This window comes from Sardina pilchardus, chromosome 23 (genome assembly GCF_963854185.1).
Source record: "Sardina pilchardus chromosome 23, fSarPil1.1, whole genome shotgun sequence".
Classification (NCBI taxonomy): Eukaryota; Metazoa; Chordata; class Actinopteri; order Clupeiformes; family Clupeidae; genus Sardina; species Sardina pilchardus.
This window is the reverse complement of record NC_085016.1, coordinates 14525552-14669730: the sequence shown is the minus strand read 5'-3', so window position 1 is coordinate 14669730 and position 144179 is coordinate 14525552. Positions and strand designations below refer to the sequence as shown.

Genomic DNA, 144179 nt, shown 5'->3' with positions numbered 1-144179 from the left:
CCCTAAGTCTCGGCGTGAGGTGCAGGGCTGAAAGCAGGCCGGTACGGTCCGGTACTGTGTACCACTATAAAATTGAGTGTTGGTACACAGTACCGGAAAGGAGCAGCTGCCTGCTAAAAAGAGGGCCGTTACCTCTCACGCTCTGACCATGCCTCACGCAATTGGCATATTTTCCTCCCTAACATTTTTCTCACATGAACTTTTCGTCTATGCTTCCTCCAATGTACAGTATGTGATCTTTCCATTTAACTTCCAACGAGATCGACGCGTTTAGGCAGGTAGGCTTATGAGTGCATCCGACATCTGACGAAAGCACAACAGTGTCGTATCAACCAATAATTGAATGACTAAACTGCACACCACGCTGTTACATTATTGTACGTTCTACCCAATGTAGGTCTCTTTCATACAGTAGGGAATATATCAGCAACAGACTGGCACTAGCTAACCTTATTTGGAAGCCTTGCAAAAAGAAAGTTACATGAGTTGAGAAATTAGGGAATACCAAATTATTTTATTTACTAAATGCACACTTTATTAGCAATATACTTTCCATGAAGATGATTCAACATAAAGGCTTTGAGACAATAGAAATGCATGAACGTGTTATTTAGACTGTTATCATTAAAAAACAAAGACGACAGAACAGTTTATCCTAAAGAGTTAAGTGAGGACAGGCAGAGGGGCCTTCCAAGGAGGCAGGGAGAGAATAAGAGTGAGAGAGCAGCCTATTTAGGTGTGTCAAAAATGTTTGGTGTGCACTTTCCAACAAATTTTACCCCAAGCTCAACTAAAAAGTTGGCAGATATTCAGAAAAGAGGTATAAAACATAAAGCAATGAAGGCTGTGGTAGTAAACTACTTTTACGCCTAGTGAGGTGATGCAAGTGTTAAGGATGTGTGGGGTTTACAGCCTTTTCATTCCCGATTTTGTTACTGTAGCCGAACCTTTGACCAATCTCCTGAGGAAGGGGGCCAAGTTTGTATGGACCAGTGGGTGTGAAAAGGCTTTTAATCAGATCAAGGCCATTCTCTCATGTTAACCCGTGTTGGCAGCCCTAGACCTCAGTGTAACTATTAGGGTACGTTCAGACTAAGAGTCTTTTTCTCAGCTGCCAGCGTCTGTTTTACATTATAACCCTATGGAGTAGACCGTGTTTTCAAAAAAGTTGCCGGCTTCTTTTAAAGCGCGACGGCAACTGTCTTTTTTCTGCAGCTCGAAGTTGAGAAATCTTCAACTTCTAGCGGAAAAACGCCTTACTGTACGTCATGCTGTCTTTCTTACAACTGACCAATCACAAGCGGATTAACGAGACCTGTGGCTTCCCATGACAACAGGTAAAAAATGGAGAAGGTGACAGAACATCGGTCGAGAGACTCTTTTTAGGTGTCTGAGCTTTGGGAAATGTTTGACATGACTTCACAACTTTGCCATAACATACTAAAAGCAATAGTCGACCCAACTTTTTCCTTTCGCGGTATTTTGTGTCCACACGTACGTAGTCACTTTGCCTATCGCAATAAAAAACGCTTCCTGCTGCTTTTGGAATAAAAACGCTGGCAGATTTTTTTTCGAGATGATAAAACGGTCTGCACAACTTCTTTTGTCAGAAAAAGACGCTAAGTGTGAACATACCCTTAGTCTACCTTTGATGAAGCTGGATAGGTACTAAAGAGCCATCGAAAAGGAGGCACTGTCTGGCTTTTGTTGGTTGTCGAGCATTTCAAAATGTACTCTCGATTCCAGTAGGGATTTGGTGGATTATATGGACCACAACCCTCTTACCTTCTAGCTAAGTTCAGGACCACAAATGTTTAAGTTCATGTGTCTGTCTGGTCTGGGGTTTGCTTGGCCTCAGTATCTCTATATGGTATCTCCAGATCTCCCACTCCTCTCACAATTCTTCTCTGGGATGAAATATGCTGGCATGAAGCTCCAAGCTAAATAGCCTGCAGGTCTCTTCACAGGATCATCATTCCTGTAGTCTGCAAAAGGATAAATAAATCTTTCATCTTTCCCTCCCCTCTTGCATGGTGGTGGATCCAGAGTTGAGTGTAAAGAAAACATACTGATACAGAAAAGGTCCTGTTCAGAGAGTTGTGAGAATGTGGCTATTGGCACACATGCACACACTTATATGTCCATCCCTATTTCTGTCACACACACACTCAGTAGTGTGCATGCATTTCCTCAAATGGAACTCGATCACTTTCTCCTTCTCATCACTTCTATCTCTCATCCTTTAACTTCTCTCTCCGTCCATCTCACTCCATCTCCCTTTCAGTTTCCCCTCTCTCCATCTGTCTAGTACTCTCTCTCCCTCTCTAGCTGCCTCTCCCAGCAGGGATCCAGGAGCTGTCCATGTTTCTCCACACATATCCATCTCATCAGTTCAAAGAGCTGCATTCCAGAATCCGGGGGGGACCCAGCCTGATCGGCTGTATTCTGTATCCACGGTGACAGCGGGACATGCCTTCCCTGACAGCTTTATGATGGCACAGGGTCAAATGCGCTGGTTCATGGTCTCAGATTGCCACTTACAGTGGCCCTATATGCAGGTTGAGATCATTGCATAAGGGAGAGAGCGACTGAAGTTGGGGGAGACGGAGGGAAAGAGGTTCACTGACCCAGTGACCGGAGCTCTTTACATAGAGAAAGGTAGAGGGGGGAGTGGTGGGAAAAGAAAAAGAGCAAAGAGAGAAAGAGAGAGAGAGAAATAGAAGACTCCCAGACTCCCAGTGTGAATAAATGGTGATTATGCATAGTGCGGCCTTCTTTCTTGTTTTTCAATGATAGCTTATACTTGGACACAAGAAACACACAATGGATTCTGAGGTCAAAGAATCCTCTCAGGGTCAAAAGGTCAAGTTCAGTTACCCCCCAAGCCCCCCCCCCCACCTCTCCTTCACCCTTCCCCTGGCAGCATCGGATTTCTCCTTGGGGTTCATGCTTGAGATACCATTCATCTCTCACTGTGAAAAAAATCAGACCGGCTTTGCCTGACACGCCATAGTGCCACTCACCTTTTCTGAGAACTTATGGGCCAAGAGCAGTCATGCTTGCTAGTCGTGGAAAGTCATGGGTCCATGGTTATCCTTCTAGATACATTGACACATACTGCCTCCGGGCATACCCATACCTAAGTCACCTTACTCTCACCAACACACACACATATTATGCGCAACACACCCACATCTGCGCGCACACACACGTGCCACACACACACAAACTTATCTCACCTTTTCTATTTGATCAATCCAGCCTATCTATCCACAGATCTATCGGGTTCATACCTAATTAAAACGTGCCAAAAAAGCTCTCTCCGAGTCACTCTGAGAAAACCTTCATCACGCATACCACAGCCACAGCCAGCTTACAGCATCAAGGGTAGTGTGTTTTCACACTGAGCGGCAGTCAAAATCATTGTTTCTAATGAACCTTATCCTTCACAGGTTACGCAAACACACACACACACACACACACAGAGTTCAAATTGAGGGAGTTGGCAGCTAGTTTGTCTCTGAAAACATTCACACCAGGGATAACTCTCTCCTGCTGTCTGGCCTCTGGCTCACCCTGACAGCTTGCCACGAGGCTGCAGCATCTGGGTCCTGGTGGCACGTGGTGCTGCTAGATGTATTGGATCCCAATCATTGATGTTAACATTTATGCAAGGGCGCAGGTTTGGTCTCAGCAACCCCCAACCGTAGGCTGGGTGAACCCTGCCTGACCTGCTGGTGAATTTATGTTTCTCCCGGCAGCTCAGGCTGGAAACCTGCACATCTATCTCCCCTGCTTCCTGTCCACAACCTTTGAGTCTAATCACAAACTAGCTTATCCAAAAGACGCACCGGATCGTTGGTCTGATTGATTGAAAGACTATGCAAGCGTACAGAGTAATTTGAACAATGATCACGCCTCTTGTGCAGTAGAAATAAAGCTCAGACTCCCCATAGTTCAGTCTTAAAAGATTGAGCTTAGGTGATAGCCAGATACCCAAACCCAACACATTAGTTTTTTGTAATGTAGATTAGTATTTTCACCTAAACAATTTAAAAGTACATTTAGTTGGGAATTTGTGGAGCAAAACAAAATCAGTGTTTGATTATATTGTTTACCTCTCCCATGCTCTGTGTGGTGAAACATACAGTATTTGACTTTCTTTTCTTTTATGGTGGCATAGCTGATCTACAAAGATCTACAGGAAAGGGGCAAAACTGTACATGAAGGGGAATTCAAAGGTGAATTCTAAGTTTTACCCTTTCCTTGTTGTACAGGTATGACATTCCTGATAACTTACCGCTGTTGCCATACCTACTTGCCTCCTCTGTCTGCCACTGGCACAACAAGTAGCATATATGCTTTGACAATTTCATGTGAGCATCAGATAAATCCCCTTCAACAAATCAAATTATAGTGAGTCTAAAGTGAATGACCTGGAGACGTACACTTTATGAGGACATGTTGGATTAAATATAACTTCACAACAAAAATAACACAAAATGAGTTCGCTCAAATATTGGTAGGGACAATTTTGTCATTCCAAAATATTGGTATGGACATGTCCCTATGGTCCATGTGCAAACCTAAGCCCATTTATATTTATGGTATTTAGCAGATACCAAGGACTATGGGGGGAAGGAGGACCGCTGATCTGCTTTAGATGGTGCAGAGGGTGATGGCTGTGTTGTTTTTCTGTCAACATGTTTGTTTATTTGGTTGTGGTGACTTTGGGATGGGAGGATGTCATTGGAAGAGAGCGCAGGAAGAGAGCGCAACAAGAGAGAGAGAGAGATTGTGAGGAAGGGAGGAGACACAATAAGAGAAAGGCTGAAGAGAAAGGATGGAGAGATTGCATGGTACCAGAGAGGAGGAAGGGAAGAAAGACAGAAATGGGAGATGGTGTAAACGATGGGATAGTGAGGGAGAGAGGCAGAAAAACAGAGAAAATGAGGAGAGAAGAAAAAGGGAGACAGAGAGATGATTAGACAAGAAAGAAGAGACGGTGAGGGGGTGCAGAGAGAGGGATAGAGAGGGGGAGGGAGGGAAAAAGAGGGAGGTGCTCACTCTGTCTATTTCTTTTCATTCAAAGATGCCCAGTCAGCTGGCTGATGACGCCATAGGCACTCCAGACCAAAGGGGCCTCGCTCACACGTAGACACACTCTCTCCCACACACACTCTCTCTATCTATCACTCACTCACTCTCTCTCTCACACACACACATTAGCAGACCAACAAAGTCAACAGCGCACACATGCATTTACACACTCGTTAGCAAACTGTTATGCACACATGCACCTCCCCAAAACCAAACACATTTTTTCCCACACAGCCCCCCAAACCCCTATAAGCCTCACCCACAGACAACGCTTCAGTCACTGCAGGTGCCCGGCCTTCAACTTTGTGTATTTTGTGTGACTGTAAAACAGTGTGTGTGTGTGTGTGTATGAGAAAGTTTCGTTTTAGCTGTGATGTGTATTTGTTTGAATGAATAATAGCTGTGTAGGTGTGTGTGTGTGTGTGTTTACATGGAGGAGAGGCTATATATAGGCTATGTTTCTGTTTGTATACATGTGTATCTGTCTTAGTAACTGTGTGTGTATGTGTGTGCGGGTGTGTGCGCGCCTGTGTGTGTCAGTCAGTCCAGCAGCCCTGCATGCATACGTGCAGCCTCACACGATCTCTCCCCTCTGCAAATTCAGCCTCCTCCTCTATCCTTTCTGCTCATGGTGGAAACTCTGAGCTGCCACAAGACTCACACACACTCACCAGATCAAAAAAGCCCATCAGTCACACACACACACTCACGCCGCCTGCACATGTACCACACACACACTCACCCACAAACATTTATGTGCGTACCTACTCACAAAATCCCATCACTCTCTCTTTCTCTCTCAAACACACACACACAGAAATTTAAACATATAAATTTAATTTAATAACATAAATTTTAGCTCTACATCTGTATGCCAAATAGGCTACTCTCTGAAATGCGTGCGCGCGCGCACACACACACACACACATTTGAGAGGCTTTGGCTCAACTGTGGTCAGAAGATCCAATCCTAGCTCTATTCCAAACTAATGGTAAATTCCGGAATTGATCCCAGGGTGATTTTATTACTCCAGTCTAATTTCATCCACCCTGAAATTGAAAACAGGCAGAGTTTATACATATCCAGTACTCACCAAACACACAATTTTCGCAGATGTCAAAACACACACACATACACACACAGAAATGAATTTATCATCAATGCACAAGAGCGTGCCTTCGCCCCTCCGCACGTCTACCACTAACAAACACTCATAACAACCCAATCACTCTACTGCACATACCTACCGAGGTTTATGAATGTCGTGCTTACAGTACATACTGTACTCACTGTGAGCTTTGGGCCCTCTCGGAGCACCACCAGTTCCTGAGTCTCTCTGAGTGATGTCCCTCGGGGCAGTGATGAGGCTCCCGCGCTTCCTTTGATCTCCGACATCGCCGAGCAACAACAGAGGATGGAGCTGTCATGGGGAAGAAGCACGACGCTCCGGCCGCAGACAGGAATCGCTGGAAGGGCCTGGTTGTGGTTTTTCGTGTCCCCGTTTGACACAGAGAGGATGTGTGTGTGTGTGTGTGTGTGTTTTTTTGGAAGGAAGGGTGGGTGGGGGTGGGTGAAATGATCCTGCACGACCTTCCGGATCACGCGTTTGGTAGCAGGGAGAAGGGGATATGCCAGGGAATATTTGGGTGCTAGCATCTGCAGACGTAATCCCTTAAACATGTTTGCCCCTGCAGGTGCTTTGGTACTTTGGATGTGATCACGGGTTGGAATAGCTGCCGTGTCACGCTTTCCACTGGCATCCTGAGCGCTCCCCTAAATCTGAGAAAAGCCACTACACTCTGATGGAGATCTCAGAGCCAGCTTTGGCTTTTGGACTGAATACGAGACATACACGCATTCTCAGTTGCTGACATGCTTTTCCATGTTGTAACTTTACAGTAAGCCATTGTGGTCCCTGGGTCCTTGAGGTTTAAAGTCACTTTCTGTGTGTGTATGTGTGTGTGTGTGTGGCTTCATCAGTTATAGAAACGTTTCCATTCTATGATCATTTAAATAGTAAACCAGAGCATACCACAAGCAGAAACAGTATGTGACATACATTATATATATTTTTTTAATTTCTGGACAGCCCCTTCTCGATCCGTCCATTTTCTAAATCTCTCTCACTCTCACCCACGAATGAAAATACTCTGAGGTGAATTGACACACATTATAAAGCTATGCTGATAAAACCTATGAAAAGTTTAAACCGATACACCCCTGCCAGATCACACGATGGGGAGAAGGGTTATTTTGGTAATGGCATCCACAGATGAACAATTAAAACGGTTTACCCATGACATGCAGGTGCTCTCAGACAGTTGTGATCATGGGTCAAAATACCAGCAGTGTCACAGTCTCCACTTGTTCCCCTTAGTCTGGGAAAACACACCGTTGCTTTATTATTTATAGAAAGTCTCTCTCTATTCATAGGAGTTTGGACAAACAAAATAAACCAGAGCACACAAAAAGTATTATGCCAATATAGTACAATGTTTACAACGTACAGTTTCATTCATTGGATATCTCTGTCTGTGTTCTCAGGACTGAGTTGATCTTCTTGATGCCACTTTGAATCTCCTCTTCACCCACATGCCTGCACATATTATCATCTGCTTTGGCACATACTGTACATAAAACAACTCTGAAAAAAAAAAAACATCAATGAAAATGTTGTGCTCCCTCATGACTGAATTACTAGACACACATTATGAAACATAAGCTGTATTTAAGCATCTGCAAATGTTAAAATACAAAGGCTGTCAATCACTTTCAAATCAATGCTGAACAAGTAAGTACAAGAAACAAGTTCCCATATACAGTAAGGCCACTTTTGAACTGAAGCCTAAACAAACTTCACACACCTATCTGATCCGGCCAGGAACAGCAGGCATACTCACAATTGCTCATTGACGCTCATGGAAATCACATCTGAATCAGTCTTCATATCGCACATGAGTAATACAGTACTACTTGATTCACAGGGACACGTAGGTAAACCCAGCCACTTGGATTTCACCCTGCACATCTATCTAGTAGTATAGTATACTGTAGTACATACTTTTTTGATCACTTGAGGGAAATTCGGTCTGAATTTGAATTCTGAATTTATCATCGTGAATTAGTGAACACACACAGCACGCAGTGAATACACAGTGAGGTGAAGTACACACTAACCCAGAGCAGTGAGCTGCCTGCCCAAACAGTGGCGCTCGGGGAGCAGTGAGGGCCTTGCTCAAGGGCACTTTAGCCGTGGACTGGTCAGGGATGATCGAACCGGCAACCCTCATGGTTACAAGCTTGAAGCCCTAACCAGTAGACCACGGCTGCCCGCATCTCTCCTGCTTCTTGTCCACGTTTGGGTCAAATCAAACTACAAACTAGCTTATCCAAAAGGCACACCCAGATCGTTGATTGGTTGAAGGACTAGGTACCCTGGACTGGATGGGGCCCACACACTCAGTGCCATGTTATAAGGTTGAGCAGGAGAGGAGTTGATGCAAACAGACAGAAACACGCACGCACGCACGCACGCACACACACACTTTTCAAATACACTCATCGAGACAGGAATGCTCTAACCCATGGGTGGTTATCAAACTTTTACCACCTCAGAGAACAATTGACTCTCCAAGTACCAGCATTATGACCATGCATTGAAATACATAGCCTATGTAAATTTAAATATATTTCACATTGCACATACAATTTTACATTGGGCTTTTTTCAAGAAAGATAAACTAGTTTAAATCTAACAATTTTCATATATATATATATTTTGTCTTCATGAAATAAAACATCTTGGAGACTCCCAGAGTACCAACAGAGAGTCTGCGTACCACAAGTGCACCGTGCCACAGTTTGAGAAACACTGCTCTAACCCCCTATTATGCACATAGCTCCTTCTCAAATAATAATAATAATAAAAAAAACAATGACCCATGACACTGTGCTACCTGTAACATCACAAACACACACAGCTAGTTAAGCAGCTAAAAGGTCCACGTCACTACAGTATGTCCGGCTGCTAGGTTACTCTTGCTCAACCCACTATGCATGCTCATGGCTTATTTACTTAACAAACACTCTCATGGGACTACAGATTAAACCTGGCTTTGCAGGTAGAAACTGTAAAGAGAAGACGTTATACAGGACTTTACTAGACTTCCATATTCCACTGAAAAGACTTTCACTTTCACTTAATCATTAATGCTATATTCAATTATTCAATTATATTCTTCACAACCTAAACAATGTATTTAGAAATGAAAGCTTATCTAAAAATTTTACTTGAACTCTGTCTTCAAGACATTCACAGACAGTCACACACTGCCTGTTCACATTCTTCAGAAATGCAGAAAATTACATTTGCGAGAGGTGTATGTCATGTACATTCAGTTACAGACCCTTTTAATATACATGTCAAGATGTCTGAACCATTTGTAATGTGTGTTTGTGTTTCTTCTTTTATCTTAATCCTTGTCTGGCATGTCCCTGGCATACTGATTGCCACAGGCAACACTACTCAACACTTACATAAGAACACATAACCTATGACACGAAAAAACACATAACATAATGACACCAAGTGGGGCAAACAAGAGTGTACAAGTTGAAACATTTCTTGTTTTGTGATTCATCCTCATTCATGGTGAATCCGGCACATTCACTTATCTGTCAGCTGCCTCATTATAAGAACATTTCTGAATATGAACATAGGCCTACAAATGGGTGGTTTCCAAATATGAACAGATCATAGCAGGTGAAGAGTACAGACAAGCAAAAAAAATTGATTTGTAACCAATGACAAAACGGGTCAAAACAGGGAAACCATCACTTCTTAGCCTCCGGAAGAAAGATAGCATTGTAAAGACGGCATTGCAAAATTGTCCTAATGAACTCTATCTGCAGATTAACACCAGGACAGACTAGGCTAGGGAAAGAGGTTTTAGGACTTTCTATGAAGAAAATATCATCCACTCTATTCTGTGTTTGCCTATGTAGGCTATGTTGATTGGCCAGTCATGCAGCGAGAGAGAGTGTATAAGAGAGTCAATGTCTCAAGTGTCAGTAGTATGCTACTTTACTTTAAATCTATATTTAGAAGTCTTGTCTGATCTGGCTTTCCCAACGCCACACCACTATTTATTCATCAACACTACTATAGGTGGATGCTGGGTAACAATTGTTTATAGGAGCTTTAATCTGAAGAACCTTACGGTTCAGATGAAGCGATAATATGGTTCAGTTTTCGTTATCAGTGTGGTACTCCCAGAGAATCAAACTCATGACTGGTGACTCATGATAGATGTTGTTGGTGACAATCATAACCAGTAAGCAACATGTTTAGTATCCAGGGACATAATAACACATACAAGGATGATCCTCTGCCTTAGCGGTTAAACTACTGTGAGCTTCTTCAAGGTAATGAGTTTGATACTGAAGGGATACACTAATGAAAAATGTACCAGTATGTTGCTGAAAAATTAGCACCTGCTAAGATAAAGGATCAAGGGTATCTTTCAATGAGAGGCACAAATCTATAGCCTGGGTGAACCCAAACATCTGTTTTATCAAACTAACACCTGTTTTGATAGTACTTCTTCCACAGGCATAACTTGCAATGAAATCACTTGTGCATTAAAGTCTCACCAAGTATCAGAAGTTCAGCAAACATATCTTTCTTGCAAATGAAAGTTGAAGATGCAGTTGTATACTCAATCTCAAAGAAGATACATATTCCTGTTTTTTTTGTGATTTGAAAACAGATGAAATAGGTTGGCAAGGAGCCTGAGTAAATTCAAATTGTTAACAGGTTCGCTTGGGTTCACCCACGCAAGTACCAATCCATTCTAGTGATAGGAATGGCTTTGCTGTCTGTCTGCTGTCACCTACTGATTACTTATGGTATTACACAAGACAGTTGTAAGTGCATTTATTTACGTGTAAGTGCATTTATTTAAGTGTCTCTTGAGTAGGCAATCTTGAGCTAACCACTAAATATTTTATCATTCTGTCTCTTTTGAGAATCACTCAGAAAATGAACATTTGCATATCATTACATAAAAATTGATGTGTGTGGATTTGGGGGAAAAAAGTAATTGTGGTTTCTCTCATCCTGACCTTTACAAAACTATCATTGGTGTACTGCCACCATATCCCTCCTCTCTCATCAGCTGGAATTGTAATATCTTCAGTACTCACTTCCAGAGCTGGTTTCTATTTGCCCCTTTCCTGTCCAACAGGATAAGAATGATATTCAATGATACAATCAGTGCTATTCAGTTTGCAGAATAACAGTGTATTTGACAATTCTTTGTACAGTAATTGTGCACAATATGTGTATTCATAACATCTTCAGGAAGAAGACTGATAAAAATAAGGAGGAGCAGTCATGCTGTTGGCAATCACGAACGAGGATACACCAGCTCTTCTTCCTTTCTGCGCTCAACAGGTGGACATTACCCTTGAGAATAAGGTTGAACAAACCCATAGATTTGGGGCCGATGCCCAAACCCGCAGTGTGCCTGCCCGCAGAAACCCCTAAGTGGGGCCCCAAAGGGCAAAACAGCTGTGGGGCCCGCATGGGCTGCCCTTATGGGGCCTGCATGGGCTGCCCTTATGGGGCCTGCATGGGCTGCCCTTATGGGGCCAATGCGGGCAAAGTGTGGGCAAACCCACAGTGGGCCTGCCCGCAGAAATCCCTAAGTGGGGCCCCAAAGGGCAAAACAGCTGTGGGGCCCGCATGGGGCCAATGCTGGCAAAGTGTGGGCAAACCCACAGTGTGCCTGCCCGCAGAAACCCATAAGTGGGGCCCCAAAGGGCAAAACAGCTGCTGGGCCCGCATGGGCTGACCTTATGGGGCCAATGCGGGCAAAGTGTGGGCAAACCCACAGTGGGCTTGCCCGCAGAAGCTGCTGGGCCCGCATGGGCTGCCCTTATGGGGCCAATGCGGGCAAAGTGTGGGCAAACCCAGTGGGCCTGCCCGCAGAAATCCCTAAGTAGGGCCCCAAAGGGCAAAACAGCTGCTGGGCCCGCATGGGGCCAATGCGGGCAAAGTGTGGGCAAACCCACAGTATGCCTGCCCGCAGAAACCCATAAGTGGGGCCCCAAAGGGCAAAACAGCTGCTGGGCCCGCATTGGGCCAATGCGGGCAAACCCAGTGGGCCTGCCCACAGAAATCCAAATGGCAAACCAGCTGTGGGGCCCGCATGGGCTGCCCTTATGGGGCCAACGCGGGCAAAGTGTGGGCAAACTCACAGTGGGCTTGCCCGCAGAAATCCCTAAGTGGGGCCCCAAAGGGGAAAACACCTATGGGCCCCGCATGGGCCCGTTTGGGATTAGTGTGGGTTAGCCCTGCCCACACTTGCCCACAGTAAACCCACAATTGCCCATTGTGGGCCCACACGGGCATGTTTGCTGGGGTTATCCAATTGCGTGCAGTGAGATTTTCAAATGCATGCTTGACATTGGACCATTCAATTATTCGTGGCCAGACCCTTAATTTAAAAGGCTAACAGGGTCTGGATATTCCAGGCTAGGCGACAAAGGCAACATCATTGGAAAAGGTTAGCTGGTCATCAATCATGACACCTGCGTTTCTTGCCACCTTGGTAGGTGCACCTGATTTGACGCTCCCAGAACACAAGTGTTGCCTTCAGAGACCCTCCTTGTTATAGTTTCTCTCTTCACATTAAAGATTAACAATAGTTTGGTTTATCTGTAGGATACCCATAGACGCTACCACCCAAGTGTAAGACTATTTTGAACATTTTCAGTGGTTTGAAAATGGCGATTCATTTTGACATAGATGTATGCCTGTTGCAACACGTTATAAATCATTTTGTTGCAAATACAAATAACGGTCTCTGATTAATGTAATTGTGCTCCCAAATGAAAGTTTGAACCTGTTACCAACCATAAATAGACCCCAGGTTGTTTTTACTCCAGAGCATTATTTTAAGTCTTCAGAGGAGAGAGTGTACAGTAGATGAGTCTCCATCAAGATGCTTTCAGAGGCCATGGTTCATTAAACTTGCTATCCTCCCCTGCACTGGAGTGTTCGTTGTCGAGGTCTTCAAATTAGTGAAACATCCTCAATAGGAGGAGGGGAGGTGTGCTGACACACAGTTTTAGTATCTGTGTGTGAGTGAGCGAGAGAGACCATAAAGACAATGTGAGATTTAATATTTACAATGCATTTGTAGCCTACAATGCAACTACTCAATTATTTTGGATTAGAATAGAATATATACTTTTTTGATCCTGTGAGGGAAATTCAGTTCTCTGCATTTAACCCAATTTAACAGAATTAGTGAACACACAGCACACAGTGAACACACAGTGAGGTGAATCACACAACCCAGAGCAGTGAGCTGCCTGCCCAACCAGCGGCGCTCGGGGAGCAGTGAGGGGTTAGGTGCCTTGCTCAAGGGCACTTCAGCCGTGGATCGAACCTGCAACCCTCAGGTTACGAGCCCGAAGCCCTAACCAGTAGGCCACGGCTGCCCCATTGGCATTACACGGCTGATTACAATGCAACTACTCAATGATTTTGGATTGCACCCCAGACCTCAGCAACATAGAACAGTTGGCTATTATAGTTAAGCTGAGCTCAAACTACTTTAAAAATCGTATCCGATTTTGACGTCGGGTTGCGGCGCACACATAAAGAGAATCGCAACCGACTATTGTGTCTCCAATCGTAAACATGCACACACTACAAGACTGGAACGCACGATTACAAGATTTGTCCTGCGATTTACTTGTCTACAGAAGCCTATATGCCGTGATTACATGTGTGAGATGAAAACTCAGTACACTTTCCTGAAAGCATGTCACACATTCTTCAGTCGGGTAGCCTACATGGCATTATAATGACAACGTGATGATATAGGCCTACAACAAACAAGACCCAAAGCTGAGACTACCAAAAACGGGGAACAGTGAATGGGATCTAGGCAGGGTTACAATCTATGCCCTTCACTACATGATACGCAGGTGGCCTATACGTCGTATTTAAGCACTTAAAAATGTATGGATTTTGCATATTCAGTAAAAACATATTTAGCTGCTGACAATGCTGTTAGCCTTATAGCAAGACAGCTGTAGCCTTCCCACACAACAATCTAGGGCTGTCAATCTTCCTCAATTAACCCATTCGAATTTCATTCATTATTTTTTTCAAAATTCGAATAATATTCGAATATTTAATGGTAAATTTTGACTTATCAATATTTACTATTTATCACACTGTACAAACGGACTTATGAATTGCCACTGCCACTCTGACATCGTAGTTGACTTGTTTTACATCATGTGTCCACTAGAGGGCATTTCAGTATTACTAATAAACATGTAATTACCAGGTGATGGCTGTCTTGCTAAGTAAATAATGATTAGGCTTAGACACAAAATGAATAAAGTTGTCCACTTTAATGAACAGTCATTGTCAACAGTTCTCTTTTCGTATGAAACAGAACAAAAGTAAATCAAAGTGCGCTGTTTAAGTGTGCAAACGGTAGCATTAGGCTATAGGCAAGGCCAGGCAATATAGTAACCAATTAAACATAGAAAAGACATAAAGGCCAGGCAATACAGTAACCAACTAAAAAAATAAGATTTGATTTCATCCTAAAGGTTGTTCGCCAAAAATACAAGCCGGTCAACGTTCTCTGGATCCAGTGCAGAGCGTTTTTTGTTAACTATAATCCCCGCCGTGGAGAAAACCCTCTCTGCTCTAACCGAGGTGCCTGGGATGCTCAAGTACCGTCGTGCCAGCTGGGCAATGTGGGGGTACTTAGACTCTGATCCTTTCCACCACGACAGTGGATCGCTGTCGGTGGGTAGGGGGGTCTCACTCTCATAGATCATCATCTCTTGATGCAATATATTTCCGATTTCTAAGGCAGGCCTACCCGACGCGTCAGTGGACTCTTGATACACATTCCCAAAAAGATCCCCCATAGCACCGAGTGCGGTTTTCTCCTGGCATTGTGTCCCCTTAACTATGTCTTCTCCCTCCTCGTCTTCCTGATAGCCTTCCCCTGCAATCACCATCAGCTCCGATTTTATGTTCTCACGTACCTGCTGCTGTTGGTCTCGGTCCAAATGAATTAGGCGATGGAATAGCGGGTCGAGATAGCTAGTGGTATTTAGAAGCATGAAAACGTCTTTGTTGGGACTATACCGCTTCTCGAGATCTGTTGATATCTTGGATTTCATGTCATTGAGTGCTGTCGTCGAATCGCTGATGGATGGTTTGAGATGTGACAAAAGCACATACATACGGCTGATGCTGTTGGGTATCGGTCGTTCGATAACGCCTCGGTGGCTGTTTTGAAAGGTTTAAGCACAGCTCTCACCTGGAAAACAAACATAGGCTATATTAGGCTACAACAACGTTATGGCTAGCTGACTACAGGGGTAGCCTAGTTAATTGTACCGTTAGATAAACTGTAATAATGTTGACGTTATACTCGTCAAGTATGCCTCCGATGTATTTGCGATCCACTTTATACTCGTCAAGTATGCCTCCGATGTATTTGGCTATACGTTCTCGGCAGTGTGGCTTTTCGGGGCTTCAATGGTTTTAAGAAGGACATCTTTCAGTTCCCATTCTTCGTTTATAAAATGTGCGGTGACAGTCACATATGCCTCAGTGGCTAGTGACGTCCAGCCATCTGTGGTTAAGGCGATTTTTTGTCCACGAATCATTTGTATGACGTTGTCTTTAGTGGTATCATATAGTTTCACAACTCTGTGATGGTTGCGCGGCTCATGGATTAAAGTGAAAAAAACTCATCTGACTGAAAATTTTTTGTCCAAAAAAAAAAAAAAAAATGTACACACGCAAGTGAGGCAAATCAAAGGGCCTTAGCGTAGACCTACAGAAAATAGGGCCATACAGACTAATTGTACCCTCTGTTTACAAGTAACACATTTTAAAGTAGGCCTAGATATTCAATACTGCACACTGTTGCTTATTAAAGGAGAATTCCGGTGTGAAATTGAGCTTAACTGTACCGAAACATGTTAAGGTGTACTCACACGTGTTTTAGACACACTTTCACTCACCCCCAGCATTCCGAACTCCTCCGTTTTCAGCCTAGCTTACAGTAGGCTTGAATCTATTAGATTGGGCATTACGTAGCCTATGCAGCTAAATCGCTATTTTTAAACCATTAAAAAGGTTCCAAGTAACTCCACACTGCATTGGTTGACTTCTGAGGGTCCTGACATTTAAAACGAGATACTTAGAACTTTGGAAGTGCACAGGAAGTTTATTAAAAAAGACTCTAGCGCCTCCGGTTGACGGAAATCCGTCATATGACGGAAAACTTTAATCCATGCGCGGCTAGGAATTTTGTACCTTGGCTCAAGCTCGTAGACAAAGTCTTTAAAACCAAACCCCTGAGAGACATTAATTGGTCTCATGTCTTTGCAGATAAATCGTGTCAATTTGTCCGTAATCGATGCTTGGCGGGCAGCGGGTAAACCCCGTGATGAGGAGGGAGGCATAAAAGCGCTGATCTTTGCCTGCTTCAGTGGTGGTTGATTGCCATCTTCCTCAGTTAGCTTACCAGGGTGTGTCGTTATAAGGTGTGCCCTCAGGTTGCTCGTGGTGGAGTGGTAGGTCAGTTCAATCTGACATAGTTAGCAGAAAACGGTCTTTTTACTGATTATTTGTCCATTTCGTGATGGAAAACCAAAAAAGTTCCACACATTACTCCTTAAATTGGCAGGAGCGATGAACTCCACCTCTGCACTGCTGGCCGCCATTTTTAGAGTGCATTAAGACCGTGAGTTCAGCAATTAGGCCTTCAATAAGGACTATTTTTTGGCAAAAAAGAAATAAATTAGGGGGGCGTTACGGGGGGATCCCCCCGGAGATTTTTTTTACATTACAAGGTTAAAATGTGCAATTTCCCTGCATTTCACAGTGGGAGAGAAACGTTTTCTCTTTCTAACGGGAGTCGGTGTATCACTATTTTCGTTACATAAACAAATACGTCCGAGCTGAATTCCGCATTGTTTATTGGTAAACATAACATCTTTATTGGGACCTGGCCATTATCCTTATCAGCAGCATGGGTTTGAGCAGACTAGGCCCTACTTGAAATATTTAGGCTATCGGCTTACTTGCTTCAGACTGTTTGTAGAGCTCTTCTATTTAGCTGTAGCGTGTACAGTGCAATTATTTTAGGTTGCTTCGCTGCTGCTCCGATTTCAGAAAATGTCACAAAACTCAAAGAGATCAAAAGTCGGACTAAACTAGCAGGGCAATTAACTGGCAGTAAACCAGACCTTGGAGGGCAGGGAATCAAATGACAGTTTGACATGCCGATCCCGACAGCTTCACCAAAGTCTCATCAACTCGGCTACCGCCGTTCATTCCGACATACCAGGACTCCGACATTGACGTCCAATTGTCGTAGTGGAGGCATGTCTCCTTATGGAGAAAGTCCCACCACTCCGACATTTTTTTTTTTCATGGTCGCAGTGGCGGTATTGAACTTTTTTTTCAAACAACGTGCCATTCCGACATGAGGTCATTGATAGGCTATTAATGTCATAACTATATCCAATTGTGTAAAATAATAGGCTAAAGATTCACATTTAAAATGTCATTGTGAAGACTTCTTGATATGGTTATGTGTCTGTTGCGTGCACGACTCGGGGAAGTGAAAGCAGTTTAATAGACAATGGCAAGTTTTCTTCTCTGCATGTCTCATCATTCGCGGACTAAGTGGAGCTAAATTAAGTTATTATTTTGCTGTCACTTTGTCTATTTTATGGCTAAGAAGGTTGTATTTGGTATCTGTGGATAGCTCTAGCTCTCCTCTTTTATCTGACATGCAAGCCGTATCTTTTTAACCACGGTTTCACGAGTAAATCAAACGAAAGCGGTAGCCGAAGCTATATGATTCTTATTTGTTTGTCACTTCGTCTGTTTCTATAACACAAAAGGATCGATGTGTTTGGTATCAATGGAAAGCTCTGTTTCTCCTCTTTCATTTGATATGCGTGTTATGTCTGTGCGATGCCTGGTCCCGGAGTAATTCAAGCGAGAGCAGTGTAGCTGCGTGGGTGAACGCAGAGCAATATAGACTGTAAATATGATAGCCTATACTTTCATTTAAATTCATGATTTTATTTTCATTTTCATACTTGATCGTACAGACACGTGTCTAGTCTCGTTGGAAAGCCCCGGTTCTGAGCTCTTTCATGCAATATAGGTCTCATCTCGCTGTGACTAATAATCGTGGAGCAATGTAACAGAGAAGAATGGGTGTGTTTTTTGACGCACTTTGAGTCCGTCGGGCTCATATAGGTCCGTTAAATTGACGTGGGAAAAAAATAGGATTTGTAAACTGTCGGAATGGGGGTACTAAAATGTGTCGGATTGGCAGCATGTCGGAATAACACCATGTCTGAATAGCGGCATGTCGGACGAAAGGGATGTCGGACTGGCAGGATGTCGGACTGCCGACATGTAACCCATCAACTCGCACACAACTTCAAGCTAGCATACAATCTAGTCGTACCAAGCTAACAATCTAGTCGTAACCAAGCAGCACTAAAACACATTTGTTATATAGTAAAGGGCCAGATAACAAGCCTCTATCTCAAGTCTTACGTTATGAAATAAACATGAAACAAAACTTACCAATTCCTGCATAGTGACCAGCTACATGCAGAGTTATAGCTGACGTTATGTGCACTATCGATATCTGCTAGTCCAGCTGACACTATACATTATTTTTGCTTAATGATGGTTTATTTACTATTCATAACTATAACCATAGACATGTCAGTATGACACATTTATTTATCCATTGAAGTCCAGTCTGATTCTGACACTGGCACAAGATGTTCCTCACGTCAAGCCATAGACTAAACGCCTCAAACAGCGTTAACATTTGTGATGAACGATTCCGGGTATTCTTTTCGAACATTGCAGGCCTAGCTGCAGTCAGACCTGCCTACCTCGCCATAATAGGTCGATTTGATTGGCTAATTAGTCAGATGTAGCCATCAATCAACCCGAATCCAAATATATGATTTCTAATGGTTGCTTAGGTACCGTAAACGCAGTGATTCCTTGTGAAGGCCTGATGCGGGCCTTAACAAGGGAACTCATGGGATTGGATGAAAATATATCGCACACTCTCGCTATTTGTTCAGACAGTCTGTCAATCAAATCACATAGCCGACAGCGGTAGTAGTCGAGAACGATCGGGGAAGCAGAAGCAGGAGCAAATAATAAATGGTTAAGTAAAATGTTATTAAAGACACTAGTATTTTTCATTCGTTTGGAAATAGTTAGGCCTTCAGAGAAGGCCTTGAAGGCCCTGACGGTCCGCCACTGGTTATTAGCTGTTAGCTAATTAGCTGATTTCATTCTCATTGAGCTCAATGCAATTCAAACCAGCTAACCAGCAAATTAGCTAGCCTCGCTAGCTAGCTAATGCTTACATAGCCAAGTAGCTACTGCAACAATGCTGAAGCTTAACCTGCAAACAGTCAGCTCCAAAATAAGGCCAAGTAGCCTAAATTACAAGCCTAGTGTTACAAACTTTTTTATTGAACAATAAACAAACAGGTTTAAGATGGCTATGGCTATAGCTAGATAGACCAAAATGCTTGATGGCAGTCAGCTGGCTCTGACGATCCATCATTGATCTACACTTGCCACACAAAGTTTTTCTGCAGCAGGACATATGCACAACTTACCTAGCTAAAGTACCGAGATGTGTCCTGACAGAAATCCGAACTTGATACTTGACTTGAGCTGGTGAATGGCATATCTCAGTCGACCTATATCTTCCCATACTTGCATATGGGCTCTATGCAAAGGCTGACACTTTCTTCTACTTTTGAACTTTGACCTTATCACAATCTTATCCAATCATTATTCAAGACTGACACTCAGTGGTCAAAATCGAAATATCACATAGATATCAGATCCCCAGTTAACTGTGGATATACAGTGAGGAGCACATGTATTTGATACCCTGCTAAAACAGGAATATAAAATCATCATTTGACAATTGATCTTAATGCCTTAACTCAAAAAATTAGTACAAATCAAACCGCCAAGGACACCAATTTTCTTTGTGATTGAAGAATGTATCGTAAATAGATAAATGTTTTCCTTAAATGCTAGGGGAAGGAAGTATTTGACCCCCTATGTAACCCTATGGGAATTTAACACATAGGGTTAACATAGGGGCAGGCAGATTTTTATTTTTAAAGGCCAGCTATTTCATGGATCTAGGATATTATGCATCCCGATAAATTTCCCTTGGCCTTTGAAATTAAAATAGCCCCACATCATCACATACCCTTCACCATAGCTAGAGATTGGCATGGTGCTTTTTCCAGTAGGCCTATTAGCCTGTTTGATTTGCATTGAGCTCAATGAGCATCAAACAGGCTAATAGGCCTACTGGAAAAAGCACCATGCCAATCTCTAGCTATGGTGAAAGGTATGTAATGATGTGGGGCTATCTTAATTCCAACGGCCAAGGGAACTTTATCAGGATGCATAATATCCTGAATCCATAAAATAGCTGGCCTTAAAAAATAAAAATCTGCCCGCCCCTATGTTAACCCTATGTGTTGAATTCCCATAGGGTTACATTGGGGGTCAAATACTTACTTCCCCCTAGCATTTAGGAAGAACATTTATTTATTTACGAAACATTCTTCCATCACAAAGAAAATTGGCGTACTTAGCGGTTTTATTTTTACTCAATTTTTGAATTAAGACATTAAGATCAATTGTCAAATGACGATTTTATATTCCTCTTTTTAGGCAACTTTAGCATGGTATCAAATACATTTTCTCCTCACTGTATAAGTTACCATGGTATGAAAACAAACACGTTCAATATATAATTACATTTAATATGAGAAATGCAATGACCTAAACAAAATTTGTTACTTGTCTAACTCACATCATATCATTATTTCTTGTAGGTAGGACAGGTCAATTTCAATTTTCAATTTAATTTCATTTATAGAGCGCCAAAACATTACACATGCGTCATGGCGCTTTACAGAGTGTTAAACATTCAAAGAGAGCCCATGAGTAACAGGGGCAAGGAAAAACTCCCTAGAATTGGAGATACATATAGGAAGAAACCTCAGACAGATCCACGACTCAAGGGCCCAACCCATCTGCCTGGGGTCAGTTACAGTAAAGTCATTTGTAGTTTGAAAGTTACAATGACAATGAAAGTTCAAATAGTCCAGTGTAGGGAATAAATTGTCCATTAGTTATTTCGGAAAGTGATGGGTCGCTAGGATGCGTGGGCCAAAGATTCGGGCAGGGAACTACAGCAGGCGATGGTAGCCCAGATAGCAAAACTGCACTGGGACGGAACTGGGCCACATGTACCACAACATTCGGCACGGATCTTTATAATGGACCTGATCCGGCGTCCAAACGCACATCGGTCCAAAATTGTTTTGGATCTGTTTGACGGATTTGCGGTAGATATGAACTTGCACTCGTCCAGGTCCGTCCCAGATAGCAAAACACACCTCCCACACAGCAGAGGATTCCAAAACGGACCCGCCCTCAAGCCGCCACATCCGCGTGACAGTCACCTCCGTTTTGGCTACGCGCACGGAACACGACCCGCCTCCGCCAGCGCGCCTTCGTGCAGCGGGTCTGCGGCGGACTCCGTGCGGATACGCACATCGAACGCGCCCTTTCCAGTCCTAACGGCTTCCTCAGTTTTCAAATTTCTCGTTGATGAAGTGGAAGACGAAACAGCGGCGTCTGAAGGCTCACTGTAAGTATGCTCCTATATGCTTTATTTATGCAGTTACCTAGTCTATCCACTGAAAAAGTACTTCCATAACACAAGTTACCTACTTATCTAGCTTTATTTGCTGATATTATCCTAAGATTTGCTGGTCGGCAGATAGCACCAGCTACGTCTAGCTTGCGCAAGCTAATTTAGCCCACTTTAGACGGGGCTAGATCCTGTCCAACTTGGGCTTTGTTACCTTTTGAATTAAAGCTAACTGAGAACTGAGTTTAAAATGAGTAAAGTTGAATTTGGTTTAACGCTAACTTTAAGTGTTTGCATGTGAACAACAAAAGTTGGCTTGCGTTAGCTAGCGTTAGCTTGTTGGCTTGCGTTAGCTAGCGTTAGCTTGTTAGCTAACGATAGCGTTAAAGTTACAGGAAATCTAGTTTTTTGTGAACGTTATGAAAGCTTAGATGTTGGACTCGGAAGTCTTTATGAAAACGTAGGCCATTTCGGATGTGTTTAAACCTCATTTCTTTCTGGGAGGGAGGCTGATTTCACATTGTTCACCAGTCCGGGATAACGTTAGCTGCGAATGGTTTTAAATTATGAACGACGTTAGCAAGGTAGCTGCTAGCAGCTAACCAGCTGCCGTATGCTCAAACACATTCGTCGCAGCTCGACATTCTCTGCTGGCAGCAACAAAAAAGCTTTGGGACTCATGCTTATATTTTGTACACGTTAGAAACCAGCAAACAGGCCTACTATTCAATCTAAAAAGTCCGGTTTCCAGACGTGTTTCCTGGTGACTTTTTAGGTTGAATAGTAGAGATTACTCTAACTTTTAAGAAATATAAATGCAGGAAGGGCACGAAGCTACAGTATTTGTTTTCATGTAGAAATACTGTCGTCTACGAGTTCATTTAATGATATTGAACGTTCCTTAGAGTAAGATTTGACTGAGAAGAGGCAAAATAGAAGAGGCAGTAGTTGACTTCATGTATGTCCTTGCTTTGCCTTGTCACAGACCACCAGACACTTTGTTGTGAATGTTTAGATATGGGAAGAGGAGCTAAAATGGGGCAGATATAAAAATCAGCCCCATATTCTGTGGATCCCAATAAAATGCATTTTTAATGGGTTGTATTATTGGTTATGATAAATATTTGGCCATTTCTTTCTGATGATAAAAGTAATGCATATTTATGTATCTGTGTTACAGGTCATTCACAAGTGGCTTCAGTCTGGTTTGGGGGTCTACGCTTTCTCGTCCTGCCCTGCCACCCAAGTAAAGTAAGCTATACAGTTTTACATTTGATTTATTTGACTTTTGGTCTAAACATTAATAATAAAAATAACCATATGCCTCTGTAACTGGTGTTACTAGTTCAGGACGAAGTGATGGTAAATGTCAACCTGCATAAATACCTTTGTCTGCTGTAATAAAACCCACCCTCTACCTCAAAAGCTCTCTAATGAAATGTACATTTATGTATCTGCGTTACAGGTTATTCACAAGTGGCTCCAGTCTGGTTTGGGGGTCTACGCTTTCTCATTCTGTCCTGCCATTCAAGTAAAGTAAGCTATACAGTTTTACATTTGATTTATTTGACTTTTGGTCTACACATTAATAATAAAAATAACCATATGCCTCTGTAACTGGTGTCACTAGTTCAGGATGAAGTGAAGGTAAATGTAACATGCTTAAATGCCTTTGTCTGCTGTAATAAAACCCACCCTCTACCTTAAAAGCTCTCTAATGAAATGTACATTTATGTATTTACGTTACAGGTCATTCACAAGTGGCTTCAGTCTGGTTTGGGGGTCTACGCTTTCTCATCCTGTCCTGCCATTCAAGTAAAGTAAGCTATACAGTTTTACATTTGATTTATTTGACTTTTGGTCTAAACATCAATAATAAAAAATAACCATATGCCTCTGTACCTGGTGTTACTAGTTCAGGATGAAGTGAAGGTAAATGTAACATGCTTAAATGCCTTTGTCTGCTATAATAAAACCCACCCTCTACCTCAAAAGCTCTCTAATGAAATGTACATTTATGTATCTGCGTTACAGGTTATTCACAAGTGGCTCCAGTCTGGTTTGGGGGTCTACGCTTTCTCATCCTGTCCTGCCATTCAAGTAAAGTAAGCTATACAGTTTTACATTGGATTTATTTGACTTTCGGTCTACACATTAATAATAAAAATAACTATATGCCTCTGTAACTGGTGTCACTAGTTCAGGATGAAGTGAAGGTAAATGTAACATGCTTAAATGCCTTTGTCTGCTGTACCCACCTTCTGAAAAGCTCTCTAATGAAATGTAATAGCTGTATAACTTCATAAGTCATGTTTTTTTTTTTTAATTGAATCTCCTTAATACCCATCTCATATATTATATATTATATTGTGTAAGCATAGTTGGTGTTGGATGCTACATACTATTAACATTAACATGTCTGTCTATTTGATTACAGGTGCTGTGAGGAAAAACACAGAAACATGGTCAGTCAACGACGCGGTGGTCACTAAGCACGCAATCAGGTGGTTCAACGAGGAGACCTGTCCTGCCTCCATCCACACCAAACGGATTAATAGGAGAAATAAACATTAAACAATCTTTTTTATTGAAGTAATTGTCGTTCACCAGTTATTAATTTTCTGATATTTTAGCTGTGCATATAGCGCAGCATTTCATTGAAGTTGTAGCCTACCGGTAATAGGTAAAATGTTTCTTGTCTGCACCGACCTAGGCCTATAAAGCACTAAATTAGTTTAAAGTAGTTAGAATTTAGAGTAGTATAGCCAAGGCTACTTAACAGAAACAGAATAGGCTATAACTTAAACTTTCCATTAATGTAAATGTCAATTTCATGTTTCCATTGAGCCAAGTGATTATTCTCTACAGTAAATTGATGTCTTGACTTAAGTTAGACCTATTGACAATTGTGTTAGTTTAAAAAATACAAGGCAATGCAGATTTAAACTAGGCCTATATTGGTGTAGAAGTCTAGGCTAGGAATAGTGATAGTTTTAGACTAATTTAAGCAATTTTATTGGGATTTTGAAAAAGAGATGAACGGGTCCAAAACGGACCCGGGCCAGAGGTATTTTGAGTCCGTTGCGGATCCGCGGCGGATTTGCGGGTCCTAACAGGCTCCGGTCATAGTATTTTTTTATGAGTCCGTGGCGGGTCCAGAACGGACCCGGTCCAGAGGTTTTCTATGAGTCCGTCGCGGATCCGTGGCGGATTTGCGGGTCCGGGATGGATGCGGAGCGGATGTAGCGCGGAGCCCAGCCGGGTCCGCGATCCGCCCCCGTAACGGATCCGTCACTGAGTGCAAGTGGACGCCGATACGGGTCCGTTTCGCGGGTCCGTTCCGGAAGCCGCGCTACCTCCGCGGCGGATCCGCCGCGGAGTCCTTTTGCTGTGTGGGCTACCACGACATCCGGCATGGATCTGAATAGTGGACCTGATCCGGCATCCAAACGCACATCGGTCCAAAATTGTTTTGGATCCGTTTAACTGATCTGGTGGCAATAAGGGCTAAGACTGCTCCCAACAAACAAGATAACGTCCCGGCGATGATTCAGAGCATTTTAAAAAACGTATTTTGTCACTGCGACGGAAAATTCGAATTTCACCCAACTACCTGTTCACCGTTTGGCATTAGCGCGATGTCCAAGTCAATCTATCACGAAGTCTGTGGCGTTAGGATACTGTGTATGTGAGTGAGACAACTGTCAACATTGTTAAGCAGTAATTGGTATGCAGTAATGATTTGCATTTCCGTCTAGTATATCATTTCACACACTTATTTATCTTACCTATGGAAGCGGCTTGGAGATTGATGATCACGTCCAGATGATTATTATTTGGTTAAGTTAGCTGGATATTTATACCCGGTTAGGTCTAATACTTTCATGACTACGGTGTATTTCCCCCCTAATAAATTACTAAGTCAATGGTCATATCTGGTAATGTTGTTGTTCAAAACATCAGTGGAGTAGGTTAGCCTATAAGCTAAAATGTCCCAACCACATTGTTTCAAACATAAAGACTGTATATATACAGTCTATGGTTTCAAAATTCAAAACTAATATTTGCAATGCATGCTGGGAAGCAAACAAAGCAAACAAACAAGCAAACAAAGTAGGCCTACACAAAATATAATTAAAGTTATCAGAGAATGTCTTGGTTATATTTTATAGCTAAACCATGAGGTTTATAAAGTCATAAAATTGTGATAAGCATCCTTAATTCTTCTGCAAAGTTTTTTATAGTGGTGACCAGTTGGGGATGTTGTGAATGTCTGCTTAAAGTCATATGTGATATGGGACCTGCATTGCAGATCCGTACCACACACAAGAAGTGGACCCGTACCACACATAAGAGGCGGAACCGCATTGCAGATCCGTACCACACACAATAGGGCTCGGGCACACGACTTGCATTCCAGGAATATTGCCGCCATGTTGGTAGCGCACTGAACGTGATGTCCATTCATTCAGATGCAGAAGACAAGAAGCAGAAATATAGTATTAGCTGTGCTGTGCCCGCAAAGTTTTCACGTCATGATCCCGAGCCCTATAAGCGGACCCGTACCACACATAAGAGGCGGAACTGTATTGCAGATCCGTACCACACACAGTAAGCGAACCCGTACAGGTCCGCTTCTTGTGTGTGGTACGGATCTGCAATATGGGTCCGCTTATTGTGTGTGGTACGGGTCTGCTTCTTGTGTGTGGCAGAGCCATAGAGAGAGCAGAGAGAGTTGCGACACGCTTTGATGTAGCCGCCACGCGATCAAAAGTTCCAAAAAACCTGCGCTGAATGGCTGAATTCCAGGAGGGTGGGATGTACTTCTAGATGCTGGAAGGTGTAATAAATTAGCTCATTAACTACTGACCAAGAGATTGGCTGTAAATAGTTCCAAAAGTCCCATAACGAGGAAATAGCCTGGAAAAAGCACTGCCATTTTTTCCTACGGAGGTCTATGGGAGTGTCGCCACTCTGTTTTATCTACCGCTCTGGTGTGTGGTATACGGATCTGCAATTCATGGGTTTCATCAGGTCCCTTTCCACAGGTGTATAAAATGAAGCACCTTGATTATCGATGCAGACTGCATGGTGATTGATACACCTGTGCAAAGGGACCTGATGAAACCCATGAATACGGGTCTGCCTCTTGTGTGTGGTACAGGTCTGCTTCTTGTGTGTGGTACGGATCTGCAATACGGGTCCTTTTATTGTGTGTGTGTGGCACGGGTCCTCTTATTCTGTGTTGTACGGATCTGCAATACGGGTCCGCCTCTTGTGTGTGGTACGGGTCCACTTCTTGTGTGTGGTACGGATCTGCAATATGGTTCCGTTTATTGTGTGTGACACGGGTCCGCTTATTCTGTGTTGTATGGATCTGCAATACGGGTCCGCTTATTGTGTGTGGGCCACACCTGGCCCACAGTCAGATACCGTAGGTCCGCTACATACGGATCTAAAGGCTTTCATGCGGATCCGGCCCAAAGGAAATTGCTATCTGGGAGGGCAGTCATAGGGATGGCGATGGCAATGGCGATGGTAGGGCAGTCAGAGGGATGTGACACTGTTGTTGCCCTAATCCTGTACTGGATTCAAGGGTTCAAGGAGCTACTCCAAATGACCCCTGAGGAGTTTGAAGTGATTTTAAGGGCAGTGGGACAAATGATTGAAGGACACAAAAATGAGGTGGGCAATCACTGCAAAGTTGAGACTCTCCTTGACCCTCCGATTCTTGGCAACAGGTTTGTAGGCTTCTGCAGATTTACAGGTTTCTTTCTTGTATGTGTGGCCCAGTTGTAATGTTTACTTTCTTTCTCCCCTTTAAAGGTGAAACTTTTAAATCACTGGGTTTCCAGTACAGGATTAGGGCAACAACAGTGTCAAGCATCGTAAAATGCACATGCAAGGCTTTGCATCAAGCTTTGAAAGAAGACATTCTTCAGGTTTGTGATAATACATTACTCAGTGATGATAATCATGGAAACACTAACATAAAGGATGTGGCGCTATGGTGCTTCTTACGGAAACCCTGATCTTCAAATCTTCATTTTTTTTTCTTCAGAGTTCAGATATTATCTCATTATTTCGAGATAAGATCTCGTTATTTCGAGATAACAGTAACATCTAGAAATAACGAGATAATATCTGAAAGTAAATATATATATTTTGTACATAGGTGTGTTGTCTCGAAATAACAAGATATTATCTTGAAATAATGAGATAATATCTGTAGAAAAAAATTGGAAGATTTTTTTTAATTCTTTTTTTTTACATACGTGTATTATCTCGAAATAATGAGATATTATCTTGAAATAACAAGATATGATTTCAAAATAACAAGATAACATCTAAAAAAAAATTCACTCAATCAAGGCAACTTGCAAACGTACCATAGGCGCAGTGATATTGTACGCAGCATCTGAAAATAGTCCCCATAGACAACAAGCAGTAGTAGTGCCAGTAGTTTGCAAGTTGCCTTGATTATTAAGCCAGATGAGAGTGTAGTTCCATGTCAAATCAGCCTAGAAAAACGCCAGGTTTCATTTTCAGTTGGTCTTATTGCACTTTCTAACTTGAGAGGAGACGCGTTTTAAATGGGAAAATTACCAGAAATCGTAGTCACTTTTAAACATGAAGCTAGCAGGCGAGAAACTAATGTTCTAATCCGATTCAATGATCTATGCTAGGCTGAAGCTAAAAGTTGTATCGCCAGACTCACAGAATGGCTGGATGAACGGGAACAAGGTAAATATCAATTGTTTTGCTCGAGGGGAGGTGGAAAATGAGCGACTTTCCAAAAATGGTGGAATATCCCTTTAAGGACATTCATTTTCATTGTGAATGAATAATGTATTGTAAATAAATAAATAAATGTTTTCCTTAAAATACAGGTCGTCATAAGTATTGGAACGCCCATGTTAAATTCCCATAGAGGATTTTTATTTTTATTTTTAAAGGCCAGTTATTTCATGGATCCAGGACACTATGCACCCTGATAAAGTCCCCTTGGTCTTTGGAATTCAAATAACCCCATGTCAACACTATACACTTAACATACTAGGAGTTTGGCATGCTTTATGTCAGTTGTTAGCTAATTAGCTGGTTTGAATTGCATTGAGCTCAATGAGAATGAAACCAGGAACAAGAAGAACCACGCTTGCAATTTATAGCCTATATATGTATATATATAGGCTATACATTTCGGACTATTGGGAGTACATACGTTGAGTTGACACCAGCAGCTCGGAATGACAATACAGTGCCCACACTCTAAAAAATGCTGGGTTAAAAACAACCCAAATTTAGTTATTTTCAACCCAACTGCTGAGTAAAATGGGGTCCAACACAGCATTGGGTTATCTTAACCCAGCAAATTGGGTTATTAAATTTAACCCAGCGGATGGGTTGATATTTTAACCAATGTGTTGGGTTATTTTGACACGAATGTTTAGTTAAATTTACATAATGTTTGGGTTATATTTGAAACCAAATCCCAAAAAAATCCACTGGTTCATTTTTAAAACACTTCACTAAATAGCCAAACTTAAAGTCACACATTTTGTTGACCGCTTGGATACAGACAATATATTATATGAGAAATGGGCAAGAATAGCCATGCAATGAAATAAAACAGACATGATTATTTATTTTATACTTTTCTTTATTTTTGAACAGTCTGTGATACTTCCATGAAGGCAGGCAGATTCCACGGTCCGTTTCGGGGGTCAGCCCTGTCAATCAAAGGGAAAAAAAGAATCAGTTATTTACAGAGCTTTATATCAAGACTTCCATAAACCATTATCAATGAATGATGTTGACAAACATTAAAAATCCACCAGGAGACCTAATATTATGGCGTTGTTTTAAACCTAATACAGACGCAAAACGTGCGTTTGGAGATGAGCTGGATAAGCAGGCTAATAAACGCAATTTCAGTAGTGGCGATGCTAACGTTAGCTAGCCAATGTTAGCACGTTATTCAGTCAGTGGACCCAAGGTGTTTGTAACGCTACTACCAAAATACACCCAATAAGTTACATGGCTATAATATGAAGCTACCCTAAATTAGTTAATAAGATGTTGTTTGCCATGATTATTACCGTCAGTTACGTGTGTTGGGCAGAGACTACTTCGCTGTATTAGCTAGCACTAACTAACATTAGCAGCTAGCTGATAGGCTAAACCTCAGCTGCACCACAAAGCATATTTTTGTTAGTGCTACTTGTCTGCTAACATTACCTACAGCTGCTAGTTTTAGTTCGTTGTAAAAGGTCGTTTTGTTTCTGTTCAGCGGTTCATACCCAGTGAACACAGAACTGTGGTTTTTATGAGTCTGTCTTTGTGTAGATTTAACATGAACAGAAATGTTAAGTTAATGTTAACTTAGCTTAGCTAATATAGCTGGCATGCTTGAGGCTGAATGAAATCGTCAGGCAGAATATTCATTCTATTACATGTCTCCGGGTGGACTTTTAAAATCCGTCTGGATTTCTTTTTAAAATGCAGAAGTTAAAAACAGATACATACCTTCCGAAATCGCCTGATTTCCATTGCATTTGTTGGTAGCAGCTGCTGGACTGGACGGTTGAAAGAATATCTACCGATTTTTTTTCTTCAACCTCTCAAATAACTATGCAGCTGTGTTAAAGTCACCCAGGTGCTGGGTAGTGTGCTCCACATCAGGTGGGGGAGAGGAGGGGCACAGTCCTAAATGGTCAACCCAGCAGCGAAGTACTATCAACCCAACAAGCTGAGTTACAGAAATGACCCAATACGAGTTAAAACAACCCAATAAAATGACCCAGCAGGCTCAACCCAGCGGTTGGGTTGAAAAAATAACCCAGCATTTTTTAGAGTGCAGATACATCTTCCTACCAGATCCCAGATCCCAGATAACCATTTCCTTTGGGCCGGATCCACAAAAAAGCCTTTAGAGCCGCACGTAGCGGACCTACGGAATCTGACTGTGTTTTGCAGATCCGTACAACATAGAATAATCGGGGCGACCACCACACAATGCCTTCGTATCTGTGGGAAACACTGAATAATTACATAAAAACATTTTCACAATCTTTGTGTCAATTTAGGGGTTATTGGGGATGCTGAGTCCATTTACATTGTTGTTATGTTGTTATGACTCATTTCTTGCAGTAATAAAGGCAAATCCAATGGGGCAAAGTCGCCAAACAGTAAGTGAGCTCATATGGGAAAACTTTGATATGTTAACGAAACTTGGTCACATGACAACTGACGCCCTCCCAAGGGTACACAACAAATTTCGTGTAATTCGGCCTCTGGGGAGTGCTATAATTAGCGAACCTGTGTTTAGGAGTTACAGTATATCATGATGACGTTGGGTTCGCAAAAAATTCCAAGGGCTAGTCATACTCTTCATTCTCATATTGATTGATGATCATTGCAAATTTCCCCCACTCATTATAAACAATTGGCCATTTTGGATTTTCCTGAAAGAGAAACTAAATCATCAACAGTCACAACTTCTTTGGCCCCCTCATTGCTGCTTGCCAATTTTAAACTATTTCAACATAGATATAATATGTGTTTTAATTCTGTCTAATGACACAAAGCTGAGAATCACATTGCTAAACAAGAAGACAAAATTATAAAATGATGCCATTTGTAATGGATGCCAGCTAAAAATCGGTATACAAAAATCGATGAAAATCATTTGCAGATGAAATGAGAATATGACCTTTTTTGTAAACAATTTCAGTGTGACAAGCAGTATGACACATAAATACCCCAGAAATGTTTCACTATCAAACAGTAAACTGAAGAGTGTGTGTTAGATGAAAGTCTCAATTTCAATTTGAAATTTGGAGAAAGAAAATCTAAACCGATACGATAATAATAACTCATAATAATAACAAAAGTCACAGGATGAGAAGACACACGTGTGCTTTCAGGATGGTTTGTGTTCTTTTCATCAGGGCAGAGTCAACAGAACTGGAATGGCGCCCAGATCCTTTCATAAAACATGGAGAGTTAGATTGAGCGCACTTTACTCTGAGACGTTCAATCATGGCCTTGTTCATAACAGGTTTGCGACATTTGCTATGATAGCATTCCAATTGAAGCTCTGATTCATTTAATCCATTTAAACGATCATGAAGTTCTTTTATGTAAATTTGTCCAAGAGACGTTCTTTGCAGCTGGCAAGTAGCTCCTTAAGCAAATCAACATTGTTCACAAGCTTGTTGTTTGAGATTTCACCCTCATTACAAATAATATACACAGCTTTTGTCAGACATGGCATAAAATATTTTTTTCTTCTTGTATCTTCTGCCTTAATCTTTACTATGTGATTCTCAAAGTTTCTTCGTGTTCCCTTTTAAAGATTTTCTCCTATCCTTCGGATTTGAAGAACAACCTTATTTAGAGAGCTAGAGGCCGAATTACTCCAAATACTCTGTATTTCCTCCTGGATGATGGTCTGCACTTGTTTGGCCGGTAATTGAATTATCTCATTTTGGATAGTAGGGCTTAGATATTTCACAGAGCCTTGTGGTCGCTCAACTATAGTTTTCTCAACACTGGGTCACCAGGCACACCGTCAGGCACATCAGAAGCATCTCCAAGGCCACCAGCATGGCCACCAGGCACAGGCACATTGCAGGAGACAGGACATGAACTTACCTTTCCTCCAACTGTCCCTACAGTACCTGTTCCCTTCCTACCCTTCCTGTGGCCTGACTGTCTGGTCTTACGCCTCTGCTTCTCTTTCTCCTGGCTTGCCTGAGCGGTTTCTTCTCTCTGCCCAGTTAATGCTTTTGGATGGCAGACCACATCTACACCCAGGACATGGCAAACAACGAGACCATTCAAACCCTACAAAAATAATTCCTTAGCAATGCAGGAAAACATTGCATAATGTAGCCTTCATCTTATACTCACCCTGTAGACCTCCTGAAATTGTGTCTGCGCCGTCATCTTTTTCACACCGCACACAGCCTGACAATTACAAAACACTTGTAAACATGTATGGCTTTGCTATCATACATTGTTGTCATGGTTGACATACGTTTTATTAAGTACAACTGCATATGAAAACAGAAGTCTAATAGCCTACCTCTGACCACAGCACAGGGTCACGGGCCTTGGAGGCAGAATGTGGCCCTCTGACCACAATCTGGGGGGTTACCCTTGGCATAGACCCTGGCCTTGACACAGTGGCTGGAGGTGGTGTTGGGGGGTTCAAGTGCTGATATGAAGCATACCAAAGAAGGTCCACCAACACAGGCATGCCTCCATCATCGCTTAGATGCACACCATCCCTTCACCACAGATGATCCTTATGGAGAGGGAGGTGCTCATTAATAGACCTACTGTATACCTCACTCCAAGGCGTGTAGCGACTCTGTGAAACTCAGCACGCATAAGTGCCTGATAGTCAGGGTGGGAAGTCAGCCGGGGTGGGAAGTCCAAAACAAAAACCTTGAAGGACAGAATTACAGGTATTACTGACAGATATCATTATTACTCCATGGATTTTCTGAGTACAGTCCAGTCACTATACCATAGAAACCTGTGCCGCAATCACGCCGGCGGCAATTTGCGAAGCGCTCCGCAAATAAACACAGACATGAGTGAAGCGCACCCTGCATTCCACAAATGGCCCGACATGAGTGCGACTGTTTTCAATTCAACTCCAAACACAGTTGTCGCACTTTGCCGCCCCCATTATTTAGGCTACATCACGATTCCGTTTTATTTGGTTAATAAAATCGACTGTTTATCCAATTATTGCGCTATGATAATATGCAATGCAAGGGACAGCAGAAATAGGTGCATATACCCAAATACACACACGCGCATAAAGCACACAGGTAACAGCCACACAAAAAAGACAAGGCTGCTGCTGTTAAAACTATGGTGGATGGATGCATCGCTTTTTATGGCTTTCATAATAATGCTTTCTCTAACATTGGTCTACTAACCTACATATTTTTTGGAAACATGTATGAAAATAATCATGAAAATACCACAGTCTAAAGCATACTTACCCTTGTCCAGCGGTGTAGTGCACTTAGGACAAGGCCCTCGAAATCTCTCCCGGCCTCCTCAATTGTTCGACTCCATGTAATATTATTGCATGGTGCCATTACACAAACAAGATCAGGAGTTTGTGGCAAAGTCACAGCCTGCAACTCCTGCTGGAGAGCCTTTGCAGCAGCTCCCGGCGTACTGTCGAACCCGAAGGTCAGACCGCTGACCGGCATGGTCACAAAACCATCTACCAAGCTCCGTAGATGGGAAGCCCCAAATACCATGAGAAACTAAAAAAAATACACACAATACACATGCAAAAGATACTGTAAGTCAATATCTCTCACAAGTTGTTAAAAAGGAGATAATTCTTTATCCGGCCAAAATCATTTCAAAATCATCCTAAATGTAATAGTCAGGCTCCAAAACCCCATCGTATCTTGATTATTTAGATTATAATTTCAATATTACTATAATACAATGATATTAGATTGTCGTTGCAAAAGTAAGGACAACCAGTACAAAGAAAGGAAGTTGAACATCTAACCAATGCAATCATTAAAAAGTGATTTTTCTCAGCATAAAAATGCATAAAACACAGAAGTATGATCCATAATACAAATAAAGTCCTTGGAGTTCTGAGTAAGCAGACTATAGTCAATATAATAGGCTATATTAGAGACAGAATGCGCTCATGCATTGTTGAGATGCGTTGATAAAGTGCATGACCAGAGGTAGTATAACGTCGCATGTCACCCTGATTGACATTGCATAACTTCATTTAAGTTAACTTAACTCACCTTTTTGTCTGGCGAGGGGTCTGGAATGACCGTCTTGTGGCAGTGACCGGTTAGCTCCGATCTTGGCCACTTCAGAGGACGGTGGCGATAACCTGTTCCATAGATTCCGTTCATTTTTTTTTTCCTGAAGCAAAAAGCGCAGAAAGGCATGCGCTATGACGCCTCGGAGCTTTAAATACTCCGCTGCTGCCAGCTCTTTTGGACTCTTGCCATTGGTTAGAACTTTCCCGCTTCTTGACCATTGACGTGAAATGACGGCTAAAATCGGCTACATTCCTTAGCGAGCCGTTGGGCACTGCAACTGAAAGAAATCTTTTCTGGTGTTCACAACTTGCAAAACTCACAGGCTTCTCTTTTATTTGTGCTTAAGCTGTATCAACTGCATCACTTGTATCACTTGCATCATGTGCAGGCTTTTTTTGTGCATCACTTGCATCATCTACTTTGATTGTACAAGCGCTAATGTTAGCAGTTATCAGATACGTACCCTCATAGTTATGAATGTACGAGGAAATGTACATTTTAAATCCCTTGTCCCTCTTACTCTTCGGGGTGCAGGACAGAGCACCTACGATCCTGTGGACGTCGCTGACGCTCACTGCCCCGGTAAATCCGCAAGACATCGGGAAAGTGAAAAGTAAGAACTGCTAGCGGCGGCTGCCAATCGACAGGCTCTTAACCGGAAGTTGGTCTGCCGACCCCGAATGGAATCGAACGTTCGCTCCGTCCATTGTGCACATAGCGAATGTCGGAATGAACGGCGGATACCCTAGGCTGAAGCTAAAGGGGGATTCACATATGTCGCTACTCGCCCATCGCTCCTCGCCTAAATTCTACTCGCTGGCAGAAAAAAAATACCTGCTGCCGGCGTCGGTACAGTCTATGCTGCAACCATGTCCGTTAACTGTCAATCATCTCTATTCTACATTCTGATTTGGTACTCGCTTCACTTTCATCGCTGAAAGTTAAAATTATTTTATCTCCGTACCCGCCCACATGGCATCACATCGCCTGTCCTGGCCACATTCCGCTAGAACACATTCACACTCCATTGACAGTTCTCGCTCAGAGATGGGCGAGTAGCGACGTATGTGAATGCGGCTTAAAAGTTGTATCGCCAGACTCACAGAATGGCTGGATGAACGGGAACAAGGTAAATATCGATTGTTTTGCTCGAGGGGAGGTGGGAAATTAGCATATTTCCAAAAATGGCGGAATATCCCTTTAAGGCCCAGTTATACTTGCTGCCTTAGTATGATGCATTTGCATCATGGCTGGTACGTGTATTCGGTTCCACATGACGACGCGAGGTAATAGGCTCGTTTGCGATGAGCTGCGGCTGACTTAGGCTGGCTTCATACGTCAACGAGAGCTTGAGATTCTTAGTGGGTGGGGCGACTATCACACCCAGCTGGTCCCGGACAGTCCACCGGAGCTGCCATGTGACTGAATTCACTCGCGGGAGATATCGCGGGATTTTGTATTAAATATAGTATAACTTTCATCTTTACTCATTAAAATGAGCATGATGACTGACAAAATAAATTGATATGATGTGTTTAAATAAACCACTGTTGTCATACAGCTAACAGGCCTGCATTGTAGCACATTAATTAAATATCAAGTGTTTTCCGTGTGTATCTATTTAACCAACAGCATAAAAATAGCAGAATATCCTCACTTTTTCAGTAGGCTAGCCTACCGCTGTTCCAGAAATCACAAATAAGAAGGTATCCCTTCCATTTCTGTTCATTTCAGCATATTCTAACGTAAGGAGCAAAGAATCTAGAATAGAGCAAGATGGATCACAGGGATAAGCTCCAGCGTTGTCCCAGACGTTGGCTGCAATGCAGTTCGCAATAAATGGATCGATCCATCTTGGTCGGTCCGCTCTAGTGTCTTTGGTAAGGAGGCAGAACGAGACACCTGTCATACTCCTCATGGGGAGATTCCTTCCAAACGGCCCTATCACGACTTGGAACTGACGTCATTGGGGTGGGTTTCAGCCTGTGCAGTTGCTGAAAAGTCAACTGCGCTGGCCCAACTAAGACACATGTCTCCCGGGATATTTTAGGACATGTGACATGATGTCATGGTAGTAACTCCCACCGCGACTGTAAGAAGTCGGACATGATTTCTAACCAGTTTCAGAGAATGTCTAATAAGGGGAGAAGGACCACTTGCTAAATACTTCCGCATGGTACTGCAACTAGAGGGCGATCGCGAGCAAGTGATGAATGAATGGGTAGCAATGGAGCTGAACCCCCCAATACCACATTTGTCTTTATATCATTTTTTCTCCTGAAATTGCATTAATGCATGCGATGCAGGATAACTTGACTTGACAATTAGCTGACCAATGCAATTTTCAATATGTGTTGTTATTCCTAAAAACCCTTTCAAAGTTTTCATGTCACGTGACACAAAAGCGAACCACTTTACGGCCATAGACCTGAAAGAAGGTTCAGCTTCACGACGTCGTCGTAATTGGTCGCGATTTCTCGCTGACCAATCAGCATCCATGAGCTAAATGCTAGCATGTTACACGGAAAGCGGCCCATCCTATGAAAAGCAGAAAGGACATGAGTGACGACAATGTACATTAAGAAATGAAGTTGTCAACTGTGAAAAAAACGAGTTTTAGCTGCTTAGCTCCATAGACCACGATTCATTTATCACTTGCTCGGCAGCGCCCCTAGCGGAATTTCAACAGATTGCATGAACAATCCGGTACAATGGAGTTAATAGAAAGTGGACCGGCTCTCCCTAAAGGGGCTCTGCCAGTTTGCATTTTGTCTGTCCCAGTATGCACTGTGTTTAACCCAGCATGCATCACATCAAGTCAGATCTGCGCAGATTTTCGAGAAGTCAAACGCACCTATCAAGTCAGATCTGCGCAGATGTTCGAGAAGTCAAACGCACCTAATGTGACACGTGCGCTAGATGCAAAGACATGCAGTATCATGTATGTTTGGCCACATTTCATACAGCAAGTATGTTGACAGGACTGTGCAAGTTGCATTCGCGTACGCCTGGTCTAACAGCAAGTATAACTGAGCCTTGTAATGAGACGGGATGCGCTTTGCCGCGTATACAACACCAGGTGCACTATGTTTTCACTTCCTTTGACATGATCTTAGTGCCATACAGGGGGGCATTGCCATGGATGCACTGGTCAGTGGGAGACCTTGTATTCAAACCTGGCAGAAACCAGGATCCTAGCAGCAGAGTTCTGAATGTACTGTATAGGGCAGAATAGCACTGATGGCCGATGATGACACGATTTCAGGCTGATTTTGCCATGATTTTGTCGTAGCCGATAACTTTCCAGTGTTGTGCCTGAATATTAGGCTGGGTGAACCCTGCCTGACCTTCCGGCGGATTTGGATTTTGCCCAGCAGCTCAGGCTGGAAACCTGCACATCTATCTCCCCTGCTTCCTCTGTCCACAACATTTGGCTCCAATCACAAACTAGCTTATCCAAAAAATGCACCGGATCGTTGGTCTGATTGGTTGAAGGATTATCCAAGCGTACTGAGTCATTTGAACGATGCCAATAGAGCTCGCCATGCAGTCCCGCCCCTCCTCCGAGAGAGCACGCCTCTCGTGCAGTAGAAATAAAGCGCAGACTCCCCATACCAATGATCAATCTTAAAAGATTGAGCTTAGTATGGTGATAGCCAGACTACCTGAATATGTAAAGTTGGGAATGATGCCAAAGGAGGATCGCGCCTTGTGATGTGACATATCCAATGACCCGAGATTTATTGTCTGTGACGTTCCATGACCAAAAGTCTAGCATATTAGAATTTTTGAGAAATCTCAGGAGTCGTAGGACAGTCACCAGTTTGACATTGTCAATCGTAAAAGACCATTATGGAAGACAAATAAATGTGTAATCTTCATATGCCATGAGGGCAGGTACTACCCCGCACTAACCTGCATGTGGAAATACAGATATGCTATCAGAGAGGTGATAGATAAGAACTGTGTGGCAGACAGATTTGTGTACATAGCGTTTTTGTGAATTTGTGTTTGTGTGTGTTGGGAAGTGTAGAGGTGTAGAGAACAGTGTGTAATGGGCATTCCAGGTCAGATATTTCAATTCAATTTCAATTTCAATTTGATTTCACTTAGAGCACCAAAACATTACACGTCTCATGGCGCTTTACAGAATGTTAAACAAGATATGAGTGTCTTGCCGTTCATCTGTGATCAGGGCTTGTGGGGGCTAAATGCAAGTAAACACAGTTTATCCACCTCTGAAATTCCAGAAATAGAGTTTATCCACCTCTCAAAAGAGTTTATTCACCAATTGCAGCTTTTAACATTGAAAAAACACTGTATTATCCACATTCACGATATGTACAATCATCAACACTCTAGGAACCATTTAATACCACAGGTATTGTTATAACACCGGACAATACTCAGTTTATTTAGTGAACAGAACAAATATGTAGGACAGTTTAAAAGGGCAGCACCTTACCCCTGATTGGGTGTGGCTTCAGCAGTCAGCAGACCTGCCCACTGTATTTGAAAGCAGTGAGCGGTTAATGACACTTTCTGTGCTAGTATGACTTCAAGCATAATATAAATATTATTTATTCTTTGTTTAAAGGATCTTTAAACATAATTGATCATTTTGTTGAGGCTCACCAGAGGAGCCAAACATGCAGAACTGTATTTTAATTTGCCCCTTGGTTGTGGTTTAGCTTGACTGGGTAGGCTCTCTATACACTAATCCAGCGAAACACGGAAGTAACACAGCGCCGCCATTACTGCGTGGCTGGCTGCAAAGAAATTAGTCCCTTGGTTCCATAGGCGGCTGTTGCAGAGGTTAGCTGTCATTAATACACGTCTTAATACCTTATGTTGTTAATAAATTACCTTCATCGGTAAGTTTTGGCACAGTCTGACATCATTGATCCAATGTTCCCTTTCACCTGACATTTTCTTTCATGAGCGGGATCTCTTGTTAGACATTCTTTGACAGGATGCTTTCATTGAAAAGTGCAGGCAAGTGTCACTCGTCACACTCGCAGGCACGCAGTAATGACGATATTCAAGATGGCAGCGCCCATAAAGTTCACGCTGGATTAGTGTATATACCAGGGGAATCTACATTGTAATGTCAACATATTCCAGTAGGTGGCGGTAGTCTTTCTAGATTTACAGGTGATGCCATACAACTTGGCTCAGCTCGTGTCACAAAACAAAGAAATGGTACAAGACGTTGTACCATTTCCTCTCAATGACACTGCCATTGTCAACAGCTTTATTCTGCATAAAGAGTTTGCAAAGGCTCACAGAGAAGACCCTCTTACACAGAAAATCTTAAGGGAAACACTGCAACTTCAACTGGCAGACATCTGAAACACCTTAGTGCGTGGTTCAATCTTTTCCACAGAAGCAAATAGAAGGGGATTGACATGTCACAGGCTCTCTGGAAAGATCCAGGCAAGTAAATAAATCTCCTGCTCACTGCACTAGTTCAACGTGGCATTGTGCTTAGTGTCAACGTGTACCTGTATCAAGGACTGGCATGATAAGGGTCATCACACTAAAAGCGTACGAAAGTATACTGAGTGCTTAAGGTCTGGCCTGAATATATGAGATGTGTGTTCCCACTTCAGACAAACTCATCTGATCGTGAAATGGCTGATTTTGTGTGTGTGGGTTACCGCGTGTGTGGAGAGTGTGTGGCTAGCAGTCATTGGGTCCACCTCATCTAGCAGTAGTAGGATGGATTTGAGGCTAGCGGTCGCAGGCAGTGTGGGTCATCTGGGGGAGTGGCCACAGCTCCTGTTGGTCATCCCAACATTCCACCCACTCTGGCAGAGATTCTAGAATCAGTCACAATGAGTGAGTATGGGACAGTCATAGCCTACAACTATAAACAATTTGTAACTATACACTCAATACTCCAAAATACAAAAAGAAACACACCAAGTTCAGTATACTGTAGGTGCCACATGTCACTGGGATCAGCTGCTTCTTAATAAGTATACACCTGTTTATTTGTGTTTTCACACATACGCAACATGCACACAGAGAGAAAGAGAGAGAGAAAAATCCCAGTCTCTCACAGGAAATATTTGAATGATTGTGTATGTGGTTGGCCTTTTTCACCGCAGCTCACTAAAACCTGAGTGCCTGAGCAACTATGAGACGTCCCTTCTGCTCACACTGAGCCCACAGACGTGGGACACCACCAACACCACAGGGGCCGCAACATCTCTTCCCAGCAAGCAGCAAAGTGGACTTCTCTGATGGCCTGATGTCAACAAAGGTAGGTACTATTATCATTTATATATTCAGCATTAGGACAGACACTTACTGATAAAATGAAGTACATAATCTTTCACAGCGTGAAGCTTTCATTGAATTTAGCTTTTGTTAATCTTCACCAATTATGTTTTTCATTTCAACTTCAGAAGTTCCACATGGTTCTTTCTTCTCTGGTTTGTCAAGATGGATGACAGCACCAGGGGACACAAACGTGTTGAGTGTATTCATGACTGTCATGGCGTAGTGCATGGTCAATTAGCCTACTTAATGTGCCATTCATGATGTCAGTGTTCAAGGATACCATCAAGATCTAACCCCCCCCCCCCCCCCCCCCACACTTTCAAGTTGCTGTTCGGGTAAGAACACTGCCCATCCGAAATCAACATAGAAAAGAGCTGCTATGCCAACCAAAGTTGAATATTTTAACATCAGAGAACACAGTGCAATACTCAATTCTATGTTCTCTTTAAAACGTTAAATTCACTTATAGTTATGCCCCTTGGCAGTTGTAGCCTATGTGAATGGAATGTCCCCAGACCCATTCTCAATCTCAATTGAGATTTGAGAATCAGTCTGGTGTCACGAGGCTTTGCCCCTGAGGAACTGGGCCTAAAAAAAACAGACTTTCGGGCTCCTCATAATGACTGGGTTTGCGTATTGTATTCTTAGCCCAGATCTCTCTCTATCTCTCTCTCTCTCTCTCTCTCTCTCTCTCTCTCTCTCTCTCATCCATCCATCCAGCTCTTCCCTTCACCCTACACTTTATAAATCACCTGCTCTTTCTCCAGAGACACTGCTGCTGATGCCAAGACAGGTGTGAAACCTTGTCATGGACAGGGGCCATAAGCTTTGTCCCAGAACACACTTCGGAAGTCTGTTGCTTAAGTCAGTCTAGTCTCCAGCTGTTGGACTTGGTTTTGGGGTGGCGGTTAATGCTTGGCATTCAGTAATTTCCGGGTTTGAAACTTGTGCCTTGTGCCTGACACAGCTGGTCCAGGGCATTGGAGCACTTCAGGTAGGCCCACTGATTCCAGCAGGTCCCTCAGGACAGCGCACAGGTATGCCACCTGGAGGATTGCTCTCAGGTGCAGAGATGTTCACTTCCCCAAAGGCTCACCCTTTGTCATGGCAACCTGCTCAGGCTTTCCCCCAGATCGGCGATGCACAATAGTATGAGTGTAATAGTAATAGTATGAGTGTGACGAAGTGTGTGTGTGTGTGTGTGTGTGTGTGTGTGTGTGAGAGAGAGGTGATGAACAGGTTAATGATTGAGGTCTACAAAATGTGAGATGTGAGTAGGCTAATACAGTAACAGTAAGCAAACACGACCAACACACTTTATAATCCTGCTATCATCTGACACGTGTTGAGATGGGTCTAATTCTCAGCAGGCGATTCAGGATACAGATGATGAACAATTAAATGTCAAACTCAGTGTACGCTATGCAACATACTCTCCGCTTTCAAAATCCTACCAATCATGCAATGCATGACTCCTTAACTCTTTTAAAATGTCTTCATTTCATTGAATGATAAAATGCATGTTTTTGACCTTGGTTTGGAGAAATGTACAAGACAAGCAACCGCATAGCAACAGTTATCAGAGCGGTAGTCAAGGTAAACGTCTTGAATCTCCCGGATGTATGACCGGCCTGTCAGAAAACGTTCACGCTCGACATCCACATCATCCAATGAAATCCAGCCACGATTTTCGGGTGTTAAATCGGACATGTAAGGCCACGATTGGAAGACGTATGCCGGTGATCGCTCTTCTATTGGTTCTGTGTTGTGCGTGGGTAACAGCGATTGGTCAGCTAAGGTAGTCCGCCTCCATCAAACTAGTCCTTTCATAAAGTCGACTACAGATCGGCCATCCACGCAGTTCCCATCCGAAGGACTGTAAAAGGCAGCCTGAAGTGATCATTTTATTTCATCAAAATGAAACGTTTATGGATCTTAGGTCTTCTATGTGCTCTTCTTGCCTTCAGTAAGTAATGTTAGCTGATCTTAGTTATTAATTTTGGAGTTTGCTACCTAACGTAAACCTCACATTTTATTTGCAGACCCTCATGACTTACGCCGGGTTTCTTTCATTCCTGCGGTTTGAACTTGAATTGTGGCTAGTAAGCTAACGTTATGAATAATGCATTTGTTGTTAAATTGACAGATAACGTTGTTATTCAATTGTTTTGCTGATTAGATGAGTCAGTTCAATTTCATTTGATTGAATAGCTCATTACTGTGCCATCTATTGCAGAACGTTAACGTTGTAGAATACTAGGTGGATGTGATTGCTTGCAGGCAAGACAGATCAATTTTGCTTCTCGAAGTTTCCTCTTTAATAATCTGAGGTAACGTGAACTTGGATGCTGGATGATGTTATTGGTAACCCAACGGCTTTCCACGTGTGATCTTTGACATAACTGCAAAGTGTATAGGCCAATTCTCGGCGTGCAATTTAGCCTTCTGTACAACAGAATAACGCAGGATTTTGCATACGGATATGTTGGAGCTAGGTTTTCCGGGAACTTGGCTGACCTGCTAACGTAAAGTTAGCAGCTAACGTTAACGTCGCCAGTAACGTTAAGTCATAAACGCGGACCAACGTTAGCTCGCTTTCTATGTTGACTGAGGTAACGATATAACAATGCACGTCTCAGCATTACATTATTCGCCACTCTGTGCTAAACATAGCAACGTTAGGATACAACTTCAAACTAAACGTACCTCAACGTCCTGGCCTCCCATGCCCCTTCACAACGCGCGAGATGAATTTCCTTTTCCTCTCAAGAAAAAGCAGCCCCTGACAAACGGCGGACGGCAGCGTTAGTTCGTCTTCCATCTAACGTTAGGCCTTAACTAGCTAGGTGTGTGAGGTGGAGTAAAGCTTCCGTCGGTTGTTATCTTTATCATCAGCTAAATTGAACAAGACACGAATAAATATGTTTATCTGACATTAATGTTTAAATAAATAAATAAATAACAAAAGTCTATGGTGGCAACGTGACAACACCAAGGAACTAATTTCTAATCTGATCAAATGATTTCATCAACCTCAAAAGCCTAAATTAGCCCTGCTACTTTTATTACCCCAACAGGTCATCACAAGGGTTTAATTAGAGTTGTGTCTTTATTAGATTGTGTAGTATCCGAATAACTGGAAATTGCCCTTCAGGTGGAGAATCTGTGTGTAGTTGTCCAACTTTGGGTGGGCATTTGATATCACTTTAAACTGCATAAGTTATTATTTGTGTTTGTAAAATAAATTCTTTATCTTTGCAGCATCTGTGCGGGCAGAGGATGATCTGGACATTGATGGAACTGTGGAGGACGATCTTGGCAAAAGCAGAGATGGTTCCAAGACAGATGATGAAGTTGTACAGAGGTGTGTGTGTGTGTGTGTGTGTGTGCACGTACTTGCTCAGATGAGCCGAAAGTAACAGCCATATAAGACCACTGTTGCTCTCCATTGCTTTTTCCAAAACAGAACATCTAATTTTAGGTTAACTTCCCACTGGTCTGGTGCCAAAAAGATCTGATGCTGCAGTTGTTCCTTACACCTCTTATGACTTGATGCAGTTCTGTTCCTCTCATGGGACTGCTGTAAACCTCCCACATCGTAACTGAACTGTCTTGACTTGCATCAGGCCTCCTAGGACAGGGGGGTTAAGATTAGTCTATTGGGAATTGCATCACATCTGTGCCTTTACCCTATCTTCCATTTTGTTTCCATCAGGGAGGAAGAAGCTATTCAACTGGATGGATTGAACGCAGCACAGATTAAGGAAATTCGAGATAAGTCGGAAAAGCATGTATTCCAAGCTGAGGTCAACCGCATGATGAAGCTCATCATCAACTCCCTGTACAAGAATAAGGAGGTGAGTGACGCACCTGTGACCTGATGCAGGTGCTGTGTTTGTTCAAACGCCTGCAAACTTACTGTGAGTTAAAAATGGCGAAAAAGCAACCCTGGGGAGGAACAACGCACTATGTCAAAGATTGTTGTTGTGCTTCCGTGGTTCACTGTGTCTCTCTGATGTGCTATATCCGGCAGTGAAGACTGCAGTATAATATGAGTGCACCAGTATTTCTTTGGCCTCAACATGGCTGTCATCTAGCGCGTTAAAATTATTATTTGATGTGCAACCGTCTCAGTGCTGGTGTTACTCTGAGAGAGTAACAGCTAGCTGTTGAGTATATGACTACTGTGATCATCACACTGTCACATGACTAGGTAGTAACATTCATTGTATTGAGTAACTTTTCACTCTCCCTTTCCCCCTCCCCCTGTCTTGCTGACTCAGATCTTCTTGAGGGAGCTCATCTCCAACGCTTCTGACGCCCTGGACAAGATCCGCTTGCTCTCGCTGACCAATGACGATGCCTTGGCTGGCAATGAAGAACTGACCGTGAAAATTAAGGTTTGCATGGTGTTCTTGCCCTCTCGACACATGTCAACTTTCATATTTTCCTGCTAGACAGCAAGCCAGTATGTACACCTGCAGCATGGAAATAGGCGTTTTGACTTTACATATATTTTGCAAAAAGTCTGGTATCTTTTGGCCATTGCCCTGTCCAAATAGATATGTGACACAGAGGGCCAAATGTGAGGCATTTGCTGTAGTGGATACTGTAGGCTTTCTGTCAAAACATGATGACCTAGTTGTCACTATCACAGAGATATTTGTTTGGCAGGTCCTTGTTCGGAAGTCACAGATAGATAATATCCATTTTTAATGACTCGGCACAGTCTTGTGTTATGACTGTAAAGGTCACCTGTCAAAAGCGACAATGATAAGGAAATATGTCCTGATATTTTGACTGCAGATTATTTAAGTAATATTCAAACTATATGAATTCCCTTTGCATTTTTAGAGAAGAAAGATAAAGGACTCTCTCACTTCAGGCAAGAAAGGGCATCCAGACAACTCTGTGGAGTGATGTGTAAAAAGCAAATAGAGTTGAAAAGAAATAAATAGACAAATGTAACATTTAAAATGCAAATCAGAACGAAAGTAGTTTGAGAGAGATATAAATTGGGGGACACTAACCATCCTGGCAGCCATTCTTAGCAGTTTGGGGAAGAGAATACGCATGGAACATGAACATACAAATGAAATTTGGGTGGCATTACATTGGGATGCTTGGAGACATTCTAAACCTTAACCTTCCTGTTTGTGCTCTCGCCAGGCTGACAAGGAGAAGAACCTGCTCCACGTCACCGACACGGGCCTCGGCATGACCAAAGAGGATCTGGTGAAGAACCTGGGAACCATCGCCAAGTCCGGCACCAGCGAGTTCCTCAACAAGATGAGCGATATGCAGACGGAGGGCCAGTCCACGTCCGAGTTGATCGGCCAGTTCGGCGTGGGCTTCTACTCCGCCTTCCTGGTAGCCGACAAGGTCATCGTCACATCCAAGCACAACAACGGCACACAGCACATCTGGGAGTCGGACTCCAACGAGTTTTCAGTCATCGAGGACCCGCGCGGGGACACCCTGGGGCGTGGAACTACCATCACGTAAGTGCAACAGGACTCGGGACTTTGCCATAAGGTTTTGAATCAGTGCACTTAAGTAGCCGTGAAGGGATTAGTGAAAGGTCTGTATGTGTGATGGTTGTCTATAAATGGTAAGGTCACATTACTGCTTATGAAGGCAGAACCTGTGAGCAGAATGTCCGGTGCCTGGAGAGAATGCCTCGACTAATGTGATTCTGAAAAGAACTGGGGAGATTAGCATTCAGGTTTTTCTGTCTCTTAACAGTTTTGATTCTGGGGTTACTTAAAACAGGGTTTACTTAAAATAAGTGCGTAATGTATCTAATGTTATCTAATTTAATAACATTGATCATTCAAGGATATTTCTATACGATTATAACGTTATGGTTTGATTAAAGAGGGTATTTTAAAGCCTGTGATTTTTGTCTTTCTTCACCAGTCTTGTGATGAAGGAGGAGGCCACTGATTACCTGGAGCTGGAGACCATTAAGAACCTGGTCAGGAAGTACTCCCAGTTCATCAACTTCCCCATCTACGTCTGGAGCAGCAAGGTACATTCAACATCTGCACGCATGGACATACACATGGACTGTTGCTGGATACCAAGGAATTTCAAGCCACTGTTGGTGGTTGAAATAAATAATGTTTTGATCATTGTGTTGATCAAAACATTTGAAATTTGATCAGAGTGTTTAGCAGAAAAAAGCAAATTAACAAGTACGTTTCAAATTGTTGCATTTTGCAACAATGAAATTCATGGTTGTCACTCATCTAATTTGGTCTTTGCTCTTCCCTCCTCCGCCCAGACGGAAACGGTAGAGGAGCCCATCGACGAGGATGACGAGGCTGCCAAGGAGGAAGCCAAAGACGAGGACGCCACTGAGGATGAGGCCGACGTGGAAGAGGAAGAGGAGAAGGAGGACAAGCCCAAGACCAAGAAGGTAAAACCCCAGGCCAAGGCCCGCTTCTGGAGACTGCTCAAGCTCACAATTGCTCATAGGAAAAATAAATAAGACCGAAGTGCAGAGACATAGTAGGATAGTAGGAGGGATTGAGAATACATTCAGATATATTCTGTCAGGCAGAGAGTGTGATCATTTGAATGTGATTCATAGTACACTAAAGTACTTCCAACGGAATCAACGGCTTGTTTATGCTGCTGCATAAAGTAATACAGTTGGATAGAGTATAGTGAAAGCAAGTTGACTTTTGGACCTGTAGTATTTATTTACTGCCGTCCATGTGCTTATCTTGATCAAGATCAGTATAAGCCAAACTTATTCTTTATCTAGGTCCCTCAGTTTTGTGCCTAGTATCTGTATTTTGCTCTTTCACTCATTCGGTCACCTTCTCTGGGTTTTTTTTTTTCCTTTTGGACGATCTCTCACACTCACTCTTTTCCAGGTGGAGAAGACTGTGTGGGACTGGGAGCTGATGAACGACATTAAGCCCATCTGGCAGCGACCAGCTAGAGAGGTGGAGGAGGACGAGTACAAGGCCTTCTACAAGACGTTCTCCAAGGTGAGACAACAACCAGATGGACCCTAGCGTTAGGACTACTTATTGCCACTAACATATGAATATGACATGCATACAGCTGTAAATGACTAAAGCCACCATAATTCACCGATTAAAATATTGTTATAAGTAGTACCACAATATAGTGACGTACATTATATATATTCATACTGGCACAGCTCTTGTCATACAATATATTAAGAAACCATGAAAAGTCTTCCTTGCAGTAGGCAAATAAGACTCATTTAGCGGACACTTTTCTCCAAATAAACGAGGATGGCAATTCAAGCTTCAGAGCAAAAGGCCTTAGAGTAACACTACTGCCTTTTCATATAGCACAAGATAATCGGATAGTGATCGTGTAGACTAAATGCACTATGCCTGAATTCAAGCGTGCGCTGATACGTTTAAGATTTAGAAAATAGGCAATTACACTACAGTTTATATGACTTCCTCGGGCACAGATATTTTCCTTGCTTTATGTTCTGTAGACGTCTAGAAGTAATCCAAGTGACATGTGGCTGATGCATCCCCTCAGTGGAACATTAGATGTGTTTCTACAGAAATATTGTTATTGTCAGCTACGGTACATGACTCAAACTAGGAACGTGCTAAATCTGAACTATAATATCCAGTTGGCAAAGCATCAGGCACTGATTTTGTTTTAGTCTTATCAAGTTCATGTGTTCCTGTTTAAAGGACACAGACGAGCCCCTTGGCCACATCCACTTCACTGCTGAGGGAGAGGTCACGTTCAAGTCCATCCTGTTCGTGCCTGCTGCTGCTCCTCGTGGCCTGTTTGATGAATATGGCTCCAAGAAGAATGACTTCATCAAGGTACACACACACACACACACACCACACACACATATGCAGCTGTTTGTTTGGTTGTTGTTTTGTGTAACATGCTTTCAATGTCTCTCCACAGCTGTTTGTGCGCAGGGTGTTCATCACTGATGATTTCCACGACATGATGCCCAAGTACCTCAACTTTGTCAGGGGTGTGGTAAGTACAGTTGTGTTCTACTGCATTATGCCTTATAGTCACTTCCTGAGTTGACTGAGGTCCTGAGTTTACATTTGTATGTGCCTTAACCAGCAGTGCCTTCACTATGTGGGGATACATTTTAAATGAAATTCTGCTATCTAATGAATTTTGTATTGCCGACATTTTGCATTTCCGATTGCAATCGTTACAGTTGGCATAGCACTTCTACAAGGATATCTAATTCTGTCTATTCTCATGTCAGGTGGACTCTGATGACCTGCCCCTCAATGTCTCCAGGGAGACCCTGCAGCAGCACAAACTGCTGAAGGTAAGACTCGTTCAGAATGATCAGCAACAACGATGTGTCTGACTTGCAGGCTTCCGACTGACACAAGTGGTCTCTAGCTCCGTATTTGCATATGGAGCATTTGGCAGTTTTAACCGACCCTTTCCAATCGCCTCCGCAGGTCATCCGCAAGAAACTGGTGCGCAAGACCCTGGACATGATCAAGAAGATTGCCGAGGAGGTGTACAACGACAAGTTCTGGAAGGAGTTTGGCACCAACATAAAGCTTGGCGTGATCGAGGACCACTCCAACCGCACACGTCTGGCCAAGCTGCTTCGCTTCCAGACGTCCAACAGCGAGACGGTCCCGGCCAGCCTGGAGCAGTACGTGGAGAGGATGAAGGAGAAGCAGGACAAGATCTACTTCATGGCTGCCACCAGCAGGAAGGAGGTATGGCCAGCCTGGAGTGTCAAAAAGATTGTGGTTGTTGTGTTTTGTGTGGTGTGTGGTGTTTTTTTGGTGTCATTAGTAGTGAATGCATTGGGCCTTTGATTAATTTCAATTTTTTCAAATAATGACCAATATCAACACTTGAGCCACAAAGTAGAGGTTCTTTTATCTGATAATTTGTGAAGCACTTTGAATTTCCAATGTTTTAATGAAAAGCATCAGCTAAATATTCGGTTCACTTTTACCTTCTCCTAATGTAACCTAAGTGATGTTTCCTGTCCACCCCAGGCCGAGTCTTCTCCCTTCGTTGAGCGGCTGCTGAAGAAGGGCTATGAGGTGATCTTTCTGACGGAGCCCGTGGACGAGTACTGCATCCAGGCGCTGCCCGAGTTTGACGGCAAGCGCTTCCAGAACGTGGCCAAAGAAGGCATCAACTTCAACGAGACCGACAAGGCCAAGGAGAAGCGTGAGAGCCTGGAGAAGGAGTTTGAGCCCCTCACCACCTGGATGAAGGACAACGCCCTCAAGGACAAGGTAGATTCTACACTAGATGTTGCACATAACACTTGCTGTCACTGACATGAGGCAGTTGCTTAACTGGAGATACAAATTAAGGATTGTATTTGACGTCATGGCAATTTGCTAACTAGCCACCACATTCTGTGCACTACCCATTTTTGGCCAAAGTATGGCAATCTTCTCTTATGTGTGGAAACTGTACAGAAAGAAATTGGCCTGTGAATAGGCAGAACCAACACATTTATTTCTCATATTTCAGAATGACTTTATACATTACCCCATGTTTTGAGACTAATGAATTACCTTGTAGTTGACCCCTTTGCTCGCATAAAGCCCAATTCACACCAAAGATTCCCGACGCGACGAGACGGAGTTGCAGCGGTGTGAATTAGAAGTTGCACATAGTTGCAGAGCACGTTGAGTCGCAGTCGCAAGGTTTTAGAACGTCGCGGCTTGTCTCGTCGGGAATCTTTGGTCTGAACCCTACTTAAGAGGTGCAGCCTACCATAGATCATGAGGTCATGTTGGATAGATAGAATGACTGACCACTGACCACTCTCCTCACACGTCTGTTGCAGATTGAGAAGGCGGTGCTGTCCCAGAGACTGACCAACTCACCCTGTGCTCTGGTGGCAAGTCAGTACGGCTGGTCTGGAAACATGGAGCGCATCATGAAGGCCCAGGCCTACCAGACTGGCAAAGACATTTCCACAAAGTATGTTAAGCTAGCGGACAATCTTAAGAGTTATAGGCATGAAGATTTAGATCAGTCTTTACGCATTTTGGAAGTGGAAGTTAGTTTGCATTGTTTGAATTTAATACATAACATTTAGTGATTTTTAACAAATAACTATGATGCATTATAAAGTTTACAGTTAGCCAATTAAAGTGGACAGTGCCACAAAGTATACAATATATGAACATGTTAAAACACATTTTAATCAGTACGTGAACAATTACAATAGCAGTGAGTAGCTCTGTTGGTACAGTAGTCAATGTTGAATAGTGTGGGGGTTTTTTCACAGCTGATGGTTCTTATGCTGAGTTTGTACAGGGTTCTGTGTGTTGGATGCTCTCTTCTATAACACAGAGAGCTGACTGTCTGTTATCTTTTTCTTCCCCAGCTATTATGCAAGCCAGAAGAAAACCTTAGAAATCAACCCCAAACATCCCCTGATTAAACAGATGCTGAAAAGAGTAAACGTAAGTAAATATATTTCCCCATCATGTGAATGCTGTTAGCCTTAACTGAGTTTGGTTTTATTTAGCTGCCCTTTAAACAGTAGGGATGGGTTTTAACTCATTTGATTTCTTTCTTTCTTTCTTTCTTTCTTTCTTTCTTTCTTTCTTTCTTTCTTAGGCTGATGGCGAAGATCAGACGGCAGCAGATCTGGCGGTGGTTCTATTTGAGACAGCGACCCTGCGCTCGGGCTACCAGCTGGCCGACACCAAAGCCTACGGCGAACGCATCGAGAGAATGCTAAGACTAAGCATGAATGTCGACCTCGCCGAAGAGGTACAGACGCACGCACACATGCAGGAACACTTTTATTTGGATTTACAAGATTAGAAAAATTATGATTGATCTAAGTATTGTTTGACGTTATATTATCCAAAATGTAAAAACACTGTTGGATATCCACCTTCTGGATAAAAGTAACAGAACCATCTCCACACATGCACATGCAAGCTATGAACTTGCTATCTGGCGTACTATATGTACACGCACTATAGTTACTATGGAAACGAAGGTGAAGTGTGTGACGTACCTGTTTGTGTCCAGGTGGAGGAAGAGCCTGAGGAGGAGCCAGAGGAGGAGCCTGAGGAGGCAGCCGATGAAGATGCTGAAGACATAGACGCTGAGGATGACGAGACAGAAAAGGATACAGTGAGTCTTTTTCTCTCTCTTTCTCTCTCTCACACACACACACACACACACACACACAGCTCCCTTAGTATGTCCTCACTGGGCCTTGTCCTGCCTGAATGGCCAGGAAGGGTTGTTTACTCGCTGTAAAGCTGACTGAGCTTAGCTTGGCCTTCAAATTAATGGCAAGGAACTTAAAACCATTCACTCCCTTTCTACTGCCCTCTAGTGGGGACTGTTTCCAACAACACTTTGATGTCAGCAAAACGACCTACGACTAAACCTTTTGTGTTTCTTCTGTTTTCTCCCCAGGCCTCCACAGAGAAGGACGAGCTCTGAGAGATTGTGAACAACTGACTGGGGCAGGGTTTGAAATGAATTGGGTGGGGGCAGGACTATGTGTGTCACCTTGACGACTGATCTTCTCTGCCATGGGGGGGTGAATGATGAAAGGGGATTGGACAGGGTTGTGAGAAAGGGGGAGGGTTTTTTAGGCACTGCTTGTGTTTGAAATTGTGTTTTCTTTTTGTTTTTTACATTCCTCATGACTGTAAATTTGTTAATATTTAACGGAGCTGGTTATGGAGTTCTGAATTCCTGTCACGTGAACCATTAAATGTTTGCGAAAAGGGAACGTTGGTGTAACTTGGTAATTTGTTGGTCTGTCTCTAGTATTTATTGAAAGATAGTGTTATAACAACACATTTATATAGCACCAAAAGTGCTTTACAGTGAAGGGGGGAACTTCACTAACCAATGATATTACATGAACCAAGTACATTAAACAGTTATGGTTATCAGGATTGTATTGAGGTGTTCTGTGACTTTCCTATGTGACTATCTGTCCTCAGATACTAGTATTAAATTATTCTCATGAATAAGGGAGTAATAAATCGATCTACTAGGTTTAACCATAAATATCTTGATGAGAGCTCGATTAACATGAGGTACAGTCCTTAATTAACCTGATTTATGCCAGATCCTGTAGCTCGCTGTCTGCTTCACACAAGGATCTGGGACTTCTCGATAGGAGATGTATTTATGAAGGCGGGTCCTTGTAAAACATCCTCGCATGTGATTTGATAAACCACTTGCCTGTTATCTTGAATGACGTGCTAGGCTTCTTCAAGCTCTTGCCAAACCCGGTCGGAAGAAGAGTAAAAACATCCTTGCCACCAATAAATGTCTTCAAAACTATTCTCTGTTAATCTTTTAAAGAATGAATACTCGTTAGATTCGACAAAACGGTTGAAATAGCAGAATCAATGTCAGCACAAGACTCCTCGCTGCGTGCCGCCATTGTTATTTGAATCAAACACTCGCTTCGGCGCTCCTGATTGGTTGCTCATTTTTTGATCACTGGCAGGGGTTTGGATTGCCCTCCCGTCCAGACCCTTGTGTGGAGCTCAGCGAAACGCCTCTGGTGGAGCATGGCGGAACTACAAGGGTCTGGCGAGAGTCAGGCTAGTCCTTAATGGGATGATTTGGAATAATTTCACCAACCATTTGACTTTGAGCCAAACATCCCAGAATGTCCACTCACACGTTCACACACACACACACACACACGCAGGTCACGTTGACGCAGTGGTAGCAGCACAGAGTAGAAGCAATCAGGTGTTATTTGAATAAACTGGTGTACTTACAAATTTTTCCATTGCCTTGTTATGATTTTATGGACTACTGTAGATTTTTAGTACAATTCTGGCCACTATTAGTGGGATAATTTACAATATACACCATTGGTTCCATTCGTACCTGCACTAAACCATTCGGTTGACAGCGGTAACTCGACTAAGGGAAAAAAGCTGCTGGGAGGGTGTTTGGCTTGAGATCACGGTGTGAAGGACCCTTGGGTGAAATTACTCTGAACCATCCCTTTAAATTCGTGCTGTTCTGAGAGACTAAAATATTGCAAAACTGTTCAGAGAGGAATGTGAACTTTTTCTAGCGAAGAATGAAGTCAGTGATGTGCAAACTGAGATCCTGATCCACTCGAATCTGGGGTCTAGTTGGGACTTTGTTTTTGCATGGATCATAAACATGATGCAAATATCCACTCATTCACATAGTGCACCACCTAGTGACTGGTCAGTTGCCAGAACTTGTCACTGAATGTGCAAAATAAATGTCAACACTAGGAGATGCTGTACTACCCTACCCACATATGGGCACGCTTACAGTCAGTCATTTGAGTAAGCAATCTTTTTGAGTAATCTGTCAGTTCCTATTAGTATGCAAGCAACCACATTGTTAAAACACTAAGAAGTGAACCACTCAAACTGTTTCAAATGAGTTGTGTAATTTATTGTAAATTATGGAGTTGTCACTCAGCAAAAGCAGAGACTGTAGAAAGACCAAATCAGAAAAGTGAGAGACAAAAACGATAAAACAATAACAGTTCAACAAAGAAACGTGAAACAAAACTCCTCAAACACGCTAAATCTAACCAGAATACAGGTCAGCAACGAGTGATTCTCTTTGGGCCGAAACCGCCTCATCTTCCCTCATGACGTCACGGATCCACGGCAGGTAGGTTGAGATCCTGGTGTGAACAGCATAATTATTAAGCTTGTTCACATTGTCAAAAGAATTGATCCCTGCGAGGTAAGCCCTCTTTGTCTTCGGGTTCTGGAACACCAGGCTGTTACCCTCACCCACGAGGTACGTGTTGCGAAAGGTGGTGCAGAACATATTGGCATTTACAATGGGGCCTCCACCAGCCTGGTACTCAGCGTGGCACACTGCACGAGACACCACGGGCAGCTTGAGGTATTTGACTGCACTAGGTATGTTATGCACCACCCCCATGTCCCATGCACCAAAGATGGCCTCCTCTCCAGCCCTCTCCTCCTGGTCTTCCCCTCGCTCTGGGAGAGGGATGGGCATCAAGGTCTGGTCAAAATTCAATGGCTCCTTCAGCTTGATCAGTGCAAGGTCATTTTCAAAGTCGGAGGTCTTTTGGAACCCCGGGTGCAAGAATATCTGTTTGAAATAAGAACACATCAATATTCATGGTACACATCAAGTCATTTGTTCAAGCTGCTGATATTTTTGGAGAGAAGCAAATCAGATGTGAAAGTTTGACTTACTACATTTTTAAAAAATATATATATTTTAAAATGATTTTTTACAGCTTTTATCTGACCCACTGCCCTTTGTGCTTAGGCTATTTCTCATGGTACTATATTTGCAAATAGATCTAGCATTAGTTAAACAAGCTTTAGTCAGACTAGACTTTGCACTTTTTCCTGCATTTAAATAGGGCCCTGTTCAATGCCAATGACACTGCTGAGACGGGGACAGCCACTGGAATACATCTGACCACAAGCTCCTGACTCAGCCACTATCCAGAGAGTGCTTCGGCCTCACCCGCTCAACAGCTGCCTCTTTGGAGGCCTCTGGAATAGGTATAGCAGTTCTCAGGTAGACTTTTGGCACAAGATGCTGCTGTCCACGCGTGTCTTTGTGGCTCTTCTCTATGAAAAGGTTCCTGCCAGATGTCAGCACCCAACGGTCAGAGAGGATTGCGCCACCACCATGCCCCATATAGTAACCATGCTCCTCGAACAGCATCACCATCACCTGCCAGGGCACCGTCTTGCGCGGACCCCAGGGCGATGGTGTTTGAGGTGCTGGGGGAAGTGGCCCTGGGTGCACTGTACAGAAGACATTTCAAATTGAACTTATCTTTTTGCTTTTATGCGTTACATGTGCTGGGCTGTTGTGACAACTTTTAACCTTACTTCTTAAGTATTTAAGTTATATATATATATAATATCCTATATTGTAAACATACAGAATCAAATTTGTGTGATTTAGTCTAGAAGAGCTCTGACTATGCATCTCTCCAGATGATGTGGAGATCTTTCTTCAGAGGCGACTGCTTCTGGATCACATTAGGCCTACGTGAATAACAATGAGTCATCATTTAGTGTCATGTGTTTTACCTGGCCCGTGCGGTTCGAGTGCTACCGCTGTGCTGTCATTCGGTAGACAGGTCACAAAGGCTAAAACAGCTGCCACAGAGACCCTATGGGAGGAGAAAGATCACATGACCAACATAATCATAGAGGCATCCTGATAGAGAGGAAAGGGACAGTCTGTATACTCCATCTTGATTCATCTGAGAAGCTCATGTTGATTGGGGTCATTCATTTACACGCAGTACATAAATCACAAAAGTTTCTGTAGATGCACATATAGCAAAAAAATAGATAATAATTAAGTTACAGCAGTATTACATTGTGAAAAGGGAAGGAGATAATGGCCATACCACATTGTCTTGAAAATCTTACTGAGGTCCAGGTTTCTTCAGAGCCGTTGGTCAGGCACTTGTAAGTCGTTGCAGCTCACAACAGCCATTTATATCAACCAGTGTTGCCTCACTTGCCTGACAGTAACAGGTAATAACAAGTAGCCTGTGAGGAAATCCCTCTGTTTTGTCATTCAGGACATTCTGCAAGCTGGGTCAATTCTGGGGCTGGTTCAGTCACTGGGTGTGGTCTCTGTTCATGTGTAAATAATGGAGGAGTTGTCTTACAGTTTTATCCAATCGTTTACCCACTAAACTTAAGATGATCAGACAGTTAACCAAACTTAACACTTAAGAAGCAAAACACCTGCGCAGAGTAGTACAACAGTAAGCACAAATTCAGCTTCACACTTTTTGCAAAACGTTACATACAGTGAATGTCAAAACGTAAAACACATTTTCACACCTTAGAAACAGATAAAGATTGTTTGTAAGGTACTTCCTTCTCATTACAAAGCCCTGACTTGCCAATGACCACACAATGAACACATTGAATAATCACATCCACCAGGTGTGTAAGCACACATGTGCAAAAACGCAGCACTCAGGTTTTGATAGCAGAGTTGAGGTACCCTACTGATAGTAGAGTTTCTATTTGACATATGTGAAAGGTATATTTCCTAGTGTTGTGTTATGTTTACTTGTGTGTAGAGTTTTGGCACAGTGAGCGAAGTTTTGCTAAATGTGTCCAAGCAACGGGCAAAAACTGTAACATGATGCAAATATCCACTCATTCACATAGTGCACCACCTAGTGACTGGTCAGTTGCCAGAACTTGTCACTGAATGTAATAAATGTCAACACTGGGAGATGCTGTACTACCCACATATGGGTATGATTACTGCAGTCAGTCAGCAGTTGAGTAAGCAGTGATTTTGAGTAATCTGTCAGTTCCTATTAGTATGCAAGCAACCACATTGTTAACACACTAAGAAGTGAACCACTCGAACTGTTTCAAATGAGTTGTGCAATTTATTATAAGTTATTGAGTTGCCACTCAGCAAAAGCAGAGACTGTACAATGACCAAGTCAGAGAAGTGAGAGACACAAAGACAAACAATAACAGTTCAACAAAGAAACATGAAACAAAACTCCTCAAACAGGCTAAATCTTCCCAGAATACAGGTCAGCAACGAGTGATTCTCTTTGGGCCGAGACCGCCTCGTCTTCCCTCATGACGTCACGGATCCACGGCAGGTAGGTTGAGATCCTGGTGTGAACCGCATACTTCTTAAACGCGCACACGTTGTCAAAAGAAACGATCCCTGCGAGGTAAGCTCTCCTTGTCTTTGGATTCTGGAACACGAGGCTGTTACCCGCATCCATGAAGCACACGTTGATAAAGGATTCACCAGCGCTGGTGCAGAACATATTGGCATTTACAATGGGGCCTCTACCGGCCTGATACTCAGCATGGCATACTTCACGAGACACCACGGGCAGCTTGAGGTGTTTGACCACACTAGGCTGGTAACGCATGATCCCCATGTCCCACGCACCAAAGATGGCCTCCTCTCCAGCCCTCTCCTCCTGGTCTTCCCCTCGCTCTGGGAGAGGGATGGGCATCAAGGTCTGGTTAAAATTCAATGGCTCCTGCAGCTTGATCAGTGCAAGGTCATTTTCAAAGTCTGAGGCGTTTTGGAACCCCGGGTGCAAGAATATCTGTTTGAAATAAGAACACATCAATATTCAAGCTATCATGTGGTAGGCCTACACACCAAGTCATTTGTTCAAGCTGCTGATATTTTTGGAGAGAAGCAAATCAGATGTGAATGTTTGACTCACTGCATTTTTCTTACTTTTCTTTTTTTGTATAGCTTTAGCTGACCCATGCGCTTCATGCTTAGGATATTTCTCATGGTATTACATTTGCAAATAGATCTAGCAGAGTTGAGCAAGTTTTAGCCAGACTTTAGACTTTGCACTTTTTCCTGCATTTAAATAGGGCCCTGTTCAATGCCAATGACACTACTGAGACAGGGACAGCCACTGAAATGCATCTGACCACATACTCCTGACTCAGCCACTATCCAGAGAGTGCTTCGGCCTCACCCGCTCAACAGCTGCCTCTTTGGAGGCCTCTACGTTCTCAGGTACAGCAACGCCTAGGTAGACTTTTGGCACAAGAGGCTGCTGTCCACGCGTGTCTTTGTGGCCCTTCTTCAGGAAGAGGTTCCTGCCAGATGTCAGCACCCAACGGTCAGAGAGGATTGCGCCACCACCATGCCCCCCATAGGAATCCCCCTCGTTCAGGTACACCATCACCTGCCAGGGCACCGTCCTGGCCGGACCCTTGGGCTTGGGCGGCGGAGGTGGTGGGGGAGGCGGCCCTGGGCGCACTGTACAGAAAATATTTAAAATTGAACTTCTCCTTTTGCTTTTATGCGTTATATGTGCTGGGCTGTCCTGTTGTGACAACTTTTTAAACGAAATTCTTATTTAAGTATTAAATATCTTTTTATTCTATATTACTATAGTGCTAGACAATAACATTTGTCGATTTAGTCTAGAAGAGCTCTGACTCTGGATCTCTCCAGATGATGTGGATATCTTTCTTCAGAGGCGACTGCTTCTGGACCACATTAGGCCTACGTGAATAACAATGAGTCATCATTTAGTGTCATGTGTTTTACCTGGCCCGTGCGGTTCGAGTGCTACCGCTGTGCTATCATTCGGTAGACAGGTCACAAAGGCTAAAACAGCTGCCACAGAGACCCTATGGGAGGAGAAAGATCACATGACCAACATAATCATAGAGGCATCCTGATAGAGAGGAAAGGGACAGTCTGTATACTCCATCCTGATTCATCTGAGAAGCTCATGTTGATTGGGGTCATTCATTTACATTCAGAAAATAAATCACATAGGCTAGTCTTTATGTCTTGTGAATGAGTTAAAAGTTTCTGTAGATGCACATATAGCCTAGCAAAAAAATAGATATCAATTAAGTTACAGCAGCAATTACAATGTGAAAAGGGAAGGAGATAATGGCCTTACCACATTGTCTTGAAAATCTTACTGAGGTCCAGGTTTCTTCAGAGCCGTTGTGGTCAGGCACTTGTAAGTCGTTGCAGCTCACAACAGCCATTTATATCAACCAGTGTTGCCTCACTTGCCTGACAGTAATAGGTAATAACAAATAGACTGTGAGGAAATCCCTCTGTTTTGTCATTCAGGACATTCTGCAAGCTGGGTCAATTCTGGGGCTGCTTCAGTCACTGGGTGTGGTCTCTGTTCGAGTGTGAATAATGGAGGAGTTGTCTTAAATACACTGAGTGGTTGACTTTCAATAAAAGAGGACGTTTTACATCTGTTCTCAAAGCGTGCAAACATTTATTTTGGCAACTTCCTCTAGGCTGCTCTGTTAGAATATCATAGTAGAAAGGGTCAAAAGCCTGCCAAAATATGTCAAATCTTTACACGTCTGTCCTTTTCTTTCAAAATGTTTTATTGAGGTGAGACATTTTAAGTAAACAAAAGTCATGAGATTGTCCAAGATTACCTAATAGCACACAGTTCAACTGTTCATTCAAACATCTGCAGATTCCCGTCAGTGACTTCCTACTTTGTTTGCTCTCTGTTACATTGTTTACGAATCAGACTGAGCAGCTCTCCAAAAAGCACAGTTGATTTGACTTGAATTTCATAAAACACAACGCGGAGTGAACCATTTTTAACACTGAGTGAATATTATAACATTCAAACTACTCTGTGTTCTACTAAAGTTTCGCTGTAAAATAATGGTCTCACAGACCTTAGAGGATGATTCACAAAATTATATTTCAGGTAGACCCACAGAAAGAGTTGAAAAATAATGACAAATTGAGATGCAGTTTGAACAAAAGGCAATGTAATGGGGTTATGGCATTGATAGAGAATAGGTCATGGCGTACCAACAGTCACATTACATGGTCCATACAGATAGATTCAGGGCAACATCCAAGCCTGCAGTATTGCACTGAACTATTCAAACAACTAAAGAGGTTTTAAGGAAAAATAAAAGAGTGTAGACTGACACCTTTTGCCCATCGTCTTACAACTAAACTATAACGAGTCATAACTGAACCTGCGGTCAGAGTTTCATTCTTCTGTAGCCCTGTATATGTAGTTTGTCAATAGTGTCTTTTAGATGCTTGGCATCTTTATCCTACATGCCACATTCAATTTTAGCACCTTAAACCAGTGTGATTTCCTTTAAGTCAAAGGCGTAGTCCTTGATTCTAAGTAAGCACAGTTTTGATCAAATGCAGCCAATTGCTTCTCACGGTCATCAAGAATTTCATTGTGTGTGAGCATTCACCAAAACCCTGCTATTTTATTTTAATTGGCTCTTGAGATCAAACATCAATAACCTTTCACTAGAATCAAAGACTGTACCTTTAATGTCTCTCTAATGCAGGCATTTTATAGAGTCACCACATATTACTTGTGCTCAGACCATTTAGCAATAACAAACTCTCATTGATTTCAGATGGCTCTGTCAACCAGTGACAGCAATGTGTGTGTGTGTGTGTGTGTGTGTGTGTGTGTGTGTGTGTGTGTTTGATTACTTGATTAATTGTGTTTGTGTGAGTGTGTGTGTACATTTGTGTGTATATATGTGTGTGTGTGTGTGTGTGTGTGTGTGTGTGTGTGTGTGTGTGTGTGTGTGTGTGTGTGCGTGTGTGCGTGTGTCTTTGTCTTACAGTTTTTGCCCGTTGCTTGAACACTATAGACCCATGCTTAGACTAAAGTATCACAACTTGAAGTTTTGTTGCAATATCTCAAACACATGTACCTATACCTTAAACAAAAGTGCTGCTTTGCACTCTAGTTTCAATTCTGCAACACACTTACTCCTTTATGCAACACACTTGGTCCTGCATACTACTCTCTATGTCATACATAGACACTTCGTTCAAAATTGAAATCTCAGAGTACCATTTGTTAAACACATATATCCAAAATACAAAACACATCGGGTAATTGCAACCTCTCAAATACACACCTGAACGCACTTACTTGCAAAACTGAACACCAATCAGCCATCTACAAAAAGCCCTCAGTTTTGCCATTGGAAATGGTGATGTGAATGGTATATTTCCCAGTGTTGTGTCATGTTTACGTGTGTTTAGAGTTTTGGCACAATGAGCGAAGTTTTGCAACAGGTATTCAAGCAAATATGTTTTATATAAAGTAGACTAGTGTGTTCCTCCCGATCTGAAAATGTATGCATATGATGCAAGTGTGTTTCATTTCAGTTTAGAGTTTTGGCACAGTGAGCGAAGTTTTGCAAAATGTGTTCAAGCAACGGGCAAAAACTGTAATGAACAAACAATTCACATTTAGATCCAATCCCAGTGATGCTCAAAATGATTTGGTGTAGATTGCTCGGTTGCTCCGGAGCCCACGCCTCTCATCCTACGGCCGTATGAGGGAGAAGCGACCCGATGGGTCGGGGACGAACCACTTCTCCCAGCGGTCCATGTGCACACAGGGGAAGTCCCAGGGCTTGAAGCGGCCGTTCCAGTGAAGCAGCTGCGCCTTCTGCAGGAAGGACTCCGCATAGCGGGCATCGGGACTCCAGCCTATATGACAAACAACGCTACGCATGTCACGGACTAATAATTGTCAATAACAATACAAGGACACACACAGGGACATTTCCCCCTGATTTAACTATTATAGTATAATACAGCAGTATTGTTCACAACATGACAGACAACGACTTCAGCAAAGTCAATTATGATAGCACCATTTTGATAAAAAAAAAATGATTGTGATATAAACGCAGAGATAGCTGGTGTCTCTATAGCCTGTAGACTCACCCAGGTGTCTGACGTGCCACAGTGGGTCAATGGTTGTGTATTTGTCATTGAACACGATCAGCATTGGGGGGGTTGCCACACCCCCTGCCATTGCGCTACTGTAAAGGTTATCCCTGTTGAGGAGGAAGAGTGAGAGGTTTGAAAAGGATAACTGCATATCTGTAGACTGCTTATCAGACTTGATATAAGATTCTAGAGCGGAGCGCTCTATGATCTTTGATATATACTAATGTTTAACTAATCATAACCAATCATTAGTACAGTCCATGTATCAATTCCATATAATTTTGAGCCTGTAGACTTAGCTTATTACTAGCCATTTACTCACACTAGTGTTCCTAACATCTCACCTAAAGTTCTCCATCAGCCACTTCTCCAGCTGTTTGGTGATCTTCTGCCGTTTCCACTCGGCGATGTCAGCCACAAATACTCCTGGATTGAATGAGCACTTGGTGGGGTTGATGCCCAGGTCCCGCACTTCCTGCTTCCTGTAATCCAGGAAGCCCATGTATGTGGTCTGGGAGATGGGCTCAGAGGAAAACAAAGCTTTGTTTTCAAATATGAACACAGAGATAATGGAAAGGCTACTTCTGCAAGAACACTGTTGAACATGTTCTGAGCCTTAAAGCACACACTCCAATTAAAAACCTACTACAACATTTAGACAGTTAGATGTTAGCCAATTATGCAAAAATCACATTAGTGTAAATCACTAACACTAATAAAATGCCCCTTTCCTATACATGTGTCATTTCCAGTCGGCCCATGACTCCAATCTGCCCTCTAGTGGTCAGCGGCTCACCTGCATTCCTACGCTGCGCACCATCTCATGAGAGGAGGGGAGGTCACAGTCAGAGGCGAACGCAGCGGCGTGTCCCGACTGAAGCTTGATCTGGTATAGGTCCTTGATGTCACCTGTAACATGGAGAGCAATGAGGGAGAGCAACGAGGGAGGAAAATAAAAAAAAAACTTATAATAAGTATAATATCTTGCTGCTATCATGCATCTGATTTCATTACAGAATCTGCAATTCTGGCCAATTCTGGTTTGTTTGCTCCCTTCTGTCCTCCTGACATTATGTGTTGACTGACTTTGATTGTTTCTGGCTGTCCGAGCGATGACGTCTGTATTCAGAATTTTCCCGAATGTGTGGAAAATTATCAGCATATTTTTTATTTCTGTTTGTATTTGATCCGGGGCTTTCCTACAGAAATCTGTACAGCAGGACTGCTGATTATGTGTAAAGATGAGTATGCAATGTTCTGATAACTGAATCAACAGGTCAGTCACTAACCTTGCACTATTATATCGTCATCCAGGTAGATGATTTTCTTCTGGTTGATTGCCAGGAGGGGGAGGTAGAAACGCACAAAGTTGAGCTGCAGCAGGAAAGAGAGACAGCAAAACTCATTGGAACTTCAAAACAACTTCAAAATAACTGTAAATAACTGTAAATAACACTGAGAATTGTACAAATGAATCTGGGTCTTTGGTTGTCTGTGTGTGTGGGGGTGTGTGTGTGCGTGTGTGTGTGTGTGTTGAGAGAGAGAAATAACCTACAGGGCGAAGTAGGTCAGGTCGGGATGACTCCGGTTTGACTTTGCCCTTCAACACCATGGGGTTGAACTCCAGAATCTTATACTTGATCTTCTTCAGTTGGCTGTTCTCTATGTACTGTCTGTTAGAAAGAAAAGGGTGTAAGTATGTCCATTCCAGTTCCTATAAATTACTTGAGGTTACAAGTAACAATTCTGCAAAAGATTGTTGATATCTGTGTTCAATGTGAAGCAATACTGTATGTATAGTGGAAAATCCAATTAGGAGAATATGACCAAAATTGCATTTGATTAGATTCAAACTGTTCCTTTACAATACTTGTACAATTGTACAGTCATACATTTAAATGATCAAAGATTAATAATATGAATAGGTATTAAGAGTACAAGTGGAATAAATCTAGTATGAAATGTGAAGCAAATATTTTAGAGCGCTATGGGCTAAGATCTTTGGTGTGAGTTTGCTGTGAGAGATGACCAACTTGACGCGCTTGATGGAATCCCGCAAGGTGATGATGTAGAAAAACACACTGGCTTCTGTGTTGCTTTGCACACTGTTGATGGTTGCCATGGCACCCCCGAGACGCTCTTCACTCGCACAGATCACCACGGGAATGGAACTCCGTTCTTCCGAGCCCAGTTCCTGTTCCGGGGAATTCTTTGGGACATGCACATGGTCTTTCTTTGGGCCTGTGGGAACCAAAATAAACACCAAAAGGATAATTAACGTCCACCTCCAGAACCCGACCCATCTTGACAGGTAGGTTCCCGAAACAGACAGTCCTCCGTATGTCGTGGGTTATGCAAAAATGCACCGTAAAATACTAATGTTCACACGTGGTTCTGATTAAACTCATATACTGCCTGTTTTCTTATGTGTTAAATAGATGTATACATGAACACACAAACACAGCTGACAACCATAGCATCATTTTACAAACTGGCTGTTCTATACAATAACATTGTTATTACACTGTTATTGAAAGTTTGCATATGTTCTTAGTATATTGTCCATGTACATTGACTTAACACTGATATCTGTGCTACTGGGTCTGAAACTCTGTAAGTAGGCCTACTATATGTAGCGATGAGTGACAGTGAGATGGCAGTGTGGCATACAGTATATGTACATTCATGGTCCATCTGTGTGTATATGTGCAGTTGCACTGCGTGGACCTGTGTGTGTGTGTGTGTGTGTGTGTATGTTTTACCGGAGTATCTGCGAGGCACGGGTGGCCTCATTAGCCTGTTGTACAGGAGCAGGAGCACCATCAGAACCAGCAGCATCAGGAGGAAGCGATTTACTGCAACACACAGGGAGAACCATCACAATATACGTCACCCAGCCCCACAGCTGGGGACCACATTCCCCGTTGCACAGCTCATCCCGCCGTGTATCCACATGTGCTGCACTCCTCCATCCAATCTCTCCATCTCCCCCTCTGGGTCTAATAAGAGTGGAGGCACCCTGAGGCTGGCTCCAACCCAAACATTTTCTTCATACCAACCCATACCAATCCCTGCCTCTGAGCCTTGACTGTCAAGCCAAGTTATAAATCTTTCCCTCCACCCTCCTCTATCTCTTTCTCTCTCTCTCTCTCTCTCTCTCTCTCTCTCTCTCTATAACCTGATGCCTGCTTTTTCCATCATTGCACACACTTGCACACTTGCACACACACACACACACACACACACACACACACACACACACACAGCTCAGTTTTGCCTGTAGCTGTACTTTGGAGCACAAAACATGAGACACTACAAAACAATGTAAAACATTGATGATAGGTATTTCATAACGTTCATTTGTGCAGAGGCCAAAATCTCTTTTCGAGAGGCCAAAAACAATGACTCTTAGATAAAAGAGTATTGCATTTCTACAACAACATGGAATTAAATCCACTTAATTTGGCCTGTGTGTGTGTGTGTGTGTGTGTGTGTGGTGTCCTGGAAAGCTGCTGAGCTGTATCTTCTCACTCCCTATTACCTCATCATATACTGGAACAAGTCGAGTTGGCAGACCTCAGCTTGGGAAAACATTCCAAGTTCTTTCAACAGCAAATTCATGCACCCACATACATATACACGCACACACACATGCACATATACACACGCATACACACAAGCACAACATACACACACATAAATATACACACATGCACACACACCCGTGCGCGCGCACGCACGCACGCGCGCGCACACACACACACACCCCCGCATGTATGCACACACACACACATACATATACATATACATATACATGCGCGCGCACGCACACACACACACACACACACACACACACACACACACACACACACACACACACACACACACACACACACACACACACACACACACACACACACACACACACACACACACACACACTGTACAATACAAGCATTGTCTCCCTCTATCTCTCTTTCTCACTCCATATTGCCACCCATAATTGTTTGCAGTGCAGCCTTTAGGGAACCTATGGGAGTGAGGTAAGAGACTGCATATTGCATGTGCCATGTGTCTTTGGCTTTGGGGAGGTCTCCTCCACAATACCCTTATTCATGGAAACAACGTATGGAAATACACCAAACCATCCCCTACAGCTCCGCGATCAGTTACCCGCTCTCTGACTGATCCATTACTCACTCACTCTCCCTCCCGCCCCTGGAGAGGAGACAGGCCATAGTCTCCCCACGGGGCTCTCAGTGGAAACGTGAGCCGCACTATAAAGCATTACGTATCATTATGCAGGCCTGGCATTCACACTCACTCTTTCTTAGCAGAGTCATGGTGGCAGCGTCATCTGCAGCAGCAACATCTGGAGAAGGGACAGCGGAAGAGAGGGGGAGAGGAGGAGAGGGGGAGATAGAGAAGGAAAGAGAGAGAGAGAGAAGAGGGAGAGAGAGAGAGAGGGAAAGGGAGGGGAGAGCGGGGGACAGATAAAGGGTTTTTTTTAATGAAATTTGGATGGGATTGTACAGCACACCAAAAAGAAGGGAAGTCTATCAGAAAATCATTTTTTGAAAAACATTAATAAATCATGATATTCCATTGTGCATTTCCGGTAATATGAATAAAAGTGGAGTCGTGTTTGTTTTCACTAAAGATGATGAGTAAAGATTAATCAAATACCAATAACCCAAATGCAGTTCCACTGAAATTACTTGGAAATCAAACAATTAAAACAATGATTTATGAAAATGCACAAAAATGGGGGAAATAGCATCTTGGAAAAGAGCTCTTCATATACAAATGCAAATATGGTGCAGTAGGTGCACGTGTGTGCATACATGTATGTCTCTCTCTCTCTCTCTCTCTCTCTCTCACGAACACACACACACACACACACACACACACACACACACTCATTCCATTCCAGTTTCCCTTCCGTCACTTCCAAGTGCTCCAGCATGCTGTTAGCTCATCAGTGCTGTAACGGCCCCTTGGGACTCAGAGCCATCTGGCTTCAGACCCCCCCCCCACCCCTCAGCATGGACACCCGTGGGACACTATTACTCACATGTCAAGGACTGGCTCACTATTTACTGATGAACCTCAACTCTTTCCTTGAAAAGGGGAGTTGCAACTACGTATCACGATTTCTCTCTTAGTTACAACATTATCATCCTGTTTACATTGTAGTGTATGTTGTGTGTGGTGTCTTAAGCTGCTGGGACCTTGAATTTCCCCTTGGGGATCAATAAAGTATCTATCTATCTCTATCTATCTACTGTACATTAGCTGACCAGAACTTGGCCAATGCCTGGTTTATAGTTAAAACTTCACAAAGTAAACACTTTTAACCATATCCACTCTGTTGTAATCAACCCCCTCCACACACAATGATGTGTAACTTTGTAGTTTTGAAATAGCTATGCCTCATACGTAGAAACTAGTGATACCTCGCACATTGTTCATTAGAAAATACTGTCATATTGACCACAAGACAAAACAATTTGATTATTTGAGATTAACAATGGTGTAAGGACTATGGTATAAAAAATATTTGTGTTTGAGACATAAACAAAGCATTCTGAGCCAAATACAAGCTTCTGCAAGTAATCCACTCTGCGGTGCAGTTTACACTCATTGTTTTTATAAATGCACTAACTATTGTCCAAAGTTAATGACGATTCGAGAAACGTACCAAAGCGACTGAGAAAAACTGCAAATTAATTTTCTGTCACAGCACTGGAGAAGTTGTGCCCAAAATGGGTCATCTTGCTCATTAAATTAGTGTAATCATGAATGTTGGGGCTCCAGACCCTTTGGCTGTACTTGAGTGTGTGGTTGTAAAATGACCCAGGTTCTCTGCACATGTGGAACGGCTTTAGTGTGGACACCCCGTCCTTCCTGCGCCATGCCATTCAAGTAAACTGCTTCTGGACACAGAGGCAGAGACAGTCGACTCCAGAGAGTCTTTCAACCAACAAGGCCAGCCGTTCAATATGGCTAAATATTTATGCCTTTGTTTTATGCCTCTCTCTCTCAGCTCTTTACCTGATCTTTCATACTTTCTTTCCAAGGCTATGGGAAAGAGTACTTGACTGGGACCACCCCTCCTCCCACATCAACTATAAACTAGGGTTTCTTGGCTCCAGCGCATTGAATAAACATGTCGACTTCAGCGCTGGTCGTCCACGCTGCGTCTAGACAGCTGCGCGCACAAGCCGAATGTCCAAGCAAAACCTTAAGGCAAATGGAGTTTAAAGGTTTATATTCTGCAAAGTTATGGCAAATGTGAACGCGAGTGTCGTTGAGCAGGTATATAGACTGCACACATCAATTAACAAATAAAAATGAAATAAAACTACGATACAGATCAACCCAAACAAAAAAATGTGTTTTGCTTCAGGGTAACTAACATGTATCTTACAACAGATATACAAAAAATGTGCACGAAAAATGTATACAATCCTAAATAAACAGTGGAGTAGACGTTGACACTGAATAGCCTGATGTTCAAACTGAATCATTTCAAGCCAAGAGTACCCTTGGCCAATATAAACGATGTGGTAATTTGTTTCGCTCGCCAGTGCTCGTAAAGTACCCATTTGGAGACGCGCGTTTCCCCTCTCTTTCAATTTTTCTCAGTGTCATGAGTCTTGTAAAAAAAAGACACGGAATGAAATGTATTGCAACTACACCGGTTACGTTTTTCAAGTAAATATACAGACAACGTTTGTTAGGAAAAGTCGTCACTTCACATGACGCAACTCATAGTCGTCCTTTTAACACATCATTACAATTGACAAAGGTTTAGCGGCCAGCGAGTGGCCATTGTATGGTCATGTTTTGCCCTTTTCCAGCAACCACCCACTCTACTTATAGTTCACTGTGGCTTGCAACTAAAATAACTGTGGATAAACTATTTGTTTGACTCTTACAGCACCGTTACCACAAACACCGCGCCAAATCTTCAGAGGATTTCCCCGAAAGGACAATATGTTCAGCCCTGAATTTAAGCTCCATGCAGCATGACTCATTCTATTCTTTTCCAAGTGGCTATGAATTGCAACGTATGAGAAACATTCTTTATGAAGCGTCTTAAGAGGTGTTATTTATATTAAGTAAAAAGAAGACAAAATAAAAGACCAGAAAATTCAGATAGCAGTAAAACGGCAAATGGCAATTCTACAAACTTTTCATGGATGACAACTCTGTGACACCAAGAACACATCTGCGCAACTGCCCTACCGTTTTTAAAAGATTTAGAAATAGCATTATGCACATTGTATTAACATGATTCACATACACAAAGATCACACTCACAAAACATCAGTAGAGAGGGGTGTGTCTGCTCAGTAGACAATGCGCAAAACTTTAAGTTCGCACTTTCAAATTCACAATTTAACACTATGGCAATTGATCAGTTACTCACCAAAAAGCTCGCCTTACGACAAAGTGACGGGGAGTGCCATTAATGCCATGCACAGGCACTATCAGCTTGAGACTGCTCAACTCTTTTACTCCTGCAAGCCCCGTGTACCCTCCTCCGCCCCCCTCCCGTAAAGGAAGTCCTCTCCAGATGTGCCCGGTCCTGCCCGAGCACGGGCATCACGAATGGGCCCGTTGGAGGAGTGCGCGAGTCGCTCATTATCGCTTCGCAGCAGGATCCTATGTTTGGCAGTTCAATACACGACTATTAATATCTTCAACACGTTATACAAACCTAATTTTTGGATTGTAGACTACTCATTTTAATGCTCCTTGTCAGTCTTAAGACGACAAAACATAACCAAGGCTGTTGCTACATTGCATTTAGTTTTCATGGGAAACAAATAGTGAATTGGCGAAAAAACATGAATACAGCATTTTAGCAGTTTCCAGTTGTTTTATTTTAAAGTGCGATGGCCCCAGTTCACACGTACTGTATGAGTGAGTTTGCGTGGGGCATGAGTTTTGAGCTCCTAACGTATTAACAATAGGACTTCAGTGTTTCAAACAGATTATTACCCAACCGGAGCCAACATCAGTCTGTCTATTTACACACAAAAATATAAAATAACCTATACAATATACATCAAACTCAAAGCAATATTAATAACATTGATGTTATTTTTTTGCATGCTTTTACAATTGTCTTAAAAATAGAAAATAAAATCTGACAAAAATACAGACTTCTATACAAAAGGCACAGTGCAAAAATGATCATCATGATACAAGACAAAGTTGGGAGGATTGTTTGCTTTAGATGAACAAACATAACCTTTCACAGGTTTATAAATAATAACAATTTAAAAACAAACAACACACAAGTAAGAAAACTGTTTCACAGGTGTACAAATACACTAAATTGAAACATATCTGTGTTTATGCTTGTTCATCTCCATATGTGTGTGTGTGTGTGTAAGGATGCATGCATCTGTGTCAGAGTGTGTGTGTGTGTGTAAAGTTGTGAAAGTGTATAACAGTGTGTGTGTGTGTGTGTGTGTATGTATGTGTAATGTTGTGTAAGTGTATAACAGTGTATAACAGTGTGTGTGTGTGTGTGTGTGTGTGTGTGTGTGTGTAAGTATATAACAGTGTGTGTGTGTGTGTGTGTGTGTGTGTGTGTGTGTGTGTCTGTCTAGAGGAGGGCCACCAGCATGTCCACGTTAACCGGTACGCGCTGCTGCTCCTCCACAGCTGGCATGTTCTCCAGCTGCCACAGACGCTCCTGGTGCTCAAACAGGAAGGCCATGGGGCCCAGCCGCTTCTGCACACACTGGACACACACCGGCCCCTGCATGACCGCATGACTCAACTGGAACACACACACACACACACACACACACACACACACACACACACACACACACACACACACACACACACACACACACACACACACACACACACACACACACACACACACACACACACACACACACACACACACACACACACACACACACACACGATTAGATGACAGGATATAACAAAACACCACACACATGTAACACAGACACAAACTGCATTAGTGTGTGCTACACACTATTCCGTTTACTTGAAGCAAAAGTCACTGACCTACACTCACACACGCACGCACGATTGGATGCCGTTATATAACAAAACATGACACACATGTAATAGAGACATGTATTAGTGTCTGCCACACATGCTCTACACACACTATGGCATTTATTTGAAGCAAAAAATCACTGAACACACACACACACACACACACACACACACACACACACACACACACACACACACACACACACACACACACACACACACACACACACACACACACACACACACACACACACACACACACACACACACACACACACACACACACACACACACACACACACACACACACACACACACACACACACACACACACACACACACACACCTCAGATCAACAACAATTTCAGACACTTTGAAGAACACCTGCAGCACGTCCACACACACTCACGTATTTGACAGGCAGTTTCCGCATGGCGAGGGGGCACTGTGTGTCGAGCAGGTTTGGGCAGTTTCTGATGCAGCATGAGAGGGAGGGACTTTGCTGCTGAAGCACACTGGTCAACTCGGACCTCAGGAAGTACTCCTGCAGGAAGACAGAAATTCACTCAGGCACAGCACTCACAACTTTATGTAAAACATAATACTATACACCAACTTCACATTAGGACAGGCACTTCGAAGGACAGAAATTTATTTATAGCCTAGCAGTATTCCTCATGAATCCCCATGAATGCCAGCCAACAGAAAATGTTGGCAGACAAATAACAGCGCAGCTAATTTCAAACAGAGCTGAGATAGAGCGAGAGTGGGGAAACTCAAACTGGTTACTGTGACTGTGCACTGAGCATATTACTCTGCTGTCTCATACACAAGGGTTTGGAAACACTGCCTCTTACTACTCTTGATAATAAAGCACAGAGAGAGAGAGAGGAGAGAGAGAGAGAGAGAGAGAGAGAGAGAGAGAGAGAGAGAGAGAGAGAGAGAGAGAGAGAGAGAGAGAGAGAGAGAGACAGACAGACAGACAGACAGACAGATAGAGAGAGCATCTTCCCAGACAAATGGAAGATGAGTCAAATCACACCCATATTTTAAAAGGGTAACAAACTAAATCCAAACAATTACAGAGGCATCTAGGCAGCAATCTTGGTAAATTATTTTGCGGTATATTGAGCAACAGAATAACACATTTTATACAAGACAATCAAATATTAAATTCTTCCCAAATTGGCTTTTCAAAATGTAACAGAACAACAGATCACATATACACTTTAAAAAAACTTATAGATGAACACGTACATAAAGTAAAAAAAGTTAAAATATTTTCCTGCTTCATAGATTTTAGTAAAGCCTTTGATTCAGTTTGGCATGAGGGACTTTTACTAAAACTTTTAGATAATAAAATTGGAGGTAAAACATATGATGTAATAAAAGACATGTATACACAGACAACATATGCTGTGTAAAAGTCAACAACAAACAAACCAATTATTTCAATCAGACAAAAGGAGTTAGACAAGGCTGTTGCCTGAGCCTGACATTATTTTATATTTATATCAACGACATAGCTACTAAACTTGAACGATCTCCAGGGCTTAAACTTAGGGATTGAGAAATTAAACGTCTGCTCTTTGCCGATGATCCACTCTTACTCTCCCCCGGTGCAGAAGGGTTGCAAGAAAGTCTTAACACCCTTAGTGAGTATAGCCAAACATGGGCCCTTCCAATAAACATGGAAAAATCCAAAATCATGGTATTCGAAAAAAAAAAACATAAAAAAATAAGTAAGAAACTCAACTTCACCATTGGCAAACAAGAACTGGAACAAGTGAAAAAATATTGCTATTTAGGACTAATTATCTCGTCCATAGGAAAATTTTACAGTGCTGCTATCAAAAAATTAACCGAAAAAGCAAGAAAAACGTATTACATATTACGAAAATCACTAATTAAATTTAACCCTCCAGTGAAAAGATATTTGACTCGTTAATAAAACATATACTGCTATACGGAAGCAAAATTTGGGGGTAAACAGAAGTTCCCCTAACCTAGCTTGTAGAGCGGAACTTGAAAGATAACATTTTGAGGCATTGAAAACCCAAGAGATGAACCCAAGAGATGAACCCCGAAAAGTGTCCTCTGAGCCAGTTGGTATTGAAGTTAACTAACCCAATAACAACAATTAATAAACATCAAGGTCAGTCCAGTGCTGCTTTCCAAACAACAAAAACAATTAATCAAGCAAAAGAAGAATATTTAGAGCATTGGACAAACCAAACTACCAACCATACGTAGAATGAATCCCTATCTGATCCTAAAAAGAGAATAGGAATTTGCCGAGTATCGCAGCTCTGTCAGAGATACGAAGCAGAGGCATATCCTGACCAAGTACAGGCTCAGTGACCCAACAGGCAGACACAGGAAAAACCTGGCTGTCAAGGGAACAAAGGATATGTGGTCACTGTGAGACAGAGAGGGTTGAAACAGAGGAGCACTTTCTTCTTCACTGCGAAAAATATTTTAAGACCGTTTTCATAAACATACAGCAAACCACACCAAATTTTATAGACAATGCTAAAATGGCCATACTTCTTGGTGAAGGGCCCTCCTGCTGCCCTGGCAGCACAATATGTCTTAAAATGTCACAACCTGTAAATAAACCTATGTTCTCGCATGTGTGCATGCGCACACAAACAAACACCCACACACCCGCACAGAATTGGAAAATGTAATATGGCAATAAAGAACCTAGCAGAGAAGGCACAAAGAACATTACTTAAGAAAAAAACAACTCCACAAATACAACCCACCGCACCAATTAAATTCTGGCTCAAAATTCTTGATTCCATAATCAAACCCATTTATCTGTACGGCAGTGACATTTGGGGTCCACTAGATAGTCTTGACTATACAAAGTGGGATCAAAGCCCTACAGAAATTCTGCATCTGCACATCTGTAAAAACATCCTAGGGATACACAGAAGATCCTCCAACCTGGCCAGCTGCTCTGAACTGGGAAGGTTTCCCCTTGTCCTAGACATTGACAAGAGAGCCTCTAAATTTTGGCTACACCTTAAAATAAGTGACATTAACACCTTTCACTACAAAGCATTTAAGAATAAGTCACTCCTCCATCAAAATGATCCCCTATTTCAATTAGCAAACAAAAATAACACCAGGAACCTAAGCCAGAAACCAAAATCTTTACTTAAACAGATTGACAAGACAAATCAGGCACATTATATCAAATTCTGTGAGGAACAAATAAAAGACAATCCTACATTGGAAATATATAGAGTACTAAACAGGAGCTACTGTATAGCACCGCATTTAATGAATATTAAAGATCAGAAGAAAAGGAAAAGTATTGCCAAATATAGAATAAGTGACCACAACCTCCATATAGAGACAGGGAGACATAAAAAACATGGGTACCTAGAGACAAGAGATATTGTAGCTTATGCATAAACGACATAGAAAACGAGGAACATTTCCTTTTTAAATGCTCCAGTAAGTCATCTGTGAGAGAACAGTTCTTTGCTGAATTCAGTAAAAAAAATAACTTCGTAAACCTGCCCCCCAATATAAAAATGTGTTTATTGTTGGGAGAAGACGAACATTATTCAAACCTAGCTGCTGATTACATAATGACATGCCATAAAACAAGAGAAATTTTAAAGTTTAAGTTCATTTTACTTTTTAAGAATAATTCTCTACTTAAGTTTCCTTTTTATCTTATGAACTTGAGTATATCATTATAAGTTCTCTTTCTAATTTGATTTGATTTGATAAGATTTCTTCTTTTGCTTTTCCCAAAACAGATATTGTATCTGTTGTATTGTCATATGTCTGCTTTGGCAACACTTCATGTCTGAGTCATGCGAATAAAGCTCCTTTGAATTTGAATTTGATTTTGGAAGAGATAGATAGATAAAGAGATCTTGCTCACCCCAACCATGGTGAGGATGTTACAGATGGTGGGGGAGATGGTCAGATTCTTCTTGGCCCGGGTTACTGCCACATACATCAGGTTCCACTCATCACAGGGAGCTCCTATAGGATCACACACATATACACACACACACACACCATGTAGTATGTGCAGTCCCTTGATGTGTGTGGCTAACCAATGACCCCTTTTTCCCCCCTGAAGCCAGTAATGGGGAAGTACAATGGAAATGCGTGGTATTAAAATGGAGTCCAACAATGTCGAAGTGTGTGTGTGTGTGTGTGTGTGTGTGTGTGTGTGCGTGTGCGTGTGCGTGTGTGTGCATGAGAGAGAGAGTGTGTGTTGGTACCTAGGAACCACCTAGGTTCGGGTCTTGCGTTCTGTATCTTCGCGAAGTCGTCGGTCACCATTACAGATTCGAACTCCAATCCTTTGGCCTTATGTACCGTCCCCAAAATATAATCTGCAAAGAACACCAGCCTCCATTAACATTTGCGAGTGTGTGCAGGTTCTCCTCCACACTAAAACAATCAGGTATCTGAGTGTGATAGATTTCCAGATGATTTCAGCCTTTAGATAACACAGTAGCATGCTTCATTCAGCTCAGCTTCCTCCTGCCCTATTTATACTTCCTGCTCCTGCCTCCTTCCATGTCACAGGCAAGAATAAAGAAAAAAAGTTATACATATGACTAAGAGTGCTGTACTCTCGCTTTTCTTTGATTTATTCCATATGGGCACAAGCACCCAGTCAGCTTAAATATTTCGTGAGTTGAGCGTGTTCTATGTACTTTATTCCTTCCACCTGCCCCATTTATACTTTGAGCCGATATTAAGACTACCTTCACTGCCAGCAGAATGAGGCACTGCATCAAACCTACCATTACCGTAATTTCCCGACTATTAGCCGCGGTTTATACATTGATTTTGGAAGATTCCTTCAGCTATGAGGTTAACACACAGGGGCAGTTATTATAGTACCAAACTACCAATGTTTTTTTTTTTTTTTTTTATCTAATCTTGCATGAAACCCAGACCTGTGGTTTATACACAATTCAGCTAATACACAGGAAATTACTGTATGCATCTGTGTGTGTAGAAATGATAGGCGTGCCGCGATAAAGGATCAATCATTCAGCAATGAGACCCAGAGTGTACTGTAAAAAGGACTGATTTGGAACACATGTGGTCCAGGTGTAGATCTGGGTCAGGCCTTCTCTCTCCACCTTCCTCTCTTCCTGTCTGTCCTCCCCATTACTTTCTCCATGATCTCCGTCTCGTCATTTACTGCGGTCATTCCTTCTCCCCACATCTCACCCAGTCCTCTCTAAGCTGGACTTCAGACTGTCACCCAGTCCACATACTGTATCTCTTCTCATGCATCAGCTTTGCTTCATTCTCCCAGTAAATACGTAGTATTTAACAGCACATTCATGAAGAGATGGACTATTGGGTTCCTATGCTGCTTCTTCTTTTTTTTTGTTTTAATTCACACAGTAAAATAGTTTGTCCATGTTTAACATAAGTAAGTACGTCATGTTATTTTGTCCATACTTCTGAAGGAACACACTAGGGGAAATCGACTCGTGTAGTCGCCTTAAGTCAACTGCAAACGTGATTATCCAATCCAATCCACTTATTTATATAGCAGCTGAAGCAAACGCAAGGTTTCCAATGTGCTGTTCTCTTTCACCTCCGACCTCTGATCTCTGACCCCTCACCTGCATGCTCGCGCCTGCTCTCCGAGCAGCTGTAGATGCGCTTGATGAGGTCGGGCATGCGGGTGTGGTAGCGCTCTACCACGTTGAGCTTGCCCTCCAGTTCGCGGTCCTCAGTCTGTGTGGCGTAGCGCCTCAGACCCCCATAGCCTCCCAGATGCTCCTTAGAGAAACCGCGGATAAACGCGTCCCCAATGGACAGATTCTCTAAGAAGGGGGGTGGATCAGAGAGAAAGAAAGGCAGAGAGAAAGTGAAAAGAAAAAAAAGAAGAAAGAGATGGGAAGTTAGAGACAGACCGTCAGAGACGGCATGAAATATAAACAAATTAATGAGGATAACACTTGAAAAACATAGCTAGAAATTGAGGGAGATTTTTAAACTTCCCAATGGCTTAGCCATTTTCAGACAGAACAACCAGACAATATCTGCTTCATATGGACTTGAGCATTCAGACACGTAGCACACAAGGGGGAATTGCACGGGTGGAGTTTGTTCACACTTAAATACAAATGGTGGTTTAAGTAAGAGGTGGTGTTTAGATTGGATATGTATGAATAAGTGTAAGATGCATGCTGCAGTAATCATGTTGTTTTGCTTACACCACACTCAGCATGAGGCAGACATGGGGGACTCGAGTCACAATTTTTAGGACTTGAGACTTCCTTGATCAACATGTAGAAAAGACTTGACTGACTTCATATTCAAGACTTAGACTTGAGCCTAATAACATGACTTATTACATTCGGTCATAGATATTGCGTTGTGTTAACTCTACGATTTTAGAAAATCTGCGTAGGTGATTTGAGTGCTGTTACATGTTGCAAACCTTTCATTGTTACCAGTGATGTGACAGACCAGCAGCAAGGGCCAGATCACCAGACTGAGGTAACTTGCACATATGCTCTACCTTTATACCAAAAAATAACGATGAAGACAGATGATTTATCTGACAACTCGAAGAAGAAATGAATAGCAGTCTACGAGGTCTGCAGTGAGCAAATTGGCGACATAACCACCACCCCGTGGATTTTCATCCGTCAGAAGTTAGTAGTAGAAATCTGACGTCAAGTTTGAGGCATGTTAAGAGTTGGCTGTGTAAGCAGCTCTCTTTCTCCCTCCCTCCTAAACACACCGCTGCCCCGTACAGTAGTAGCAACAACAGTCAGTAAGTAACAAGTCAGAAAGTAATCCGCCAGCAATCAACACAGACGTTTTAGTTTACTTCACCTATAAGGCTTATGCAAAACTACATATAGCATTGAAGGTCCTAAAACCTTCTCCCCTTAGCTTTTACAGTTCTAGTGTTGCTTGTCAAAGTCTGGCAGTGATATCGATGGTAACATTCATTGATTGATTAGTTCATTTTTTCAACGTTATTTTGGCTGACAGGGTTGCCAATTATATTAATATCCCCACAACTCTATATGCTCACTCAGAGAACACCCTTGCTTAGTACTAGGCAGATTTGTAGCATCAGGCACGAGGGATGTCCGGGGCAAATCATTTGGACATTTGTGTGAACACATACAGCCTGCCAATTTGATGCCCAGAATATGTCTGGAGTTCAGTGTATGCTTGAAAACAACTTTTAGGTTTGTGTGTGTGTGCGCGTCTGTGTGCGTGCAAAACTTACCTTTCTTGCGCTTATCATTTGGCTGCATCAGCACCCAGATATCCAGAATCTTCTTGAGACCAAAGTTATCAACCCCCTGAAACACATGAACACAATCATTTTGTATCATTAAAATCAGGAAGTACGGTCATGGAAAAACTTGCTAGTAAAAAAAACCCCTCAATACCTCTCTGAAAAACTAGAAGGCATTAATCAAGAATCTGATCCATGAGAAATATCTTATTTTCTTCTGTTAAAAAAAAACTAAATATGTCTTACTTTCAGATTTTTCAAAATGGCCTCCATTAACCTAAGCGACTACTTTAGTGTACTTTTGGCATCATATTAACCAGCTTCATGAAATAGTCACTTAGAAATGCTTCTTAACATGAGTGATTCAAAATTCAGGTGCTCAACATGGGAGCTCCTGTAGCGCTGTTGGGAAACCAATCCCAGTGTAGCTAAAATTATAGTGGCTGAGAGAATGGCAAGCGTGTGAAATGTTGTTTCGCGCAAGCAAACGTTGGCTGCTTTTGAAGAGCTTAAAATATAAAACATTTTGATTTGTTTATACTGTATTTTGTCCATCCAGCTGGGATGGCCAAGATCATCTCTTGGCAAACTAGAAGCACACTTAAACTGTGACTATGTGCTTGTTTAGTTAGAACAGCTGGTGGACCTTTATCTGAAGGCATGCCACCTCTCCACTGATGCGCATGTCTGTAAATAAAATCATTTCCTGATTTTTGTGTGCTTCGAGTATTCAATACTGTATGAGGCTGGATCTGACTGGCAAAATGTATGTGCGTGTCACTCACCCCTATAAAGTGTATCTTGCACAGTGGGTTGGCATCCATGAGTTTGACGGCTTCACTGAAGACGGACTCATTACAGCGGGAAAGGATGGCCACTTTACCCTCAGCCTCACCAGTGCCACACACATTCCCTGACATACACAAATGCACACGTTAGAATGGATATTGCTGCATTCAGAGGTTCGGTTTCTTCTCAACTAAGACACAAACAATCAATTGAGAAAATCAGGAGCTAAGTAAATATATATATAAAAAGAAGAGTATTTCTAGCGCATTTCTGCATCTTGAGAGAGAGAGAGAGAGAAAGAGAGGATATGAGAGAATGGGAAGAGAATGGTAGAGAAAGACCTACCTTTCTGAAGTGTTCCCACCAGGGTCTGTTTCACCCCTTTGCACACGCTAAGTATGGAGGCTCCGACAAAGGCAATCTCAGGTCCAAATCTGAAACTCTGTCAAATGATCCATCCATGAATAAACACTCCTACATACAAGTAGGAAAGTCTGTGTGTGTTTGTGTGTAGCCTGGCACGCCCTCCCAGTGACGCAACGCCGTCAGGCTTTTGCTGCTGGTCTGGTCAACTGCTCATTGAGAAGGATTTCTGAGTTCCCGAAATCTGCGGAACTGCCCCCTTTGGTCGAGAACCAATCAACTTTGAGCAGCTCCAACGGCTCTGGGTAGAGGCGTGTTCAAGGCAGCGGAAAGAGTGTTGTTATTGGTTTAAACTCGGCAATCCGCTTTCTGACATCTACCAGTAGCAAACCGAGGCACTTAAAGGAGGCGGGTCAACCAGCGCTGGCAAGAAACCGTGATAGCACAGGCTGTTGGTCAGACTAAAGTCTCGCAGAGCCTTTGAAAGTCGATGGTAATCAGGCTAGTTTGTGTGTGCCAGTGTATGGAAAGTCAAAAGCTAAAGAGAGCAAATAATGCACTTTATTATACGGCTCTCTAGAATGTTGAGGGAGCTCCCATTCACTTTGAATGGGCCTCCCCAACGTTCTACGGTCAGTTATTTTTGCATAATCACCGCTCCGAAGGTATAATGACCGCTGCCAATGGCAACGGGTTTCTCACTCCGCAAGTAGATCGGTAACGGTTGATTTGATTTTATGGCGACACCTTGCGGCGAAAACATGGACGAGTTTTCTGTTAACTTTAATTGCTACGGTGAATATGGCACTGCTGAGCGCTGGTTGGAAGGTGAGTTTAGAAGCGATATGTCTAAGGAAAAATCTAAAAAGGCATAAACAACTGGACGAGGAGGAAGTTAACAGAATAGAGGACAACAGGCATGAACTCAACACTAAGAAGAGCACTGCATGGGCGATGAAAGTGTTCAAAGAGTGGTTGGTGGAGAAAAACATCCAATCTCCTGTTGATGACTTTGACGAAGACGGCTTAAATCAAGCACTGCGATCTTTCTACGCATCAGTGCGAAACTCCTCTGGCCAACCCTACTCCGTGGCGAGTTACGTTACGCTCCGCAGTGGGCTAAATCGATTTTTCGCCAAATTCAACATCATGCAGAACGGCCTCTTCAAGAGCAGCAACAACGTTTTTAAGTCCGTGGTAAAAGTATGTCTCATTATGTCCACCCGACGCAACATCTTTTTATTTACATCCTTTGAGACAAGAACAAGCACTTTTTGATCATAAGTCAGTCTGGTATTCCAGGGAGCCCATGGGGCACAATTTCCTTGGACAAATGATGGCCAACATCAGCCAGGCGTGCGCACTATCCCGGCGATGCACCAACCATAGCCTGCGGAGCACCGCAATGCAGCTGCTGTCATTGGCAGGACTGGAGTCCCGAGAAATCATGACGGTCACTGGGCACAGGTGTGAAAGGAGCCTAAAAAGTTACTGGACTCCTACCACCACTGACAGACAGAAATGGAGCCAGGTTCTATCAGGTTAGTTAAAGTCTTGTATTATTTGCAATATAGCCTAATGCCTAATGCATAGTCTAATTTTAATCGTTCTTGCAGGTGTAACCAATAGGCCTGCGCCTGCAGTCAACCGAGAAGTGCAAGAAGTAACCAGCAATGCGCCTGCAGTCAACAGAGAAGGCCAAGAAGTGAATGGAGGCGTGAACTTTCCCGGAGGTGTCCCATTCGTCCTGACAAACTGCACATTCAACGGAAATGTACAATTCAACATAAACAAATAGCCTGTAGGATAGCGCAGGCTGCAACAAAGTTACAAAGCAGCAAGTTGCTTAGTGACATAAAACATGAACGTTCCATGGACTATTTTCTTAGCGCAAGCTAAGAAACTGCAATAAATCGTTATTTATTGATTTATTTTTTGAAGTTTTGTATCCCTTTTCTCTTATTGGCAAGTAGCCGTATATTAAGCGCGATAATGTATAGAACGCCGGTCATTATCGTAAAATAATTCCCTTCAGGACGAAGCAAAACCCCTCCGCTGCGCGTCGGGGTTCTGTCCGTCCTGTCGGGAATTATTTTCCGATAATGACCGGCGTTCTATACATTATCCCTTACATAATTGTTTTATGCCTGCATACCATACTGTTGTACTTCGATGTGAAAAAAATGAGCGCGTAGTATGCATAATGTGCAGAGGTGCTGATGTGTGTGTGTGTGTGTGTGTGTACGTACCTGTGTGAGGTAGTAGACGTGTGTGTGGGGGACTGAGTGGAGAGCGTTGACTGCTCCTCTGAAGGTATAGATCTGCTGGTGAGGGTCACCCACAAGGATCTTCGCACACGACTGGGACAGAACGATGTCCATGATGGCTGGTCACACACACACACACACACACGCACACACACACAACCAACAAGTAGAACACATCAAAGGTGTCTTCAAAACACACAGCTAGTCTGTTTACCCTACATGAATTAACCCAAGTCTCTATGGAAAAACTTTTAGTCCAGGACTAGGCTTAATCATGTCAGGTCAATCAGGTCATGTACAGGTAACTTGTTGCTAGAATTTAAAAAAAACCCAATGTCTGACTGGGCTATGGAGTTTATATGGACAGGCTCGGACAGGTTACATACCTGGAGTACAGTCTTGGGCCTCGTCAATGAAAATGACATCATACCTATCAAGGACAGGCTTCTGCAGCTGCCACAACTTCAAGTAACCTGGAGTAAAAAAACACCCATGTAGCAATCACATTCAGGGTTCATGTGTTGATGCCACAAACACACACACACACACACGGAACAGGTAGCGATGGTGCTGCTATGCATACCGTCATGGGTTATGTGATGTGCCATCTCTCTGGTGGGTTTCAGTTCGGTCATCTTCGTCCAGATGTCCTGCGCTAAGCTTACAAACTTCTGCAGCCACCAGAGAAAGAGAATATTATGAGGACTTCTGTTTCATCAACAGTACTAACCTACCAGCAGTCAGTGGTCAACCAATTACACACAAACACACAGAGACAAATTCAGAAAGGGAATCAAAAGTACCACTACCTCTAGTCTACCCTGGCTATAGTAAAGTGTAGTGAAGTAGATTTAGCTCAAAAACACACATTTTACATCTCATTCAACAACAAGAACATCAAAACAGCCAAAAATAAGGGTTGGCTGACCATATCTCTGAAGTCAGGGCAGTTGCTAATAGTAACACATTTATGTTACAAATTGTACATGGTCCCTCACAAATAAAATGAATGAATGAATAAACAAATAAAATGGTTCCAGTGAAGAGAAATGCAGAGTTGATTGTGTGTGTGTGTGTGTGTGTGTGTGTGTGTGTGTGTGTGTGTTTGCTCACTTCTCTCTTCTCTGCGTCAGGGCGCTCCACGACGCCGCGCTGGTTCTTGTACTCGGTGGGCACATGGCTGCTCGTGACGCGCTCGTCCCGCGAGGCGCAGAACTTGTTGATGGTCTGGCTCACCACCTTGGCGTAGACGAAGCCGCCCCAGCCCTTGGGTAGGACCCACGCCACTGAGAAGGGCCTGATGGCACCAGAGAGCTTCTTCAGGTCCTGGTACCTGACACACACACAAAACCACACGTTAAAAAACTAACTTGACACAAATGACGTCCAACATACGTGGTAATAAAACACTTTCATATCCAACATTCAACTGATAACTTTTAGCAAAATATTTCAAAAAAGTAAAGGATCACCGCTCATCTGTGTGAGGTGCAGGATTTAGAATAAACTTGTGGATTTTTCAAATAAAATCAGCACACTTCAGGTCAAAAAATTTAAAAAGCTTTCGGTCGCTAGACCTTCATCAGGAAGAGCAAAACATTTCAAGACATAAAAATCTCTTCTAAAAACACAAAAGTGGACAGTTAATCTTTAGATCTAAAATATAAAAATGTTGATCAAGTTGATTCGGACCTTCTTCCCACTACACTGTAGGCCATGGAGTGGATGGTCTTGCAGTGGACGTTGGACGGGAAGCAGAGCTGTGCGTGCGTCTGCACAGACTTGTTGAAGGCCACGTAGAGGAACTGCAGGTGAGGTCGCATGCGTGCATACTCCACGAGAGTAGTCGTCTTTCCAGTGCCTGCCCAAAAATGTGTTTCAAAATGAACATTGCTGCAAACATCGCAAGATATGATATAGGGATGCATGTTGTTAACATAACCAAGTTACTAATAAAAACCATCCATTGAGCTCCCTCACCTGCAAAGGCCATGATTTTGACCACATGGTTTGGCTGGATGTCATGGTTGATTATGATCTGCTGCTCATGGGTCACCCGCATATTTGATATCCTGGAGTTACAAGATCAAGACTGAAGTGTGTTTGGTGTGTGTGCTTGTCTCTCTCACTCACAGACACAGACAGACACACAGACACACAAACACACACACAGACACAGACACACACACACACACAAGATAATGCATAGGTGTGGAATCATTTTTCACCTACCCTGGTGAATCATTGGAGTTAAGAGGAATTGGAATGTTCTCCAACATCTGCAGCACATAGTAGATATTATAGTGCAACCTGCAGCAGAGAGTGGGAGTCAGCAAGAATTAATAAACACTCTCCGTTAGACTGATGCACCATCCCCCCAAACACACACACAACTGAACATACATACACACCTGCCACAGGTGTACTCTCCCTTGTCCTTCATGGCGATCAGCAGAGTGGCAACAGCCCACAGGTACTCGCTGGCGCCCTCTGGTGATAGCAGGCAGTCGGTGCGCAGCAGCAGACGCACAAGCTGCAAGACGTCCCCGACTCCGTCTGCCAGCAGCAGCATCACAGCCATCACACACCACGGATTCGCCCCCTACACACACACACACACACACACACACACACACGACTCATTCAATGGGGTAGCAATTCATCAAATGTGTATGTATGTATTCTCTGATTATGCGCAACTAGGGCTGCAACGATTACTCCACAACATTGATTATGAAAATTTGTTGACGCGAAAGTTTAATCCAAATGCGTCATACTATTATAGGGCAACCTGAAAGGACAAGAACAACTGTCTTTGTTACTCCACGCAAATGCGCATGTGGAGTGAGAAGCTGCAGTGAAGTGAAGCAGTGAAGTGAAAGTGAGGCCAAAACATTCCAACAAACTGTCAAATGTGTGGGGACATTTAATAAGTGAAATAAAGCAACAAAATTTCAGAATTCAGACCCATCACACCTGTAATTTCATTGAAACACCAACGAATCAATAACACTGCAAGTGTTTATTCTGCATTTATCATATACCATAACTATGATGAACTATGGAGGCCAAGTATGATAAACTATCAATTTGTGCCTTCAGTTTGTGCTGAATTCATTTCAGATATTACGAATACATTTGATTAAGCTATCAATCTTAAAATTTCAGATTAATCTGGCTCATGAATCATTATTCTATTACATGGACATTTATGTTGAGGCAGAGACTTGAGCAGGTGAGGTAAAACATGCACTGGAGTTCATAATTGGAGCCGCACCCATAGGAAGCATGGATGCTGCTGGGTGTGTCAGAAATATTCGTTGACTAGTCCAAAAAATAATCAACAGTTTAGTCCAATACTAAATTATTAGTTGGAGGAGCCCTAGTGTCAACAGGAAAGTGCATGTGAGCTCTACCATGTCTGTGAGTTTGTGCCCTCATATCTTTGTTCACACTATTTGGTTGATGTACATCGATTACTTTTAAGTATGTAACCTCAGTGGTGTGTGTGTGTGTGTGTGTGTGTGTATTTACTCACGCCATTGATGCTTGGGATTGCGCTCATGACACACTCCAGTTTGGAGGGCGGCTGAGCGGACTTGAGGTATGTGATGCAGGCAAGTGCTTGTGGGTAGAGACGGTGTGTGCTTACACTGCGCAACACACACTCCAAGTTCACGCGTGTACTGTGCTTGTAGCCAGTCATGTACCTGCAGACCATACACAGAAAAAAAGCCAAACATAAATCCATAAACTTGACTTGTGATGTTGTGAGGACGCATATATTAGCCGACCTTATTTGTTGCTCTACATTGCATTATCATTCCCCAATATGGGCAATCTGGTAGTGCCCTGCATTAACAGCTTAAGCAAGGAGTTTTGGCTGCCTCAGTCTACCGTGACTTGTTGTGGAAACCCTGTTTGCAAGTTTGCATGCTACTTGTTGGTGTTAAAGCCATGACATCATCTTAAATGTTAGCTCCTCCTAGCTCTACCAATCTAGCTATATCAACAAATCCTCTGGCACACCTGCACATGTTAACGAAGCTGAGTTCGTCTTTGATGAGGTGGTTTTCACTCAAGATGGCGTGCAGCTCCTTGACTGCCGTTGGCTCAGACCTCTGATAGCGGAAGTACAGCTTCTTCCATGGAACAAACTGCATGCCAGAAACACAACAGTCACCATAACATAGAACAAACAAACAAACCAATATCACTGTTATAACACTGACTGAAGATGACAACATAAACACATTCTTGTGAGAGCTCATTTCCGTACTTGGAAATCAGAAGCCACCTCACAAATTAATTCATGGCACTTCCGTCAAGTTCCCTAGGATCATTATTCCACAGCCTATAGCAGGGATGGCCAACCAGTCTAGCATGAAGAGCCAAAAAAAATCCACAAAAGTCAAAAGAGCCGCACAACAAAAAAGGCGTCCATACTACAACAGCACAACATTAGGCCTACAGTTATAGCTCCTTTGTTTTTCATTTAAAGTAAGACACTTGGCAGATGCTCAATGATCATTGATAAATGATCATTGGAAAATGAAAAAAGATCAGACACACATCAAATCCCCCCTCACTGAATGACTTATAGGCATGAGCAATGCTCCAACACCTGATAATGCAATGTCAAGTGTTCAGTTAACTTTTAAAAAGAAAATAAACAAAAAGAAAACGAGTGACTGACGTCTGTAGCCATTACCAGCCTACTTGCAAAAGTATGTAGGAAATGTTCAGGTTTGAAGCTTTATGAATCCGTGGCATACCAAGTACCAAACTAATGTGTAGGCTAGAAACATATCACCTCCGCAAATGAGGTTATGTTTTCATCGGGGTTTGTCTGTTTGTTAAGCAAGATGTTAAGCGGAGGCGCGAGATGTTAAGCAGGATGCGCGAGGCGGAGTTTTGCGATCTCAGAGTGCTTTTGTTTTGATTACTTTGACATATTAACCAGAGGGGTTATGTTACAAAACGATAAATGGTCCTTTTCAATGGCACGTGTTCCTTCTACTTACGATTAGCTTCATAGTATTCCTGATTGCAACAGTATAAACCTGGCTGAAGAATAAACACGTCTGCTTCGTTTTGGCCAATTCCTATCCATATCATGACGGTACAATTATTGTTAACTATTAATAATTACTTTTGGCAATAGGCTACTATCAAATTCTGATATTACTTTTTATTTACCGGAAATAAGGGCTATTTCAAAAGGAAAACGTTTAGGTCCGAGGAGAAGTGAGAACATCAGATGAGCAGCCGTGAGCCGCACGAGAGGAGGCAAAGAGCCGCATGTGGCTCGCGAGCCGCGGGTTGGCCACCGCTGGCCTATAGGCTAGATATTTGTAAGCAAAGTTATATTACTCAATAGCCAAATCTGTAACGTGTGAATTTCCCCTACCTTTTCATTTTCCCCTGAAACAAGCATCCGAGCCCCAACTACGCAATCAGACTTCCCTTACCTTTGGGTCGGCGACGATGTCTCTCCATGACCTGCAGACGTACTGGACAGCGCTGTAGAGGTCGACGGCGGGCAGCAAGCCGAAGACCTGCCTCAGCACCTCCTCGGGCAGATGTTGGAGTCGCCCTTGGGGCACCAGAAGGCCCTCCCGCACCCCTAGCAGTCCGAAGCAGGAGTCTGGGAGCGGCTCGGCCGAGTCTCCCTCACAGGCCTCGTCTTCTTCAGCCGTCAGTTGGAGCCTCCGCGAGGCTGAGCGCTGGCCGGTGGGGGCCAAGGAGGGGGATGTAAGACATGGCTGACGCTCCCAACTGCTGCAGCCAGCCCCTCGGTGCTCAGAGTTTGTCTTTGAGGGGGTGAGGCCCTCCCGCTCAAAGTCGTCATCGTCTCCAAACATGTCCTCCGTGATGCCCTCCATGTAATCGATATCATCTTGCTCGATGGCCTTCCTCAGTTTGACTGGGGTCGAGTCCTCCTCCACAGTCACCTCCTGCTTGACCTCCACTAGGTACGTAACGGTATGAAAATGTAACCCCACTGTTATAGTGACCAAAATGATCACAGTTTTCGGCATTATCGCAGCATTTAAAAAAAAATATGTGTTTGTTTATGTTAAGAACGCACTGATAGGCCTACACAAGCTGAAATAGTTTTTGTGACCGTGTTTATTACTTTACAAAAATAGGGAAAACTTTATTGCCTTTAAGCGGCATACAGATCATTCACAGCAGTGGCAATCCTAGTCTCTGCTCAACCCTCCACACACACACACACACAAAATGGCTTGTCTTGTTTCTATTTCATATCTTGAATTCAGAATTTGTATACATTTTGTTAACAATTTATAGCATTTTAGGATCTGCATAATTACTTATAGCTTAAAATATTCAGTGATTTGAATACTTCATATTGATTACACTTGTCTTTAATGATAAAGTACCGTATTTTCCAGACAATAAATCGCTCCCGAGTATAAGTCGCACCAGTCAAAAAATGCCTCATGGAGAGGAAAAAGGCGTATATAAGTCACGTTAATTACCTCCTATGTAAGTTTGTTTGTTTGTTTGTCTGTTTGTCTATGTGTCTGTCTGTTTGTTAGCAAGATAACTCAAAAAGTAATGGATGGATTTCGACGAAATTTTCAGGGAAGGTCTGAAATGACCCAGGAAGAAACAATTACATCTTAAGGCGAGAGGCTTGGTTTGACATGGGACGCATGGAGTGACATGGGACAGTAGGCAAGTGCCACCAACAACAGTAACAGTTCAGTTTTTTGTCCATGCACTTCTAGAATTAGGGCAGTGTTAACTGAGTAAGGCAGGGGCGCTATTTCAAGTTATGTGAAAATTAATTGCATAATTCATTAAATTATCTAAAGACAGCACAGTACAAGCAGCAGCACAGTAACAAGACAGTTAGACAGTTCCCCGTGTGGCCTACCTTGTATTTCTCTTTTGGTGGGGGTCCTGGGGACTAGTCCACGGTTGGGGTCTCTACTCCGTGGGACCATCTGGGGTCCGGTGAGAGGATGAGTCCCCTCTTTGCCCAAATCCGCACAATCAGAAGCATTTAAATGTCTTCGCTTCGCTTTCCCTGAATGAAAACAAAAAACCTGATCACGAATTACAGTCCCGGACCAGCATGCTTGCTGACTTGCTAAGTTAGTCTGCTGAAGTTTTCCAGCCAGTAATGCTTGACAGTTTGCTTAATATAGCAAAACAAGCCCAATATATTCGAAACCATTCGGTTTGCAATTGCCTCAATGCTTATCATCGTATTACACCTAAAACCTTGGCAACGTTTTCTACTAAATTAACACAAAACAAACTTAGCTTGCTAGCTACCCGAGCCAGCTGAAGATGGAAGTAACACAAAAAGTGTTCCATTAGCAAGAAAAGTATTCAATTACCTTTAGCTGCAGTTTCCATGCTGGAATCATGTATAGTAGTGAGAACTAACTGGTACTAACCATATACAGCAAAAGAGGTACCAGAGAATGCCTAAATGGGCTCTGCAGCTATGTAGCTCTGGGGACACTACTTGCCTGATCTGTGTTGTTTGCTAGTGACGTAATTTCCTGCGTTTAAACTCAGAGCGGGGAGCGGACTGGTAGTTAATATATTTTAGACAGTAGAAAAAATGGACAGAGGCTTGCCGTAGGACTTAAATAGAGAGAAGTGGAGTCAATTTGAACCAGTTTCCCGTTGGACACTGTTTGACTGTTTCCACCAAAGAGTTATTAGACGAATTCTCTGGTCGGGTGGACTAAAACCTCTTCTTCTGAGGGATTTGAGGATGCGGTCTGCAATCTAAGTGCTCTATCGCCATCTTATGGACTGAGGGGTGATCTCATTGGGATAATACATCTTTCAAAAATAAATAAATGAAACCTATTTCCAACCTGAGTTTGTCTAAGGAACAGTTGGCTTAATAATTAATTTGCGACCCAGGTAAGCTACTTAAAGTCAGCTCTATGGGGATGAAAATGCCTGCTTTTACCCGAGGTGTCATTACATTAGGCTGCTTGGACATTCTGATATTATACCAATCATATTGAATTTGTCCTGCAGTTGGCCTACCACGACTGGCGATGGCGTCCTGTCCCAGTGGATGTGTTCACCGCACACATTCAGCACATAATCTACAACTCTTTGACGTGAAAACTCGGAACATGATGCTGGTGAGTGAGAAAGGGAGAACGGTGAACACGAGAAGGTAAACACAACATAGTCACAAATTTAGAGTCATATGGCAGAGATGGGAAAAAGAGAGAGCTTGCGCTTTGGGTTCGTGTTCGTGTTGATGGTTGCATAGACAGTAGCCTAGGTGTTAGTCAAGAGAAGTTGGCCAAGGCAGAGACACTTATATATGCTTTAAAAAGACTTTGGCCAAGGCTACTACCACAGCTTGGAGAGGCGGCAAAAGTGCAACTGCGACAGTATTAATTAAGTAGCCTAGACTTCCAGTTAGGTTATTTGCATGACATTTTCACCAGACATGTTATAACTCAGATAATTCACCCACGTTAAAAAAATCCAAACATTAAGTCCATACGTAGCCGTATGAGAGTTATATGTGATAAAGTGGAATGATACAAAAAGTATTGACATTTCTTAGCCTACTTTGTGGAAAAGCCTTTATTTGTAAGCATGTGTGTGTCGAACCTTTCAGGTGTGATTTAGCCCATAATCAGTTTTAATTGGGTAATCTTGAAGATTCCAGAAGATTCAACTCTCTCACTCTCCTTCCTGCCTGTCCAGTCATGGCATGTGTCTCTCCTTCATTCCCCATCTCTCTTCTTTCCCCCCATCCTCTCTCACCACTTCATTCCTCTCTCTGTCCTTTATCTATCATGTAAGGTGATATGCATCTCCTAATTCAGCTCAGGGTCAGTTGTCAGAGAGAGAGAGAGAGAGAGAGAGAGAGAGAGAGAGAGAGAGAGAGAGAGAGAGAGAGAGAGAGAGAGAGAGAGAGAGAGAGAGAGAGAGAGAGAGAGAGAGAGAGAGAGAGAGAGAGAGAGAGAGAGAGAGAGAGAGAGAGAGAGTGTGTGAGAGTGTGTGTGTGTGTGTATGTGAATGTGAGAGTGAGAAGATCATGGTTTGGGGAATGGCATTCCAGCAATGAAGCAGCAGTACACTCCCTCTGCTCATGATAGCTGAGGAGGCTGGTACCACCAGACATCTTCACTCCCTTACACAAGTCAAGTCAAGTTTATTTATATAGCACATTTCATACACAGAGGTCATTCAATGAGAATAAACTTGAAATGGGTGGTTTCAGCTCTCTTGCTGTTTTTAATCTGTCTTTTATTTTGAGTGATGGCTAAAATTGGATAGAGCACCCCAAGCCCCTTATTCATCTAATTTCACCATCATACGCCTGTGTGTGAGTGTGTGTGTGTCTGTCTCTCTCCACAAATTTCAACATAATCAACCACGAAAATGAGTGGATTTTTGTGGATTAATGTTATATCTTAACTCTATTAAAGGAACACTTCACTGTTTTTTCATATTAAACTATGTTATTCCCTTAACTAGGTGGAGTTGATAGGCCTACATACCTCTCACGTCTCAATGCGTGCACTCACTGGCTCTGGTACGCGGCGCTACTTTGATAGCAATTAGCACTAGCACAGTTCATTCATTCGGTTCCAAACAGAGATGAAGTTAGAAGCGACGTAACACCTCCATGTTTTCCCCATTAATAAAATACAGTTACAGAAGTACCGTAGTCACACGACCAAGTATGGTGAGACAAAAGACAACGTGGTGCATTTCTAAGCAGGTAAGAGGGATAACTATATTGTAGCCTATGGCGGAATAACAATTGGGAGCACTTAGACTCGGTGCAGTAATATCCTCACTCCAAAGTGAAACTGAAAGTGCAAGAGTGAGGATATTACTGCGCCGAATCTAAGTGCTCCCAATTGTTATTCCGCCACACAATATAGTATTCCTAATGAATGAACTGGGCTAGCTGAGTGCTATCAAAGTTGCGCTGCGCGCCAGAGCCAGTGAGTGCACGCACTGAAACGTGAGAGGTATGCATCAACTCGTCTTAGCTAAGGGAATCACATACTTTAATATGAAAAAACGGTGAAGTGTTCCTTTAGCTCTATGTTATCAACTCCTGAGAAGCACTATGACTGTCTTTGGATGTTAAATAGGCTACTTGACTTGAAGTCTAATTTAGAGAAAAAGCTAATAACCCAATAAACACCAATTCTGCATGTAAATATACTTGTGTTAATGTATTTTGGAAAGTAGCCTACATTTGTACAACATTTACAACAAAATTCCCTGATATTCCATAACTTTGCTAGCCTGGGTGATAGCCGAACTTAGCCCTGCCCACAATTAGGGTTGGGTATCGAGAATCGATTGGAACCAGGACTAGCTTTCCAATTCTCCCGGAATCGTTCAAAAGTTTAAATTTCAATTCCTCGATTCCCAGTACCTGTAGAAGCCGCTAAACACCAACGAAGAAGGTGTTTGCATAACGAGCTGAAGCAACAAGACGACAGCCCTGTGAGAAATGTATAGTAAAGTTCATTCAGAAAGACAGCTCACCGTACCATGGGTGCAGTGATATCACGCACTACTTCCTGCTTGTTGCCTATGGGGACTATTTTCAGATATCACTGCGCCCATGGTACGTTTTAAACTTGCCTTGATTATTACGCCAGGTGAGAGTGTAGTTCCGTGTCAAATCAGTCTAGAAAAACGGCAGGTTTCATGTTCAGTTGGTCTTATTGCACTTTCTAACTTGAGAAGAGACACGTTTTAAATGGGAAAATTACCAGAAATCTTAGTCACTTGTAAGCATGATGCTAGTAGGCGAGAAGCTAACGGTCTAATCCGATTCAATTATCTATGCTAGGCTGAAGCTAAAAGTTATATCGCCAGACTCACAGAATGGCTGGATGAACGGGAAAAAGGTAAACATCGATTGTTTTGCTCGAGGGGAGGTGGGAAATGAGCTTATTTCCAAAAATGGCGGAATATCCTTTTAATATTTGCTACCCCAGAGCTAACTTACAATGGCCCAATCCCAATGTCAGCCCTAAAGACTACAACTAAGGACTCACAGACTTAATTGATTTCAGGTGCTAAGTGAGTGAGTGTGTGAGGCCACATGGGCTCAGATAGGTATTTTGGGATTGGGACAGCACTTCACGAGATCACATGTAGGCTACCTTGGTGATGTTTACTAACAAAGGCGTTGCTAACATTTGCACCATGCACGTGTGTCGTGTGTGCTGTTGTTTACCTTCATTTCCGGATTTTTCTATGATCTCCGCGGTAAATGTCACAACACTTTGAACTGTGGGTAATTCCCTTAGGTTAAAGGGATAATCCGGAGTGAAATGCACTTTAGATCAATTTTTCGGACTATTGGGGGTACATACGTTGAGTTGACACCAAAATCATGTCATTCGGATGTATTTTGAGAAAGTTCGAGCTCACCGTTTTTAGCCAAAACTCGTTAGCCTGGAAGTGACCGGGGCGTGTCCTTTCGCCGCTACAAAACGCTATTTTTATACCTCTTCTACTGTTCCAAACAACACTACACTTACGTGGTAGTGAGTAGAGGGTCCCTAAAGCCTAACCGAAGTATCCCCACGTCTTTATGTGGTCGGATAGAGAGTCCAGAATGAATTTAATCGAGTCAGTACCTTTCCGGAAATGTCGCTGCTGCAGCTAGCAACGTTTTAACAACACTTTACTAACATTTCCGGAAAGGTACGGACTCGATGACACTTAAGGCCTATTCGGACGGGATTTGTTTTATGGGGTGACATAAAGTAATAATTACCAGGGAATTTAGTCCCGTCCGGATGCGCCTTGTCAGTACACATAACGGAGTATGTCGGTGAAATTTACAGCCACTTTTACCTTCCGTAAACGGTCCAGAGAAATTACCGTAGGTAATATTAATCCCGTGCGAACGCGACCCTCTGTAAAGATGTCTGTAATATTTCGTTACATCCTGATTTAAAAAACATTCCACGATAGTCTGAATGAAAACATAACATGCTGTGCAGCTTCTAATAGGACGTTAGTTTGCCTGATGGCTAGATGTTGTTAGCAATTTCAATTTCAAACTACTTATGGCATAACATAAAACTAACGTTCGCTAGCTTAAAGGAATACGCCACCCCCAGGTGAAATTGGGTCACTCCACGCAGTCCAGTTGGATGAGTGAGCTAAAGCGTTTTGTAGCCGATCCAGCCACTGTCCTAATCTAGAAACGGCCCGGTTAGCTTTAGCTTAGTCGCTGTATTCCAAAGTGTCCAGCTAGCATGTCGTTGCAAAAGTTAATCAAATAACTCAAGATTTTTTATAATTATTTCTCGTAACCTGTACATTCACATCGAGTACAAATATCAGTGCAAATTAACACGAAGGGCGCTTTTGACGGTCTTGGTCTGAACGCACAGTTAGTAGCGCTCTAAGAACGGTCATTATTGCCATTGAAAGCTAGCAGCCTATAGAGAATGGGAATAGAGCTTGACAGTCCCGCCCGTCTTCCGAGAGAGCTATGTTCCGGATGTAAGTTTCTCATTCATTTTTCCTGTTGACGTCTGGAAAAATATGTATGTAAAGAGTTTAAAACCATGCCTTAGGCTAACCAGCTACGGCGTGACTATACAACACTGGCAGGAACTTGTCTCTTGCTGCATTCACGTGCTATGGAAAAGATGGTATTTTCCATTTGTGACCTGGTAGTTACCAGTGTGTTGTGTTCAAGTGCTTTGTTGACGTACTGTTAGGAAATGAGTAAATTACCTGTCACTCATCACTAGCTAGCATATAGCTCTGGGTAGGCAATACCAAACCATTCAGCTTTTTAAAAATGTACACTGAGTGTGAAAGCATTATATTACAATTGTCAATGACACAACATTGTATAGGCTGCAAAAAACATCTGCTAACAGTAGCAAACAATGTTTAGTAGTAAACAATGCTATCATTCACAACTCTTCCGTTGCTCTCCGCCATGTTGAAAATGTCAAAGGTTATCTCATCTCGGCAACTCGTCCATCAAAATATTCTACGAGTTGCCCAGTGGAAAATACCACATGAGATGGTGTTCATGTGCATTTTTGACCTCGGCTTTTGGTATTTACCATAATTACCATAGCACATGAAGGCACCATCTGTACGGTCCATTACTACTTCTACTGCTAGTTTTTAGCATAGTAGCCTAAATGTTCTAGTGTTATTGTTTTGGCTAGCCGATCGTGTTCGAAATACCATAGGTCTGGGGGGTATTCCATCAACCTCGCTAAACAAGGCGGCGCTCAACAGAAATAGCCTGGCTTGAACTAGTGTAGACTTCCACTTGAAGCTAAAGCCGTTCCATTAACTCAAGTTAGCTGCATCTTGCCCTCGTTTATTCAAACGAGGCTAAAATCAGCTTCATGTCTGCTCGTGCACGAGGTAGAAAAGTAGACCAAAACCATAGATTGATGAAAAGAGGATGCATGTCGTAAAATTAAGGCAAACTAGAAGATTTCAGTTCGATTTACAAGCGCCATCTACAGGATTTTCATCGGAAGTAATCAAATTGAACACGAGAGAAAAAAAAATAGATACAGTTGCCTAAAAAGGAGAATAACGAAATCGTAGGCCTACTGTAAATCGCTAAACAGTAATTATGATGGTTTGAATTGGGACTTTGATTGTCTTCACTCTGAACAAAACGAGTGAATAAGCAGGCTATTTAAACTCAAAACAACTTTGGCATAGGCTATTCAACAATAAAGATAACCTACGTTTGTAAATTAAAAGGGTTCACTCTGAAATATTTTTTCGGTGGTCATAAAATAAATTGGTAGCCTATTGTCCTGGGAGTATTGGGAGAAAACCTAGCCTATTGTCTCCCATAAGCATATAGTTCTGCCAAAGTGTTTGTGAAATATAATTAGCCTATCTGAAATGCAATATTGGCTTTCAATATGTCATTTCATATTTAATTTCTGTAATACAGTTGGTTTGATATCCGAACTACATGCATAATTAATTAGACTATATGAAGCGGTTTTAATTATTATAGCCTAGCCTTTACAGAATTAGGCTATAGGCTGGCTTGCCGTGCATCGTATAGCACACTGACAGCCTGCCTACTGTCACTGAAGCTACTGTATATGACCCTTAATAATGATGCCTTTCATTAAAGAGTATAACTAAACATGGCAATATTAATGTGTTAACATAGTCTATGTAAATTCATCGCATGGGAACCGAACCCGAGAACACGCAAAACATGCCTCGATTGTTCTCCTGTCACGCTGCGCATGACACCACGAAAGACGTACGTTACGCATAGCCGCAAGATTCCTTGGACCACACAAATATCAAGTTCAAACAATGTAAGTTGCATAATTTTCAGAAATTCATTTAAACTAGCGGATAGGTAGCCTTAATCTATGCTTGCAACACTGTCGGAAAAAAGTTTCTCCTTCTATTTTTTAAGTTGTAGGCTACAGGTGACGAAAGCACAGGTTGACGGAACCAACGGTTTGGGACTCGTTTTCCGACTGGTGTTTTTTATTTGCAACACAGATTAATTTAGCTCGGCAGTTAGCCTGCCACCGACCAGGTTAGTTCAGAAGCATATGTTACCCCAGCAACTCAGCTGAGATTCCTGTTAGCGGGAGTAATGGAACCGAGCTCTCTCTAAAATTAGCGAGGCTTATCAAAGTTAGCCGCGATTAACGGTTAGCTCGCTTGATGGAATACCCCCCTGTTGTTTCTAATTCGCGCCGTAGCCTCATATAACGGAGGAAACCGCCCTTTTTGTCCCAAAATGCATTGCGCCGCTGACGTCGGTTCCCATTCTCTATGTTCCTGCTGGATCCTGCAGCTAGCTGGCAACCGCGACTCAGAGGGGAGGGGGAGGCGATACACCACTCTACAGTAAGTAATTGCAGTACTCGTTTTGGCCAAAATCCTTCATACTAGTGATGCGCGGGTGGGCTTTTTTTAAAAACCCGCCCCAACCTGACTTTTCAGGAGATCCAAACCGCCCCGCCCAATCCGCAAAAATATGTTCGAATTGTGACCCAAATCCAACCCGACCCGCGGAAAGGAAAAAACGCATTTAACGTCTTTCCTAGCCTAATTAGCCCACATGAGGACAACAGCGGGTTACAATGATCGGTCATTTTGACAATCTGCGCTCCTCCACACCATTCATAATCTGCAGCCTAGACATAGCTAGTGTTAAATCTCATCTTCATAACAAGTTTACATTCATATTTCCCCTTGCAACTTCATAGGCTAGCCTACTTTTGCGTTTAACACTGCCAAGCATTTAACAAGCACAGCTGTTTATTCGTGTAGCCTATGACAGAAGCGAGGTGTTCTCGCATTGTGCACAACCTTCGATATCCCAGATCATTAGGCTCCATGTCCATAAAGTAGCGAATGCGCGATTGACTTTTTCAGTCAGTCACGCATGGCGCAATTGGGTGCTGAATTTAGGAGAAATTATGTTTTGCGCTCGACCACACCTCCTGTATTGCAGGCGCATCGCCACCTAATATGTCGGAAGTTAACAAGTGAGGAATGTGCATTTTTACTTTTTTGACCCGACCCACCCGCAATATTTAGAAAAAACTATTAGGCCTACCCAAATCCGCCCGACCCGCGGGTAAACCCGCGGATATCCGGGGGTAATGGGCTGAACCGCGCATCACTACTTCATACGGTTCATTTAATTTGAATGTATTGCTATGGAAGTTACACTTTCAACATTATGTTTGTATATTTAGACTTAGAATTTCGTCACATAAATTATATCACAGCTACCTAAGAGTTTACCAAAGATAACAACGTTGTCCGATTTCAATTTAATACATTTTTCTGGATTTGGGGAGGTCTCGTTATGGCGGTTTCCATTTATTCCTATGGGAATGTTAGCTTGCGACGAACGTCAATACATAGTGATGTGTGTTGACAGTATTTTCTTGCTGTTTCCTATTTTAATATTTCATACTCAATGCTGAAACAAGTATTTACTTCCAACATTAATAATTACATCATCTTTTAATCACGTGGGCTGTCCATAATGATGAAAATGCTAGTTAGCATGCTAAGGTCAGTAAGTCAATTCAACGTAGCCAGCAGTATTACATCTCCTTCTACTTTCAGTTTACTAATATTTCATTATATTAATTCATCAATTAGTATCAGTAATTTAAGAGACCTTCATTAGTAACTGGAGGCCACTGTCTGACATCGTCAAACCAAGTAACTTTATTCATGCTGTCACTGCTCTTAGTCACCGGCATTTATGGCATACAACTATTATTGAGTGTAATGATGAGAACGCACACCGCAGCAATGGCGCCGTCGGAATATTTCGGAATTTTGGACATAGGACCTCAACCATTTTCAGCCAGTGTTGCCAGATTGGGCTTCTTTTTACATTGTTCGGCGGGGGAAAATAAGCAGTAGGCGGGTAAATAACATTTTGAGTTCAATGGTTCTCTATGAAAAAAATGTTTTTTTGCTGAAGACGGCAGGGTGATTGGGCGGAAGTCAGTCAACCCAGTCTGGCAACATTGTTTTCAGCACATAGCTGGTGATGAGCTAACACGCGTCCACAGGAACATCCAGCCTGCCAATAAATACAGTCTAAACCCACTCCACAGATCACCCGAAACAAATCAATTATAACATTAGAACATCGATGCACATGTCTGTGTTGATAGAATGATGTTAGAAATAAAACTAGTCCTGCATCTCAATAATGTATTACATTTTGAGGGACTAAGTTTCTCAGCAGCAGCGGAATTTTACTTTGCAGATTAGTAGTACTGCATCAAAAGTAAAACAGAAGACTCCAGAATACTGAATTTCACAAATTAGCTTTTTTTGCTGGAAACACTAAGAGCTCAGTTTTTGAGAGATTAAGCCGAAGGTAATCGGCATTGTTGGTAAAGCTTGTATTCTTGGAAATCCTGACTTGTTGTAGGCCTAAATATAGCAATGACGATGACAGTTTAAAGGGATATTCCGCCATTTTTGGAAATACGCTCATTTTCCACCTTCCCTCGAGCAAAACAATCGATATTTACCTTGTTCCCGTTCATCCAGCCATTCTGTGAGTCTGGCGATACAACTTTTAGCTTCAGCCTAGCATAGATCATTGAATCGGATTAGACCATTAGCTCACCTGCTAGCTTCATGTTTAAAAGTGACTAATATTTCTGGTAATTTTCCCATTTAAAACGTGTGTCCTCTCAAGTTAGAAAGTGCAATAAGACCAACTGAAAATGAACCCTGCCGTTTTTCTAGGCTGATTTGACATGGAACTACATTCTCATCTGGCGTAATAATCAAGGCAACTTGCAGCTACTGGCACTACTACTGCTTGATGTCTATGGGGACTATTTTCAGATGCTGCGTACGATATCACTGCGCCTATGGTACGTTTGCAAGTTGCCTTGATTATTACGCCAGATGAGAGTGTAGTTCCATGTCAAATCAGCCTAGAAAAACGCCAGGTTTCATTTTCAGTTGGTCTTATTGCACTTTCTAACTTGAGAGGAGACGCGTTTTAAATGGGAAAATTATCAGAAATCTTAGTCACTTTTAAACATGAAGCTAGCAGGCGAGAAGCTAATGGTCTAATCCGATTCAGTGATCTATGCTAGGCTGAAGCTAAAAGTTGTATCGCCAGACTCACAGAATGGCTGGATGAACGGGAACAAGGTAAATATCGATTGTTTTGCTCGAGGGGAGGTGGAAAATGAGCGTATTTCCAAAAATGGCGGAATATCCCTTTAAGTCATTATTAAAGGTCATTATTAAACTCAATCAGTTTTGCTACATTTGAGCTGATTCTGGTGGGCTACTTGCCAGATGTAACATTACTGGAAAAATGAATGACTCATGACAAGAGAAATACACACTTTGCTCGTATAGGCAACTATGTTTGAGCGTAGCTCGCCCTTCTGATCGAGGCCCCCTTCCATGCTGTGGGGCACCATCATGTTTGCTTTCAACCCCTGTTTGGTCCTCTACCCCATTAAGAGGTCTGGGTATAACCCTAGTGATGACAGTTTGTCCAGCTAGAAAGAAAAATTTAAGTAGTTCACTGACAAAAACAAAGGTATCATACACATTGCATGTAAGGCTATATATATTGCATGTGTGTGCGACCAATGTCCACATTACAACTTATTACATTCAATGTTTTTTCACCAACACACAGCACACCTCTGTGCGCAACAAATAGGCTCCACCAGCAAGTATTATAATATATAGAAATATAATGTAAACTATTACCATGATGTATGAACCGTCAATGACGGCCACCCGGTTATGGTTGGCCATCACATTGGATTTGTTCAATATTTTTTTTCGCCGGCTAATCAGACGCTCCTTGTGCGGAAGAGGGGCCTGACACTCCAATAAATGCCATACATGCAGGGCATTGTCGCAGTGGAGGAGGCATTATCTGAAATAAAGAAGGCCACAGACAAAGATGTCAGTAATGGAAACCGGTAGGGAGGCGGGGGAGACGCTGGGGCCAGTCGGAGTGTAGTTGGACACAGGAATCTTGGGGAGTGCTGCACCCATCTTCTGATGTTGCTGGAGATCTTCAGTACCCACTATCCTGGCACACCGACGTCTCTGCCTCAATGCAGCCTCAGGGTGCTGAGAAGATCGAGCGGGTGCGCTGACTCTCTCTCTGCCCGCCGCTCTAGCAGGCATGGTGCTGGCTCGGGCCACCTGGTCCTGTTGATATTCGCTCGCTGTTTGAGTAAGTCAGGGTTGGGGAGAACAGGAGGCTGGAGGCTCCTCACAGGTCCTGATTTTACAATCTCCTCAGGCTAAGCTGCTAGCTGGCAGTGATTGTTGAAGAAGGGGGTCTTCATTTTCCATCTCAAGTGAAACCTGATCTTGGTCATCCTTCTTCAGTACAGGTGCCGGCGAAGTCTCCCAGGGTTGGCCATGTATAGGTGGAAATTGAACGGGCTCTGGGCTAGGAGAATTCATATGCAGCCGAAGAACATCAGATGGGCACCCTTTAAACTCAGCCTTGCTCGATTTCTGTGCTTCTCGCCTCTCAGCTGCAGTTATCTCTGGGAATCATGCCCATATAGAGTATTGGTCGTGGTGGTGGGCCCTTTCGGCGAGAGAATGGACCCCTACTCGAAGGCAAATCCTTATCCGTTAGTTCTCGAGTAAATTGATAATTGTTTTACACTAGATAAGCGAGAGCATTGCTATTTTTAGGCTGCAAATCAAGAGCCTATTCGTGTGTCTTAAATAATGAGAAAACAATTGCTAACACCCGTTGCTTTTCTTTTTCGAGGAGCAGCAGAGGGTGGGGAGACCACAGCAGCACCCTGGCTGGATGAGGCAATCAGGCAAGGAGGACTTATTGATGGCCTCCTCCCGATTACCTCGTCCATGGCGGCATACCATTTCCAGGATGCCGCTGTCGCCTCCCCACCCTCTGTGCTCACTCCGGTGGGGGGAGACCAGTTCCTATGAAACATTCACAAAGGAGTATGATTTTCACCACACTTTCACGCTGTTTAACGCACATAGCTGTACATATCTGTCTATGTGTTTCATACTGCTATTATACTGCACATATTTGTACACGTCGCTCATACATTGTTTATGGTACATTGCCATATTTAAATCTGCTTTAACAGATGCATTTGCATTTGTACTCTGCACAAGGACAATAAAGTTTAATCTAATTTAATCTTAAATCCAATTCTTCCAGGGGGAAAAAAAAATGTTATGTAATACACATAACCCTGTTGAATTACACACAACTTACTTTGTATTTCATCTTTAGGTTCTCCCACTTCCGCTTAACGGCAGTGGGAGACACCTTCCCTCCCAACGAGGACTCCTGAATGAAAAGTCTGCAGGGGAAATAGCCATAACAATAAAAAAAACTATTGTACAGGGGCAGACACTGCTGCAGCCAGATTGTCCCGTACATTGTCACCACGCCTCATCTCAATGGCTCTCTCATCTGCTTGATCATCAGCATCGTCCAGGTCATTGACGTCAGGCTCGACAATGTCCCCGTTGGCGATGCAAAGGTTGTGCAGAATGGCACAACACGTCACAACCTGGGGTACAAAAGCAGGACTGACCTCCATAGCTTTAAAAAAAAAAGTGAACGCCACCTTGCCTTCATCACCCCAAATGCCCTCTCGATTACATTTCTAGCCTGTGCATGCCGTTTGTTGTACCGTGCATGTACAGGGTTCCGGACTGGTTCTCTATATGGCGTCATCAGACACATAGGCTCACTCAGGTACGGATACCCACCATCCCCAAGAATGCACCACCCTGCAGGTGGGTACAACCCCCCGGTATACACCGGACTGTTTTTCAGTATCCTGGAGTCGTGTACAGAGCCAGGGTACCCTACAAACGCATCCACAAATTTGGCCCGGTGGTCACAGATGGCCTGCATCTGAATTGAATGAAACAACTTCCTATTCAAATAGCAGGCACCATCAGCTGATGGTGGCTTTATGCGGATGTGGCAGCCATCTATGGCCCCCACTGCCACATTAAAAGCTGGGGACCCAGCCCTCTCTGCAAAACCGGCACCCACCACTTCCAGGTTCTGAGGAAACACAACCCTCCGGAGAATGGCCAAGACAGCCGTGCAGATCCAGTGGATTATCTCATAATTCTGACTTTCTATCTCATAATTATGACTTTTTATCTCATAATTACGACTTTGCATCTCATAATTATGACTTAGTATCTGCCAGTTTTTTCCCACCAGTGGCGGAAACGGGCTTCCATACAAAAGGGCCTGTCCCAAGGAGAAAAAGTATTGGCCTACCTTGAAACTTAAACACACGTGGGTCGTGAGGAAACTGAACAGTCCTACCAGAAGACTATAATAAGCTAGCCAACTAATGCTATACTACTTTGTTTACAATATTTTGAGGCTTCAAGCCGACAGCTGAATTAAAGAGCCGGAGTTGTAATATGAATTGTCATGAATGTCATCATGAATATCCAACATTGTAGGCCTATGTAGAAAGCATTATACAGTGTTTGTGTATATGTATATATATAATATAATATATATATATATATATATATATATAATTCCTTATAAAGAATATGTATATTTCTTATATATTGTGTTTCAAATAAAGACGAGCTTTTTCTACGCCTTATTGTTAAAAAATCATTCACATTATATGAAAGGAGTGCGATAAAAGGTGTCCTTTTGGCGTTAAAGGCGATGCAATGAAAAATGTGGGTGCACCTAAATTTTGTGCTGGTGCACTTAAAAAAAAAAGCTAGGCGCACCGGTGCAACCAATGCAAAAAGTTAGTTTGGAGCCCTGCCCTTATATTAGCGGCCCTTGGGCCACTTGGTCCATTTCAATCTACGTTGAGATGGCTGATGGTGCTGCCCTCTTCAGGTTCATTACTCTGATTGGTGCAGTGAGAGACCACTGTTCGTCATTGCTAGTAAAGAGCAGTATAGTAGAAAAGTCTTGTGCTGAGACTGCAATCTTATATACACTGTAAAAAAATTACTGTAAAATTTACAGTAACTTACTGGCAACAATTGGCCAGTAAGTTACTGTGAATACCTTTTACAGTAATGGTACTGTATTTCCATTTACAGTATTTATATATTCACTGTAAAATGAAAAACAATTAAATACTGTGATTTCAGTCGTATTTACAGTAACTTACTGGCCAATTGTTGCCAGTAAGTTACTGTGAAAACCTTTTACAGTAAAGGTGCTGTATTTCCATTTACAGTAACTTACTGGCCAATTGTTGCCAGTAAGTTACTGTGAATACCTTTTACAGTTAAGGCACTGTATTTCCATTTACAGTAACTTACTGGCCAATTGTTGCCAGTAAGTTACTGTGAAAACCTTTTACAGTAAAGGTACTGTATTTCCATTTACGGTAACTTACTGGCCAATTGTTGCCAGTAAGTTACTGTGAAAACCTTTTACAGTAAAGGTACTGTATTTCCATTTATGGTAACTTACTGGCCAATTGTTGCCAGTAAGTTACTGTGAATACTTTTCACAGTAAAGGTCCCGCATTTTCATTTACAGTATTTTATGTATTCGCTGTAAATTGAAAAACAATTGATTTTAAATTAAGATTTTTTTTTTTTTTTTAGTTGTATTTACAGTATTGGTTGTTTTCCTGTAGAAGCTAGGTCAGTTAAATACTGTGAATTCAATTGAACTTACATTAGCAATCATTAATAGAATAACTCATATTCCAAAATATTTCAGTTAACTGCAGACAATAAAACAATTTTAACTTTTGTTATTTATTTAAGACATTTCAAATGTATGACTGAAGTGGATGTTGACAGACAACAGTAGACATGGTTTGAATTCAACCACACCTTATCTGATTTGACACAGATAAGGGGGTTAAAAGCGCAGTGTGTGTAAGTGCAGTATGGCAACTGGCAAGTCTATGTAATGTAGTATAAGGAGTTGTGTGTGTACAGGATGCGGAGTAAAGAAACTCATCCCCAGTCTGTTTTGTGGGTGTTCCCTCAGTCTGCCACGTGGGAACAGAGACGTCTGCTTGACCTCAGTGGTTTAAACAGTCCGTGGTCAGAGCGTGAAATGTCTTTTGAAATACTTTTGGGCCGTTGTTGTACTCTTCTGGTATAGGTATCCTGCAGGGTAGGGAGAGGTGCTCTGATGGTACCTTTCGCAGTAAATGCCAAGTGTCTGAAAAAGAGAAAGAAAGCATACATTACAATTGACCCCGTTCATGAATATACAGTAATTAATGCAAACTACTCCGGTTGTGTGACAAATAAAAGCAAACCCACACTAGTCAGGTGCAATAGATAGAAGTAATGCAGATGTGTACAATACACCACCATAGCAAAGTTTGGGAGTTCACTTTGATATGTCCAGTGTTTTTTTTTTTTTTAAGGGGACATTTCGAAGTGACCCTACACTTCTGAACAGAAGTATGTCTATGTGATATCATACCTAATCTCATAATTGCCTGCGGCAACTCTGCCTTCATGCGTACACCACTTTTCTGATGCCTAACATACTGTAGGCCATCTCCCATCTGACTTGCAATAGCAGCCTCTGGCTCCAGGCTGGGACTTCTGGATGGCTCCTAAAAAGAATAAACAGCAATTGCCATATGATTTGTTAATAAACAGCAATTGCCATACAAAACAAATCATAGCTTTAAAAAATAAGCAAGGCAATCAGATGTAGAAATAGAAATGATAATTACCTTGCCATGAGGCACCCTTGCCACCCTTGTCACCATCTATGTTACTTCTTGATATCAGTTTATTTATGAACATAAATAAAACACAAACACTTACACCATGTTGAGGGCAGCAGCCATGGCTAACAGACATCATCAGGGTAGTGCCATCAGGTAGTGCCATCAGGGTAGACCGACTTCGCCCTGGACAGTTGTTGACAGTTGAGCCCACAAAGTCATAACAGACACATGAAAGGAGGGGATAAACTAAACAGTTACAGACACAAATACAGTACATGCACACATATTAAATGCTATATGCGTGTGTCTCTATTTGGTGAGTGAACTCACTTGCAGGCTTGGAACTTCTTCCTTATGGAAGTGACACACATTTGGAACATTCCAAAATGCACACAGCCTAAGTGTCGCTGACACAGCGTTCTCAGGGCAGCAGTCCTCACACCACCTACTAACAGAGGGAACAGAAAGAGGCTTACATTAATTAATACATTGCAAAACACACAGAACATGAAAAGACCATCACTGAAGCACTACTACACTCACATGCATCTTAAATAAACACATGCCTCAATGTAAGTCACCAAACATTGGGCAAATAAAGGCTATAAAATGAATACCATTTAGCCAAACACTACCCTTCACAAACTAAAGATCCCTTTACTTATCGGCATGATATTTCTGGTAATTGAAATTCCCCAAATGCTCCCCTTTCACATCCACTATATGACGGATCTATGAGCATGACTATGCAAAACTACAGTTCCTAAATTAGGGGTGAGATAACTTACACATCAGCCTACTTCATTCATTTGTTTTACTGGTCCTCTTTCCAGTTATAGCAACACTACATATTATGCATCAACACTACATGTATTAGGTTTAATGTTAACTACCCATGCCACATGGAGTTCGCAAAGTAATGTTACTAACTAGCTGCTAACGTTAACAACTTTCACCTGTGTCTGTCTGCTAGCTAACTTCAGCCTTCAGCCTGCATGGTAACAGCCACTTTAAGCTAAGCTACTTGCGTCTGATATTTCATTCAAACTAAAACTCTACATTCATAACGACATATCAGACTGAATTATTGCTAGATATGATATTGACTATCATTCGAAAAATCCCACATGATGGTTAAGTTAGTTACTGGAAAAGTTAACATTAACAGCTAACATCGCTAACGCTAGCGACGTTAGCTCGCTAGTTCTAGCTATCGATACTGGTATGTTGTATGCTGATTCTAACATGACAATAATGGCTTTGGTTAACATTTCATTGTGAAAACAATACATTTCTAATAAATTCCCGTTTTCAATTGGCATACAAAAGTACTGTAATTCTTACCTTGAATATGATGTTTGTACAGAGTTGAAGATTGCAGTCAGATTCATGGTTGAAAAGTGACGGTTGAAGCGAAGTCACTCTGTCTGGAGTTGAAAAGTCAGGGGTGGGGGATGGGAATTACTGCGTGTGCGCATGCGCTTATCAAGAGGCCCCTTCACAACGGATAAACATTCGGAGTGGCGTGACGTCAGTGGCGGCAGAAAAGTTAGACGGCTATTGAAAAGCACTAGTAATGCGGCTAAAATTAGTCCGTAATTAACCTTTGATGAAATGGCTAACGATATAAAACAGTATGTACATACACTCAGTGTATGGGATTGGGAGGATTATTTGAAAAAACTTTGAAAAAACGTACGTTATCAGGTGGGATCATTCTGACAGATCCCCATTCTAAGTGAATGGAAAGAAGACGTAGCAAGATTGCCCTCCGTTGAATGGCCAGATATTTATAATTACGTTATTGAAAAACCGAGCGTATACAGTAAGGAGAAGTGGCGGGTGTATAGATCATTGGATATATAACTATGTCCCAAATGGTCATGTCTAAGATTTACAATACAATGACATATCGGATGAGTTTAGCGTTGTCGCTGATGGCAGTTGATGGTTGTTTTGCCGCCAGCGAACGTAGTGACGTAGGCTCAGCAGGGGTCTATAAGCAGCCGTTATAAACAATCGTGGAAAATTATTAGGCTGAAATGTGTTATGCTTGCTCAATAGTGTGATCAAAGCCTTAATTCTTGACATCAAATTGACTTTCTCAACCGTCTCTGGTATGTCATTATGAGTTAAAAGAAAGATAAGATTAAAAAAGGGAAAACACAGTAGGCTAGTTTGTGTGTTTTGACTACTGTAATTTCTACGGTAACACTTACTACTGTAATTGTAGTTTACAGTAGAGGTACCGCATTTCCATTTACAGTATTTTATGTATTCACTGTGAAATGAAAACCAATTAAATACTGTGATTTCAGTAGTTTTACAGTAACTTACTGCCCAATTGTTGCCAGCAAGTTACTGTGAATACTTTTTACAGTAAAGGTACCGCATTTCCATTTACAGTATTTTATGCATTCACTGTAAAATGAAAACCAATTAAATACTGTGATTTCAGTAGTATTTACAGTAACTTACTGGCCAATTGTTGAAAAGAAAAAATACAGTAGTTTACTTTACTATTTACAGTACTATAGTGGCTATACTGTGTTTGTTTTACAGTAGTGCTTTGACTACTGTAATGTCTACAGTAACACTTGGACTACTGTAATTGTAGGGGCGTTACTGTAAATTTTACAACATTCTACTGTAAAAAACATATACAGTAGTGCTACTGTGAAATTTCCTGTAAATAACTGTGAATTTCACAGCCATTTTTTACAGTGTATGGTTCCCGTTTGTCCCCTTTTGTTTGCGAATGTTTATCTTGCTGTAAAAGAATGGTAATGATTTTTTTATGCACATCCTTAGTAATAGAGAAGGTGGCGGCTGAGGTTGCCATTTGATAAGGATAATGTTTGACTAGTTATAGTTTTGCATAAAATATTATACTGTGTATAAAAAATATTACGAGTTTCAAAGTGAGGGTGCAAGAACCAGACCAGACCCAGGTGCTAATCTTTACAAGATCAAGACACAGAAATGAAAGGCATGGGTCAACTTGATGGCACAAGGCTTGACACGAAATGGCGTATGACCGCTTTCTGTAGAAACGGCATATGTTTTTTAGAATATGTTTTTCATGTATGTTTTCTTTTAGCTTTTTTAATGACTTATCATGAGTACACATCATACTGTTTCCATATCAGAAAACTCAACTCTTGATAACTGAGATGAAGAGCCAACATTCTACACCGTAGCCCATCATGTTCCACAACAAGTGGAGACTAGCTATAGCCAGTCTGTGGTTCTCCGACTTAAACTGCACAATTGATGCATTTGTGTGATACCACAGAAACTGTGTGCTTTCCAGAGATGTAGAAGTCCAACTTCAGAAAGTAGAAGTCCTGCCAATGTATATTACTTTCTGAAGCCGGACTTTTACATCTCTGGTGCTTTCAAGCACCATGATAGGGGGGCAATCTTTTGACTATATTTGTCCATAATATTTGCTTAACACTTTTTCCTAATTAGAAATGACTGAATTCTGTGGTGATCTATAATTTAAAATGAACTGTGGAGTACAAGCACTGTCAGCACAATACGCTGTCAAACCCACCCTGGGAAAACTCACTTATGAGGTCAATGACATCCAGAGGTCAGATACAAAATGTGTCCTCCTCTCAAATGAAACCTTAGTATGTAGATTATATGGGGAAACATTCATGCTTTAGTCATAAAATGCACAATTGTTTTACTTATCTGCCTACCAAAATAACTTTGAGTGGATCTGAATCACAGGGCAGATCCACAAAATGTTATTTCACTTTTGCTTCACTCTTGCTTCCTTTTGTACCATTTTGTTTGTGAATGTTGACCTGGCAGTAAAACAGTGGTAATGCCATTTTCATGCTTTTCCTTGATAGCTGAAAAGAAGCTTGCCATATCCACCACACATTCAAATGGACAGAAGCAAACAGAAATTCACACATGGAATCTGGGTATACTAAAATATTTGGGTATTTAATGGGGATGCTGTCAACATTTTGTGTGTGCACTGGTGCCTAGGGTGCACCCACATTTTTCATTGCATCGCCTTTCATATAATGTGATTTTTTTTCCCCTTTTTGCAACAAGTAGCAAAAGCTTGTATTCATTTGAAACGCAATATATATGTGCAGCATGCTGATGATGCGAACTAGATTTAATTATGATTTAGCTTGTTGTCTTCTATGTGTCATTGTTTTCATGATTGTGAATGTTTTATTTGGATTAAATGTGCATGTCTAGGGGCGGGTGTCCATTGAGCACACACGAGAGCGAGGGAGAACAAGAGAAAGTGGGCTAAGTAGAGGGGGTTTACTTCTATACTGCATGCTAAAGTTGCATGCATAGTCTACAACGAAAATGTATGCTTTCATACGATGCATGTTTTAAATAGCGCTAGAGTCTACGGTATGTGTGGGAAACGCTGGATTATTCTGATTCAAGTATAGCCTAAGTTATGGAGGGGTGTCTGTTGTGGTGCAAAGGCTTCAGTATATGAATGAGTTCTCTGCCTCTGCATGTAACCTAACTTACAAAAGAAGACCATATCTATGTGAAATAACAACAAAATGGAAACTTTGTGGTGATCACACTAGGGGGGCTGAGCAGAGCCCCCAGCGCCTGTTCAGCTCTATCACCATTATTTCCGGTGACCTGGAGTTATCAGGTGTATTTCACACAGAATTTGAAAATGGCCGTCTTACATGGTTTCCTTTGGTACACTTTTGTTTGTGAATGTTTGCCTAGCAGTAAAAGAACAGTTTCATTTTGGTTTTATATGAAATTTTTTTACAACATTTTTATGCACTTCCGTGGTAATAGGTCAGATCACAGGTTGTGTGCTGATGCTTGATAAGGCTAATGTTTTACCAGGTGCACATTAAAATCTTCTACTTATTATTCATTGTAACACCATCCAAACACACTCCTCCTGCATGAAAACAGAGCTTACACAGACAACAAATAAGGATTTTGCTGTGGGCTTTGCTCAGGCAATAGTGGAGATACAATATCATTCTCCTGATGTAGTATCAAAATGATACGTTGCACGGCAATAGCCCATGTCAACCATCTGACATAGAGTACTATGATTGCATACTTCCTGTTAAAGCCCCACATTCCTAAGACTCTCATGAGCTGCTGAGCTGTATTTTCGGCAGAACAGCCCCATGACCCACCAGAGCCCAGTTTTCCAAAAGTAAGAAAAGATTGGATCAAATCTTGGAAATGTTTTTTTTTTCAAAAGGGATTCCAAATTAAGATCAGATCATATAATCCGATCCTACATTTGATCTGGATCAAATCTGCCCTTTGGGTTTTTCAAAACTTTGAATTTGGTTTGGAATCTATTTAAAACTATGGTACTAGAGGGACATCCCTCTCCATCTTCAGAGAACATCTCCTCTCATAGCACTTCTTACAAGTCTTGCTGATCCTACGGACAATTGCACTCATTGAAGCACTTTTTGTGGGTTTTGTTTATTGTTAAAATTGTTCTTAAAAGCCTTTTTTTTTTTTGGTTTTGTTACCACGTTGCAAGTCGCTTTGGTTAAATTGCGGAAAATCCCAAAAGTGCCCATGGTAGTCCAACCTGACATAAAAATTGGATCAGGACCTCCACAGTAATTTCAGCTTTGATGTTCCTTCATGGCAAACCATGATGGTCAACAGATATTTCTTCTTCTTTCAACTACAGGAAGCCACTAGGATGGTCTGATTTGGCTTCTCAACCACCTGACATACAGGATAGGTGTGACTAAAGTTATAGGCTACATGACCATGAAGCTTAGGCCAGTAGAACACCAGTCTTATCCTCCCCTCAAAAGCATGCTGGCAGCAAGACTTGAGATACCATACACCAGTTATCAGTGGCTGGACTGGTAGGTGGTCTCCACTTATGCATACCCAGACATAGGAAACCGAGCTTTAGAAAGTAAAAGTCCTGAGTATTTGTTCCAACCACACAAAGTGAGCTGATTTTTTATATTAGCTCAACTCTTCAGCTAGGTAGATGAGCTCATTTGTGAAATCCCATGTTTTAGGTGCACAGTTGGAACCAATACATGGTAGGACTTTCACTATCTGAGGGTTTATCATCTGTGTCAATACCCCTTTATTGGTGTAAAATCTCTCAGTCATGTCCTTACTCTTTTCATAGCTAGCAGCCATTTCCATGAAAGGAGCAAGAACCTTTTCTGTTTGATTGAGACATATCGAGAGGAAACCAAACTGGTTGTCTTGCCTAGCTGTGTCTCTCCTAAACTGATTCTAGAACATGCAGGGCCTGCCTTTTGCATTGCTTTTGCATTTCACTCGTCACAACACATGCACTGTGTTAAAATCCACCATGTAAACCCCTCACAGCCTGAAATTACCCTCCTAAACCCTTCAAAATGGCTGATGTAATGATGTGGACTCCGGCAATTTCATCACCTCTTTACACTGATTGGGCTGCCCAGTATCTCTTAGGTAGGGTTGGGCACCGAAACCTGATTTTAATATGGCACCAGCGCCAATTCATTCAGTATAGCGACATCGAATAACAACATGGATTTCGGTGCCTCATTTCGATGCCACTTAAATCTCTGGCTCTGACTCTCTTTTTTATACGAGGCACTGCACGTCATGCGCCTCATCTCTCTTTTGTTGTCATGTGCCATCTCTCTGTTTGCTGGCAGACTCAGACTTGCATTGAGCTGTCAAAGAGGCTATGAAACCATCTCTATGTTATCGCTAATTAAGCTGCTCTGACAAGGGGAAGCCTATATATGTTAGTGCTCAGTTGCTGTTAAATGCATACTAGCGCTGGGAATCTAAACACTTCATCACCGGCATATGTAACATGTTTATAACCAGCTACAAAGAATTTATTATGCGTAGAAGCGATGAGATATTGATAACAGTAAATCGAATATAACAGTTCAATTTCATGTTCAAATTTGTCTTATCAATTAAAAAAGCAATTTATGCTTTAGACCATTTTATTGTAAAATTAAAGTACCGGTTCAGGCACCATTTTGATACCAACACCATTTTAAATAGTCTCTCTGCACCTGAACCAGAGGAAGCTTCTTTCCTGCAGCTGTCACCCTATTAAACTCTTGCTCTGCATCCCGGTGACAACCAACCAACTAAGCGCCAATCACATTTTCTGCTTTTTGACAATAAAGTGACAATGAAGTTGAATCTAATGACAATAAAGTTGAATCTAATCTAAACATATCGATTTAGTACCATATCAAACCCAAACGATACTCAACCCTATACTCTTAGAATGCTCACTGGAGCCTTCTGTTCTTCCAAAGATAGAGTGCCTACTCACATGAAGTTCTAACATCCTAGGATGCACTTCTCCACCACAACTAATATGGATTTCTATGTCCTTTCCCATCTGTTTTTGTGTATTCATGTGGATGGAATTATTATAAAATACAAAGGATGAAAAATATGACATCAAATACAAAACCACACACTTCAAATTAAATCATTACATTTTTAATACCACAGGTGTGGTGAATACAGTTTATTAAATGTTCAGCCCTTCCAACAAGGCTTTGCAATGATTCTGTCACTTACATCTCTAACCCTAACCCAAAACCTAACCCTAACTCTATCTTTGAAATTAGAAAAATCTTGAGAGAACATAGGGCTGTGGGAACATAGGGACTAATTTTCACAATTTTCAGGGGGGATCGGATAAATGTGGGAACATAGGGCTGACCCACACTTAATCATTTGGACTGGCATACAATAAATGGTTATCACAAAGGCCTTGAAAGTTAATGTCCACACTCAGGATGAATACAGGAATTCACAGAAGACTCTTAACGGCCTTCCTGCTGCATGTACTTCTCCATATAAGGCCTGACAGCTGCCCACACCTGCAAAGTTCAAGGTCAAACAAATGTCAGAAACAGGTTCAGAGGTCAAATTATTAGAGATAGCTCACTACGTCAAAGTAAATTGCTACTTTAAGCTACTGACTCTATACTTCTGTGATACTGTGGAGAGGCTTCCTTCAGACAAGCCAAAGTAATTTTAACTTTGTACTTGAAAGGGTATAAAAAGGACTATTTGTGCAGTCAGTGACTATGTGAGTGTCTAGCTCTGCACAAATACTGTATATCGAGGACCAAAGGGGCGTAAGTGACATTTTGGTCAACATTGAGTTATATATATCACCTGAAAGCTCTTGATGAGCTCTCTTAGCTGACAATATTATAGAAGTAAAATATTTATAAATATATAATTATTGAACAAAAACCAAGGTGAACATATAGAAGCAGTTAGATTTGTTTTGGCTCTCCTGTAAAGTTGGTGAAATGTCACTTACGCCCCTTTGGTTCTCAGCCCTCGATATGTAAAAGTGTGGACGAAGAGAGAGAGAGAGAGAAACTGCTCTACCTTTTCCTCCAGCAGCAGCTTGTGTGCGGCTTCGATGTCAGGGCTCATGGCACGATCCTTGTCCCAAGGCCTGATGGGAAAACGGATCTCTTTAGTGGCTCTTTGGCTCATACAGAGTTAAGCTTCTCGTTGAGGTTGTCCTCTCTCTTACCTGACCACAGAGCGGACCAGCTTGCGCACCTCCTCCAGGGGGGGTGTGGTCTTCTGAGGGAGACGGAACTCCAGGGCCTGGCAGGCAGCTAACAGCTCAATGGCCAGCACTGAGACAGAAAATAATAACAGTTAGTAACAGTTACTACAAGTGTCTCTCTCTCTCTCTCTCTCTCTCTCTCTCTCTCTCTCTCTCTCTCTCTCTCTCTCTCTCTCTCTCTCTCTCTCTCCAGGTCCAGGGGGGTCTTACCCTGCTCCACATGCTCCACCACCCTGAGGGCCTTGCGTGCGGCCCACCCCCCCATGGAGACGTGGTCCTCAGTAGCTGCACTGGTGGACAGAGAGTCCACCGAGGCGGGGTGACACAGACCCTTATTCTCAGAAACTGAAACAGACAAACATCCACACATGCTTATTTCAGCAATATATAATATAAGTAACACATGCTCAGTTTAGACATACTGCATACAGAACCCATAGACATAAACACTCATACACATACCTACAAAAAGCTTACATTTGATTCATTATTACATCATTTGTGTTATTTGTTTTATCTTCTGTTCTATTGAAGAACTGCAGAAGAAAAAGTCAACCCCAACACACACACACAAACACACACACACACACATACACACCTAGTGCTGCAGCGGTGCAGTGTGCGATCATGAAGCCAGAGTTGAGGCCGCCCTCGTTAACCAGGAATGCAGGCAGCTCACTGAGGGAGGGGTTGCACAGCCTCTCAATGCGACGCTCACTGATGCAGGCCAATTCATGTACACCTATAGCCAGATAATCCAGGGCCTGCGTTTTGTGTGTGTGTGTACGTGTGTTTAGAGGAAAGGAAGAGAACGATAACAGATTAAGCTGAGTCCTTTCTTTCGCAGTATAACGTTTTTCAGTGCAGAAGAGATTTTCATAGAAGTTTTCTTTTAAAAATTAAAATTCTATGCTACAAGAAACCAACCCTACACATTTATGTATGTGACAGGGTAAAGTATGTGCATGTGTATTAATTTGCGTACCTTTGCTGGGTATTCCCCATGGAAGTTTCCTCCCGAGATCGTGATTCCTCTCTCAGCAAACACCAGCTGTAGGAATTATCAGTTTATCAATCATGTCAAATCTATCATTCAGTGATAGATGTGTAGGAAGTATATGCACACTCACACTATGACATATTATGCATTTTATTAAAAAGATACAGTATACAGTATGCTGCTGTATTATTTGAAAAAACAATATCAGGCGTGTGTTTATATTAAGTAATGTATACAATACATGTAAAGTATTAGGTGTGGGTGCAGTGAATGTGTAGATATAACAGCTTCAGCCAGCAGTAGTATTTTATAAAGTGTGGCTGTAATGGGACCACATATAGTGTAATTCAATTGATGAGGGCATGAGATAGCATACCGGGTTGTCTGTAGCACTGTTGAGCTCAGTGGTCAGGATATTCTTCACAAAGGCAATGGTGTCATTTGCAATCCCATGCACCTGTGAGAGACGTACAGAGACGAGACGACAGTAGGGTGTTAGAGTGTGTGTGTGTGTGACCACATATGTGTTTGTTTCAGTCGTAAGTTGTGTGTGTGTGTGTGTGTGTGTGTGTGGCAGTTTGTGATGTGTGTCCACACCTGAGGACAGCAGCGTAGGGTGTATGCGTCCTGAACTCGGTCATATGAACCTCCTGCAGGAGACATATTAAACAGATGTTTACTAGCAGTAGGTGCCTCTACAATGCAAAAGGCATCCAGAATGCCCTCTGAATTGTGAGGACACCGGCGACCTTATCAACATATATATCTACTGTATGTGTACAGTTTATTTGTGTGAGTCCTGATTACTGTAAATATGTTTTTCCGAAACTACTTGGCTTATCTCCCTGGACACGGTACATGTGTATTTGTTTACAAACCGGCAAGTATAATCTTCAAAGAGTCTTGTCAACTGACATGGTCATATTTCATGATTTCATGTGTATGTGTGTGTACAAGGGAGAAGGAATGTAAGCAATGTGTGTGTACACTGACTCACCTGTGATCTCAGAAGGGTGAAGGGCGGAAGGCAGCACAGAGCGCAAACGAGAGGCCACCAATATCTGACCGGGCTGAGGCTTCGCAGCGTGGAGATCTGAGAATGAACAGGCAAGATGTCACACACACACACACACACACACACACACAGATGTATGCACGCATACAAACGCATACAAAGAAGACATAGATGTGTTACACATCACATAGACAAAAAAGAATATAGACAAAGACTGCCAATTAGCACGTACCCTTGTCGAAAGCCTTGTTAGTTCCTTTGAGTGACTCAAGAGTGAGGGCTGCCACGATGTCAGCTTGACGTGCGATAGCCTGTGCTCTCTCCAACGCCTCCGCACCCAGAGATGAGATCATTTGAGTCCCATTGATCAGAGCTAAACCCTAAAGGGACATGAGAGAGAGCGAATAGGACGTTAAGGAGAGTGGAAAGAGACGGAGAGAAGAAAATAAAGACACCTCTAAAAACATTCTAAAACATGACAGTTCCATGCATCATGTCTTGTATGCTGCAGCTTATAACTTATAACAGCAGTGTTACTGTACAAACTGATGACTAGTTGCTATCACTACCCTTATAGAAATGTTCATTTAACATAATGAAGAAATAAGCTGGAATGTCCATAACCTCCACTTTTATTACTTCTTAATGAGGAAAAAACAATTCAGTGTATGAGCAGATCGCTGTTTGTCACACAAACTTTCCTTACCTCTTTTGGTTTCAAGATGAGGGGTGTTAGTCCGTGGCCTTCCAGCACCTGTGTGTGGAGACAACATTTACAGTGTAACTGTCTGTGTCCCACATGTTATATTTATATATCACATTGTCTTGAGCGTGTCTTAAGAATGGTATTCTGTGTCGTCATTTGTGTTATCTTTTCTGTTAATGCAGTGCATGTGAGGAGAGGGGTACCCACAGCCTTGGCGTCGGCCCAGCCACTCTGTGGAGACCACATGAGTCCTTCTCCCATCAGCCCCAGTGTGAGGTGGGCAAGAGGAGCCAGATCCCCACACGCCCCCACTGTACCCTGCTCAGGTACCCAGGACAGGCACGACGCTACACACACACACACACACACACACTTATCTCATACTGTATATCCTGTATACATGAAGAGATATGTTTTATGAAATGCATTTGTGTTAATATGTGTGCATGCTGATTTCCAATAGTTTGACTCCTTGCTTTAACTCACCATTAAAGGCAGCGATAATGGCTTGAAGAGTTTCCATGGAAACACCACTGAAGCCTTTGGCCAGTACGTTGATTCTGAGAGCGAGGAGCATGCGAGTCCTTTCAGGAGTCAGAGGGGCGCCAACACCTATAGGACACACACACACACACACACACACACATGCATCTTCATGCTGCCATCTTCCAGCTGACAGTGCTCTTTAAGATTATCATACAACAGAGACTATAAATTGATTGAATTGTTACCAGCACTGTGAGACCGGACCAGGTTATCCTGAAGTTCCCTAAAAAATCAGACAGACACACACACAACCGGAAGTCACAAAAGAGTAATCATTAGAAATGGTAAATTACCGACAGAATGGCTTTTCACTCCAATCATGCAAATGATTCTTTGATACGAACTTACTTCAGTTGATTGCTTGAGACCACAGTTTGAGCAAACTTCCCAAAGCCTGTACTGATCCCGTATACAACTACAGGGAAAGAAACAACACCGATCATCCTCCAAAGACAGGCACTACACCATGCGCATGTGTTTCCTAAGGGTTGTGCCAGATACTGAGAGTGTGTATCTCACCTCGGTTCTCCTTAACAATCAAATCGATGACAGCCCTGGAGTCGCACACTTTCTTTTCAGACTCTTTAGTAAGCTGCACACAGACACACACACAGACACACAGACACAGACACACACACACACACACACACACACACACACACACACACAGAGAGAGAGAGAGTTTACTTTCAAGTACTGTGAAGTCAATGCATTCTTTATGACATTTGGACATCTATATGTGATGGTGAAAGTAGCAGGTCGGCTGGTCTGTCGGTACCTTAATCTTTAAGAGGCCTTTTCCCAATCTGACCAGGTCTTCAGTGGTGAGACTTTCTCCGTCGAGAGCAATGTACTGCAAGACAGAGAGGAATATAACCCTTATTTTCTGTTTAACCTGCAACTGCATAAACCCTTGAACGGGTAAATGAATGAGTGAAAAATATTTGCCTAAGTGAAAAAAATTAAACTATAGAGAATATATATATATTTTTTAATAAAATAGAGAATTAATAAATCAGTAGGCCTAAGTGAATGGATGACTGTATAAATAAGCCACACAAACCTGTGCTGGTTCCGTCCAGGTTGCCTGTGCACTAGAGTACTGGTTAAGGCAGAATGCAAATCACTGGTAGGGCCTACACACACACACACACATAGCACAAACTAGGCATCTGTCACTTAGCATGCTCAAAAGGATACGTAGCAAACACAGGAAGGGTTGGGTATGACCAGCAATCTCCTTCCATCACTGCAAAATATGAAATACTTTTTGTGTTCAAATCATGATAGGCTTAGGCTATTTTTAATTATGTTTCATCAAATTGAATCTGATTCGGAACTACTGACAAGTTATATTTGTCCGATACATAATTAAACAATATTATTTGGCCTATTTACCAGAAATCTCTAGACAGTTTGCTTTAGATATAAACTTAAATACCGAGTTCGACGAAGTCGTTGTTGCGGAGCACATTGATTGGCTCGTCCAGATTCAGCGGGGCACCGTCAGTGCGCCGTCTTAGCTTGAACTTGCCTTGTGCAGCACCACGACGGGCGATGGCGTTCTGTCCCAGCTTGAGAAGGGATTCACCACACATCAACGCAACCCACTCACCTTTGACGTGAACACTGACTCGCAACATGATGCTATAGTAAGAAATGGAGTGAGGGAGAGAGAGAGAGAGAGAGATTTAAAATGGAAAACCGTACGCGAGAGGGTAAGTGACAAACATAGAACATTTGAAGATGACAGTTATGGCAGATGGGGAGAACGTGTTGGTAAGGATTTGGTGTGTAAGGAAGCAATGGTGCGTTGGTGCGAGGCACGGTGTCGAAAAAATAACAACCGGACTGTTCCTACGGTATTTAATTGAAGAAGTTTAAGTGGGACTGTTTCAGTTTTAGTGGAGAGACACGCACACAGATGGACCCGATTACAATTGCCTAGGGTTAGCCTACTCTATTTAATTCTCTCAAAAGGAGAAGATGTAAATGCTCAGGCGGCTCTATCGCCTGTCATTGAAACGCAGCTTAGACATACGGGTGATAGTCAGTCGGCACAGAGAAAGAGGAACGCAAATGCCTAAACAATACCAGTTAATGTTAACAAAAGTCAAAACATTCCCCATGTTGTTATAACGCATTTAAGCGCACACGCCCATACAGACCACACGACGTTGGTTGACAACAAGCTTGTAACAATAAAATAATTTGTGGTTTAGATTTCCCATTCAGTCAAAATCATATAAATTATCCACTGTTCCACGCAGTTTATTTCTGTATAATAATAATAATAATAATAATAATAATAATAATAATAATAATAAAACAGAAATGAAGATGCCTATGGCATAAAATCGATGTTGCAAATATGGGTTAGGCAATCTTTGGACAGAAACACAAATATGTATACCAGTAATACTTATTTATGAATAATGTCTTGAAATCTAAATACAGTATGTTAACATTTTCAGATATTGTTTTAGATAGATAGATAGATAGATAGATACTTTATTGATCCCCAAGGGGAAATTCAAGGTTTTCATGGTTTGAAAGTAATATTTGTACAATTGCTAAACCAAGGAGAGAAATGCACATAATTGTCGCCCATGTTATAGCCTACAAACAGTGTGTGCATGCAACACAAGTTTTTATTGCATCCACATATGTATACAATATATCCAGGTACGGGTTCTATGTTATTAGTCTATGTTTGTATATGGTATATGCACACATCAAAGCCCAAAATTAGGCTGAATTTCATGAATGCAATTACAATACAATGGAACTTGTGTTATGAAGTTCATAATAACATATGAAAATATAAATCAATAATATTCATATCCCTTGTGATATGCTAAATATGAAGAAAAGTCTATTAAAGTTTGTTATGTAAGCATCCTTTTAAACAAACAAACAAACCAGACAAAAAAGGAAAATTATAATTTATATATAGTATAATCTCACATTATAATATATAATGTGAGATTCAGGGGACAAATAATAAAACTGCCTCAGCCAATTATAATTTTCCTTTTTGACATATTTTTAGCAACATACAGTAGATGACTTGTAATTTAATTCTTCAGAAGCATTACCTGAAAGATGTATGTAGTCTGTACTAGTAGACAACCTTATACTGCAGAACACATGAAGAACAATGATATATCTGCTTATAAGCCTTTTTATTCAAGCTTTTGCACACATGCAGGCCTTGTGATTGGTCATTGGTCAGACCACCCACTGAATTCAGTGATTGTGCATAAACAGGTTGGGCAGCCACAAAGTTGCTGCACAAAACACATAATCTCCAACAGCATAGAGATGTCACGATATATTATTCCTGATTATTACTAATGTCCCTTAAAATGAGGATTTTATGTGAAATAGTGACTTGTGTATACAACATCCGATTTCCAACACAATCATTTGAAAATAGAATAATCTTTGACAATGCAATTAAATAAACTATCAATACAATACAAATAAAATGTAGCTAAACTGCTAAAGCACAGGCCCTGAAAAATATAAGATGCACGATTAATAAGGAATCTGGTTAGACGTGTTCATGACTACCAGGTGGAATTGTAAACAATTGAGTCATTCTAATTTAGATAAACTTATTTCAGCACTATTTCAGATTTTATGAATTTAATTAAGTTACACTTTGAATTTTTTGGAAGCATGTAGGCCTATAGGTCTATTCCTATTATAAAGCAGGATCACACTTGAAATAAAGTGGCAGCAGTAAGCATAATGCAACGCTCAGACCATGGTAAGTTCTATCTCGTTCCTAAGTAACACAACCGGTTTTCCTTAACTGATGCTCGCGTTGCGCTTTGAAAGTTGAAGCTCAATGCTCAGCTTGTATACAGTCCCTGCCTAACCGGGTGGATTCTCTCTGCACTGCACCGTTGACTGTGCAACTCAGCCCTACACCTATCCAGGCTTCAACCTCGAATTTGCACTACCTCGGATGAAATTAGTGTGCTGTTTTGTCACCGCTTTATCTCATTACAAATCGACTAAGAATTGTCGGAAGGGTGAAGCAAGGAAGAAGCTAATGAGCTTGAAGTAGATCTGAATCATGGCGCGGAGCCGCAAACTTAGTTTCACTTTCGCTGCACTTTGGTCAGCTTTTGTCCTCTTTTGATTGTGAATGTTGACCTAGCAGTAAACGAATGGTAATGACATGTTTATTTGCTTCCTTGGTAATAGAACAGACATTTTCTAATCAGTACATCTGTTTCCATACCAGGGACAGACAGTCCTCATATCCAATATGCATTACCTACAAATGGAATTTTATGGGCAGAACATGCTTCTTTTTATGGGCAAAAACACTTTGACAAGTTTCGGCTCAAAAGCCTTCGTCAGGAAGTGAACTATCCCTGTGACTGTTTTAAGTCTGTTTAAAAGATCAATGTCAATGGGTGAGCAAGTGTGAAACATTAGATCCTCAATTAACAAATGGCAAACAAAGTACAGCCAACGATCAGACAAAGTATGTAATGTTCACCCATTGATATGATGTTTTAAACAGACTTATCACAGAGATTGTACACTTCCTGACTAATAGCCTAGAAATCTAAACGCCCCTAGGGGCAGCAAATGTAATTTGGCTGGCGGGGCAGTCTAGCAACGCTCCGTAGAGCTAAGGAGCTGAGAAATGGAAAATCAAGCGGGCCAATCACAACGTGTATAGAGTCAGTGGGTGGGCTTAACATAATGGTGACTGACATGCGACCAGAAGTTGCGACGGTAAGGCATCCTGTTATTTGAAAACAAGAAGATGATTCATTTAGCGTTATCCTATTGTGTGGAGAGGGAAGGTTACGCATCCTGCTACTTGAAAACAAGATGATTCGTTTAGCGTTATCCTATACTATTGCAGGGAGGGAATTTGAAAGACAACTGTTTATCCCACCCCTCCGATTGAGCCCTGTCTACGGTGTGTGTCCAGACCCTACATCTTGATGTGGGTCTGGCTCGTCAGGCTGCCTGACTAAGGCTTTTGACGCATTTATTTTAAAAAACGAACGTTTATAGACGTTTATTAAATTGTAGCAACAGGACCAATCTTCAAGATTTTGGCGTTAACCACTCGTTTGCATCCTAGGCAATACAGATAACGGGCTTAAAGTGTAAAATATCGAACTATGCCTTTGATTTAATCAATCATATGATAGCATCTAGAAAAGCACTCAGAGAGTGCAGACCTCTGCCTGTATTGTTCTTCCTAGGTTGTCATACATTTGAACCTAAACTATTCAGATCGCCACCACGTGGCCATACCATGTCATTACAGCGCTAAGCGCAAAACATAAACGCTCCAGAATTTCCTACGGTGATACGGATCACTCCCAAATGTAATCGTTTCTTCCTTGGGTCAGTTCTGGCCTTCCCAGAAAATGTCATTGAAATCCATCCATTACATTTTGAGTTATCTTGCTAACAAACAGACAAACAGACAGACAAACAAACAAACAAACCCAGATGAAAACATAACCTTCTTGGCGGAGGTAATAACCATGTTGAGGTTACAGTACATCAAGAGGAATAGCAATAATAAATAACGTCAACTCAGTCAATGGCCTAATGAAAAAAGCTGTTTAGCTGTTAAGAAAATCATGCGCACTTAGATGTTGTGAATGACTGCTTCAAAGTTGTCCATCATCATATAAAGCCTTCCCAAATGATTTGATTGGTCCAATCAGCCTTCCAGGCTTAGTCAAAGGCACTCAACCTATGCTTTTGAGAACAAAAGAACTTTCTGTAAATTGTTGAAAACTTGACATTTAAACCCTTGTCACACCCTGAACACACACAGAGACACTCTTTGTTATATAAAGCGAAACCAGACACACACACACACTCATCCTGTCAGACAACCAACTCTTTCACTTTCATTTCATGATGTGCATGTTTTTGTCTTGGGCAAGAGTGCATTAGGCCATCTGTCTAGCCAATCAGTAGACTTAATGAATGAACGACAAAAATACATCCCTTTAATCCAATTCACGAAAATGTAACAAAATTTACAATTTCATTCAAAAGTCACTTTTCAGATTTTGGACAAAAGCTATGCTTGCTACAGTAGCATATCAGTGACCATTTACATAACAGTAAAAGAATGTTAATGACATGTCCACATTTCCTTCGTGTTTCCTCAAGGGGCCAGTGGCTAGGGAACAAACATCCTTTTCAACACCACACCCCTGCCACTGTTATTATGATCTAGCGTGAGATCGTACAAGAGAAAGAGTGGAAGATTTATTTTTTCTTGGCTGTTTATTCCACTATGGGAGAGGAGCAGGGGCGCAGATAGTATTTTTGAACTGGGGGGGGGGGGGGCAGCTGTCCACTTCCACTTTGGGACACATCGCTCCATGTTTAAACAAGATAATGAAACATGAAAATATCATATCTTGAAATAACATGATATTTTCCCATTACAACGTGAAAATATCATTATCATGAAATAATATGATAATTTCATGTAATAACATACTTATTTGTCAAAATGTGAAGAAGATACTGCTATAACAAAAACTTACTCACGTAATTACTTGATGAGCCCCTTTTTTTTATTGACAGCAATGCGCCACTAGCCTGGGTGTTCCCATCCTGCCTTGCGCTGTGATTTCATTCACGCTACTAATACCGCCCTAAAACTTAATTGCTTTAATCTTTTTTTTTTCTTTTTTTTTTTTACCAAAACCGTACTGTTATCATGGCCCAAAACTGTGATATGTGCAAGAGACGTGGATGGTGGAAGGTAGAGGGGGCAACAACAGTCCAATCTTCTGACCTCATCTTATTTTTTTTGTTCAATCAAACGTTTCTGTTGGCTCTGTGTAAACAACAATATGTATACCGGTATTCATTATTTTTTAAAGCACTCGAGAAAAAAGGGCACAGTCTCTCTAGGAAGAAAAAGGGCAGGTGCTCAAATCTCCTTTGTCTATGTGTGCACCTGCCTGCTTCCTTACAAAAAAGCTTTGCCGAAAAAATTAAATTACATGTAAACATTCAGAATATATGTGATTTGATATTTCAATAAACAAATATATTTAAAAAAAAAAGCTTTGCCGATAACGCACATCCTATTGTGGCAGAAGAAGTTCATCAAAGACGTTGCAAGTGCCTGCAACATTTGACCTGAGGTCTAACATAAGTGCACAGTTTTACAAAGGGTGAACATGCAAGCCAGTGTCACCTCTGCAGAAAAAGAGGAAGTTGTCGCTGTAAGCTGCTGGCACCTGAACTGAGTATGTGATGAAATGCAAATCACATGGTTTACAAGAAATCCAGCAGGTTGTAGAAGGAGAAATGGTTTTAGGGTTTACACAGCAGAAAAGAAAACATGCTGCATATTATTGGAATTGGCAAAACACATTATTCCACCATCATATAATATTAACATTAACTTACTCAACAAATGTTGGTATCTCAAAATCCTTAGTTACTTAGTTACATTAACCTATTAACTTATTAACCCATTAACTTAGTTACATTAACCTATCAAAAAAGAGAGAAGAGACTAAGGCACTCCGTTGTAGAAATTTTACATTTTTGCAAGGCAAATAAACCGACGCGTTTCGAACCCAGACAAAGACGTAAGTCGAAACGCGTCGGTTTATTTGCCTTGCAAAAAAGTTACATTTCTAGGAGTACATTTCATTTAAGGAGTGCCTTAGTCTCTTCTCTCTTTTTTGTGGTTCCCTTACATCTACATGTTATCAAACACTATAGCAACCCACAGACAGCACATACTGTACACCCAATTAATACAGCCACAGTGTTTTTCTTTGTTGAGGTTTTCTTTTTCTGAGTGTCTGTGTTTTCTTTTCCCTTTCCCCGTTTCATCGGAGCAGGGTGTGAGAAGTGAGTGAAGCACTGATCCTATGCCCATGAAAACCCAGATGTACTGCAAAGCGGTACAAAATATGATTGCCGCTCAGTCCTGCACATTCTCTCTGCAAAAATAAATCACGCTTGTCAATTAGTCTCTATCTCGAAATGAGTGTGTGCATAGTCTGTGTTTGTTTTGGTGTATATGTGTGCTTCTGTGTGTGTGTGTGTGCGTGTGTGTTCGCTTGTGAGTGTGTATGTGGGGGTAATGTAATGGGGTGTGCTTGTGTGTGTGTGCCTGATTGTGTATGCATGTTGGTGTGTTTATGTGTGTGTGAGTGTGTTTATGTGTGCGTGTGTGTGTGTGTGTGTTTCTGTGCATGTAAGACTGTCTATGTTTGTGTATCTGTCTGTGTGTGCGCGTGTATTTTGTGCAGCCCACGAAATAGTGTCCCGAGAATTGTTGACACAAAATTACTGAAGAACAGTACCGCGGTGGTCATCAGGGGCGGAGACATCCCGGTTCCAGAAAGTAAAAGTACCATGTATTCTTTCTACCAGCGCACTTCATACAAATGATGTCACTAGTTATGATCTACCTGGTTGCTAATTTGGATGAGCTGGTTTACTAAATGATTGGATCAAATAGTTGGCTGGCTTTTTCTTTCTGAATCTGGGATGTGCGGTCATAATAACCTTAAGTGGAGGATATCCTGCTTAGTTTGTGTTGATATTTCATACAATGCACAGTATACAAAAGGGAAAAGACACACCTTGTCCACATTCACTAACTTATTCTATTCTGAAGTCACTGTACATTGTTGGCTTTGAGTGGAAGGGAAGAGAGGACGCGAGAGATGGAGAGTGCATTCAGGAGAACCTTGTTCCAGGATTCGAACCTTGGTTTCTGTGGTCAGTGGCATCATGCCCATTAACAGAAAGGCGGCATATGCCCCCTCTGATTTATTTTTGTTGGCTAAATCACAACTTTTGTTCCTATGATACCCCATTATAAACTGATAATATTGTGACAGGTGGTAAATAACAGTTATTTGCTTGTGTTGAAGTGGTGGGCTAGGCTTGTCTGTTCATTTTAGGCTAAGAGGTGATGCACAGCATCATCAGTAATTGACGTCTCTTGAAAATGATGCGTGAGAGAGCAGGTCTCATTTCTCATATCTGTCTCCATCATTCCTCCATCCTCCTATCATTCCTTCTTTGTTTCCTTAACAACATTAACTAGAAGGTGAAGCTATGAACTGGAGGAAGGAAGGAAGGAAGGGAGGGAGGATAGACAAAAAGACCAATGATACAGTATGAACCCCTGATCTGTCCAAGGGCCTCCTCAACTCCTCAAGGGGATTGCTGATCCGCAAAACCGTGAAGTTAAATTATGCTTTAAGTCTATGTGTTAATGGATGGGAGCGTACCTATGTTCCCTGGGTCCTACTGTATGTTCCCCACTTTGTATGAGACCAGGGAATAGGACCCTTTTTTTCTTAATTTCAAAAAGGGTCCTATATTCCCTGGTTTTCCAAAAAAGGGTCCTATGTTCCCCGGTATGTATTGCAACCAGGGAACATACTGACCCTTTTGGAGAAAACCGAGGAACAGGACCCGGGGAACATATAGGGATGACCCCTTATTGGATAATATACCTGTCTGCAGCGGAGCATTTTTGCTTCGACCTGAAGGGACTTATTTTCCGATAATTACCGGCGGACAGTACATTATCCTGCTTAATATACAGCTACTTACCAATTTTTTTTTAAAAAAAATGAACACAATGGGTCTTTAAAAATGATTTCGCTGCCATTTTGTGGCTTCCGCTGACAAAATAGATAGTTCGCCACAGAGATGGACAGTTTCAGGGCCCGTATTCACAAAGCATCTTATCTTACCACTAAGAGTACTCCTAAATCGCGCTAAAAGATTTTAGTTAGGAGTTTTCCCCTAAGAGTTATTCACAAAGCCTTTCAGACCTCCTTTTAGTAAGGAGAAACGCCCACTCCTAAACTAAAAGTGAGTCTTTGTTGCTATGGTTGACGTAATTACTCATGCACGAGCTTGATGAAAGTGACCATCTTGATTGGCTGGTGATTATAACGCGGGAATGATGGCAAACCTCCCCTACAATGACGAGTTGAGTGACAGGTGTTAGGTCTTAGCTGGTGAGAATGCGTGCGCTATGTCGGGCTGTGAAGGATGGAAGATGATGAATAAATAGGCATAGCCTTAATGAATAAAGAGTAAAGCAAGCCTAGGCTTAATGAAACACTATGGACTGGAGCAGTATCTTTGCAACATGTTTTAAATTAATCTGTATGAAAACACGTAGCCTATATTTGCAAAGAGGAGAAGTGATTTAATTGAATTAGGCACAATGAGACGTTACATTTAGTTTACATGCAATGGTGGTTTTGGTTGTCGGTGGCATTATTGCATTTGCATCCTTAGTTGCAATGCACATTTATTCCCTTGCATGACAGCGAGCTCTGCACTGCACGGTCGGTCATTTCAAAACATCGCGACGTGAAATGCCACTAAAAGCGGGTTGTGAATAGGTCTTAGTGAGTTAGAAGTCCTCTCGAGTTCTTTTACGCTGTCCTAGACTTAGGAGCTACTTTTAGGTTTAAAATGCTTTGTGAATAACTTTTAGTGAAAAAAAATAGGAGTCATAAAGTTAGGAGTGACACGCCCATTATTTTTAGGAGTTCCTCCCTAAATTCGCCAGTTAGGAGCTACTTTTAGCCCTAAAATTCTTTGTGAATACGGGCCCAGGTGTTGCGTAGCAACGTCTTTCTAAATCTCTCACTTTGACCTGGACATACTGGATCTGCTCCCTGCTATCTTAATTCAATGATCAAGATCTACATCCCCAACAGCCCCCTGCAGTCTTCTAATGAGTGCCTGTTATGTCAACCAGCCATAAACGCTAGGTCAAATTCAAGACACTTTTCCTGTGGTTCCTTGGTGGTGGAATGAGATGCCCAGTGCTCTCCTTTTCTGTTATAGTTTTGTGTCTGTCCCCCTTGGTCTTGCCTCAGTCTTGCCTGCTCTGATTGCGATTGGATAAAGGAGACATCCTTGATGACGTTGAGCTTTGAACGATTTCCGGGGCACAAGATGGAGGACTCAGGACCGAGGAGAAAGGCTGTCTGCAAATAGAGCTGTGAGACGAGTCCCGTGTCTGTTGGCTATTATTTGGGAATGAAATGTGCATAGGAGGATGCAAGTCAGGATGTTATATAGTTAAAGTAAATATCGAAAAACCAAACAACTCGAAGAGAACCTGTCTTAGATCGGAGAGGAGTGTCTTGCAATGCTCATTTCTGGTGAGCACTTGACAAGTGTGAGAAACATAACTGATGGCCAGAAGATGGATTCTTGCAATTTAAGGAAAACTGGTTTGTTTAATTGAAGACTATGTTGAGTCCTGTCATGGCCTGCCTGTTGTACCTACCTCAGACCTAGAACATTGTGTAAAATGAAAATGAAAGCGTGTAGTTGTCTGAAAGGGTGTGTGGGCTTTGTTCATTAAATATTTGTCTTTCCTTTCCACGCCTATGAGCTGTGGCAGTTGATGCCATAAACAATGTCATTATGGCAGTTGACCATCCATAAACTCAAGACTCTTTTCCTTTGTGGTTCCTAGTTGCCCAGTAGTGCTCTGTGTTCCTGCGATAGTATTGGGTCTCTCCAGGGGGGTCTAAAGCTATATCTGTTCAGCTTACACATTAATGAAGAGGTTGTTCATGAGTTATGGTGTGGATATATGGTTTATTTTCATTATTGATCGTTGATATTGTATTGACATTATTGTTATTATTACTATTTTCCTGAAGGTAGTGTCTAAATCAGATCCGCCGGATGGACAATGGGGCGAGAGTTCTGAATGATGTTCATGATGACGCTCTTGTACCTTCTACTCGAAACTGACTAAACCTAACCCAACCCTAACCTTAACCTTTATCCGTGTCCTTTAACCATGTCCTATACCATGCTCCGGCCATCATTCACAACGAAAGCACCAATCACAGATGTGTATAATTAGAACCCCGCCCCATTGTCTGTCCAGTGGTCTGATTAACTTAAAGTGAATGGCTAGCAGTTCAGACTGTCGTTTCCTGCCAGCTATTTTAATTTTTGTGATAGCAATTAGATTAGAAACTACCTCAGATCAATAACAGTTATATGTTGCTCAGAGAACAGAATGAGAGTCAAACAATGAAGGCTTGTTTTTATTGGATAGATAAGATATGACAAATGTCCTGTTAATTTATGTCTGTGTACACTAACAGACAACTGAGAAGCAAAGTACACCCAGCTTGTTAGGAAGTTGGGTAAGTTTTCATGGTCCAAACTAGTTGCAAAGTCATCCTAGTTGCATAAAGAGTTCTTTGGATGTTGGAAGGACTTATTTGGATGCTTCTGACTGCTAGTGCCCCTATCAATCATTTTCTGCACACGTACTGTATATGAACACAGTGGGAGCTTCTCTTGAGAAGAAAAGAGATATGAACAATGGTATAATTTGCACTGTAACCACAGGGATGGGAAGAAGATTCACTCAGTATTTTTTCACATTTCTCAGAGTGCCAGACCGGCCAGAAAGTATATGGCTTAGTAAAAGTAGCCACACCTTACAAGAAAAAGGCACACCGTCAATCAACGTATTCTTTTATTGGAACGTCTATTGCGGAGACATGCTATGGAGTAGTTTACAAAAAGCGCTTTGTACAAATCTTAAATACCCATCACACCCTTATATTCAACCCAACCCCCACCCCCACACACAGCATCGTTTACCAGTGGCAATAAAGTGTGATTGAAGGCAATGTGATATTTCTTTTAAAAAAAATCAGGCCCCCCATTTTAGACTGGCATCTCTGCCCAGGCAAGCACCTATCCTCCACCGGAGTACTTGAATCTGCCTTCCCTTGATCCGTGCTGTTTGGAAGAAACTCAAACCCAGTCCTCCCATGGGCAAGTTTATCATCATTTCTTCAAAATGAACAATTAACTTTTCTATGTCAATACATTACAATATGGTTGGTTGTAAATTGTGTAACATACATTGCAGCACATACAGAGGAAACTTCATACAGTAACGAGTTCCTCTTTTCACACAGGCAAGTTTGATAATGAAGCTACTGTCTGCGGGTGAAACGGTTACATAACTGATAAGACAATGACAATGTCAGTGTCAATGTCTGCTAAGTTATTTGCCAAGAATAATATCAGTCCATTAATAGATGCATTACAAGAACCTGTCAGAGGAACAATATACCAAGGCTTAACTCAAAGTCAAATAAATAAAAGAAGACAAGTTATTTAAAGGAACACTTCACCGTTTTTTCATATTAAACTATGTTATTCCCTTAATTAAGACGAGTTGATACATACCTCTCACGTTTCAATGCGTGCACTCACTGGCTCTGGCGCGTGTCGCAACTTTGATAGCACTTAGCTAGCCCAAAGCATTCATTAGGATCCAAACTCTGTTATATGAAAAAACGGTGAAGTGTTCCGACATGACTTTCAACGACTCCATTGCCTCCACCCTCCTCACAGATGAAGAGCTGATATCCATATCTTTGAATCCAGAAGAGATGAGAATTCAACGGTCAAGTCTTCTCAGGGACACAGGAAATGGAGAATATTTGGAGGGTATCCCCTTTTCCACCAACACACTCCCAAAACGAAAGTGCATCTGATGTAAAACATGGGCACATCTCTGAGGAAACACCCCAACAGAATCTCTCTTCAAGAGCACTTTCATTCCTATTTAGTTCCGAATCACCGCCTGAATCGATATAGGTTTTTTTCTGTTATCCCTGGAGTCGTTTTGTGTTCACAGCAACATTTAGAGGGAATCAAATTATATAAACAAACCCAGATTTTGTGTTCACACATCAACATTTAGTGTGGAACAATTGATGTAAATAACCCCATGTGAGATTTAACTTTTTTTGGTAACACTTTACTTGTAGGTATCTAAGAATGACATGACATTGTCATGAACAAATCAACCCTAACCCTAAACCCTAACCCTAGGGTCTAACCCTAACTTCTTGAATTTCCCCTTGGAGATCAATAAAGTATTTATCTATCTATCTATCATCTATCTAACTTGTCATGACAAAAAACGAATGACACTTACAGTAGGAGGCATTCACACTAGACCATTTTTGGTCCCACTTTGGTGAAGCCTGGCAGCCATTACACCACACACCAGGTGGAGAGCAAGGAAATGCGTAAATGAGGCAATTACTGTACATTGAGGTATGATTAGGGGGCCAAATTGAAAGTGTCAGATTAGGAATTTAATATCATATGTGGCCCGGTTGATTTGCACAACGTTTCCATCACCAGACAGGCCCCGCATCAGACTACCGTAATTTCCAGACTACTAGCCGCGGCTTATACATTGATTTAGCAAAATTTCTTCAGCTATGAGGTTAATACAGGGGGCCAGTTAATATGGTTTTGTTTCTTTTAACTTGCATAAAACACTTTCCTGCGGCTTATACACAATGCGGCTTATATGCGGGAAATTACTGTACTAACAAGACACCTGAGATGACCTATCTGCTGTAGGAGTTTCACTGGGGTATATGTTCCACAAGGGTGCCATCAGTCATTATCTTTCTCTCTCTCTCTCTCTCAGATTCACTCTCTCTCCCCCTTTCTCCTTTTCTCAGCTTGACAGCAGTGGCAAGATGACATCAGAATGAAAGTGAAAGTGAGTCTGCATTGCTGTGCTATCTCCATCTTCACAGTCTATTTTTTGTCTGCATGATGGCCTGATTGATAGACTGTGTGACATTCCAAGGCAATAGAAAATGACATGGCATGTGAAAGCAAAACAACTGACATTGACAAAGCAAGGAAGAGATTGTTTGCCAAGAGAAATATCAGCCAAGTTTTGTGTAGAAGAACCTGTCAAAGGAGGAACAAAACAGGGAAGCCAAAAAGTGCAATGTTCATTTTCAACACTATCTTCTCTTGGCAGGTGGTGTAGCCAAACAGATGACTGCTCTTTGGACATGTCTGCCTAAGTTCCCCATTATGTGCTGAACTTCTCTTTTGTGGTTGCAGGAAAAGGTACAAAATGATGCAAAAGCCAAATATGGTAGCTTAGCACCTGCAAATAAGTTTGCTGAAATATTGATACAGACATTTTGTCATCCTAAAATATTGGTATGGATTGGACATTACACTATGGTCTATATGCAAACCTATGCTCTTGACACAAACTATACACTCCCTCTCTCACACCAACCCACTCACTCAACCACCTGGTTACTTGCTCACCCACACTTACTGTATACGTTTTCCTTTTTTGTAGAACTTTGGTGACAGCTGACTGTGATGCATCTGTGTATGCATCTTCCCAGGCTGATGTTACTGTACACAACGCATCTTTTTTTAGCAATGTTGCAGGGCAATGTTCCTATTGTTCCTATGTTCGAATTAAAATGATAAAACCAGATTTGTGGTTGCCCCATATATCACCTAAAGCAATATCAAGAACTCTGGACAGGCATTGAGACGTCATTCTCCACATGAGTTTGAAGTTATTGTATTAAGGTAATAGAACTGCATTGGGTTGCTTTAAAGGAACACGCCGTTGGTCGGTGTAAACGCTTTTATCGTTATGGTTGTAGTTATCGTTACAGTCATCGTTCTTGGAATGAACGGCTCTTAAGACGAGGCTATTTCCTAGGCAGGTACTGACTTGGGACTATATTAGGGTGAAGCATAACTACTTGGGTACAGAGATATCACGCAACACATCAGATGGTGAATAACCCTATTTTAGAAAACGGTGGCGTGTTCCTTTAAGGCCACATTCTGTGGCTCTTAATAGGTTTATTTGGTGGTTAGTTTGTACAACTCTAGTATTTAGGCTATGAGATGTAACAGGCAGGTCAGCAGCATAGTACATACTTTCTAGGATTTTTCAAAATTTTGAAAAACGAAATCAGTGGCGAAGTCGCCGAACAGGATTTGAACTCATATCTCAGCAACTCTTTCATATATCAACACCAACACATTGAACCCCATTTGAAGGATGCTCAAGAAATGTGATTACTTTGACAGAATAGTCACAGGGAAATAACTGTAGTAGGCTACCAAATAACTTATTTAAACTCCCCCCCAAAGTGAAAATGAGGGCCCCAACACTTGTGGGCCTCCTAAAAGTGTTAAGCAAGTTTGATCTCATCACATACTGCATCAAGGGAGTAAACCTAGCTCCTGAACATGCTTTGAATTATGTAAATGTCACACCTGTTAAACATGACATGATAAGGTAGATTTACATCTTATAAACAAAGCAACAGAGGTAGGCCATATTTAACCTCTAGTCTGTAGGCAATATTTTACTACATTTCACTTTTTTTAACTGAAGAGGCCCTCTGCTTTTATGGGGACTTTTAATGTGTGCAGACCTAGTGTGTGTCTTCTGCTCTTGCAGTGTTTTGTCAATGTTTTATGAATATGTACCACTTTGTTGAACTGAAGAAATTAAATGGTAATAGGCCTACCAAATATCCAACATCAAACTAACTTCACCTCAGTAACGGTAATGCCTAGATGTGTAGCACACCTAAGTGTTACCCCTTTAAAAAAACATTTGTGATATTCTAGCATCATGTTTAAAACTGAATAAGGGGCAAGGTTTAAGTCACACCAACTGCAAGATAGGCGACGATAATTTATTCGGGGGTAAAGTTTGTTAATAGCCTAAATAGCTTTACTTTAGGGAAAAACTGGTTAAATATCACAGTTCTCCGACTCAGTTTTCTGTTGCCTTGTTTTTCAGTTTTGATAGGCTTGTCCAAGTACTTCCATGAAAACTACTTACTGATAATTGACCTGACTGCATGCACGGAATTCAATTCTAGCATGCTTTTGAAGCGCAAGACTTTTATGAGCAACAATGAGAACTAGAGAACAAATTAAATTTGCTATAAGTGCTCGCAGCTTTATGTCTAATGTAATATCAATCCAGTTGCCATTGCAACTCTGGGTATTGGACAGCTTGGCCCCCTCATTGTTGCTTGCAGCTGTTCATGGGTTTCATTGAGTGGCTGTGGAAAGGGACCTGAAGGGACGAAAATACTATATAATATCTCTGTTTCCTTGACTGTTTCCATGAATGTTATATGTTTTGGTTTATTGTAAGTTAGCCTGGCTCCGCTCCTTGACATACTGTACATCAATTTAATTTTCCTTCAGTACTCTTTACCGAAGAGAAGCGTAGCGAAACATAGTCAAGAGTATGGTTTATGAGGCTATGTGTGAGTGCCTCTGAGCTTTCCTTGTTATGAGTGTCTTGGCCTGGCTAGCGCCTACCACTTCTCAATGAGACGTGGTCTTGCAACCAGACGTTCATTTTCTCGTATTTGAAAAAATGCCCAGATCCGTTCATTGAGCGACACGGATGTCTATCAAATGCGTCTGTGCATAGCTCATCATGGTCTTGCTTTCCCCCCTGTTCTGTGATTGGTCCCCTATCTCAGTCAAAAATTAGGGCCGTAGTTTCCAGACTGCCTAAGTTAGCAGCGTGAATGAAATCACCGCACAAGGCAGGCTAGTCTTGGCCCACCATGGCACAGTGTGCTTGGTGTGTAAGATCCCTTCCACTCTCATCATACATTCTCATCTCATGACAGAGCTACATTTACTGTAAATCTAGACAGACTGAAAACTAAAACACCGTCGAGCTAACACCACTGACCACATCGCCCATCCTCATCCATGCATCAATATTACCGCATAAAATGTGAGGAATTTTTTTTTAATGTCTTTATTGTTGATTTTAAACTTTGATCCATTTACAGTAGGTGTATTATTATTGAGGGGATCTCTTCCTTATCTCCTCCACCAGGTTTGCTCTTTTGATCTCCACCTGTAAACAAACACAAGTGGAATATTATCATCACTATCATCATATCAGATGTGGCATAAATTGAAAGTGCCAAGTCACTATCTTTGCGTCGTCAATGTCAGTGAAGCCATTCTCAATATTAGAAGTCAGTGTAACATCGCAATGAGTGCGAAGCAGTTGTTTTACAGTGAAAATAATAACAACATAGCACTGCTTTAAAGGTGGTGGAGTTGCGGACCTCTTCTCTGCTGGCGACGTCACGCAGTTTAACGATGCCGTCCTTGAGCTCCTGCTCTCCCAGGATGGCCACCAGCGGGATGCCTGTCTCCTCACAGTGCTGCAGCTGGTTCAGGAGTTTAGGGTTCTCCTTGTACATCACCTCCGCCTGACACACACACACACACACACACACACACACGGTCATACAACATGTGGACATAGATGCAGAGATGTGCAGACACACACATGCTCATACTCACCTTGATGCCTTTATCCCACAACTCTGCAGTGAGTTTGAGTCTCTCTTCAAGAAGGCTCTTCTGAGCTGAGGCCACCAGCACCTGTGTTTCTGTTGTACGCACCTTCTTACCGGAAGCCTAGAGACACACGGTGATATTCAGATCATAGCAACTAATATACTTTCATTCTAGGAAGGAACACAAACTGATTGTTCTCTATGCCAAGTGTGACTGAAAACATATGACATATGTGTACTACTACATGTGTACTACTACATACATACATACTACAGGATAGTCCACAAAACCAACATCCAAGCTCTCACCTCGGTCTTCTGCTCCACAATGGAGAAGATCCTCTCGATGCCAATGCTGAAACCTACGCACGGAACATTGCGGCCCTTGGGGTCGAACATCCCCACCAGGCCATCGTAGCGGCCACCCCCAGCAACACTGCCCACGTTGATGTCCTGTTCAGTGCCGCCACTGCCCTCCTTGCCTACCAGCATGGCCTCAAAGATGGCACCGGTGTAGTAATCCAGCCCGCGTGCCAGAGACAAGTCAAACACCACCTGCGCGGACAAACAGACAGGCATGTACAGCAGGTCACACAAACACAAGTAAAGAAAAACAGACTCACACTCAAAACAAATATATGAAATAGAGAATAAACTTGCTGGGGAACAAATACTGAGAAAAGAGAACGACAGTAGAGAGGACAAAGCTATTAACTTAGGAGTGACTTTCCTCAACATCATGACGTGTCACAATTTGCAATTATTATTTCTGTCCTGCAGTGTGGATAATGATGACAGTTATATCACCTGCTTATTATACTGAATGCCCACCCTCCAGTGGACTATGGAGGATTCTAACCTTGTCTGTGATGTTGAAGAGCTGCAGGAATTTGAAGAGGAGCTTGATGTCCGAGAGGCCAGCACAAGCGGGTTCACTCTTTGACAGCTTAGGGTCCTTCAACAACGTCTCGGCCAGTTCCAATCCACCTAAACCGACATACACACACACACACACACACACACACACACACGCAAGGGTACAAATATAGTAGGATTACCTTAAAGGAGATGATGTTGTTTAGAGTTAGACCCAGGTTCCATTCCCAAGCAATACATTTATGTGGATTTGAATGAAAGCATGTGCCAAATACTTGTTACTTTTAATATCCAATATATCTTACATCATGCAAATATGTGTGTTTATGTGGTTTGCTTTGCTGTGAGTCATTGACCAAATACATGTGTGTGTTTAATTTACCTTTCTTGCTGACATACTCTCCAATCTGATCTGCCACACTCTCTGGGAGTCCTTTCTCCTTCACAATCTCATCCTTCACCTCAGCCCATGGCATCTACAGTGATCAGTGGCAAAGCCGCCAAACAGGAAGTGAGCTCATTTCTCAGCAACTCTTTCATGTGCAGTATCTACACCAAACTTCATACATAGACTTTGAACCCCATTTGAAGGATGCTCAAGACATTTGATGACCTTTGACAGAGTAGTCACAGAGAAGTAACTTTAGTAGGCTACCAAATAACCTGTTTAAACTCCCCCCAATGTTAACTGGTCAAATGTAGCCAAGCCAGCCGCCATGTCTCAGAACTCTGTTTGGTCTATTCTGGGTTTTGGGATATTTTTTTCCACTCAAAGAGCAATATAGCACCTTCATAATATGAATTTAATCTTTTTTTTTATCAGAGCTTCCCCTATTCCAAGAAGCGGCAACCGCCACTGCAGTACACTCACTCACACGCACACAGTCACACACACACACACAGTGTTGCCACAGTTACTTTGAACAAGTAATCTGATTACTGATTACTGACTACTCCTTTTAAAAGTAACTTAGTTACTTTACTGATTACTCAATTTTAAAAGTAACTAAGTTAGATTACTTAGTTACTTTTTAAACTAAGCCCCCCGCCGCCTCAACATAAAAATGGCAACCGGTTTCGCCAATACTCACTTTATTGGAAGTGCATTTTAACAGTAACATCAACAATATAGACATCACAACCTGCAAAAAGTTATTTCAGGGAGGTATCTAAAAAATACTTTAACCTATTGAGATACTGAAATAGCCTACAGATGAATGTTTGTTCAATAATGTCTAGTCAGTATACTAAATAAGGAAGGCCTATAGATAGAAACTGTGGTAATAAAATATGAAGATTTTGGTAGTTTGGGCTTTTCGTGTATCCTTCTACTGTGGCCATTTAGAATATGGCAGTGAAATTACACTTGTTAAACTCACCTCGACAAGTCTTTTGCAATCATTTAATCCACCATGGGCGATGCTAAAATCACTGTTACTAACAGTGCAGTGTGCAAGATTATTTCGTGAGACTCATACACTTTCGTAGATGCGGTCTTAAATGTTACTTTTTGGGGGCACTGACTGACGCTACTGTACCATATTTAACTTATTAATTTAGTTAGGGAGAAAAGAGATAAAAAGCCCGCCTACACTGAAAACATATCGGTTGATATACCGAAACAGCCCAGTCAGGGTGCTCTGTTTTGGATGCGCGTCGGGCACACACATCACCCTCTCTCTCCCTCTCTCCCTCTCCGTTGCGTGCGTCAGGGAGCCGCTATGCGAACTCGGGATGTTTAGCTAGAAAGGCCTTGCACTTTGTCGCCAACACAGAGTGTACAACGTACCTTAATGTTGTCATGTGTAGATGACTCAAACTCAAAATATGCCGACTGACTGTATTTTCATCTAGGAAACGCGCCTCTCCTCCCTGCATTGTTGTTTACGTTTGTGTCGCTGCGTGGAGCCTATGCCTACACATGAGTTGTCCTCATGCTGAAAACGTGAGCATAGTCTACAGGACAAGAAGAAAGCAAAATGTAAATGACAAAAATAGTAACGCACGGAGACGTGGATGAGTAACTTTAATCCGATTACTGGTTTGGAAATAGTAGCGCGTTAGATTACTCGTTACCGAAAAAAGTGGTCAAAATACAGTAACGCGTTACTAAGTAACGCGTTACTGGCATCACTGCACACACACACACACACACACACACACACACACACACACACACACACACAACCTTCACTCTGACTTCCTGTTTCCAAAGATTAGCTACATTAAGGGTGGTCATATGCAAAATCCGCAGGTGATTAATATTCAGACTCACCAATTCAGACTCAATGTTTCTGTGTGTGTGTGTGTGTGTGTGTGTGTGTATGCCTCACCTTGTCAAGTTTGTCCACAGAGGAGCAGACAGTACGGAACTTGTCATCAGGAACTCCACACACGCTGAACATGCCATCCAGGATCCTTCTGTCATTCACCTGAAACAACAGGAAGTAGATGTGACTCTCATCAGCGACACACAAATATGTACACGTTCAACTCAAGCAAGCTCTCCCTTTTCTCTTGATTACCAATCATCAACACACACACACATACACACACACACATACCTTGATCTGGAAGTTTCCCAGATCCAGTTCAGACAGGATTTCGTAGATTATCTTTAGACACTCTGCATCAGGAATCATGGAATCGTACTGCCCAGCTACATCAAAATCCTGTGGTAGAACACAGCGTAACAGCGTAACATACAACTTTACACATTTTGCTCATGTTAAGTTTGACACAACACTGTAACCGTTAGAATTGGACACGGAAGTGGACATGATGCAGTGCCTAGCCATGCCCATTAGTTGTAATGATGGCAGGCAGCAGGATAGCCTAATTCTGCATTGTTTATGTGTTTTACCTCACATGTCAGATGGTGTGAAATATGGGTATGGCTAACGACTTTAGTCCTATAGTCTACCATAGGTTAGATGTGAGGGAAAGACAGACTCACGCATTGGTAGAACTCGCGATAGCGTCCACGGGTCATGGCTGGGTTGTCACGGCGATACACCTTGGCGATGTGGTACCGTTTGATGTTAGTGATTTTGTTCATGGCCAAGTAACGGGCAAATGGCACCTGAGGTACACTGTTAAGGACATGTGCATGACTGGATAGACAGTATAAGGCCCTGGACTGGTAGGCCTATATCAGACTAGAATCAGCACAAATCTACTAAATGATTCTAACTGCCCACACATGTACTCTGTAGCAATGCCGCTAAGTGGGAGGCAGAGGTTGGCTGTAAAGAGAAATGTAATTTCACTTTCGTTTTTATTCAGTACAGTTACTACATGAATAGGACAGGTTAATTCCCCTTGAAAGCAAACACTGACTCACAGATTTAGTTAAGGGCTGTATTGTGTTATGCTGCTATATCAGAGTAGTAGCATCTGATTAATTTATCATTAACTAATTAATCATTAACTCAGTGTCCAAGGATACGGTGAGATCATATCTGAGGGACAGGAGTTCTCCTCCCTGGTCCTTCAGGTCATAGATTAGTTTGGAGTCTTCACCATACTTCCCCATTAATGTTTCCTTGAAAGACAAACAACACAGGCATCCAATATTAGGGTTTAAGAACGGCATAGGGTTTAAATATCAATTTAATTGAGGCTTATAACAAAATCAATTTGCTAATTTAATATCATACTGTAAGCGTAAACATTGGTGGGACAGTGGTATGCTCCCACATACCACATTTAGTTCATGCCGGATACACTTGCTCACTGACTCATTTAAATGTGGGCCCATAACTACAGTACATTAGCCTGGCTAACGCCTACCACTTCTCAAATGAGACGTTGTCTGGCAACCAGACGTTCATTTTCTCGTATTTGAAAAAATGCCCAGATCCGTTCATTGGGCGCCACGGATGTCTATCAAATACGCATAGCTCACCCAACTCGTTCGTATGCAACGCTAAGGGCTGCCGTAAATCCTTTGGCGTCGAATGTAGACGCAAGAAGGCAACGAAAACTTCTCGGATGTTCTGTGATTGGTTCGCCAACATCAGGCGAACATTTGGGCGTTAGTTTCCAGACTGGCTTAGCAGCGGGATTGAAATCACCGCGCAAGGCAGTATGGGAAAACCCAGGCTAACAGTACATGTGAATAAAAAGCCCTATTTGTTTTTTCATGATTAGTAGAATTAGAGGTAGAGTCATTTCATTTGTGTGAAGGCTCCCCTGTGTACCTTCAGTTCAAAGACCGGTGTGTCGATGGTCTCGGCTGCATGACGCTTGAAGCTGTTGGTGATGGTGTTGAACACCTTCTCCCTGATGGCCATCTGCTTTGGGCTATAGTCCCTGGTGCCCTACAGGGCCAGAGTGAGCGCGCACGCACACACACACACACACACACACACACACACACACACACACACACACACACACAGACACACGCACGCATGCATACATACATAGATATGTAACACACAGACGTAGACACATACACATGTACACACACACACACACACACACACACACACACAAACACACACACATTGAGATTGTGTTTCATTATATGAAATTGGTCTGTTTTTTGTAAAAAGCTGGTTCAACTGTCATTTGTAACAAAATTGTAACTTATATCTTGCAATCTGCAGGTTATTTGTGGGCTTACATGTTTACCTTGGGGGTCTTGAGAACATATTTGCCCTCATCTCCTCCCAACTGTGTCTTCTCATCAGTCTGTAGGGACCAACAACACATGTACTGTAAGTCACACACACACTTCAGAGAATGAAACAAGGGCTTCATATTGTACATCAATTAAGCTTTCTCTTAGATATATTCATGCATATAGTCTTGTCTAAAACTAAAAATCATAGACCTGAAAACGAAAATTTTACATGTTCAGATACGATAGGCTTACATTTTGCAAACGTATATAATATGTGCTGTAGAATAATGTTAGTAGGACTAGCCCTACTAATGAGGACTATGCAAGGTTAATTTTATATATATAAAAAAAAAAAAAAAAAAAAAAAATCTCTTCACTGTGTTAGCAATTAGCATTAGCAAGGTATAGCGGAAGAGGAACTCATTCTATGTTAACTCGCCGGGTAACTTAGTTTCACTTTGGCTGCATGCCTTTTCCGCATGCAGATCATGTAGGCTATTCCGAATAAGATACAGCATGCACAATAAATAGGGCTTTATATATGCCTACATTTTTGTAGGTTATAATTAATACATATATAACAGATACACTTTTTGGAGCAGGCCATATGCTATTTGAAATAAAGTTATTGTTAATTATTGCTATTATTTGTCATTGCATATTGCATTGCATCATATTGACCATAGCCCATCGTACTGTACATCATCATACATTTCAGGTTCATTAAAAAAAGAAAGAAAGAAAGAAAAGAAAAGAAACGCAAAGGTTCACCTGTCCTATTTTCATGACATTTGACGGAAAAGTGAAGCGGAAGAAGACCTCATTATATTTTTATCTCGCAACAGCTCGATAACTTAGTTTCACTTTGGCTGCATACCTTTTCCGCATCGTGGAAATCATTTACTCCTACTACGCTCAGGATATTCTACATCCTGCACAATCAATAGGGCTTTGTGTAGGTTATAATTAAAGATAATAACAGCACTTTCTGGAGCAGAACATGTGCAATTTGAAATAGGGTTATTGTTCATTGTTTTATTTTTATTTATTTATTTGTAAAAAATATTTGGCCTATTATTTCGTATTGCCTGACATTGCATTGCATCATATTATGGACCCGCACATCGTCTAATTGTAAACGTTCGTTTTATTTTGAAAAAAGAAAGAAAGAAACGCAGAAGTAGCCTATAACCAAGGCTCTCTTGAGTACAAATTACACAAAAATTGGCCACCCGCCTGATTTTCATAAAACTTGAGTAGGCCTATAGCGGAAGAAGACCTCAACATTTTTTAACATGGTAGCTCGAAAACTCAGTTTCACTTTGGCTGCATGCCTTTTCCGCATCGTGGAAATCATCTACGCCCAGGCGAGTCCAGATAAGACACATCCTGTGCGCAATAAAACTAAATAGGCCTATATATTTTTGTCCGAAATACATTATAATAAAATATCATAATATGTGCATCTTTTGGACCCGAAAATATGAACAAGGTTATTGTTCATTACTCTTTTTTGTTATTTATCATTACATGACACTGCATTGCATCATATTATGAACCATTAGCCCATTGCAAATCTAGTCGTAGACCAGACATATTCACTTTAACTAGGGAAATAACGGTACTTATGTGTACCAGATATATTCACGTCAACATGGAGAATTTTAGAGCTTAGACTTGCCCGTGGAAAACATTTGGAAATATCCTAAAGTAGCCTATTTTAAAAACTTCTATGCACAACTAATTCTACAGGTCTTTGCGAAATATTTGACAAAGGTGAAGCCACGGAGTAAGGCGCGTTTTTTGTGTGTGGCTGTGGCATACATTATTTGTATGTGGCATAGGCCTACATATAAGTCAAAATTTCCCAAAAAAATGAAAGTTTTCATTCGCATCAACCATACAACTGCTCCGGTTTACAAGGATAGGTAGCCTTGTGTCATTTATTTAGTAATGGGGGGAAGCAATATGCAGTTAATTACGTTGACATCAAATTTAAATTGATATTAAATATATTTTATGATGACAATTTTCACATAGCCTACCTCTTGTTTCTGTGCCATCTCAGCCTTGATGCGTCTCACACGGAGCAGTGTAACAATGAACTGAGCGTCCAGTGGCGCGTTCCTGCGACACAGCCTCTAGGCGGAGCTTCTGAACATTCATCTCCTACGAGCGTCTAGTTTCGATATCACAAATATCCATTACCCTTACCTCGCAGTAGGGGGAGGCGGAGGCCTATTGTAATCGCGCCTAGCGCCCTATCGTCCAAGTGTGTGTCACATAACTTCAATAGATAGAATATGATAGCTCTTTCACCCCCTAACATTCAGAGCATAGCCTAGCCTACCAATGCTGTTCTAAATATTTCTCAGTTATTTATCAGGTAGCACGAAACGTAGGCTAAGTCTCAAAATGGTTCAGTAAGCTACCGTTACCAATCTATTATGTGTGTAATAAATACGTTTGTCCATCGTATTACAGTATAGGCCTATAGGCCTAGTTGGCTGCTGCATTTAGGTAGATTTTATTTAGCTTATAGGCCTACTAATCTTCTCCACATCATTTAAAACCAGCCTACAGATTTCAGCATAACAGATGATGATAAATAAATAAATAAAATGCATCATGCATTTTGATGACCCTTTATCCATCCAGTTTAGAGAAACTAGAGCAGTGGCCGTTCAGACAAGCGAGAAAACCTCAATAGCCCAATTACATGCCCGCAGGTAGGCCTGTTTTAGAAACAGGTTCATAAGGGAAAACATCAGCTAAGCATTCGTTAATGAATACTGAATATTATATTATAATATGTTTGTTATAACAAATTTGTGCAGCGAGCAGAATTTAACCATGGCTGCAAGTGACATTTTTTACAGATCAAAATAACATACGCCTTTAGGGTAAGGCTGTGTGTTCGCCTATTGAACAACTTTATGATAGAGAACCAGCATCAAGTTTACAAACACCGAAGAGAAGAAGTCTAATACTGTATGTCTTTTTAGTTACTGTTACTTATCTATTTGTTTCCTGTGTGTAACACCAAGGACCGTGCTGGAGATAACTATTTTACTTAATTACTTTTACTTATTTAAATAAATCAATGAATCCATGATTTTAAAAAAAAAAAAAAAAAATTAAAGTATTTTCTGGGGCTTTTTATGTCTTTATTACTGGACAGTAGCGAAGTGACAGTAAGCCAGTGAAAAAGAGAGTTGGGGTGGATCCAGACAGGACCACGGGGTGGGAATTGAACCCAGGTCGCCTGCATGCGGCGCAGGTGCCCCAGCCAGTTGCAGCACAACTGGGGCCATCCATGATTGTCGAGACTGATCACCTCCTGGTTATCAATTGGGTAACC

General features: G+C 42.0%; 7 protein-coding genes, 3 long non-coding RNA genes and 1 pseudogene across 12 annotated transcripts; 3 read left to right on the top strand and 8 right to left on the bottom strand.

Moving 5' to 3' along the window:
- The first annotated feature begins 23373 nt into the window (after nt 1-23373).
- On the top strand, nt 23374-24500 carry LOC134070948 (uncharacterized). The gene is made up of 3 exons (XR_009937004.1): nt 23374-23444; nt 23943-24013; nt 24346-24500. It is a non-coding gene; the product is annotated as an uncharacterized LOC134070948 (long non-coding RNA).
- Nucleotides 24501-31854: 7354 nt separating this feature from the next.
- LOC134071751 (uncharacterized) lies at nt 31855-34828 on the bottom strand (annotated as a pseudogene).
- An 8011-nt stretch (nt 34829-42839) lies between these two features.
- On the top strand, nt 42840-52769 carry hsp90b1 (heat shock protein 90, beta (grp94), member 1). Its single transcript, XM_062527242.1, has 18 exons — nt 42840-42992; nt 44288-44390; nt 44742-44883; nt 45310-45426; nt 46196-46527; nt 46946-47057; nt 47313-47447; nt 47911-48027; nt 48724-48861; nt 48953-49030; nt 49275-49340; nt 49480-49749; nt 50038-50283; nt 50847-50983; nt 51393-51471; nt 51629-51784; nt 52052-52156; nt 52448-52769. Exons 1-18 carry the CDS (start codon nt 42944-42946, stop codon nt 52472-52474), a joined length of 2409 nt encoding a protein of 802 aa, XP_062383226.1. The 5' UTR covers nt 42840-42943; the 3' UTR covers nt 52475-52769.
- A 1651-nt stretch (nt 52770-54420) lies between these two features.
- On the bottom strand, nt 54421-56541 carry LOC134070782 (mannan-binding lectin serine protease 2-like). Its single transcript, XM_062527223.1, has 4 exons — nt 56412-56541; nt 56086-56168; nt 55508-55794; nt 54421-55120 (listed from the first exon to the last, which is right to left on the bottom strand). Exons 1-4 carry the CDS (start codon nt 56414-56416, stop codon nt 54581-54583), a joined length of 915 nt encoding a protein of 304 aa, XP_062383207.1. The 5' UTR covers nt 56417-56541; the 3' UTR covers nt 54421-54580.
- An 856-nt stretch (nt 56542-57397) lies between these two features.
- Nucleotides 57398-59595, bottom strand: LOC134070781 (haptoglobin-like). Its single transcript, XM_062527222.1, has 4 exons — nt 59448-59595; nt 59084-59166; nt 58503-58789; nt 57398-58112 (listed from the first exon to the last, which is right to left on the bottom strand). The coding sequence occupies exons 1-4, from the start codon at nt 59450-59452 to the stop codon at nt 57555-57557; spliced, it is 933 nt and encodes a 310-aa protein (XP_062383206.1). The 5' UTR covers nt 59453-59595; the 3' UTR covers nt 57398-57554.
- A 1499-nt stretch (nt 59596-61094) lies between these two features.
- glt8d2 (glycosyltransferase 8 domain containing 2) lies at nt 61095-69792 on the bottom strand. Its single transcript, XM_062527221.1, has 10 exons — nt 69699-69792; nt 66588-66635; nt 65026-65118; nt 64297-64504; nt 63819-63936; nt 63553-63637; nt 63060-63172; nt 62608-62774; nt 62258-62370; nt 61095-62017 (listed from the first exon to the last, which is right to left on the bottom strand). The coding sequence occupies exons 2-10, from the start codon at nt 66604-66606 to the stop codon at nt 61851-61853; spliced, it is 1083 nt and encodes a 360-aa protein (XP_062383205.1). The 5' UTR covers nt 66607-66635; nt 69699-69792; the 3' UTR covers nt 61095-61850.
- Nucleotides 69793-70131: 339 nt separating this feature from the next.
- fbxo18 (F-box DNA helicase 1) lies at nt 70132-90117 on the bottom strand. 3 transcript variants are annotated; one of them, XM_062527219.1, is made up of 21 exons: nt 90056-90117; nt 88917-89069; nt 87481-88013; nt 86039-86166; nt 85548-85719; nt 84421-84611; nt 84242-84319; nt 83990-84081; nt 83702-83870; nt 83123-83342; nt 82593-82680; nt 82396-82482; nt 81992-82128; nt 79725-79821; nt 79376-79503; nt 78579-78654; nt 76948-77151; nt 75577-75690; nt 75228-75331; nt 71730-71864; nt 70132-71063 (listed from the first exon to the last, which is right to left on the bottom strand). In XM_062527219.1, the coding sequence occupies exons 2-21, from the start codon at nt 88984-88986 to the stop codon at nt 70887-70889; spliced, it is 3000 nt and encodes a 999-aa protein (XP_062383203.1). In that variant the 5' UTR covers nt 88987-89069; nt 90056-90117; the 3' UTR covers nt 70132-70886. The 3 variants fall into 3 exon arrangements, with proteins under 3 accessions (XP_062383203.1, XP_062383201.1, XP_062383202.1); XM_062527217.1 differs by lacking the exon at nt 90056-90117 and adding an exon at nt 89386-89629; XM_062527218.1 differs by lacking the exon at nt 90056-90117 and adding an exon at nt 89386-89629 and having other exon boundaries at nt 87481-87980.
- A 14059-nt stretch (nt 90118-104176) lies between these two features.
- Nucleotides 104177-106110, bottom strand: LOC134071251 (uncharacterized). The gene is made up of 3 exons (XR_009937036.1): nt 105335-106110; nt 104982-105117; nt 104177-104711 (listed from the first exon to the last, which is right to left on the bottom strand). It is a non-coding gene; the product is annotated as an uncharacterized LOC134071251 (long non-coding RNA).
- Nucleotides 106111-112703: 6593 nt separating this feature from the next.
- Nucleotides 112704-120237, bottom strand: LOC134071317 (histidine ammonia-lyase-like). The gene is made up of 21 exons (XM_062527993.1): nt 120184-120237; nt 118527-118732; nt 118286-118334; nt 118149-118179; nt 117864-117938; nt 117605-117677; nt 117434-117500; nt 117271-117308; nt 117026-117151; nt 116747-116886; nt 116540-116587; nt 116066-116213; nt 115816-115911; nt 115416-115468; nt 115195-115275; nt 114804-114869; nt 114417-114582; nt 114029-114163; nt 113780-113888; nt 113629-113698; nt 112704-113105 (listed from the first exon to the last, which is right to left on the bottom strand). The coding sequence occupies exons 2-21, from the start codon at nt 118726-118728 to the stop codon at nt 113049-113051; spliced, it is 1830 nt and encodes a 609-aa protein (XP_062383977.1). The 5' UTR covers nt 118729-118732; nt 120184-120237; the 3' UTR covers nt 112704-113048.
- A 10886-nt stretch (nt 120238-131123) lies between these two features.
- LOC134071685 (uncharacterized) lies at nt 131124-132309 on the top strand. The gene is made up of 3 exons (XR_009937112.1): nt 131124-131684; nt 131955-132046; nt 132291-132309. It is a non-coding gene; the product is annotated as an uncharacterized LOC134071685 (long non-coding RNA).
- A 2422-nt stretch (nt 132310-134731) lies between these two features.
- Nucleotides 134732-142955, bottom strand: LOC134071494 (histidine--tRNA ligase-like). The gene is made up of 13 exons (XM_062528237.1): nt 142864-142955; nt 140827-140886; nt 140391-140510; nt 139637-139732; nt 139145-139270; nt 138753-138860; nt 138522-138620; nt 136571-136664; nt 136172-136299; nt 135622-135867; nt 135317-135433; nt 135076-135222; nt 134732-134858 (listed from the first exon to the last, which is right to left on the bottom strand). The coding sequence occupies exons 1-13, from the start codon at nt 142879-142881 to the stop codon at nt 134802-134804; spliced, it is 1416 nt and encodes a 471-aa protein (XP_062384221.1). The 5' UTR covers nt 142882-142955; the 3' UTR covers nt 134732-134801.
- Nucleotides 142956-144179: the final 1224 nt, after the last annotated feature.

What these genes read in the sequence shown, in the direction of transcription:
- LOC134070781 (XM_062527222.1), bottom strand. An exon ending in ACTCGAACCGCACGGGCCAG is followed by an intron (nt 58,790 to 59,083) that starts GTAAAACACATG and finishes TTTTCTGTACAG; the next exon opens with TGCGCCCAGGGCCGCCTCCC. An exon ending in AAGAGGCAGCTGTTGAGCGG is followed by an intron (nt 58,113 to 58,502) that starts GTGAGGCCGAAG and finishes TATTTCAAACAG; the next exon opens with ATATTCTTGCACCCGGGGTT.
- fbxo18 (XM_062527217.1), bottom strand. An exon ending in ACATCACATAACCCATGACG is followed by an intron (nt 82,483 to 82,592) that starts GTATGCATAGCA and finishes TTTTTACTCCAG; the next exon opens with GTTACTTGAAGTTGTGGCAG. An exon ending in GCAAGATACACTTTATAGGG is followed by an intron (nt 78,655 to 79,375) that starts GTGAGTGACACG and finishes CATGTGTTTCAG; the next exon opens with GGGGTTGATAACTTTGGTCT.
- LOC134070782 (XM_062527223.1), bottom strand. An exon ending in ACTCGAACCGCACGGGCCAG is followed by an intron (nt 55,795 to 56,085) that starts GTAAAACACATG and finishes TCTTCTGTACAG; the next exon opens with TGCACCCAGGGCCACTTCCC. An exon ending in AAGAGGCAGCTGTTGAGCGG is followed by an intron (nt 55,121 to 55,507) that starts GTGAGGCCGAAG and finishes TATTTCAAACAG; the next exon opens with ATATTCTTGCACCCGGGGTT.
- hsp90b1 (XM_062527242.1), top strand. Translation starts at nt 42,944, where the DNA reads ATGAAACGTTTATGGATCTTAGGTCTTCTATGTGCTCTTCTTGCCTTC. An exon ending in TCTACGTCTGGAGCAGCAAG is followed by an intron (nt 47,058 to 47,312) that starts GTACATTCAACA and finishes TCCTCCGCCCAG; the next exon opens with ACGGAAACGGTAGAGGAGCC. An exon ending in TCAACTTTGTCAGGGGTGTG is followed by an intron (nt 49,031 to 49,274) that starts GTAAGTACAGTT and finishes TTCTCATGTCAG; the next exon opens with GTGGACTCTGATGACCTGCC.
- LOC134071317 (XM_062527993.1), bottom strand. Translation starts at nt 118,728, where the DNA reads ATGTTGCGAGTCAGTGTTCACGTCAAAGGTGAGTGGGTTGCGTTGATG. An exon ending in TCATCTTGAAACCAAAAGAG is followed by an intron (nt 116,214 to 116,539) that starts GTAAGGAAAGTT and finishes ATGTCCCTTTAG; the next exon opens with GGTTTAGCTCTGATCAATGG. An exon ending in ATGGGGAATACCCAGCAAAG is followed by an intron (nt 114,583 to 114,803) that starts GTACGCAAATTA and finishes CACAAAACGCAG; the next exon opens with GCCCTGGATTATCTGGCTAT.
- LOC134071494 (XM_062528237.1), bottom strand. An exon ending in TGTGGGATAAAGGCATCAAG is followed by an intron (nt 135,223 to 135,316) that starts GTGAGTATGAGC and finishes TGTGTGTGTCAG; the next exon opens with GCGGAGGTGATGTACAAGGA. An exon ending in ACGTCGCCAGCAGAGAAGAG is followed by an intron (nt 134,859 to 135,075) that starts GTCCGCAACTCC and finishes GTTTGTTTACAG; the next exon opens with GTGGAGATCAAAAGAGCAAA.
- glt8d2 (XM_062527221.1), bottom strand. An exon ending in GATTCCATCAAGCGCGTCAA is followed by an intron (nt 63,937 to 64,296) that starts GTTGGTCATCTC and finishes TCTTTCTAACAG; the next exon opens with ACAGTACATAGAGAACAGCC. An exon ending in TGACGATATAATAGTGCAAG is followed by an intron (nt 63,173 to 63,552) that starts GTTAGTGACTGA and finishes TCCATGTTACAG; the next exon opens with GTGACATCAAGGACCTATAC.